We start from the raw sequence: 144,179 nt of genomic DNA, 5'->3' as shown, positions 1-144,179 counted from the left end.
ATCAGAATTTCTGGAAAAATTCGTTCAATCAGAAGAAATTGAACAGTCATAGTTATTCGTTTAGTATTGAATTCATACACTACGCCAGAAGTTATCAAACATTCTGTAATATTCTGTTTATCGTTCGGTGTATTATTAACAAACATGGCAAAAAAAATCCGAGCTCCAAAGGTTGCATTGAGTTCCAGTGCAAAATGACAAGCTAATGTGTTGTCCCAATATTTCCCTTTGGTTGGCTAGGTATTATCCTCTGAGCTCAGTCATCTTTGTAATTTTATTCTCTTTGGTCGTTTTTGGCATTTTTTTTTTTTTTAATCACTTTGTCAATTTAAATGAATTTTGAGTTCACTGAGAGTGAATCATCTTCCTCAGCCCTTAGTGGCCACTATAATCAAATCCGTTGAAGTGGTGCGAACGAATTGAGAATAAGGTTTAGGTCAGTAGTGTCCAACCCTTCTTATGGAGGGCAGATACACTTTATCATAAAAAAGTTTGTTTAAGGGAAATGTAAACTGCCTAGAGAAAGCATTCGCACCATACTGCACAAGAGTTTTTGAATAAAATAACAGTATATGACATTCTGTAAAATATCTAATGGCGTCAAGCTTATGAGGGGTGGAAGTAAAAAATATGAACTGATAAAAATGGAGGTGATGAACATGCATGTGAATTGAGAAACAGAACGGTAAAAATTGATGATAAATGTAAACTATTGTGATGAATTATCAAGTGATTTGATTAATTTAAAGTTTACTTGTTTAAAACAGTTGTGATGTGATGAGAACAGAGCCATGTTTCATCATTTTCATTCATCATTCATCATTCACAAAACAAAATTGTCATTTATCATTTAAGGAAAGTAGCCTCAAGGCCGGAAGTAACAAAAATGACTGTATAACGAAATGTAACCAAAGGTAATTCAAAACATTTTAGATAACTGCTTTCCTCAAAACTGATAAAAATAGAGGTAATGAAAATGCATGTGAATTGAAGAATAGAGGGGTAAAAATGTATGTAAACTGAAAAATGGGTATTTTGTTACCTTTTTGCTACTTCCACCCCTCATACAAGTTAACACAAAATGGTTAAATTAATAGATTGTAAGCTTGAAATTAACGAATGTTTATGATCATAACCAAATTAAGTAATAAATAAAGCACAATGGAATGTAGATTTGTTGAAGTATTTTTGCTACTTTCTCAGAGTTTTAAATTAAGCAGAGAAAAAATCTTTTACTCGCTTAATGCGACATTAAGTGTATTGTGACATCAAATGAATCAACTTTCTATTTTTTTTTTTTTTATGGATGGACAGAAACGTTGGTTACCATGTGGATGTTGGCATTTGTGTCTTTCCCTTTCATTTGTGCTAGAGGTAGGTCTATTGATATTTAAAAACCTTCTCTCATAGTATGAGTTTGACATTCCAAGACATGAATGGATAATTTTTGATCATGTTCACACACATTCTCCTTGACTAGTTCCAGATACATTCTCTGTGCTGGTTCCTGATGGTCCAGTCTCAGCCTTGTCAGGATCCTCTGCGGTTTTGCCCTGTAGTCTCTCTCCTTCCTTCAGTGTTGTGGAGCTAGAGGTGTGTTGGTACAGGTCCAATATATCCAAAACCCCAATTTTGCTCTATAATAATCAGAGAACCCAGGAGAGTGCCGCAGACCCTCAGTACAGGGACAGAGTGTCTCTGATAGGGAGTCTGGAGGAGGGGAATGTGTCTCTGAAACTGGAGAACATCACACTGTCAGACAGAGGAGAATATGAATGTCATGTCAATAGTGGAATCTGGTTTGACAAGGGTAGGACAATGCTCACAGTAAATGGTGAGTGAACAAATTATTGGCAATGCTGTTTGGAATTTTTCTAAATTATAAAAGAAAGTAAGAAGATTTTGTTAGCAAAAAGTTCATCTTTCACTTTGAACAAAACTGCTTATCAAAGTAAAGTATAACACTCATCACAGCCTCAACTGTTTTCTTTGTTTCTCATGAATCAGAACATTTCAAAACAGCAGTTATAAAACTACTAAAGATAATGTGAGACATTTTATGTGTTTTATGTCAAGAACCCCAGTACTAAGTCACTTTTCATAGATCCACCTCACTTGTCATGGATCTATCCCAGGTGTTGTTTTTCTCTTGTTTTTGTCTCTTGTCTTACTTATAAGATTTTATACTTATTTATTTATCGTCTTCCCTATAAGATTTTTTTTTATTGATATATTGTCTTTTATTCATACTCATCTGGTAACGAAAGATTAGCAAAGTAAGAAATTCATTGTACAATGTAACTGCCTGTTTTGCTGTGCACATGACAATAAAACTCTTGAATCCTGAATCACTTGAAGAACATGTGCAGGAATTAAAATATGTAAAATTCTGGAATAAAATTTGCAGGATTAGTCTTTTTCTGTATGACTCTTTTACTCTTTTTCTCCCAGGCCTGGGCTCTGTTCCAGTCCTCTCATTAACTGAAACAGGAGAACAGGTGAATGTGACCTGTGTGTCAGATGGTTGGTCACCACAGCCCACAGTAACCTGGAGAGAAAGAGGAGGGAAGGAGATCAAACACAACAGTCATGTGATGTACAAGAAAGGTAACTCAACACAGTGAACACAATGTAAGAAATTCAGACAATAACTTCTATCAAGGTCCTATTTAAAGACGGCTGTTGGATGCTGTGGTAAACTGTTCAGATCTCAGCAATAACACAGGGTGGGTCTGGAGACACAAAGAATTCAACCTGTGGACACATCTGGGGAAGCAGCATGGTCCTTTACCTTCACTACATTTCCATGGAGATTTGTCTTCCCATGTGTGGAAGGATACATGTAGTTTTCTTCATTCTCCCATGCGGTGTCATGTGACATATGATGGTAGAGGGAACTGGTGATTTAAAAGGAACTATATGTGTATTGTATGTTTTTAAATTATGATTGACGTGACAAAATTATTTATCTTTTTTCTTCTTTTATTTTTTTGTTCCAGATACTGATGATCTGGTGAGTGTGTGTTCTTGGCTGCTCTTCTCTCCCTCTGAGTCAGAGTGGATCTCCTGCTCTGTCAGTTTACCTGATCAAGAGGAGAGAGAGGGGAGAATTGTACCACACAGGACAAAAATATCAAACTGCGCAAGGCAACCAACAGTGGAGCCTGCAGCATCCAAACCTTGTGAGTCCAACATGATTTTAACAACATAATGAAACCATCTATGAACTATAGGAAAACATGAACAAAAACAACAATGCCCATCCTCTATAAAACTAGGTTTTGTTCACATACATGCGTCATATATACAGACATTTTTAAACTTGAAGTCTCTTTGTGTGTGTTTGTTGAAGCATGGAGAGCATTTATTATCATGCTGGTCATCAGTCTGTTGGCCTTCAGTGTCCTATTCATCCTCTTCATTTTATACAAGAAGAGAGGTAAGGAGCTCACATTTCTAGTTAGAGTCATATACAGCACTTAACTTCATACAATTTAGTACAAACAGAGAGTTGTTCTTTGAACAAATAAGTTTACTTAACAGACCACGGTATGTGAAAGAAACACTGAACTATCTTTTCTTTGGGAACTACATGACAAAATACATATAATAATCCACTGAACTGTCTCTGGATCAAGTTTCATATATCTCTTTATATGTCACATTCCCTCAACAGACTCTCAGAGACCAGTGGGAACAGAAGGACTGAGTATGTGGCAGTCACTCGTGTAAACTTGAGTAGTTCTCACTAACACTTAAATATTGAATTTGTAAGCCAATGGTAATGACAGCTGATTAAAAAAAAGAGACACTCAAAAAAACGGACAACAATTTCTATGCTACTTTTTAAGAGTGTTTGGGACCTCGACCAAATATTATGTTGCCATTCTAACTAAAGAATATAAATTTAAATTCAACAGAAACGCAGTAACATCTTTTATCACCAGGAGGTTACTTCATGATTTTAATGCTAAACTGTACTTGTGTGTCCTATGTGAGAAATTAGCAAGACATCAGTTTGGACATCACTGATTTTACACTTTAAAAACATCAGGACTGAAACAATTGAATCAGAAAATTTTTGTGCAACACAAAATAATTTAACCAAAAAACTGTCAAGCATTTTGTATTATTTTTCTTTTTCAGTCTCTGAAGAGAAAGCAGTTTTTTATCCTGGTACGTTTGTTTGTCTGTTTGTTTATCTTTGTTTTGATTTCACAGTTTTATAGAAACACGGATAAAAAGAAAAACATTTTCCTCCATGGGATACTGTAGATGATTCATTTATATGTCTGATGCTGTTTTTGCATCACTTCTTACCTTTGCTTAATCATGGTAAGAATCACTGAAAAAGTTTGATCTTTCTTTAGGCCAGCATAATAAGATGAGTGGAGATATAGTTTTGTTCTCAGCAGAAACTCAGCCACTGAAACAGGAAACTGGGATGGAAGAGACAAGATCACAAGGTACATGTCAATACCAGCACTTTTACTAACAGAAGGGGGGAAATGATACTTCAGGCATGCACACTTTTTTAGAATAGTGTCATTCATGCAAAATATCTGTATGAGGTTTAATTTAAAGTATCACAAACACATTCCAAAGAATATCAATGATATTTTGTGTGTGTGTGTGTGTGTGTGTGTGTGTGTGTGTGTGCGTGCGTGCGTGTGCGTGTGCGTGTGCAAAGGAAAAAAAATTGAAAATGAGTCTGGGATAAAGAAACCAGGAACTGCAGACAAAGAAACCAACACAAACACTGTGGAAATACCAGGTAAATACAACCCACAGGTATCAAAAAATAAAACCTATTTATCAGAATATAACTGAGTTTGGAAATTCACTGATCAAATACATGACAGTATAAAAACATATTACAACATACTTTGTCTGTTTTTACGCACAGATTGGGAAAAGATGCGTCTTTCAATAAGTAAGATCATAAATCATTAAACTTTTAGTCATATTGGAGACAAATCCTAGTTGTTCTTGACATGATCTTCTTTCTTTTATTAAATCCCTCAGAGCGTCTCAAACTGGACAAATCTGCATGTCACACAGATCTGACAGTTAAAAACAATGGAAAGGAAGTGAATTTTGACAAGTTGGTTTTCAAAGATACCAAATCTTCCAAATCTATGGTTGATGTTCTGTGTAAAGAGAAGTTTAAGTCAGGCACTCACTACTGGGAGGTGATTGTTTTAGATGCACAGAAGGGTCTTCTACCTGAACTGTCCTGGTATGTTGGTGTGACTTCTCATGAAGAAAAGAAAAGAAAGAAAGAGTCATTAACTCCAGAGAATGGTTACTGGGTTCTCCAGTATGAAAGAGGGAAAGGATTCAATGTAAATACTGGTCTTCCAGTCCCAGTGTTAGTAAGAGACTCATTCTCAGTACTGGGGGTGTATTTAGACTTGTATAAGAACACACTGTCTTTCTATGATATAGATTCAAAATCACATCTTTACACTTTCACTGATGTTAAATCTGAAAAAGTGTTGATTCCTTTGTTCAGTCCTGGAGACAGATGTGATCATTCTCTCATACTCAGGTATACAGATAAATGAATATATGAGAGAGTAGAAGATAGGTGGAGGTGTTTTGATTGTGACTATATATGTTTACTATGGGAATTCAAATATAATAGAAATATCCTTGTCCCACTCATTTCCCACATGAATTAAAATGAAAGTATATATTTTTGATATTTATTGGTTTATACCAACATGACTGTCCTAACAAATTATTTTTCATTTAATGACCATCTCAGCAAGTAATTCATGTGATAATAAAATAATCTGTATTTGCATTTTACCTCTCTGTGGACACAATAAACTGTACTGCAAAGTACCGTACATATATTTTATGCATTTATGACTTAAACTTTTTTTTTTTTTTTGCTTTCTTTACGTGTGTTCTAGTCTACACTCCAAAAAAATAATTCCTATTTAATTACTGATGACAACCTCGTGAATAATCAAATCCACAGAAGTTAAACCTGTGAGAGTCGAGGTTCGACTTTACTGCTGGCACCAGTATATTTGTTAGGTCTCCTCATTGATTTTTCTGTATATTAAATGGCATCTTCCTTAATGTCATCCTAGACTTTTCTTTCTTTTTTGTTGTGTCTTTCAAATTGTTAAGCAGCATATTTTTATTTCTTTCAGCCTGCTGAATATTAAATTAATACTGTTATACATATCATTTTGCATTTCCAACAAAGAAACGTGTTATTAGGTTTTATTGTCTGAGTTTATTAACTTGTGCTTAAAAATGTTCATATTGACCAACAGGCAACCTTTCTACATAGTAAATAAATTGTGTAATATCTTTTTTGTTTCAAATTCTGATATACTGCTACTTCTATTACTACCACTACTACTAACACCAACAACCACTACTACTAGTACTACTAACAACAACAACAACAACAATAATAACAATAATAACCAACTTCATCAATGATTTATATGTTTGATTCATTCTATGCTTTGATACAGTATTGATATTCACTATCCCACCTATTTGACACATATAAGCAACTAAAACATTTTTTTTCTGTACTCAAAGTCCTGTTTTAACAAATCACCTCACAGAGAAATTTGTGTTCTTACATTACAGCTATAATTACTTGATTAGGAAGATCTCGGTCTGAGCAGTATAAGGCCTCCATCCCATTCACATAGGACCTTGGATGATAAGAAGATTTTCAAATACAATCTTAACATGACTCATTACTTTTTTCAAGTGTTTACTGAAAGGCAGGATGGCATGATTTAGAGTTGAGACACACAGCTGTATCCAAACATGGAGTCTATATTAAAGCGGTAAAAACGACTGTCTGTCAAGGAACTATTATATATATATATATATATATATAATTTTAGTTGGGTGCCAGACGCACTTCGGGAGCGTCATAGAGTAACAGAAGAAGAAGGAAAAATAATAGAGGGATGAAAAGTCTACATTTGGCCTCTTTCACCCCTATCAGACAGCATATTCTGTCTTGCAGGGCTTTGGTTCATATGCGCCTGTTGCGGACTAACTCAAATTTCAGGGATTCAGAACAAGAACAAAATCAAAAGAAAGCACAGTAATAACATATTAGTTATAAGTAATAAGTAATCAAGTAATTAGTCATATTTTAGCCTGAGTTGCACAAAATTAGACAAGTCATACATATGTAATCTTTCACAAGGAAGAGAAAAGGAAAAAATAACACATGGTTATAAACGAAATCAAGTCGTCGGACATGCTTACAAAACAGAAACCCCGACGTGCTTATTCTCATTTCACTCCACAACGGCACAACGGAAAAGAAGAGACATCTTTCAAAGATCAGTTACAGACACAAACATAATTTAAATAATTCAGTTCACAGGACAAACACACACACACATATATATATAAATGAATAAAGGAAACTAAGGGAAAGATGGGAGCGATCTCCGGCACTTCCTCCACTCATATAAGCCTGCTCTATTTCGAGGAGGTTTCCGCTGAAACCGACAGGTAACCTCGCCGTACATGAAATAGTGGCCAACAGGTAAGCCGAGATTCAAGGAAGAGAGGGAATTACAAACAGGAGGGAGAGTGAATAGCAGTCACCTGAAAGAAGCTGGCAGGTAGGTCCAAGACACACAGACCAGAATGATAATTTCTTTCGTAATCATCCAGTAATCCAATAGCACTAGTCTAAAACGTACAAACTACCGCAATATTTAAAAGAAAGCAGAGTACACGCCTCGTAGTCTTGATCTGCCAATTCAAACATCCCTCACCGTAGCGGAAATCACGCCTTTCTATATCTGAGACAAACTGACAAACACAAGAGAAAAACTGGCATTCCTAAATAGGCAGAGGGCAATCAGGAAACATGGAACAGGTGTGTAAGGTAAGGGGTATTGACTGAGGGGTGGAGTCAGGAGCACATGACAAAACTAAACAAAGCTACAACACAGTGTCAACACTGGCAGACAGGGGGAGACAAAACACAAAGTTCCTGAGGCAGTACTGACATTATTCTACAATGAAGAGTCCTGTAAACCCTGAGTACAGGGTCAGAGTGTCTCTGATAGGGAGACTGGTTGAGGGGAATGTATCAGTGAAACTAAACAACCTCACACTATCAGACAGAGGAGAATATGAGTCTCATGTCTGTAGTGGGACGTGATGTGACGGGGTGCAATATCACTCATAGTAATTACATGAACAGCTGTGGAACAGATTTATTTAGCTAATTTGTGTAACAATATAGAGGTAAAACATGGACTTTTTGTGAGCAAGGAATGAAAATTATTCAATGCCATTTCAAAAACACAACCCTAAAATATGTTAAGTGAGAATCACAAAGAAGGACACCGACATACATGATCTGGGGGGTATTTCAGAAAGCGGGTTTAACAAACTCTGAGTTGATGAACCCTGAGATGGGAAACTCTGAGTTTTCGGTCCCAGAAAAGCTGATCTGAGTTGGTTCGATCAACTCTGAGTATGTTAACTCCGAGTTAAGCGTGTGCATGACAATTATAAAAAGCCATCATCAATGGAGCTCCGATACTACGATTCACCATGGCAACCGGCGAAAACAAAAGTCATTTTACTTCACCCCGCAGCAGTTAGAAATTCTGATACGTGTTTATGGCGAGTATGAGCACAATTTGGGGCGGCACGGTGACGCAGCGGGCAGTGCTGTCGCCTCACAACAAAAAGGTGTTTGGTTCGGTTCCCACCTGCATCGGCAAAGGCGAGATAATCGGCGTGGGAGAGAATTGCTACCCGAGTGTGTAGGCTTGAATGCAGAAGTCTATTCATTTAACATGTAAGCACACTTTCTTTCAAAATTACAGGTGGAGGTGGTGGAATGTAACTGAATAAAATTCTATTTTCTTTTAGGAGCAATCCTACGGGCACAAAGCGCACTTGGTAGCCGCTGAAAATGAAATATAAAAACATATTTCAAACAGGTAAGACACATTTTGCTTAGGCCTATAGGCTCATGATTGTACCTCATTTTGGTTTTAATCATATTTGACATATCAAACCAAGTAAATGTCATTCAGTGGCTATTTCAACTTGGAGTAGCTTTAACCCCCAACAGAATGCTGTTTTAAGACACACAAATGTCCTCTCGCCTAATATCCTGCTTAGCAGATTAACATTTGTGCTGCAAATACTCCCAGAGATTTTGCCAATTATAGTAGTTTGGGCTGTTCACTGGGAAACGCTGCAACATAAAAACTAATGACTGATCCCAGTCTGAGGTTGCAGCAGAATGTCATGAACACGATATAATTTAAAATATCATTACCTTTAACTGAATGATTCTTCATCACGCACCTGCAATCCTGTGTAATTCCTCTTTGATGGTCCTTAGAGGTCTGACACTAGGAAAATGTGCAGTAGCCGTTTAAGTACAAGGGACACTTTTTTTACGGCTCTACAAACAGTTGCTTTCCCGATATACTCAGCATCGCCAGTGTTATAAAGGAAACTCCCGTCGGCAAAAAAAAAAAAAAGAAGAGCAAAGAATTTGCTCCGATCTGAGAGCAAGAAGTCCACAGTGTGTAATATTAGAGATGTAGGCCGCAGTTGTTCGGATAAATGATAGATTGTGATGAAAAACGGTAACGCTTGATTAGGTAGTCATCAGGGAATGATAATACATCTAATCGGGGTCTCAAAATCCTCTCCCGACGTAAGGCTATGCGAATTAATTTGGTTTCAGCACCGATCGGGTTAGCGACGAAAGGAGACGCCATGTTTGACAGATGCTTCAGGTTCAGCTGGAGGGAGGAGCTAGGGAGAAAATCAGGGTTTGTTGAAGAAAACCTGCCAGCGAGCAGGTTAGGTTCACAGAGTCAATTACCACGGTAACTGAGCCAGAGTTTGAGTTACCTCACTTTCTGAAACGGAAAACCCAGAGTTTCCTTCATCTCAGGGTTAACAAACTCAGAGTTTTCACTAAACTCGCTTTCTGAAATACCCCCCAGGTATACCAGTTTCAACCTCTGTGTGACTTTCAACTAACATTCTACCCATACCACCCTTTGCAACAACCTCATCAATAACATTATTTAGTAAACACGTCATTTCTACTTAGCTGAGCAGAGTCAAGTGCCTCAACGGTCCCTATGCTCGTAGCGACCTCAAGCTTCAGTATCTGTCAGTTGATGAAGCCTCTTCTTGATGGCCCAGACAAGTCTCCCCCTCTCATTGTCAGACATGCGGCACGTTGTAGACGCCCATCCAGTGTTCTTTAGGCTTGAGTCCCCATTTACACTGTTCACCTTGCCTCCTCAGTTACGCACCGGAAATCCCCTTGCTCTGGCAACGTGTAGTCACTCTGGTCCCAAGGTTCTCGTACCACTGGATCAGCAGTTGTCAGTTCACCAGGGGGCGCTGATCCCGGACGAGCCCCCCAAATTTCTGTAACAGGTCCTGCAAGGGAGGACTATTATAGATATTAAAACCTGTTTAAAGAGGAAAAAGTGAGCAAAGGGAGAAGGCGCAGCTATCTCTCTCAGGCATTCTCCTTTTCTGTCCGAGAACGCGCACAACTTTCAGTTAGTCTACATCTCTTCCTCATGTGACCAACATGCACAACAGAAAGAACAGCAAATAAATGAAATAAACATTACACAAAAAATGTGACAACACTTTTGTATGTCACACCCTGTGCAACCGTTGTCTTTTCAAATTCCCTCCCACGTTCTCCATCCAGCATGGGGTGGAGAGCGAGAGGGAGAGATATAGCAAGAGAGAGAGAGAGAGAGACCCAAAAAGAAAACAAAATACGTCCAAGGACGCAACAACAGCTGATATTACTTTTACTTGAGTACAGTTTTTGTTTACTCTACCCACCTCTGAAAGGAAGCGACCTGTCTTTAGGGGCGCTTCAGGGATTGCAATTACAGATTAAATGGAAGAGTCTTTATGCAGGCCCAGCATCTACGCCTCATCGGCCTTGCCTATTTTGTCTATGATCATCTGGAGGGTGAGGCCAAGGAAGCAGTTAAATACCTTTGGCAGATTTTGAGGACCCAGAATGCATCTTTGCTATTCCTCAAGAATTATATGATTGCTCTGAATCTTAGAGTAGCATTGCAGAAAAGTTTCTTTTCTCAGAAACAAATGGCTGGTGAATCCCTACCTGAGCACTCCCATCTTTAGATTTGTCTTATGGGCAAGGTGGTTTAAATCTCTTTTGGTGGAGTCCAAAACTCTGGAGTCCTAGGACAGGATTAGTTTCGTGAACATATCCTTGACTCAACTTTGTGCAGAGAACCAAAACATGTGGTCTGTAATAACCCAAACTATTTTCTCTTAGATGTTCGCGAGTAAGCTATGAGGTGAGAGTGGGAAGGCAGATATTACAAGAGTAAGGGGAGGAGTTTTTCGGTGCCATCGTTTTGTACTATACAGCAGTTTTGGGGCTGGTCAGAGACCATGCCGTCTATATGGGCATTTAAAGGGGATTTTATTGGTTCAATGACTACATTCATGTGTGCCAAAGCTCTCTTTCTAAGTTACTGGGATCCTGTCACTAATTTGGATGTCTTTGTGACCTAGTAAATTATAACATCAAATAAATATAAAAATAGTCCATTCTGAATATTTCTTTGTAACTTTAGTGTGCATTTTGTTCTTTTTATGATACTTTTAGTAAAATTATTTGCATAAATTATTATTTATATTGTAGTTTTATATTCAGTTTCTGTGTTTCTACTGTTCGGATATCACTTGTTGATATTTTTATTAGTAATCCAGTGGGACACCAAAGTACTTTTCTGGTTGTACATAAGGACGGCAGCCTGGCTGGAGGAAGGAACGCAAAGCAAGCCAGTGAAGTGGTGAGGAGATACACTGACACTAATTAACTGATTAATTCTTCCACAGCCCTACATTTCCCCCCAGGTCAGAAAGCAGTGATTGTCAGGAGGCTGAGCCCACTGAAGGAGGAATTTCACAACCAGAAGAATAACATGAAAACGCCCAGTTTGGACCAGCCTCAATGTGAGTAAGACATCAACTCGGTTCCATTCCTCATCCATTTACTCTCTCCTTTTCTAACTCAGTGGTGCCCTGGTGGGAGAAGACAAATTTCATCTCTTTTCAGCTCATTCCATCTGCTAAATCTGTTCCATAAGTTCCTTTGTGTTCGGATGCTGAACCTGGGCTGAATTAGGGCAGCTGTGGCCTAATGATTAGAGAAGTGGGGACAACCAGGAAAAATGCGGGTGGTGGGAGTGGGTGAACAGTGCTTTCCCCTCCCACATCCATGGCCGAAGTGCCCTTGGGCAGGGCACTTAACCCCAAAGCTGCCCCCTGGGTGCAGCCATGCAGCCCACTGCTCCTGCTCCTCGTATGTATAGGATGGGTTAATCGCAGAGGTTAAATTCACTACTCACTGCTAGTGAGTAAATTCAGTACTCACTGATTCTAATTCTAATTCTGTCTTTGTGTTACTATGTCTTTCTTGACTGTAAACAACAAGCACTTTCATTTAGCAGCTAGGTAACAGATATGGCAACAGACTCACTTGAAATATCAAGAGGTCACATAAGTTGTAAGAGTGATAAAACAAATGAACTTTAGAACCCTTTGATCTTAGAGAGGCATATCTTAGAGTTTGTTTGTTTGTTTGCTTTCATAATATATGTTGCAAAAATATACATTGGTTAGACTAGTACACATTCAAACACGGAAAAATGATAAAGACAGCAATATTTAAGAGTAGGCTATTTGAGATATTCAATACTGTGTATGGGATGGCTAAATCAGAAACTGACTGTTGAATTCTCAAGATTTACTGGTTGTTTTTAGCAAGATCTCAGTTTCATCAGTTGGCAGTAGGATATTGAAAAATCAAGGAGCATGATGTTGAGTGGTTTAATCCCTCTCTGGTTTCAGCCACTCAACGATCCGCGTTGCCAACGGAGATCGGAATCACTCGCCTTTCTATACGGGAACGTCATCGCCGGATCGAGCTAGGTTTATGTCTATACTGTGGTGAGAGGGATCACTTGGTGTTGAGCTGCCCAATAAGACCGGTTCGCCCTCATGACAGCAAGAGGGAGGGGCTTGCCCAAGACACGACCCCTCATAAAGAGGCAAGCGCTTCCTCTTTCCTCGTGACTACCAAGCCATTCTTGCTCCCTGTGACAGTACGCTCAGGTGATTCTTCCCTTTCTCTTGCAGCCTTGCTAGATTTGGGAGAAGCAGGGAATTTCGTCCGCCTCTCCCTGGCTCAGACTCTGCACATCCCCTTACACGGACTGCCAACAACCGTGTCCGTTCAAGCTCTGGATGGGCTCCCCATAGGCAACGGCTTAATCACCCACATCTCCTCATCGATCCAACTCACCATGGGGGCTTTGCACCGGGAGGATCTGAAACTCCTAGTCTTCCCATCATCTACACATCCTCTCGTTAGTCAGAGCAGGACATCATCACCTGGTCGTATATGTCACTTTCCTCTGGACATCCTGGAATCACGCTCACCATCCAACTTCTCACAGCAAAATGTTGGTAGCCCACCTTAGTCTCTGGCGTCCGTCAATATGTAAGATCATGTTCCATCTGCGCCACTACCAAGTCCCCGAGGGAGGTCCCTGCTGGCAAATTGCTACCATTACCTATCCCACAACCCTGGTCACACACTGCAGTGGATTTCATTACCGACCTCCCTCCATCTGACGGAAACACCATGGTCTTGGTAGTGGCAGATCGTTTTTCGAAAGCTTGCCGATTAGTTCCTTTTACCTCACTTCCCTCTACCCTCCAGGTTGTGGACGCCCTCTTTAACCATGTTTTACATTGCTTTGGCCTTCCAGAGGATGTCATCTCTGAACGTGGCTACCAGTTTACCTCACGTGTCTGAAATGCACTCATGGAAAGGCTGGGAGTCATGGTTAGCCTCACATCTGGTTACCACCCACAGTCTAATGGCCAGGCGGAGCGAACCATCCTGGACCTGGGGAGGTTTCTTAGAAGCTACTGTCATCGCAACAAGACTGGTCACAGTTCTTTCCATGGGGAGAATACGCCCAAAACTCTCTTCATCATGTGTACACTGGACACTCTATTTCAGTGTATACTCAGTTATCAGCCTCCCTTGTGTCCTTGGAATCCGAGCCAGACCAAATCTCCCGCGGAGGATGATTGGTTTCGACGAGCGGAAAGGGTCTGGCAAATGGCACACATTCACCTCCGAAGGGCTGTTCGTCATCAAAAGATCCAAGCTGATCGCCACCGCTGGGATTCCTCAATATTCCATTCTGTAGTCTGGCTCTCAACTCGTGATCTCAAACTCCGCCTGCCCTGCATAAAACCCCCAGTTTGTGGGGTCATTCAAAATCCTCCGGAGGGTCAATCCAGTTTCATACACCCTTCAGTTACCACTCAATTACAAAATTTCACCCGCCTTTCATATTTCTCTTCTCAGGCCGGTGATTCCTGGTCCACTGACTGATGCGGTGCCCCAAGATTTGCCACCTCCGGCCCTGTAGATTGATGGAGCACCTGCCTACACAGTGCGCACTCTCCTAGACTCCAGATGCTGACGGGGCCGCATGCAGTACTTGTTGGACTGGGAGGGGTACGGTCCCGAGGAGCAATGCTGGGTCCCCTCCTCCGACATCGTAGACAACAACATCATTGCTGAATTTCCACGGGACCACCTAGATCGTTTCGCGCCTCACCCTCAGAGATGCCCCCTGGCCGGCGACGCTCCACGGCTGGAGCCGTGCATCAAGGAGGAGGTACTGTAACAACCTCGTCTCCTCCCTCGCTGGTTTCAGCCACTCAACAATCTGTGTCACCGGTTTTCTAATCACCAGTCTGCTCACTCATCATCTCCCTCACCTGTTCTCACTCCTGTGCACTCACTCACCTCTATATAATCTCTTCTGTTTTACCGGCATTTTGCGAAGTCTACATTTGCTACGAATGTATGTTGAGCGCTTCTTTGATAGTGGAACTGTTGAACTGTTAATATCTTCTTGTTATATCATTTTTATCTGGGTTTTGTTTTCTACCTCAAGTTTTGTCTTTTGCCTGTTCACTGGAAAGAACTGAGTCGCTGCCTGTCCTCCCCTGACTGTATCCACTCAGTTTGGTGTAATAAATTCTTTGTATCTCCGCACTTGTGTCCAGCTCTTTGGCAATCGTCTGACAGACTTTCACCTGAAATTAAATTTATTTGCAAAAATAAATCATTTCATTTTAACTGCCTTGCTTACAGCAAAACTGAAAAGTCGAGTCTGAAACTGAGTCATGTGAACACAGAACGCAGACCTCTTGTTTGTTTAGATTGCTATTATCTTGCCCTCATAACCCTTTCATGGTTTGTATGTTTGAAATTTTAGTATCATGGGTAATTGCTTACTTGATTTTTGTGTAAATTTGTGAATATTCTGTGTGTCCTACAGATAGTCATCTTTTTTTTTTCATTCTTTTGAGTGAAATGCCATTTTAACTGTAATAATAAAAATAATAATAATGGTAATAGACTGTAAACTGAACTGCAACATTATACTCTATTAAATAGTTTCAGTTTTGAGGCAGGAGTTTCCTGCGTAGGTTTCCCTTGGGAACTCCGGTTTCCTCCCACAGTCCAAAGACATGCAGGTTAGATGAATTGGAGACACTAAATTGCCCCTAGGTATGAATGTGTGCGTGAGTGTGTTTGTCTGTGTGTCTGCCCTCCGATGGACTGGCGACCTGTCCAGGGTGTTTCCCCGCCTTTCGCCCTATGAGCGCTGGGATAGGCTCCAGCACCCCCCGCGACCCTAATCAGGATAAGCGGCTTAGATAGTGAGTGAGTGAGTGAGTGAGTTTTGAGGCATTCAGTTGCTTGAAATGTTTCAAGTTATTTTAACTTTACCCACTGTACCCATACTAGCGCATTTGACCTCCTTCATAGAAGCTGTAGATTTGAGGCTGGATTGGGGCAAATACGCTGATGCTGTGATTACCCAAGCATGGTTCAGAAGCATGAGCTTAGCAGAGATGAAGCACTCTGACAGGACTCTGATAGTAGTTTCAGGACAGAGATGCTGGGGTGGAAGTTCTATCCTGACAGGAAACCAATGAATTGTAAGCCATAGTGTTGAAAACATAGTGTTATAAATAGCAGGTAACACTTTTCAGAGAGCGAAATACATGACAACTGATCTGAGTCTTTTCTCATTACAATACCTGCAGATTTGGAGGTAGTGAAAAATTTTTAAAGGTAAGCCATGGATTCCTTTACTCCTATAACAGAGAAACAGTAATTCAAACAGTAATTGTTACAGTAACTTTCAGATAATGATAATCTTTATCCTCTTCCTATAGCGAAGATCACTCTGGATCCTGAGGAAATTCCCATCACATTAAAACAGAATAGAAACAGCATCCACTGTCATAACCCAAACAACACTAGTCCAGATGAAATAAGGGAAGAGAGGAAAACGTTTGCATTATGTAAAGAGTTACTGAGCACAGGAAAGCAATACTGGGAAATTAAAGTGTGGAAGAAATCTAAAGACAAACTCTCATGGTGTGTGGGTGAGGCCTGTGACAGTGCTGAGAGATTTTATAAGGTCCCATTAACCCCAGAGAATGGTTCCTGGGTTCTGTCATATGAAGAGGAGCAGGGTGTCTTCATCAACACTGATCCAATACCACTGTCCTTTCTTAGTTTAATTAAACAGTGCAGATAAACAGTAGCAGCGCAAGTAAACATTGCCAACATCCAGGTAGCTCAGTCCACAACGTGGGATGTAAAGAACTTTGGTTCTACTGGGGATTGAACCCAGGACCTTCTATATGTAAAGCAGACATGATAACTACTACGCTATGGAACATGTGCTCTATTGCTAAGCATGAGTGTCTTCAGAGCCATGGGTGCTACTACCGTGTTGGAAATGATTTACGTGTTTATTTGCATATAGCATGGGGGAAGTGAGATCCGATCTCAAGTGGTCAATTTAGACACTTATTCTAAAGCCAGGTGTAAATGGACGTACTTAGAGCTGTCCAATTGTGATCGGATCACCAAAATCGGAACTTAATGCAAGGTGTAAACAGAGCCTAAGTTTAATTAAAGAGTGCAGGTAAAGTAAACATTGCCAACATGCAATGTAAAGAACTGTGGTTCCACTGAGGGTTTTGAACCCAGGACCTTCTGCGTGTAAAGCAGACATGATAACCACTACACTATGGAACCTACATACTATGGCAACTCAGGCATGAATCTCTTAAGAGCCATGTGTGCTACCACTCCTTTCTAAGTTTAATTGAAAGCTAATCCATTTCCCAGAATGTTTAAAATGGACAACGACAACATGTGTCTAATATTAGTTACCTTTGCAATAACCTTGATTTCAAATCTCAAAGTAAAAACCAATGTAGCACTTTTGATTGGTCACTTCTGGACCGTGTGGCCTGGAGCCAATAAGATCACAGCCTCACCTCTTGGCTACAGATGATGTTTTTAGGAAGAAAAAAAAAACTGAGTGGTGAGCTGTTGGACAACAGAAATGTTTCAGAGCAGACACAAAGTTAAAAATTCACTGAACATAGCGTAATTTCCTGGAGAGCCACCTTTTCCCATGGGTGCGTGAGCTCCCGAGCGCCCACGGAATTGGTGCCTATGTTTATAATAATATCAGAACACTTCACAAATAATGGCCATTGGTGCATGTTGCAGAGTGTTGAAACCACCACTGACTACAGGAGGAAAAACTACTCTCGCTGCACCAAGGTTGTCTCCCTCTTATGCTTTGCTTAGATGCTTCCACTGTGTGAAGGACGGCTTTGCAGTCACGGAATAAAAGGCATGACACATGCAGCATGATACCAAAGAATGTAGATGTAATTTTTTCCAAATGATGGTTCTCGAAGTGTTGGTTGTCCAAACCAGGTAGTAACAAGTGGAATCAAAATTTTAAAAAAAATACCGTGAAGAAGAAGAAGAAGAAGAAGAAGAAGAAGAAGAATGGTAACAATAACAATAATAATCATAATAATAGCAATAAATAGAACAAAAATCCAACTATTGGATTTGGAACTATTGAACAAACTGAATTTCAAACCAAAAATATATGCCTTAACTCAATTACTATGCTTTGAACAATTCTCATGCTACCTCAAAACCACCATGGTTGGGTTACTCTGGGGTTTTTAAGGCCTAGGGAGAAACCATCTTTAATTGAACAAAAATTAATTCATGACAAAGGAAATTAAAAACATGTTGCCAATCTACAAAACTTTACAGTTATAATGAGTTAAAATTAGTAATTCATGAAAATAATACACAATCAGAAATGTATAAATTAATATTTTGAAATGCCTGGGTCGATTATTATTCAAGCAATTTTAAAATCCACCCTATATCTTCTACCAACATAGACATCCTACAGGAACAGCATCATCGGCCAAAACTACAAGAAATGCTACGTTTGGGTCTTTCCCCTCATGTGACAATGGCTGCATCTACGCCGTAAGTGACGACCAGAATTCATTATTCATTATTGTTTTGCAAAGGTGTATAATGATTGAATCCAAATAAACTTCCTATCCATTTAGTTGGCCACCCTAAACATCAGAAAAGTTTGCATTTATTTTAGTCATGTTTTCCATTGTACATGCCACTATTGTAGACCATGTTTATCACCATTTGTCCGTATACCACAATTGCGCATAATCAAACGTCTTTGTCAAACCAAGCATTATGTTGGCTATTCGTTATATGTGGGAACAGATAGTAGCTCCGTTATACACTGACTTTTACACTCAATTCAAGCATCAAGCACCAAGCCGGGAATGAGGATTGCACCTCCTGCAGGAGACTAGATGCTGTCAGTTATTACAGTGGATGTGAGGAGAACCCTGCAGATGGATAACTCACACAAAGCCTCTGGCCCAAACAACATGCCCAGTCACCCACTCAAGGAGTGCAGTCACTAGCCCCCAGATGTCTTCGTGGGCATCATCAACACCTGCCTGGTGCCAGCTGCTGCTATGACATGATTCATTTTAGCCACCATCATCCCAGTGCCAACGAAATCTCTGTTTGCATGTCTTTGACCACTGCCCCGTGCCACTAACCCTGGTATTGGGAGGTACGTTAAGTAATTGATAATAGCAGCATGGCCTTCATTCCAGTCTGACCTGTATGTGTACTAGCAAAACTCCTCCACCGGGGATGATATCTTATTTGCCATTGCCCATGGCCTCATCACATCTGTATAACAAAGATGTTAGAAGACTGTTTATTGACTTAGACAGCTCAGAAGATTCCATTGTTCACATTGTTTCATTTTTTTTGCATTTTTTGTCACTCTCTCTTTTTCTCTGTGTGTATCAAATACTGAGGATCTGGTATATGAGGGTTCTCGGCTGCCCTTCTCTGCCTCTGAGAACACACAGCTTCTTCAGATGTTTCATTGAGAGTGTCCTGATCTATAGTATCGCTGTCCATGGTGTGGAAACCGCTCCACCTCAGGCAGAAACGTGCTGGAGCAGGTGGTGACAACTGCCTGGTTTACGGTCAAGGGTCTTCCTGCTATCAAGGTCACCCCACACCATGTGGTATATAAGGAAGGCCTACGGTACCAGGATGGATCCTTCTCACTCCTCCCATGAACTGTTTGCATCCCTCCTACCACAGGCTGTCCAGAACACTTAATTTCAAAACCCTTTGACATGAAAAGCGTTCTTTTTCAGGAATCAGTAGTCTTGTAATAGCAATATAGATGTGGATGAAATATTTCTGAAGATGTTCGTGCACTTTCTCTCTTCCAACTACTAATCACATTTCCTCTGCTGGTTCCTTATGATGCAATCTCAGATAAATCTGTAGCTTCACTGGTTTTGCCCTGTAGTCTCTCTCCTTTCTTCAGTGCTATGGAACTTGTGTAGGCCTCGTAAATACAACACATTACATTTACTCTGCAGTACTGCTATAATTCCCCCAAAGCACAGGCAGAAACAAGTGACTTTCTTGCAACTGATTAATTTGGATGTTTCTCTGCAAACCAACTATGAAAACTATATACACAGTATTGACGAAAAATATACAGACCACATTAGCTTAACCTGAAACAACATGCATGGCATGCTGAATGACGTTTTATCAAAATAAAATACAAACAAACAAAACAAGTATGTTGTTGTCTGCATGCTACAATGGGAATAAATAGTCCTATAACCTTCCTTATATCCATTGATATCTTAGTAAAATCTGTTGTAACCAAGATAAACCTTCACCGCGAATCTGCAACGTCCATGCTCACTGTTTCCTGATCTTTTCTAAAATCTTACCCACGTGAGAGCAGCCCAACAGGATTTGCACGTAACTGAGCTTTCAAAATGAAAGTAAAGTGAAAATATCACTTATACTACACAAAGTAAATAACAAATGCAACTTAGATAAATTCTCAATTATGAATTTGGTCTTAAAATGGTAAACAAATGTTGTAAATTTCATAAACAATATAATGACAACAGTTACAAGTACAGTTATACAATAATCTGAAGATCCAGGAAAGTTCCGTAGACCCTTAGGACAGAAATAGAATGTCTCTGATAGGGAGTCTGGAGGAGGGGAATCTGTCTCTGGAACGAGAGAACCTCACACTGTAAGACACAGGAGAAAATGAGTGTCATGTCAGGAGTGAATCCTAGGAAGATAAAACCGGGATATCATTGGCAGTAAACAGTGACTAGACACCTCATTATTGCCACCACTGGCTTGAATTTCTGTGTATAAGGGTGCTAAAAAAAAGCCATTTCACTTGGATTAGAAATTTTCATTAAATTACGCTCCATCCACTTACTCCAGATGTTCTAAGAGTGTCCGAGAGATCTTGAGGCATTTTATGTGGGTTGAGTCACTACAGTTTAAAGGGATTAAAATGAAGGTGATGAACAGTAATAATAGTTGCAGGATGATTCCATTTAACAGAAAATGAAAACATGCTCTCCTTGTCGTTCTTTTTCTTTAATTACTGGGCTCCATGCCAGTCCTCCCATTCAGTCAATAAACAGGAAGTTAAGTGAATGCTACATGTGCGCCAGATAGTTGGTCACCCCAGACGACGGTAACTTGGAGACACAGAAAGGAAAGAGTAAAAAAAAACTCTAATGTATCAAAAATAATACTAAATTCATATACAAGAAAGATAAATCTTATTTCACTCCAGTAAACACAGTATCAAAAATGCAAACAATAACTTCCAGGAAAAGTGCATTTGAAGTCAGCAGTGGGATGCTTAGGTGGCACAGTGATGCACAACTACTCAAACCTCAGCAATAGTGAGGGATGAGTTTGGGGGATCAGCCATACAGACTATGCTCTGTATGAGTTCTGTTTTGTTGATCTCTTTATTGAGAAATTGCATTCTGTGCACTGTTAAACAGTAGGGTGTACTCTGTGAGTTTGTCTCTCACGAAACAGGTCTCATTTTTACTGAGCAGCACCTAAATCCAGGTGAGCAAGTGACACTGACAGTGGCAGGTACCCAGAATACCATCCCTCATCATGAAATCTGTAACACTGACTTTTGTTTTGTGTTGTATGTACTTAAAAACAAACTGCACAGAGATTTATTTGCTGAGCTGTTAATGTTCTTTGTTAGCTGTTAATGTTGTCACTGATTCATCTATGAACAGGTTTATTGTATTAGACTTCATGTCTCTTATCTCAACAGACTTCCTTGTTTAGGTCCAACCGGTGTAACGACAGTGCATATTTTCATTGCAGTGTTGTTTGAAGGTGAATGCTCCTCAGACATCACTCTTTTTGACTGCATGCCATAACTGATCTGAGTTGTATTGAATTACAGTACAAGCAGATTTCACTGTGTAAAGTTAAACTGAAGTTTTTAGAAAAATAATGACAAAAGCAATTGTCAGCTCCCTCTGTCAACAAGTTACTGTCATTAGTCCTGACTTTTTTCGCTGTTGTTGTTGTTGTTGTTGTTGTTGTTGTTGTTGTTGTTTTTCTATTTTTTGGAGAACATACTCAATAATGATCAAATGTGAAGGTGCTGAGTGTTGTAATTTAGTAATGATTTTAACACGTAATTAAAGAGGGTAAATCCTTGAATTGAAGCTGTCTCTGGATTCAGGGTATAAGATTTACTTTATTTTATTTACTTTGCTATGAACAGGTAACACGCCCCTTAATCAAAAGCAGGCCTCAAGCATCTCGACAAACTGGCAAGGGAGTGCCTATCACTGTCGAGAGGATATGTTAAAACAGATGGTACATCTGTGGCGGTCTCCCGGGGCACATCGACACTGGTGAGTAATGTAACTCTGGAATGTACAATTCAGTTTGGTCTTGGTTATGAGAAGATTAACTGACTGCAAACCTGAATCTTGCAGATAGACAAGTGTGGTTGATAAGAATGTGACAAATGCGGAAAGATACAAATACTACCCAGGTGCAATAATGAATGGGTTTTAAAGCTAATTGGCATTTCTCTGAGGATTTTACACATTGGTCGAAGCTAAGAAAATCGGCAGCATAAAAGTTTGACACCGTGCCATTCAAAAGTATTCTGTGTACTAATATTTATGGCATGCACTGTTTGCTGATAATTAGTAAACACACACAAAAAAAACTTGTTCTCCCTGTCTCACACCGAAGAACTCTCATTGAATAAGCTGATTTGATTGTAAAGCAAGGGCTATGATTAAATGATGTAAGCTTTTTTCGCAGAGTACCCCACTGATGCTGTCAGAACGAATCGCGGTTGCGTCTACCTCTGAGTAATACCAAATATAAGAGTATCCAGATAAACAAACTGACTTTGGACTTAATTAACTCAATTTTTAGGGAATACCCTAAAAGCTGAGTTAAGAAGCTTGTACATTTCGCTTGTTTACGCTTTATTTTTGTAGAACTATACAAGTAAAGATAGTATTTAATTATTAACAAACATATGCAATATTACAAGTTTTACGCTCACGTCAGGCTAAAGTGCTGTTGTGGAGATGCGGAGCACATTGCACAGTTGACTGTGATCTTGGATCTCAGTCAGCTGGTCTTCAGCGTCATTACATAAAATGTTTGCTCACATAGGTATGTGGCTCAGAGCGAACTCATCATTTTGGTGTGACGCCTCATTAGTTAAAAACTGTAGTTTTACTAGTTCCTGTGTAAGTCTGGCAGTGGGAGCAACTGGTGGCGACTACGGAGAGAACGCGACGTCTCAATGAGCTCCAACTGTTCTCCTTCACTTCATCCACGTAAACAGAGAAAGGGCTTGCTATCAGCTTTATGCACCTCTGAATGGCAGCATTTTGATGTAGGTACTGTAGGTACTGTCACATCTTTTCCCATCTTTCAAGGAATGCTGGCATTTGGAAATTTGCAAGAGACTGGCGAAGTGTCCGGCGGTTCGGTCGCTGATTTGTCTCCCAAAACGCTTCACAGCAAACAATTTGATGCACGCATATCTAGCATGCTTTGTTCAGCGTGATTAACTCGCCAGTGAGGTTAACTAAGATGGAAAACTGCCAAACGTTTGGTTAACGCTGCACAGCAATCACACATATAGAAATGTGACCCACTTCCCTGGAGAATTGGGACACGCTAGCTCCATTCATTTACCATTGCACTAACCACGCAGTGTTGCTCAGATCATCAAGCGTCAGAACTTTCCCTCTAAAAATATATTACAGATCTCATGAAACAGATTCCTTTTAGAGTGGAGTCGCGAATAAATCATCACCAGGGGTGGGCAGTAACGAAGTACATTTACCTTAGTACTGTACTTAAGTACATTTTTCGAGAATCTGTACTTTACTTGAGTTGGGGTTTTTTTGTTTTTTTTTGGAAATTTATGATTTTCACTCCACTACATTTGAAACACTTTTCACTCCACTACATTCCTATGAAGGTTCTCCTTACTCATTACTTTGAAGCTTTGAAGTCAGCGGACTATTTTTTTTTTCTAAAATGCTATAGGTCATATTGTGTTCGTCACAGAATAAAAAACAATCACAGGAACTACTCTAATGCTGTCAGTCAAGTGTCTGCTGCATTTTTTTAACAACTGAACTTGACAGTCTTACTGATAGCTATTACTATGGCAGACAAAGATAATAAAGATTTGAAATCAACTGGTTTTCAAGCTAACTGCTTCCCATACATGTTCGCGTGCTGTGTTCGCCAACTTTTTTCGTAGGTGGCTGTGATGCAGTGCTCACTGCTCACTTACAATCATACAATCATGAGATGCGACTTGAAAATCGCGATTAATATGTTTGTGAATGTGTGACGGATCTGGTGACAGAAGCAGGCCACAATTGCTACTGTTAACATACTGTGAACACGTACAGAAACCAGTTGGCTTGGAAACCATCTGGGACATAACACCGGGTCCTGTGTGAATCCACTGCTGATGCATACTAATAGTTAGCTAGCGAAAACGCCGAGTTAACGTTACTGACAAAACTCCTTTCGGAAATGCATGTTTTAATCTTGTCAGTTAAACACAATACTATTAGTAAATTCACGCGATGCAGTGGATTCATGTGGAGCCCGGTCCCAGTAACAGGAGGACGAGTTGGGGCGGGAATCAAGTGGTGACGAGGGTCATCCAACTGTTGCACATTTCAGGCAATGCTATGTAGAAGAGGTAAAGTTAACCTAGCCTACAACATTATGACGTGTTTATCCTTTTAAGGCCAATCTGAGTTAACCTAGGGCCTATTTAACAGAAGCTATACACTGTCTTTCATAGAGGAATCATTCAATTCAACTGTGTCTCTATAAGCTTTGCAGCATCTTCCACAAGCTTTTTATTCTACGGGTTCTACAAGCAGTCAGTGCATTCAGTAGGCTGTTTCAGAGTCATTAGGCTCTTTAAATGCATTGTGGCAATAATACAATGCATTGACATTAAAAAGCAAATGTACCCTTGAATACTTCAGTATTTTTGAAAGCAAGTACTCCAGTACTTAAACTCAAGTAAAAATTGAACTGAACAACTTTTACTTGTATTGGAGTAATATTTGACCAGGAGTATCTATACTTTGACTCAAGTCATGAATCATCACACATGCAGAAACGTGCATGATTCGTCGCTCTTCACAACTAATTCCAAGAGGAGTGTCTGAATTTCTCATTGATGACTGATCGCCATCGAATTATGTTAATAGTTTTCACCAGTGCATGGCTGAGAAAAACTAGTGATGCTTCCTTCCATAATGTATCTTTGTGTTATGCTATTTTCCTGCTACAGAAAATGATTTATGACAAACTAAACAGATACACTTGCCTCTGAACTCAGTGAAAATGTATTCATTTTGCCAGCATGGCTGGAATCACCTGTATTCACTTCTAATTTTCGGTTTCTTTAGTACCTGTGCTTCTGAAAGCTTTCTAAAATTCTGAGGAGGGGAAAGAGAGGGAGAGGAGGAAAAGGTATAGTTCATCTCTTTTTGGTGCGATTTTATGTGATGGTGGCACTCGCTGCTCTAAATATTAATCTTTTATCTAAAAAAAAAAATCATAAGAGCGGGCAGCTCCACAAGTGCCCTCCACCATTCACACCATGATTGGGCGAATGGATCAGTTTTCAGTTCACTTGTTGGGTCATCAGGATGGCTGAAGTCTTGTTTGCAAAACTGATAAGATTTCCTTGACAAATATGAAGGTCAGAAATACAATCCAGACCACAAACAGAAAGATTATACGGTTGATAAACTGTTTTTGATATATAAAGTGTCTTAATAAAAATAGCATTGTAAGACAAACTGTGCAATGTGTAAAGATGACAAATAGACCTCTCACATTAAAAAAAATGTACAACTTTGTATATATGTAAAAATACACACACACACACACACACACACACACACACACACACACACACATATCACTGCAGTGCGACCCCTCTGTGTTGTGTTTTATATGTGTGTGTGTGTGTGTGTATATATATGTATGTATGTGTGTGTGTGTGTGTATATATATATATATATATATATATATATATATATATATATATATGATAATGACCGAATTAGTGTTTTTAAATAATCAAAAAGTCCTTATTTACCTAATGTAACTGTGCTGTGGCAGCTGATGAGTGAACTGTATTTTTTTTTTTTTCCTTTGATGGACAGAAATGTTGATCACCATATGGATGTGGGCATTTGTGTCTGTGCCATTTTGTCATGCCACAGGTAAGTCTGTCTATTTGTAAAATCATAAAATCCTACATCCATGGTTTGAATTTGAAGTTCCAAGATATGAACGGGATCATGTTTCCACACATTCTCCTTTACTTGGTCCAGATACATTTTCCGTGGTGGTTCCTGATGGTCCAGTCTCAGCCAAATTGGGATCCTCTGTGGTTTTGCCCTGTAGTCTCTCTCCTTCCTTCAGTGCTGTGGGACTGGAGTTGTGCTGGTACAGGCCCAATAAATTCAAGACTCCGGTTTTATTGTACAAGGATCAGAAGATCCAGGAGAGTCCTGTAGACCCTCAGTACAGGGAAAGAGTGTCTCTGATAGGGAGTCTGGAGGAGGGAAATGTGTCTCTGAAACTGGAGAAAGTCACACTGTCAGACAGAGGAAAATATGAGTGTCACATCAGTAGTGGAACTTGGTATGACAAGGGGACAACATCACTCAAAGTAAATGGTAAGCAGATACAGCTGGTCACTGCAAACAGTGTCTTGGATTTTAGTGAATTTATTTTAAAGATTTAAGAAAGTACAAAAGCTTTGGTTTCAAAAACTCCACATTTCTGTTGGATTTTTTTTTCTATTCTATGTAAGCTCTGTCATATCCAGTAAAGCTTTATTTCTTTTCTGAGGTTCTCATAGTCAATTTTTAGATGACTATTCTAAGATTGCCAAAGATATCATTAAACATTTTTTGACTTTTATGTTATTGAAACTTGCAGGAATTGAAACAAATGTAATACGCTTTTATTAACCAGATTACTCTTTTCACAAAATAATAAAAATAACCTCTCCTTATTTCTCTCTTTCTCTCAGTCCTGGGCTCTCTACCAGTCTACCAGTTTTTGCTCTGTGGAGCATAAAATATATATGTTTAAATTATGGGAGGATTAAATGTTATACAAGTTTAAATTATGTGCCACATTACAAAATGATTTAGTCTTTTTCTTCTTTCAGTCTCTGTATCAGATAGTGATGATCTGGTGAGTGTGAGTTCTTGGCTGCTCTTCTCTCCCTCTGAGTCAGAGTGGATCTCCTGCTCTGTCAGTTTATCTGATCAGGAGGAGAGAGAGGGCAGAGTTGTACCACACAGGACAAGAATATCAAATTGTGCAACACAGCCAACAATGTTGGATCCCGCAGCATCGAAACCCTATGAGTCCAACCTGATATTAAAACCATAATAAAATCATCAGTCTGCTTTAGAAAACATGGTCAAAAGGAAGAGTGCTAATCGTCCCTAACATAAGGCTTTGTTTCACTTATTAACATATATTTTTCAGATACAATGACATTTTTAAACTGAAGTCTCTTTGTGTGTGTTTCTTGAAGCATGGAGAGCATTTATTGTCATGCTGGTCATCGGTCTGTTGTCCTTCAGTGACTTCATCCTTCTCTTCATTTTATAGAAGAGGAGAGGTAAGGAGTTTCTATTTATAAATAGTTAAATTCATATACAGTATGTAACTCCATACATTGTAGTGTCAACAAGCAGTTATCTCCTGGACAAAAAAGTCTAAGAAACAGACCATGTAACACACGGATGTGGACGTTTGTCTCTGAACATTTCTGTCATACTGTAGGTAATTCTGCATCTCACTCTGACCAACTCTATTTACATAAAAACCTGATAAATGTGTTAGATTGTCAAGACCATAATTTGATTCTGGAAAAAGTATACAAGCAATTTATGAACATGTTTATACAGTTCTCCTTTCCTAAATCCAGAGATATTCTCAATGTGTAGTTTTGCCCTGTGATTTCTCTCCTCTGTGGAGCCGGAGATGTGTTGGTATAGGCCCAATAAATTCAACACTCCAACTCAGTTAAACAATGAGCCACAGATCCAGTAAACTCCTGCAGAAACTCAGGCAGGGAGTCTCTGAAAGGGAATGCAAAAGAGAGCAACGTGTTTCTGAAACTGGAGAACCTCACATAAGAAGAGCATCACACTGGAAGACAGGGAAAAAAGTCTAGTATAAGAACAAGGTATGACAGGGGTACAATGTCACTCACAGTACTTACAGTAATAGCAGTGGAACAGATTTACTTAGCTAGGTTTTTTAAGGAGAGAGCTCACACATGAGCTCTGGTGACCCATAAGTTAAAATCATTTACTGGCATTTTAAAAACATGAACTCTGAGATGTTTTAACTCACAAACAAGAATCCCAAACAAGGGTCTGTATATATATGAACAGTGTTCAAAAACGGGAAAGATAACACTACACTGACTGTATGGACTTTTTCTTTTTGAGAAAGGTTAGATTTATGAAGTAGCTGTAACTCAACAACAAGGACTTTGTGCGGATTGCATATCTTGAAGAGGAAAAAAAAGAGAAATTCGGGGTAGCTGACTTAACTGTCTGTGATTAAATGAAAACCGGGTAGATGGTTACGATAAGATGTCATTTTGTTAGATTTGCAATATAAGAAGATCATTAAAACGCCATGAAAAATCACGTGACGAAATTTTCGAGAATTACTCGTCTTATTCTCACCGAGATCTAGGACCATAAACCGAAAGCGGAAGTACACCGAACTCAGCAAACCACTCCTTACCTGTGATTTAGATTAACACAGCTTGTCTGTGGTTTAGGTTTAAAATACTGGCCTGTGTACTTTTGAAAGTTTAGATCGGCAATTTTTAATCAACGATTAAAGTGTGATGGAATCCCGTGGTGAGTAGACTGCTTTATTAAAACCTTTGTACATTTGTGCAATAATCTATGTCAGTTAGGCATAACGAAAGCAACGTCCGTCCGTTTTTCTGCAAGGTCATCTCAAGTCTTTTTCGGACTAATAATAACCACGCTATGAACCGCATAGTAAATATATGGATTATGGTAGAATTTGAGTTTTGTCATTTAACGTTTTAGACAAGCAGTTATCTCATTTTTTTTAATTTTTAACATATTATTAAAACTTAATTTGTTACAAAGAGAACCAAATTTATTGACGTTCAGACGAGCCATTCAACAGCTGTGAATTACGAGTGGTTTATACTTCAGTGATTACTCAGAAAATCAAGCTTATTCGTAAACGAAAGAAAGCATGCACAAGGCTACAGGTCATCGTACATCCTGCAATGCCCTGTTTACCGCTAGGTTTGTTATTAACTAGATCAGTGTAATATTAACATAAGTCGGCTAAAGCATTTGCGTCCTCCAACGGTTGTCTTCAGTACTTATATTTAATAACTCACTAAACTACCTTCCCAGTCTTCCCTCTCTTTGGTAGGTCATTATCCACTGAGCTTCAGGCCGTATTAAAACATCATTAATAAAGAGCATGCTGAAGCTCGAAAACAGTAGTCAACATGAAATAGCAATATATATATACACACACACACACACACACACACACATATATATATAGATAGATATAGTCATTCCACTACTGTATCTCTTTTTTTCATCAACAAAATACTTTAAGTTGGTAAGAGAATATTTCTGTCATCATTTTGTTATTTTATTTTCTCTGGTCTTTTTTTTTTTTTTTTTGTCATTTTATTCTCTCAGACGTTCGGTTTGGCATAACCTCAATTTTCATATCAGCTGTCATGGCGGCAGACGTGAGCGTTTCCTTGAATTTGTATAACTGGTGCGGTTAGAACGAATTGTAGTTACTTTTTTATTGTTATTGTATTTCATTTGTATTGGGGAGCACATTGAGAAAAAAATGTGGAGTCGTGTGCCACATGTTACCCGTAATAATAAAAATAAACAAAACATTTTAGATATGCGGGTACTCTGGTAACCAAACTGACTTTAGGGACCTAAAAGGTCAGCCAAGAATCTTGAAACCAGCTATATAGATAAAGGTATTTTCTAATTATTAACACATATAGTACATTTTTACAAATTTTATGGTCAAGTCAGGTTTAAGTGCTGTTGTGGAGATGCGGAGCACACTGCATAGATAACTGTGATCTTCGATCTCCATCGGCTCGTCTTGAGTGTCATAAGAGAAAATGTTTGCACACATGTATGTGGGGCAGAGCGAACTTATCATTTTGGTGTGACGCATTACTGATGAAAAGTGTATTTTTACAAATTCCTGTAGAGTTCTTACAGTGGGAGTAGCTGGCGGCGACTGCAGAGAGAACGTTTCATTACAAAGAGCTCCCACTGTATTTTCTCCTGTACTGCATCCAAACAGAGAAAGGGCTTGACAGCATGTTCATATCCTTTCTGATGGCAGTAGGTTTCGAAAGCGTTGTCTAAATCCCTTGATCAGTGATGTAGGTTCTGTCACATATTTTTCCCATCTGCCCAGGAATACTGGCATCTGGAAAATTCCCAGAGACTCGCAAAGAGTTCGGGGTTGCTGTCTCTGGTTTGTCTCTCAAAAAGCCTAATTTCTAACGAATTCATGAGCTTGTAAGTTGTTCCGTACGATTAACTAGCCAGTTTGACCAGGAGGGCCACCTCTGCCGGTGCTCTGACGAGTTGTGCTGCTTTGTCCAGAAATGCTACCATAGCGCGAATCGATAGCAGAGTCTAACTCCAACCTTAACCCTCACCATAACCCAAGATTGTGCACGTATCGATAGGTAGCACAACCCGTCAGAACATCCGGAGTGATGTTTATGATTAACGCTGCACAGAACAGTTGAAATTTTATTTGAAAAAAACTGAAACTATATTCTTTACAAATGTAGAAGGGTAGAAACATGATACCGTGAGGACATGTATACATGTTTAAGACATTAAATAGACACGAAATTGTTACATTAACCCCTCTTGCATGAATTATGAGAAAAATGATCCAGAATTTTTAAGACTGGTTTTATTATTCAAAATGGTGCTAAAATTTAATTTCATTTTAGGTTTTTTGGGGTTTTGTTTGTTTGTTTGTGTGTTTTTCAAAATTCTGTTTTATTTTAAAGCTATTTAACTGTCCATACATGTGGACACCATGCAACAAAGGAATAGAAAGGGATATAAAGCCACAGCTGACAATAAGGAATATCATATCTTTTTTATGTTATGTTATGTTATGTTATGTTATGTTATGTTATGTTATTAATAACAACAAAGCACATATTTTAGAAACAACAGAGTGGAAAGATACTCAAAGTGATATTAACAATTGTGGTGTTAAATGTATGCGGAAACCTTGCAACAGTGCAGTAAATAGAATGCACCTGCTGCTGATGGAGAAAACAACAACAACAACAAACTTCATTTCTCACTCTTCAAGCTTATTTTCAGTTCATGCTGAATCATCTCAGCTATAAAAATATCAACATCCTATACCTAACAAACTACAGAGTACAAATAACTCAAACTGTTTTCTTTACAGGCAAATGTATGTGAGATCTAAAGAAATCAGTGTACTGTTACCCTTTAGTGGCCTTGCTAGGGCACTTGTTTCTTTAAAAATTTGGGGGGATTAACATACTACCCAGGCAAAAACAAATGAGTTAGGAGTCATCAACTTTGTCAAAACGACCTGGAGATATTACCCTTAAGAACAGTATCCAGTGGCAGGGGACAGTATTCTTACTGTATTTTACAACAGGAACTGGATAAACAAATGATAGTTTGTAAATACAGGGTGTTAATCACAAAATATTTATATTGATGAGCTTGTTTCCCTCAAAAAAAAAAATTCATTTATGTGAAATATAATGTAAATGACATGCAGATCTTACTAGTCTGACTCATTTTTATCTGTTGTAATTTATCCTCTGTTTGATAGAAAAGCTAGTCATAATGTGGGTGTGGATGTTTGTCTCTGTACCTTTCTGTCATGCTGAAGGTAAGTCTCTCTCACTATGTTTACATAAAAGCCTGTTACACATTTTACACTTTTAACCAAGTGTTAGTGGATTAGGGATTTCTGAACATGTTTATGCACTTTTTTCTGTCCCAGTTCCAGAGACATTCTCTGTGCTGGTTCCTGATGGTCCAGTTTCAGCCAAATTGGGATCCTCTGTGGTTTTGCCCTGTAGTCTCACTCCTTCCTTCAGTGCTGTGGAGCTGGAGGTGCTCTGGTACAGGCCCAATAAACTCAACACCCCAATTTTGGCACTCCCTGAACCTAAAGTCCAGGAAACCTCTTTAGACCCTCAGTACAGGGACAGAGTGTCTCTGATAGGGAGTCTGGAGGAGGGGAATGTGTCTCTGAAACTGGAGAACATCACACTGTCAGACAGAGGAGAATATGTGTGTCATGTCAGTAGTGTAACTTGGTATGACAAGGGTACAACATCACTCACAGTAAATGGTAAGGAGATACAGTTGGTCACTGTAAATATTTTGTTAGATTTGATTGAATATTTCAGAAAGGTGTAAAAATGCACATAAACTCTGGTCTCAAAAGCTCCACCTTTCTGTTGGAATATATATATATATATGTGTGTGTGTGTGTGTGTGTGTGTGTGTGGGGGGGGGGGGGGGGGGGGGGGGGGGGGGGGTCTCTGTCAGCTACATCAAAGCCTCATTTCTTTTCTGAGGTTCTCATAGATCAGTCAGTCTTAAGATCACTGTTCTGAGATTGGCAAATACATCATTAGACATTTTATGACTTTTAAGTCATTGAAACTTGCAGGAATTAAAATAATTGTGATGATCTTATATTTGCAGAATTACTCTTTTCACAAAACAATAAATTGTTCTCTTATTGTTCTCTTTTTCTCAGTACTAGGCTCTGAACCAGTCCTCTCATTCACTGAAACAGGACAGGGGAATTTAAATGTTACCTGTGTATCAGATGGTTGGTCACCACAGCCCACAGTAACCTGGAGAGATAGAGAAGAGAAAGAGATCAACAAGAATGCTAATGTGATGTACAGTAAAGGTAATGTATTCTGCAACGTAATAAACACGATATAAGAAATACAGACAACACTTTAAAATGAGGGTACATTTAATGCTGTCAGAAAAAGGTTGGGTCTCGAACCACAGAGAACCCAATCTTACTGCCTGTGTAATTCAGACAAGCTACTCTCTGCATCACTGTGGTTAGGAACTCCTATGCTATGAGAGATAGCATTGCCCTCTAGATGCACTAAATTTCTATAGAGAATTTACTTCCCATGCAGGGAAGGATGCATATGTTAGTATTCACTCTCTTATATCGACATAAGGGTCATGGAACTTTGGAATGCACAGGGAAGGTGATTCCAAAGAAGAGAGGCTGATTAAAACTAAACAAGGTGTTATATAGAACATACATTATGTGTTTAAATTATATGTGCATTATATTATATGTGTTTCCATAATGTGTTACATAACAGAATGTTTCAAACTTTTCTTTGTTATTCTCTGTATCAGATAGTGAGGATCTGGTGAGTGTGAGTTCTTGGCTGCTCTTCTCTCCCTCTGAGTCAGAGTGGATCTCCTGCTCTGTCAGTTTATCTGATCAGGAGAAGAGAGAGGGCAGGGTGCTGCCACTCAGATCAAAAATATCAGACTCTGCAACGCAACCAACAATACTGGAGCCCACAGCATCGAAAACTTGTGAGTCCAATATGATTTTAACAACATTATAAAATCATCTATTAACTGTAGAAAAACATGCTCAAATAAATGGCGCTCATCACCCAGAAAATAAGGCTTAATTTCACTTAATAACACACAGCTGTGTAGGATATACATATAAAAACTAATGTCTCTTTGTGTGTGTTTGTTGAAGCATGGAGAGCATTTATTGTCATGCTGGTCATCAGTCTGTTGGCCTTCAGTGTCTTATTCATCCTCTTCATTTTATACAAGAGGAAAGGTAAGGAGCTTACATTTATATGTAGATGAATTCATATACAGTATTTAACCCCACATATTGTAGTGTCAACAAGGAGTTGTCCCTTAGACAAAAAAGTCTTTTAAACAGACCACAATATATGAAAAAAAAACACATTCAATTGTTTTTAAGAACAAAAAATTGAAGAATTTTTTTGGGAACTACATGTTTGAAAATATATGGTAACCTACTGAACTGTTTCTGTACCATGTTTCATATAAAACGTCATATATCACATTCCCTCAGCAGATCCTAAGACAACAGCAGGTATGTGACAATCATTCAAAAAAACTTTAAGTGTTCCCCAGAACATTCAAACGCACAGTTTGTAAGCTCTTCACAATGACAGCAGTTTTCTCTTCTCAAAAATAACCTGAAAGCTACTTTTTTTGTCTCAGTAGAAAATCAGCCACTGAAACATGAGACTAGGGATGAAGAAACAAGATCACAAGGTACATGTCTATACCAACAATTTCACTAACGGGGGTTGGGGGGCTTCCTTCAGTCATACATTCTTTTTTAGAATAGATCTGCTTATGCTAAATATTTGCATGATGTTATAATTTACAGTATCTTAAACACATCTCAAAGAAAATAAAAAATGCTGTTATTTAACCTGCTCTGTGATTGTGTGTGTATGTGTGTGTGTGTGTGTGTGTGTGTGTGTGTGTGTGTTGCGTGTGTGTGCGTGTGTGTGAAGAGACAAAATGTGAAAAATGTGAGAAGAGACCAAAAACTGCAGACAAAGAGACTAACACAAACACAGGTAAATCTTCATCATAAAAGTTAACCATGACCTTCACTCACATTTACAGACACACATTTACAGTCAACACAACCCACAGGTATCAAACAATTAAAGTAATGTATCAGAGTATAAATGAGTTTGGACATTCACAGATCAAAAACATGTCAGTACAAAGACACACTACAAAATGATTCATGTCTGTTTTTGCTTCCTTAAGTCATACACTTTAGAATAGATCCACTCATGCTAAATATTTGTGTGTTGTTATAATTTACAGTATCCTAAACACATCTCAAAGAAAATAAAAAATGCTGTTATTTATCCTGCTCTGTGATTGTGTGTGTGTGTGTGTGTGTGTGTGTGTGTGTGTGTGTGTGCGCGTGTGTGTGTGTGTGTGTGTGTGTGTGTGTGTGTGTGTGTGTGTGAAGAAACAAGATGTGAAAAATGTGAGGAGAAACCAGAAACTGCAGACAAAGAGACTAACACAGAAACTAACACAAACACAGGTAAATCTCCATCATAAAAGTTAATCATGATCTTCACTCACATTTACAGACTCACATTTATTGTAAATACAACCCACAGGTGTCAAACAATCAAAGTAATCCATCAGAATGAAAAATGCGTTTGGACATTCACAGGTCAAAAGCATGTCAGTACACAGATGTATTACAAAATTATTCATGTCTCTTTTTGTACAGATTGGAATAAAATGCATCTTTGTAAAGGTAAGATCATACATCATTAATCTTTAACTCATATGAGATATAAGCTCTGGGTTGTGCTTGACACATTTTCTGTCTTTTAATTTGATCCCTCAGAGGATCTCAGACTGGACAAATCTTCATGTCACAAAGATCTGACTGTTAAAAAAGATGGAAAGGAAGTGAGTTTCACAAAAGGGTGGTTTTCCCAGAATCCTTCAGAACTCATGGTTGATGTTCTGTGTAAAGAGAACTTTAAGTCAGGCTGTCACTACTGGGAGGTGTTTGTGTTAGATGCACAGAAAGCTCTTCCACCTGAACTGTCCTGGTATGTCGGTGTGACTTCTCATCAAAAGACGCAGAGAAGAAAAGCGCCATTAACTCCAGAGAATGGTTACTGGGTTCTCCAGTATGAAAGAGGGAAAGGATTCTATGTAAATACTGGCGATCCAATCCCAGTGTTAGTAAGAGACTCATTCTCAACACTGGGGTTGTATTTAGACATGTATAAGAACACACTGTCTTTCTATGATTTAGATTCAAAATCACATCTTTACACTTTCATTAATGTTAAGTCTGAAAATGTATTGATTCCTTTGTTCAGTCCTGGAGACAGATGTGATCATTCTCTCACACTAAAGTAAACAGATAACTGACTGTAGGAGAGAGTAGAAGATAGATGGAAAGAGTTTTGAATGTGACTGTGTGTGTTTACTATGAGAATTACATTTCACAGTCTAGTGAAATGCATCCATGACATGTTTATCTCCCACATAAAATAGAAGAGTATAGACTACAGGTTACTTCTTCCTGTACTGGTATATACCAAAATGACTTACCTAAGGGATTCATTTTCAGTTTAATGACAATCCTAGGAAGTCGGCTCATATGAGAATGAAATAATCTGTATTTGCAATTTACTTCTCTGTGGATACAATGAGCTGTCAGCAGGATGAAACACTACCCAGTTCCTCCTTATGGAATTCATGGAACATATTGAAAGTTGTATGTAATGTTAATACTCATGATATATAGAATGTTAAGAACATCATTTGGAAAAATAAACATATGTCATTTGCAGGACTCATCAGAGATTACAGATTTTTCTTTTTCTGTTGATGCTTTATGAATGCAGTTATGCAGACTACAGAACTGGCTGATTGTAGATCAAAAGATGAAGATTAATGGCACCATTATATTTCTTTGTCTCCTCACTAATTTGACTGTATATCAAATTAAACTGACTTTCTTCTTCAACATCACTCTATACTTTTCTTTTTTCTTTGTTTGATGTTGAATCTGTCAACTTGTTGAGCAACATATTTTTATTACTTTCAGTCTACTCAGTATCACATTATTACTAACTTTTATACATATAATTTTGCAATTCCAAAAATGAAATGTATGATCATGTTTTATTTTCTGAGTGCATTAACTTGTGCTTAAGAAAGTTCAGCCGCTCAACATATGTGATAAATAAATTGTGTTTAATCTTTTTTGTTTTAAATTTCAGTTTCAACACTACTACTACTACTACTACTACTACTACTACTCCTAAGCTTTTATTTGTAATTTATATGTTTTGCTCATTCTGTGTGTTGATACAGTGTGGATATGATCCATATTTCATCCATATGACACATAGAAGCAACTAAAAAATGTTTTCGTCTGTGCAACATCCTGTTTTAATAAACTACCTCACAGAGAAGATTGTGTTTATACTTTACAGCTTTAATTACCTGAATGGGAAGATCTCAGTCTGAACAGTGCAAGTCCTCCATTTCATTCACATAGGACATACGATTTTAAAATGGTTTTCTGACACAATTCTAACAGGACTTGTTATTTTTCATAAGTAAGGATGGCAAAAAGCAAGACTGAAACACACACAAGGGATTTATAGAGAGTATCAGTCATCAAAAATGAGGGTCCCAGAGAGCAAACTTATAATTGGAACCATCACTGGCATGGTAAAGACTGAAAACTGAAAGAAAATTCGTTACCCTTATCTCATCACTGTGGAAACCAGCATCTTGTCAGGTTTCGCCTAGATATGTCAGATAATATTTTTATAATAATTTTTATTTCTGTATATTCAGAATTGTAAAACAATGACTGGAAGCATGACAGACTTGCAGTGGCACATTAATGCAGGTGAGCAGGCAACATTATAAACACATACTTCATATTCACAAAACAGCCAGTGTGATTTAGGTGTTACTGTAATGTGTCAAAACTCTACTTACTAATACATCCACTTTTTCTTCTCAGTCAAACTCAGATACTTCATCATCACACTTTACACCAAAGTAAATAATTCTATCATTACATACTGCAACACTAGGAATCATAACAATGCAATGACAATGTAATCATCACCAACTCAATACATCATAAATGAAACTATCAGATAGTGACAGTTTAGTCAGCATAGTTATTTCCACATGATAAGACAACATTTAAACCCAACACAAATGAATTAAAGAGATGAAAGTCCTCGGAGGTCATCCTGACCTCGTCCTCTCTCACAATAAACTCAGTCCATGGCCGCCACGGAAAGTAATCAAATTGCCTGAAACAATGAATGTTAACAAGATCACTATGCCTCCAGAACTGCCATCAATCATTTTCCTCATTGGTCATAACTAAATACACTAAATACAATCCCAGTTCATAGAAACTTCAAAAAAACCTGTGTTGGTTCCTGATGATGCAGTCCTGGGCAAATTTGGAGGCTCTGTGGTCTTGCCAAAGAGTCTCTCTCCCTCCCTTAATGCTGTGGAGTTGGAGGTGAACTGGTATATGCCCAGTAAATATAACACCCTGATTTTATTCTACAATGAGGAGTCAGGTAGACCCTCAGTCCAGGGACAGAGTGTCTCTGATATGAAATCTGGATGAGGGGGATATGTCTCTGAATCTAAAGAACTTCACACTATCAGACAGAGCAGAGTATGAGTCTCACGTCTGTAGTTGAATTTGGTATAAGGACACAGGATCACCCCAAGTAAATATTTAAATAGCTGTGAAACAAATTTACTCTGCTAATTTGTGTAAGAGTTAAAACATGGACTTTTGGTGACCCAAGAATAAAAAACATTAAATGTCATTTCAAAAATACAAACCCTAAAATATATTAAGTGAGGATCACAAAAATAAATAAATAAATAAATAAACAAATAAATAAATAAATAAATAAATAAATAATGGAGACACACACAGTACAAGTCTAATAGAGGCGCACTAGGGTACTCCCGGGGGGTTACCCTAATGTGTGTGTCTCTCTCTCTCTCTCTCTCTATCACACACACACACACACTGACACACACAACACACTGCACTGTACATGTCATTGGAACCTCATTTGAAATAAACTATATACTCCACTACTCTCACTGAAACATGTTAGCACCAAGCGCCGTCTGACTTGCTAATGCTAACTGTGTGTTTCGTGCTTATCTTGATGTAATGACAACAGGCGAAAACGTCAAACAAATCAAACCACTTACAGCAAAGCACCAGACCAATAAGGATACTGCTTCCCCAAATGTGACCATATGCAAATATGACCAACAGTGAGTGTTTTCACTTTTTATTTGATGAATATAAATTAATCAGTAAAATGCAAAGTTTGGCGCGAAAAGGCGAGGCCTGTGTTACATCCTAAGACGTATTTATTTATTTCGTGTTTTGTTTACTGTTGTATATTTGTTGCTGTTGTACTGTTGTGTCCTCTCTCTCTCTCCTCTCCTCCCTTCTTCCATTTAACAGGTCATTAAGCACCAAGGACACGAGGGAGGGCCTATTTGTCAAACCACACTCCCATTGGCTGAGAGAAAAGAGGCCAGGGGATATAAACAAGCCAGTCCTCTTCACTACAGACCTTTTGTTCCTCCTCCTTACTGAGACTTTGTTGGTTGTTGGTTGGTAGTTATTGGTTGTTGATTGATTGTTGATTGATTGTTGATGGTTGATAACTTGTTATTGCTTCATTTGCTTCTTGTTTGCTATGTGTTTCTTTTTTTGTGTGTGTGTATTGTATATAGATTTGTATATAACCTTGTATATAGTGTGGGAAGCCCCGTAGGGAGGTTGGGTGCCTTTTTGTTTGAAACCATTTTCTCCTGTTTTTTTGGTTAGTTAGGGAGTGAGGTTAGTTTGTGTTGTTAATTTTGTGTTTTTTTGTAACGGTAGGTAAGTTAGAGTCCACTCCTAATAACTAGATTGTTTTGTTTATTGTTTTGGCCTTTCCCTCTCCTGAAGTCTCTTTTTGTTTTTGGTTGACGCTTCCTGTTCTCATTTAAGTTTGATAATAAATTCAAGTACTATCCTCTTGAAAGTTGTTTTCTGTTGTATTGTGGTGTCCTTGGGACACTCACTTATTTAATTTAGACATTTAGTTATTTATTTATTTTTGTTACATTCCCTTACCCCCCCTGGACAAAAGGGGGAACGTAACACCTGCGAGGGGCGGCACAGTATGTCCCACCTTGACACTGACTCTTGACATACATGACCTCCAGATTTTCAAGTAAAAGGACAAAGGAAAAGACAACTCTCCACTAATTACATTCCTTCTGACTGAACAAGTCAGTAACTCATGTGTGTCGCATGTATTTGTGGAGTCAGTACGCTGAGAAAAGCATATTTCACTTCTGAAGATGCAGTGTTGAACTTTCCGTTAATGTTATAGCAATCTAGCAATCACTGGCCGTTTTACAAACTGCACCATCGTATATAAAATAAAATAAATAAATATATATAAAAAACTCAGATTCATGAAGTAGCTGTAACTGACGCACAGGGATTTTGTGGAGAGTGCATTGCTTCTTGATAAAGAAAATGACTTTGTCGGGAGGAATTATCGAGCTGCTGACTGCAAATTATCTGTAACTATTTTACATTTGTGATACATGTAGACCTTCAAAACGCCATGAAATAAAACGTGATGAAATTTTTTGTGAACCATCTGATTAAAACTGTGTTACCTCGAGCGGGAACCACAAACCGAAAGCGGAACACAGTTCACCGAAAGCTCACCGAACAGTTTGCCTAAGATTTACATTTACACGGTTTGAAATTTGGCATTTCTGACCAGCAATTCTTAATCGACGATTAAAGTGTAATGGACTTGGGAGGTGAGTGTAGTCTGCGTTGTTAAAACTGTTATCCATTTGTGCAATAACCTATGTTAATTAGATGTATGAAGGGCGACCATAGTTCGTTATCCTGCAATGTAATTTGAATATCATACTGTATTTTTGATAGTAACAACCAGCGCTGTAAAGTAATCTGTAAAGTGACAGATAAAGCAAAATGCAAATGCAATTATACAAAAATGTTTTGAATTATCCAAACATTTGGGTATACTGACGCAAAAACCTGATTAATTGCGAAGATAAACAACTTTATCCCAAATTCAAATGTGTCGCTCAAAAGACTACTGGGATTGACATGTGGAAAACATAGACCATACGCCATGGGCCATCATTTGGGATTTTTCTGTTTCCCGTTAGGTAAATTATTCACTTGTTTAGTGTCGTGCCAAATGACATAACTAAAGCATTATCGCCAACTAAAGGGTGTATTCTGTACCAGTACATAATAACTTGCTAATTTTTCATCTCTATATGTGCTTTTCGTTGGTTTGCTAGTTGTTATTGTCTGAGCACTCTGTGACCATTTTTGTCATTTTATTTTTTCTTTTCATTTCTTTTTTATTTATTTTCTTTGGCATTTTATTCTCTGCGATCATTTTTGCCATGTTAAATGAATTATGAGTTAGAAAAAATTAATCATCTTAAGCCCAGCTTTTAATTTAGTTTCCAGGCCTCACAAGCGTTACTAGGCGTTCCAGTCAAATGAGGTAAAAGTGGTGCGAACGAATTGTGAATACGGTTTACATCAGCGCAGGGCCGGCACCAACGGAGAGCAATAGGGGGCGCTGCCCCCTCAGATCAGATTTTAATAATAAAAATAAAGAAATAATATTAAATAAGTGCATTTCTATAACCAAACTAACTTTTAATTGATTGTCTAGTTTTTACCTTTCTTGAATCCCTCTGATCATTTTCGTCGTTTATTCTTTATCGTCATTTTGATGTTTGATGTTACATGTAATAATAAAAATAAGTAAATAATACTACATCCAAGTACATTCCAGTAAGAGTTGGTATGACTTCACGGCAAATGTGCAAAGGCAGAAATACTATCCAGACCAAGAACGAAGACATTATAGGTGTAAGAGCCATATATTGTTATTGTTATTTGTTTATAGTGTTTTGTTTGAATTAGGCCACTTTTTGTGCTGCGTGTAAATTGTGGAGTCGGGATTAGTTTAAATTGTGGATTATGATTGGTTAATGGTGGATCCCCTTGTGCGCATGTGTGGGATCAGGTTGGTAAGAAAGTTTGGATGCCGCTGCAGAGTGAATGCTTTCTTAGACATGTGCGTACATTATGGCAAACAGCTTTTTGATCGTTTTCTGTAAAATTACAACGACTCGATTGATGAAACTGAAAATAAACGACGCCGACATTCACCCGAAGTTGGTTGTGAGTATCAAGAAAGGAAATAAATAAGAAAATAATAAACAAAAATAGATTTTGCAGGTATGATGGAAGTCAAAGCTGTATACTTTGATTAAGTTTTCATAGCAACATGTAGCATGACTGGCGAGGGAGAACGCGAGGTAGTTACAATATAGCATGATGCTGTTTAAGTTTGACGCAAAAAAGTAACTACTGTAGCGGACTCCTACTCGCTCCACCACAGGAAATAACTGAGCAACACCACTGCTTTGCCTTCAGATATTTTACTGCAAAAATATTCAGTGTGACAGGGACAGATCAATTTGTTCTTCTCATACATTTCTGTTTCACAGAAGCTTCTCGCAGATTGAGACTGAATTACAAATAATTTAACTAAATGATACAACATAGTAAAATAAAATACTTCTGCCATACATATAGTGTGTGGTCGTATAGTGGAGTTAATCATTAAGGCAAACAGACAAAGGTACGCAGAGCAGCAGTATCCTCAGGCATTACGTAGTAACACAGGAAAATACAAATAGAAAATATAACTGTAAATATTCAATGTGAGAGGGACAAATCAGTTTCAATTAGTTCTTCTCATACATTTCTGTTAAAGGAGCACACAACGTTGAGACAATAACCCTCTCACTCATACATACAACAGGTCTCCCAGATAACAAGACGACATTGAAAAAAATATTGATTTTCCATGTGAATCATCATTATGGCTGAGATTGAAATCTCAATGCTAAATAAATGTTGGATCACCATTACAATACCGATGAAACCCGACAGTATAGTAATGTTGATGACAGAGACGTTGGAATAACATTGATTTATAGTTGTCCTGATTATAAATGATTGAGCATTGATTGTTTCAATATTAACCGAGGGTGCAAAAGTGATGAAGAATCAACATTGGAGTTCGACGTTGACTCAATGAACTTAACGTTGACAGCGGAATGTTGATTTAACATAGTTTCAGTAATTGTTTGCTATCTGGGCTGTGAAACACTCAATTTCTGTGGCATCTGCATCTCACGACAAACGCTCCTGAGCGCGTGAATTAACAAACCCGCACCTAGTTAGTCCAACTCGTTATGAATTTGCCACATTCAGTAGAACGAGCAATAAAAGCATATACTAACACTTTCCAACTCAATAAATAGTTCTACTGATTCACAACTCTCAACAGTGACATCAAATGTGTTTTATCTTTGGAGGGAAATCTTTAATGTTAGTTTTATGTTGTTACAGTGAGTCCAATGGCGCTAAACATAGCATTACGAGCGGCGATAAGCTAGCACCTCTTAACTGCTTTTATGGGTGTAAAATAATAATTGGCTAACTTCAACATATAACAGTCAATTCATGTAACATTCAAAATTGTTAATTCGTTAAATAGTCATTTCCCAAGTGTTATAAACGCTTCACAGGGTTAATTTGTTGTCTACCATTATGAGCACATAACTCTTTCACAGAGGCTTCTAGCAGGCTGAGAATCATCAGGTTCCTGGCATCTACCAAATCAGGGGAGGCTTCCCCAATAAACCCTAGATGGGATGTCAATTTATCCTTACAAAGGAAAATTTTTTGGACTCTATCAAAAAAAAAAAAAAAATTACCTGCTATGCAATAACATTAACATTCAAATGCAAAAATGAAACATAAAACTCTTTTCGCGTATGCGTGTATTTATACTTACCCCTCTTAACAATCAGAATGGGAGCACCTGATTCCCGGGCTTTCTCAACCCGTGAAGTTTGGTGAAATATTTTGGACTACCCACCTCACTACACCACGTCAGTTAAAACAAAACCATACCCGTATGAATACTAACATACATCGATAACTCAACACCAGTTTACAGTTAACTATTTAAATAAATTCATTAACAATTTAGAAATATATATCAAACTCAGTGTTGATAGTAAAATGTTGTCAACACAAGACTATGTGATATCAATACGCTATATCAGTTAAAGCCAGCTTAAACAATTAAATCTCATGTACAACTCCTCTTAAAACAAACACGAATCAAAGAAAGACACAGAAAATGCGGGCCCACACACAGCTCTTTTCCAATAGGGCGGTGCTGGTGCCCGTGCAGGTGCCGGTGCGGAGCCGGTGCTTCCTTGGTGCCTTTTGAGAACTGGCCCGCATTTCCACAGGTTTGGGAACCGATCACTACGTAGCGAAAGTTTGGGTAAGTTGGGGGAAAATAATAGACAGAACGCATGTGCTTGCTTTTTATAAATTTACTTTTACGCTAGGCTTCCACTCAGCGAAACAACTCACAAGTTTTGCCCTAAGACTTGTCGCTCTGGGGGCGAAATTCATGAAAGTCTGTCACTTAGCTCAACAGTTTAAGTGTTTAAATGAAGGTCTGCAGTAGTCTATTTGCACCAGCCAGAGCCGAGTTTTTTTCTTCCGCTCTGCGTCCGACTACGTTCGTGTAACATGTAAACAACAGCCCGTGTTGATGTAGACACAAATGGTTTTCCATACATCTTTTAACCATATACATATTTTCAGGCTACATATAGCCTTTAGCCTACCGCTATTTTGGTCCGACTTTTTTTTTGTTACTCCCACCTCTCTAGAGAACGCCATGTACCAAACACATCAAACGCTGAACTGATTGGTTCTCGCGTGGTTTTTAATTGCAAAGGTCAGCGGTTCCAACTTTTGGGAGCAGCAATACTGCAGTGCGGTGCGGTGCCAGCTTTTTGGCACTGGCACCAGTATTTTTTCAATGGGAAAATGCGGCCCGGTGCTTGATTAGGCACCAGCACCGTGTCAGTGGAAAACGGGTATGAGTGATGTTCTACTATATATATATTTAACAAGAGACCAGACCACGCCACCTAAGGACTTGTAACTTAAGATTCACAAAAATCAACTCAAGCTGATGGGTTCCCCAATGTGCAGATAAGCTGTATAGGAATAGGACAGAGATGTGTATTCCAGTTGATTGGGCAATTTTATTAAATGAATAAAAGTCCTAAAAAAGAATGTCCTTAGTAGTACAGCTTTATTACAAAAATAGACTATATGGATAAAACCACTTTAGCCAAGGACAGGGTAGTATTTACAGGGTTTCATTTCAGATTTGAAGATTTTGTTAATTTTCCACCAGGCTGTCAGAGTTGTTGAAATTACTGTGTTATTAAAGCAGTTATGGTGTTTTATCTTGTTGCTGAGAAACGGAAGGTCAGATATTGATATTTCTTTACATTCTGATTGTTCTATTTCTAACCATGAGTTGTTCTGCCGGTTTGGGTAAATCCAATTGGTGATATATTGTAGCTGATTTGCCAGATAGTAATTTTGGAAGTTTGGGGCTTCTAATCCTCCTTGAGTTTTGTGTTTCTGTAATGTGGCCAGTTTGATTCGCGGTGTTTTATTTTTCCAGTAGAATTTGCTTGTTATGGAGTTTAATGAGTTGAACCATTTAGTGGTGGGCTGGGTTGGAATCATTGTGAAAAGGTAATTGATTTTTGGTAATATGATCATTTTTACAGTCGCTATTCTACCAATTAATGAGAGAGGTAAATTTATCCAGCGGTTTAAGTCGTCTTCTACTGTTTTTATTAATGGGGTGAAGTTTAGGTGGAACAACTCTGACAGTGTGGTGGAGATGTTAATTCCCAGATACTTAATGTTTCCAGTAGGGATGGGAGGAGGTGGGTTTTGAGCTGCAGCATTCCAATCATCAACACATACAGGTAGAATTGTTGATTTGGTCCAATTTATAGCGTAGTCTGAGAGTTCGGAGAATGAGTTAATAACCTTGATGGCTTCTTGTAGTGAGTTAGATGGTTCCTGTAAATAAAGCAATACATCATCTGCATAAAGACTTATCTTGTGGTGAGTGTGGAGGGTTTGGATTCCTTTAATGTTGTTGTTTTGACGTATTGCAGCAGTGAGAGGTTCGATGAATAAGGCAAAAAGCGATGGAGAGAGTGGGCATCCTTGTCTGGTTCCCCTGTGCAGTGTGAAGCTCTGTGATGTTAAACCATTAGTAACAACTGTGGCCATTGGTGAACTGTACAGAATTTTTATCCACTGGAGGAATGACTCTCTGAAACCAAGTCTGTGTAGTGTTGCAATTAAGAATTTCCAGTTTATTCTATCAAAAGCTTTTTCTGCGTCTAATGATACTATTATTGTTTTCAATTTGTTTTGTTTTGATACATTAATTAGATTAAGTAATCTGCACATGTTGTTTGAAGAGTGTCGTCCTTTAATGAAGCCAGTTTGATCTGAGTGGATTAGTGATGGGATTACCGTTTCAATTCGGGTGGCTAGTGCTTTGCTGATGATTTTGATACCTGTGTTGAGCGATAGGGGGCGGTAACTGGAACAGAGAGTTGGGTCTTTTTCAGGTTTAAGTAGTACTGATATGAGGGCAGTGTTCATGTGAGGTGGGATTGCTGAGTTTTGTTTAATATTGAGTACCATTCTGTGCAACAGTGGTGAGATTGTATTCCAAAAATGTTTATAAAATTCGGCAGGAAAGCCGTCAGGTCCTGGAGCTTTATTGTTTGGCATTTTATTAACTGCTTTGTGGAGTTCATTAGGTGTTATTGGTGTGTCCAGTTCATCTGCTTGTTCCTTATTAAGTTGGGGAAGTTCTATATTACTGAGGAAGGTGTTAATATCTATTAAATTGGGTTCTTTGTCGGGTGTATATAATTTGTTGTAGAATTCTCTGAATGCGTCATTAATGTCTTGGGGTGACTGCATAGTGTTTCCTATGGAATTCTTTATAGCTGGTATGAATGATTTTTCTTTATTTCGTTTGAGTTGATTTACCAGATATTTTCCTGATTTGTTATTATGTTCAAAATGATCATGTCTGAGTCTTTGTATCAGGAATTGGGTTTTTTTGTTTATGATATAGTTGAGCTGTGATTTAGTTTCTGTCAGTTCCTTCTGAATTTGCTCTGTGGGGTTTTTAGCATGCGTGTCAGTCAGTGCTTTAATTTTTTGCTCAAGAATATTTTCATGTTCTCGTTCCTTTTTTTTCTTGTATGATGAGTATGATATAATTCTTCCTCTCAGTACTGCTTTTGCTGTTTCCAAAAGTAGGGTAGATGAGATTTCCAGAGAGTCATTAGTTTCCATGAAGGATGCCCACTCTTTTATGAAAAATGTATTAAAGTCAGGATCTTCAAGCAAGGAAGTGTTAAATCTCCATCTGGGTATAGGTTGTTTGACTTGTCTGGTGATTAGATTAAATGATACAGGAGCATGATCGCTGATTATGATGGGATGAATTTTGGGATCTGCTATGTCGGATATAATCGATTTACTGGTGAGAAAAAAGTCAATACGAGAGAAAGACTGATGAGGTGGAGAAAAATGTGTATATTCTTTGAGTAATGGGTTTTTCAGTCGCCAACTATCGCCAAGAACAAAGTCATTCATGTATTGTTTTAATATTTCAGTAGAGTGCCAGTTTCTGGGATGAGCTGTTGTAGAAGATCTGTCCAAATTGGGATTAATAACTGTATTAAAGTCACCTCCAATTATGACTGTAGAATCTGATAAGTTAGATAGTGAGTCGAAAAATGTGTGGAAGAAAGCAGGGTCATCAGTGTTGGGTCCATATATATTAGCAATAGTGTAGCTGTTGTTGTTAATGGTGGCGTTGATGATAACATATCGTCCTTCAGGGTCAGTGACAGTGGTATTATGGATTAATTGAACTTTTTTGTTTATTGAAATTGAGACGCCTCTTTTCTTGGAGTTGTAAGTTGATGAGTATACTTGGGTAAATTCTGGAGTTTTCAATTTCTGATCTTCGGATTCTGTTATGTGAGTTTCTTGTAAAAGGCATATGTCTGCTTGTAATTTAATCAGATGGTTTATAATTTTAGTTTTCTTTGCTTGCGAACTAATCCCATGGATGTTCCACGTTACGAATTTGAGTGAAATCACTGACATGTGTAAGGATCAATTTTACAGCAATGTGATGTGAGTGGGAATTTGCGAGTGTTATGTAGTGGGTATGAATGTAAAAATATGTGCAGAATGTATGGTGTATCAACATTAGTTTGTGGTGTGTTTCAATGATATTTTGAGATGATATATAAAAAATAGTAAAAGTAGAAATGTTCCCTTTCTCCCACGTTTTCCACGCTAGTTGTGACAGACAGACATGGACAGACAAGAGACAAATACAAATCATATGCATATGAGGAGAATCTAAGAAAATCAGAGAAGAAGAGAGAGCGAGACAAAGAGAAAAAGAGAGACAAAGACAGACAAATAGTGACTGTAGGGTCAACAGTGACTGTGACATTTTTTTTTTTTTTTCAGTAGATAGCAGGGTGTAAGTTTTAGTACTATTTTGGTGCTGATGTATGAACTGTAAGGCTATGTATTTGGATGACTAAAGCCAAGTGGTGATGTTGCGATCTTGATAGAGTTGCCCGTCGATGTACAGCTTGTCCACAGATAACGTCGCTCGTCTTCCCTTCTCCCGAAATTGCTTCAGGATCGGGAGAAGTTTTTTTCTTCTTTCTTGTATTTCTCTAGGGAATTGGTCGTTGAGGCCGTAACTTGTCACTTTCAGTTCCTTTCCTTTGCTTTTAACGAGTTCTTTTTGTTTGTAATGTTCGAATTTTGCGACGATGGCTCTTGGTCTTTCATTGCTGGTGTGTTTTGCGCCGAGGCGGTGAACTCTGTGAAACGTTATGTTGTTCACTGTATCTGGTGATAGTTTCAGGGCTGACTGCATGAATTGTTTGATGGCGGCTTCTGGATTGTCTGGTGTTCATTCTGGAATTCTGGAAAAAATCAGATTGTCGCGCATGCTGCGGCACTGGAGATCCAAGACTGTGTCTTTCATTGCTTTGTTTTCGTTCACAAGGTTAGTAATTTGAGTGTCTAGAATTTTGACGGTTCCTTTTAGTTCGTTGTTTTCTTTTTGTAGCGTTTCAATTTGTAATTGAGAGAATTCGAGACTGGATTTCAGCTCTTTGATGTCTGCGTGTAATAATTCCAATATTGAGAGTCTATTGTTGATGGATTGGAGTACACTGACCTCGACTGTGGTTGTTTCTTCCTCCGTCTCGGTAGACCACTCTCGTCTCGGTTGTTTTTTGCTGGGTTTCGTTGCCATTATGGACAGGTTGTAGAAGTAATCGTCGATGAATGTGAACAGGTTTTCCAGGGTTGAAGAGTTGGACGATTCAGTGTTGGCAATGGAATAATGAGAATAACCGGGGTTAAAGTTTGGCTGCAGTGTTTCAGTTTGCTAGGAGTTTAGAAGAGAGTTGCCGCCATGTTCAGTCTCACCCGCTGTCTCGCGATGTTCTCAGGGCTCCGCCATGACCGCTCAGCTTTTGCAATTAAACGTTATCAGCATTTGTCCAAATGGTCTGGGGGTAGCTGCGCTAAAACATTGCGCCTGGCGTCTGTTAGGTGTTACAGTGAGGGGTTTCTGTTCTGGTGCGCATTGGTCCTGAACGCAGGGAGGCCTGGGCCATGAAGAGAGAACTGGGATCAAAGGGGATAGGGATAGAGAGGCAGAGTGAGAGTGATGGAAACAGATAAGGAAGGGTGAAAAAGAGGGAGAGAGTTTACACAACTGTAAATCTAACACACCCATTATCAATTTTATTAGTTGTAGCTGTATTGCTTACATCATTCCAATGTCAGCCTGGCATGTTTTTACCCCTCTATGGGTTTTAATCTAGGTTGCAAACTCACAAGAGTGGTCTGGTGTTAATTTGCACTTTAATATTCAAAGTGATACAGTTCTAAGTGGCATACTAAATGTGGTGTACTGAAAAGTAACAAAATAAACCAGCAGACAATGCATTTACTGTAAACAAGTTAACCAGTTTAATTGCTTTTGGGTTAAAAAAAAATGCAACATGCAAAAGTGCAGATTATTAGGGCCACATTGAGGGAAAAAAAAGTCTGAGATTTCCAGAAAAAGGTCATAACATTACGAGAATGAAGTCGTAATTTTACGAGAAAAGTCATGATAGCCTGAGAACAAAATCATTAAAGTTCGAGTAAACAACGCATAATTTCTTTTGAAAATATATTACCAGGAACCACCAAGGGGACAGTCAGTGACAGCCTGAGCTTCTGGCATCCACTGTTTCTCTCAGGTTTCATACTGTGCCACACACACCAGTCAACAGGTAACTTAATCATCTTATCATTAAACGACTGACAAATGCGGTTTGGTTCGCTGAGCAAACACAGGTTTACTGTTTTGTTCCCCGTTTTAACACAAGCAGCAGGTGGCTTCTGATATTTCCCTTCTAAAATGACACCTAGCCTAAAATTACAACTTCATTCTTGTAATATTATGCCTTTTTCTATTGCTATTGTTTGGGCTAATGCTGATTGATTGATTCACTCATTCATTGCACCACCTAAGGTCAGGTGACGTTAGATCATAAACAGGAAATTGGGGGAATAGGCTGCATTCCTCTGCTATAGTCTGCAGTTGTCCATTAATATTTTCTCACAAGACAAAAGTAATGAGTAACAAGCCCATTTAAATCTCAGTAATTGTAACTGTGTTTTTTAATGTGGAAAAAAAAGATAAGTTTCATTATTCATTACCGCAAAAAGAAGTGGAATAACTGTAATGCGTTACTTTGTAACGTGTTACTTCCAACACTGCTTGTGAGTTGGTGTCAGATCGGGGACCTCAGTTCACTGGCCATGAGATGGTGAACCTCTGTAAGACCTGGGGTGCAACACAGAAGTTCACCACGAGCTACCACCCCCAAGCCAACCTCACAGAATGGTCCAACCACACCATTAAAACCATGGAGAGATTGATCGGTACACTGTCCTCAAATCAGCAACCTCCATATAAACTCCTGGAGAGACAAAAATGGCTGAACAAGTCAAAAAGAGAGTTGGTATGTGTCAGGCTAGACAAACCAGGTATTATAACGCCCACAGGAAAAGTGCAGAACTCCTGCCGGGAGACCTGGGTCCGTACTTACCCACTCTCAAAAGCATCTGACAGTTTCTCATCCAAGCTTGCACCTAAGTGGTCGGGTCCAGCTACTGTGATGAGAAAGCTAGCCTCATCAACTACCAAGTACAGTGGGTCAACCATAATAAGAAAACTGACACCATCAGTGTGGTCAACCTAAAGCCCTACTTTGTTGTTCAGCCTCCGGTGTCTCTGGCTGGGGTGTGGGTGGGGGCTGTGATACTGCCACATGAAGTTTTGGGTCAGACTATTTTTAACTCATTATGAAGGTCACAAATATAATACATGCTGGGTTTGCTCTCTATGAGAAACAAATGATATAGACTATGCATTTTCCTTCATAATGTGATACATTCTTTTTCTGTTTCACTGGTCCATATTGGTATGTATTTGTGGGTTTTTTTTAAGGCCTCGAGCAGCCGACACACCTATTACGCACCAAAGGATATTTATGCAGAGTGTTAGTCAAGGGGGAGGATTTACTGGGAGAGGAGGAGGTGGATGAATGATCTATGTGGCGCCAGTTTTACAGCTCTGCAGCAACTACTAAAAGAAAACACCTCTTAGTTTGTTTCTACTGAAGTACCGAGAGTAAAGAAATGTAAATGAACTGTTTAGTTGACTATGCTAAGGTGTAACTGTTGTCATAATATTGTTTACAAATTTACATAATCGTTTACCCTTTTAAGACCAATTTCATAATTAAGAATTTATCTAAGTTGCATTTGTTATTTATTTTGTTTAGTACAAGTGATATTTTTACTGTACTTCTATTTTGAAAGCTCAGTTACGCACAAATCCTGTTGGGCTGCTCTCGCGCAAATAAGATTTCAGAGAAATATCAGCAAGCAAGAAGCAAGTACGAACATCGGTAAAAGTTCATGCTGGTTACAACGAATTTTAGATATAATATATAAAGGATTATAAGGAAGATTGGGAGATTATTCCATTTTGAAGCATGCAGCCAACGAGGTATCTGTTTTGTTTGTCCATATTTTACTTTAGTGAAATGTTATTTTACATGCCGTGTTAATTTTGCTGTGCATTATTTTACGTTAAGCTAACGCGGTCTCTGTATTCTATATTGTGTTTAGTTTTCACGGTAGATTTGGAGAAACCTCCAAAAAAATCAGTTGGAGGGAAACCACTTGTGTCTGACTTTGCTTCGAGGTGGGTAGTAACATGCTACGTTTACTCCATTATATGTAGTTTTTTCCAATAGTACCTTTTTTTCCAATAAGTTGTACTTATAGTAGTTTTAATGCACAATACTTTTCACTCTTACGCGAGTACATTTACAATTTAAAAAATGTACTTATTCTCCTTTACATCAGACTACACACTTCTCACTACTTAAATTATTTTTATTCAGACGGACACAGCTTCCACAATGTCAACTGCTTAATGGACGTTTATGTGACTATGTCTGGCTGTTTACCTACACACATTGCTAACACAGCAGCATGATGAGCTAGAGAGAGCATGGAGGGAGCTAGCATGATGTAACTGACGACGGAGAAGAGATTTCAGACATTGCACCAAACTTTCAGTAAGCTCTCTACCTGCATCCTCTGATCTCTGTCTCTTGTGACGGAGGAGTAGCAACATACTCCATTTCTTATTCTAATGTTCCTAGCTGTGTCCCTGAAGTCTCCGGTTACTTAATGACTACTGTCCCGTGTCACTAACTCAGGTAATGTTAAGTGCTTCAAGTTATTGATCATGGCTTACGTTAAGGCCTTCATTCCAGCCACACTGGACCCCACCTGTATGTGCACCAGCAAAACCACTCCGCTGTGGAGGTTATCTTATCTGCCATTCCCATGGCCTCTTCAATCCGGGATAACAAAGTTACCTGTGTTAGAAGACTCTTTATAGATTTAGACAACTCAGAATGTTCCATTGTTCACCTTGCGGTTTTAATTTTTTGTATTCTTTGTTACTGTCACTCTCTCTCTCTCTCTCTGTCTGTCTGTCGTCCTCTCTTTCTCTCTCCCTCTGTGTGTGTGTGTGTGTGTGTGTGTGTGTGTGTGTGTGTGTGTGTATCAAATACTGAGGATCTGGTGTATGTAAGTTCTCAGCTGCCCTTCTCTGCATCTGAGTCTACACACACTCAAACTCACCAGCTTCTTCAGATGTGTTAACGAGAGTATCTTGATCTATGGCATCACTGTCCAGTGTGTGAAAATTGACCCACCTCAGACAGAAAGGTGCTGGAGCAGGTGGTGAAAACTGACTAGTTTAGGGTCAAGGGTTTCCCTACTATCAAGGTCACCTACACAGTGTTGTGTATAAGGAAGGCCTGCAGTGCCAGGAGGGATCATTCTCACCCCTTTCATGGACTGTTTGCACCCCTCCCACCTGGAGGGAGTAGGTTATGGGCCAAATTCATCAGATTCAAGAACAGTTACTTCCCAAAGCCACTTCCAGACTACTTAAAAAGTTAAAACTTAACTTCAAAACCCTGTGACATGAAAAAAATATATATTTGGCAGGAATCAATAGTCTTGTAATAGCAATGGAGATGTCGATGGAAAATTTCTGAAGATGTTTGTGCACTTTCTCCGTTATGTACCTTGGATGCCTGAAGCCTTGTAAACCTGCCTGTCCGTCTAAGCAGTCCTGTATCCTGTCTTGAATCTCAGTCTTTCACTCTGCCTTCATTCCTGTTTTGTGTACCTGTGCCTTGTATCCTGGAATACTTTGTCTTTCAATAAAATCTTGATTACCTGCACATCTAGTCTCTTGTCCATTATGTGACAGTAGACTGTGTTGCAAAAACTGTTTTTGCAAAATGCTGTGTGGCTTATTCACATTTTGTGTATGAAGTAATAAGAAGTGACATTGTAAAGTTATACTTTATTGATAAGCTTTGTCAATCTTTTTAACAATCAGTTACACCAAGTAATTTTGAGTTCCATCTGATTCCCTACGCTGTGGTTGGCGATTCGAGCCTGGCTTGGAGAAAATCCGCTGTTGTTGTGCACACACAAATGAAGTCTAGGGACATGGGTGTAGCTAAAGTGAACCAATGCAGGCTGAGAGCCAAATGTGGAAGAGAAGAAATACATTTCAAGTGAAAACATGGGCCAGTATGATTTTACTATTTTTTTCAATGTTTCCCAGTGATCACTATAACCTCATTCATTTGAGATGACATTCAGTGCACTGTGGAAATTTGAGACTGTTGCAGTTTCCCTCTTACAGAAATATTAAACATGACATGGGTGTGGATGTTTGTCTGTGTACCTTTCTGTCATACTGTAGGTAACTCTGTATCTCACTCTGACCAACTCTGTTTACCATCCAACACTGTTTACATAACTGTTTACATAAAAACCTGGTAAATGTGTTACACTGTTAAGACATAATTTGAGAATACATAATTTGATTCTGAAAAAGTATACAAGCAGTCTATGAATGTGTTTATACATTTCTCCTTTCTTAACATCAGAGATATTGTGTGGTTTTGCCCTGGGATTTCTCTCCTCTGTGGAGCCGTAGGTGTGCTGGTATAGGCCCAGTAGATTCAACATTCCAACTTAGTTATACAATAAGAAGCCACAGATAGGGACGCTGGAAAGGTCAGTGGCATACGTGTACAATATCATACTATATGCTGTACTTGTACCCCATTGAAGTAAATAGCATAGGATAGACAGGATCACTCGTATCTAATGATTATAGGCAAAGAACCTCACACAAGGCAGAAAGCCAAAATTATATAATTGCGCAATGCAAACCAAAAGACATGAAAACTGTGAAACCTGACTATGCATACCAGTGATATAGGCTTACACAAAGTGCAAATCAAATTAAATCATCTCTGACTCAGTCAAAAACTGTATTAACAACACATGCATCAGTTCAACAGATTTACTGCTTTTTGAAATACCTTAGTTGGGAGAGCATTAAGCTGAAGATCTAAAGGTCCCGGGTTTGATACTGGGTTTCGGCACATTCTTCCTGTGCAGCCCGTTGTAAACATCAGAGCAACCACAGAAATTATGCACGGGAGAGGAGTTAGATAAGGAGAGAGAGGGAGAGTCGATGGAGTGCCAGACTACAACAACCCAGTTTGATGCAAGTAACAGATAACAGGAACCACTCAATAAGACCACTAAGCTCATCGTCGGAGCTGGGGCTGCAGTTAGGGATGGACACTGTGGCTGAAGCCGAATCATCACTCCTCCTTGAATATTTCACCTTTGAAAAAATCAGACATTCTCTTTTGCAACATTCTGAACAATGCTACACGTGTTGCAGTGCGTGTTGCGTGTGTAAAATAAATTATGTCCCTCTGTGGATGCATCAATCGTAATCAGTCAAGACAGATCTGACTGGTTAATACACATTTTGAAAATAAGTGAATCAGACATAAAAATAAAATTTTCGCCCTCTCTGCTCATAGCCCTACACTATACCCAAATTATCCCAGTATAAAAGATATTTTAATACCATGTATTTTTTAAATTGCCATTAAAAATACAGAAAAAAACAGGGGGTGCTGCAGCACCCTCAGCACCCTCATCCCCCTGTGTGTGGCCACAGATCCAGGAGACTCCTGCAGAAACTCAGGCAGGGAGTCTCTGATAGGGAGTGTGAAAGAGGGCAGCATGTTTCTGAAACTGGAGAACCTCACACACACAGACATAGAAAAAAAAAGTCTAGTGACAGAACTAGGTATGACAGGGGTACAATATCACTCACTGTAATTGCAGTAATAGCAGTGGAACAGATTTATTTAAGCAGTTTGTGAAAGAGTACAGAGCTCACACATGGACTTTTGGTGACCCATAAGTTAAAATCATCTAATGGCATTCTAAAAACACAGACTCTGAAATGTATTAACTCCCAAACAAGAATCCCAAACAACAGTCTGGATATATATGAACTGTGTTTAATTACAAAAACAAGGGGAAAGACAACACTCCACTGACTGTATACCAGACTGAACTGTCTAAAGCTCATGTTTTCTTATACATTTGTGAAGTCCGTATGATGTGAAAAGCAAATTGTACTGTTGAGGATACTGTGTTGAACTTGCTCCAAATTCCAAGGTCATCTCAAGTCTTTTGTCGGATTAATAATAATAACCACGGTATAAACCGCATAGTAAATGTATGGGTTATGGAAGAATTTGAGTTTTGTCATTGTTTTAGACAAGCGCTTATCTGTCTTTTTTTTTTTAAATTCTTAACATATTATTAAAACTTGATTTGTTGCAAAGAGAACCAAATTTATCGACTTTCAAAAGAGCCATTCAACAGGTGTGAATTACGAGTGGTTTATACTTCAGTGATTACTCCGAAAATCAAGCTTATTCGTAAACGAAAGAAAGCATAAATTCTGCAATTCTACATTCTGCAATTACCGTTAGGTAATTGCAGTTACTTTTTTATTGTTATTATATTTTATTTGTATTGGGGAGCACATTGAGAAAAAAAAGTGGAGTCGCGTGCCACAGGTTACCTGTAATAATAAAAATAAACAAAACACGTTAGATATGAGGGTATTCTAGTAACCAAACTGACTTTACAAATGAGTTAACTAAAATGTCAGCCAAGAATCTTGAACTATACGCTTGAAACCAGCTATATAGATAAAGGTATTTTCTAATTATTAACACATATAGGAGATTTTTACAAATTTTATGATCAAGTTAGGTTCAAGTGCTGTTGTGGAGTTGCGGAGCACACTGCTTAGATGACTGTGATCTTCGATCTCCATCGGCTCGACTTGGGTGTCATAAGAGAAAATGTTTGCTCACATGTATGTGGGGCAGAGCAAACTTATCATTTTGGTGGCGCATTACTGATGAAAAGAGTATTTTTACAAGTTCCTGTAAAGTTCTGGCAGTGGGAGTAGCTGGTGGCGACTGTAGAGAGAACGTTTCATTACAAAGAGCTCCCACTGTATTTTCTCCTGTACGGCATAGAGAAAGGGCTTGACAGCAGGTTTATGTCCTTTTGAAAGGCAGTGAGTTTCGAAAGCGTTGTCTAAATCCCTTGATCAGTGATGTAGGTTCTGTCACATATTTTTCCCATCTGCCCAGGAATACTGACATTTGAAAAATTCTCAGAGACGAAGTGTCTGGCATTTGCTGTCTCTGTCACAGAAATGCGCAGTTTCCAGGAGACCTGGGACCCATTCGGACCATTCATTTAACATTGCACTAACCACGCAGGCTTGTTCAGATCATCAAGGATCAGAACTTTTCCTCTTAAAAATATAGGCTATCACGGATCTCAGTGAATACTCATTTAGAGTAGAGTCGCGAATAAATCATCACACACACCCGTGATGGATTTCGTCTCTGTGTTTCGGAGCTATCACCGAAAGGATCGCCTGAATTTCTCTTTGATGAGTGAACTCCATCAAATCATGTTCAACGTTTGTGGCTAAGAAGGTGAGATGGTGATGTTTCGTTGCATAATATCTCTTTATATCTCCCCCTTCCAGCAAGTGATTTATGGCAAATTAAACAGACACACTTTCCTCTACACTCGGTGAAAATGTATTCATTTTACCAGCATGGCTGGAGTCTCCTGTATTCGCTTTTAGTTTTCAGTTTCTTTGGTAAGCTACCACTACTTCTGAAAACTTGCTAAAATTCTGAGGGGAGAGAGAAAGAGACGCGGAGAGGCAAGACATAGCTAATCACTCTTTAGATGCTATTTTACATGATGGTGGAACCTACTGTGTACCCTCGCTCATTCACACGGTGATTTGTCGGCCAGGGTCCTTTCTGTGTGGAGTTTGTATGTTCTCTCGGGGTCTGCATGGGTTTCCGGCGGGAGCTCCGGTTTCCTCCCACAGCTCAAGAACATGTAAGTCAGGTGAATTGGAGATAGTAAGATGCCGCAGGTGCGGATGTGTTTGTGTGTCTGCCATGCAATGGACTGTCCAGTCTGTTTCCCCCGCCTTTCGCCCAGTGAGCGCTGGGATAGGCTCTAGCACCCCGCGACCATAATTAGGATAAGCGGTTTTGAAAATACCTGAATGAATGAGTGAATGAGCAAGCACAACAACAACAACAAACCTAATTTCTCACTCTTTATGCTCATTTTCAGTTCATGTTGAATCATCTCAGCTATAAAAATATCAACATCCTATACCTAACAAACTACAACTACAAATAACTCAAACTGCTTTCTCTATAGGCAAATGTATGTGAGATCTAAAGAAATCAGTTTACTGTTACCCTTTAGTAGCCTTGCTAGGGCACTTGTTTCTTTAAAAATATGGGGGGGTAAATATACTACCCAGGCAAAAACAAATGAGTTAGGAGTAATCAACTTTGTCGAAACAACCTGGAGATATTACCCTTAAGAACAGCATCAAGTGGCAGGAGACAGTATTCTTACCTCACTTTATAACAGGAACTGGATAAACAAATGATAGTTAATCACAAAACTTTTATATTAATAAGCTTGTTTCCCTCAACAAAAGTTTACATTTATGTGAAATATGATGTAAATGACATGTGGATCTACTGGTTTGACTCATTTTTGTTTGTTGTAATTTATCCTCTGTTTGATAGAAAAGCTAATCATAATGTGGGCGTGGATGTTTGTCTCTGTACCTTTCTGTCATGCTGAAGGTAAGTCTCTCTCACTTTACTTACATAACAGCCTGTTAAACAGGTTACACTATTAACCAAGTGTTAGTGGATTAGGGATTTCTGAACATGTTTATGCACTTTTTTCTGTCCCAGTCCCAGAGACATTCTCTTTGCTGGTTCCTGATGGTCCAGTCTCAGCCAAGTTGGGATCCTCTGTGGTTTTGTCCTGTAGTCTCTCTCCTTCCTTCAGTGCTGTGGAGCTGGAGGTGCGCTGGCACAGGCCCAATAAATTCAACACCCCAGTTTTATTGTACAAGGATCAGAAGATCCAGGAGAGTCCTGTACACCCTCAGTACAGGGACAGAGTGTCTCTGATAGGGAGTCTGGAGGAGGGGAATGTGTCTCTGAAACTGGAGAACATCACACTGTCAGACAGAGGAGATTATGACTGTCATGTCAGTAGTGTAACTTGGTATGACAAGGGTGTAACATCACTCACTGTAAATGGTAAGCAGATACAGTTTGTCACTGTAAATATTGTGTTAGATTTGATTGAATATTTCTGAAAGATGTAAAAAAGTACAAAAACTCTGGTCTCAAAAACTCCACCTTTCTGTTGGAATATATACATATAATTTTTTTATCTATGTGGGCTCTGTCTGCTACATCAAAGCCTTATTACTTTTCTGAGGTTCTCATAGATCAGTCAATCTTGAGATCACTGTTCTGAGATTGGCAAATACATCATTAGACATTTTATGACTTTTATGTCATTGAATCTTGCAGGAATTAAAATAATTGTGCTGATCTTATATTTGCAGGATTACTCTATTTACAAAAGAATAAAAACAACCTCTGCTTATTGTTCTCTTTTTCTCAGTACTAGGCTCTGAACCAGTCCTCTCATTCACTGAGACAGCACAGGGAAATTTAAATGTGACCTGTGTGTCAGATGGTTGGTCACCAGCGCCCACAGTAACCTGGAGAGACAGAAAAGAGAAAGAGATCAACAAGAATAGTGATGTGATTTACAGTAAAGGTAACGTATTCTTCAACGTGATAAACATGATATAAGAAATACAGACAACACTTTAAAAGGAGGGTACATTTAACACTGTGATTTGTTTTGGTGCTGTGGTAAACTGCATGTCAGAAAAAGGTTGGGTCTTGAACCACAGAGAACCCAATCTTACTGCCTGTGTAATTCAGACAAGCTACTCTCTGCATCACTGTGTTTAGGAACTCCTATGCTATGAGAAATAGCATTGTCCTCTAGATGCACTAAATTTCTATAGAGAATTTACTTACCATGCAGGTAAAGATGCATATGTTAATATTCACTCTCTCATATCAACATAAGGGCCATCGAACTTTGGAATGCACAGGGAAGGTGTTTCCAAAGAAGAGAGGCTGATTAAAAATAAACTAGGTGTTATATAGAGCATACATTATGTGTTTAAATTATATGTGCATTATATTATGTATGTTTCCATAATGTGTTACATAACAGAATGTTTCAAACTTTTCTTTGCTATTCTCTGTATCAGATAGTGAGGATCTGGTGAGTGTGAGTTCTTGGCTGCTCTTCTCTCCCTCTGAGTCAGAGTGGATCTCCTGCTCTGTCAGTTTATCTGATCAGGAGAAGAGAGAGGGCAGGGTGCTGCCACTCAGATCAAAAATATCAAACTCTGCAACGCAACCAACAATACTGGAGCCAACAGCATCAAAACCTTGTGAGTCTAACATGATTTTAACGACATAATAAAATCATCTATCAACTTTAGAACAACATGCTTAAAGAAAGTGCTCATCACCCACAAAATTAGGCTTAATTTCACTTAATAACACACAGCTGTGTAGGATATACTGATATTATAAAAACTGTAGTCTCTTTGTGTGTCTGTTGAAGCATGGAGAGCATTTACTGTCATGCTGGTCATCAGTCTGTTGTCCATCAGTGTCTTATTCATCCTCTTGTTCATTTTATACAAGAAGAGAGGTAAGGAGCTCCTATTTATACATAGATGAATTCGTATACAGTGTTTAACCCCACATATTGTAGTGTCAACAAGGAGTTGTCCCTACAAAAAAAGTATTTTAAACAGACCACAATATATGAGAAAAAAACACATTCAATTGTTGAATGTTTTTAAGAACAAAAAATTTTGAATGTCTTTGGGAACTACATGTTTGAAAATATATAGCAACCCACTGAACTATGTACCATGTACCATGTTCATATAAAACTTCATGTAGCACATTCCCTCAACAGATCCTCAGAAACCAGTGGGCACAGAACCAGCAGGTATGTGGCAGTCAATCAGATAGACCTGGGTAATTCCCTAGAACAATTAAATTCCCTATTTTTAAGCTCTTCACAATGACAGCAGTCTTCTCTTCTCAAAAACAACCTGAAAGCCACTTTTTTTGTCTCAGTAGAAACTCAGCCACTGAAACAGGAGACTAGGGATGAAGAAACAAGATCACAAGGTACATGTCTATACCAACAATTTCACTAACTGGGGTTTGGGGGTGACATCCTTAAGTCATACACTCTTTTTTAGAATAGATCCACTCATGCTAAATATTTGTGTGATGTTATAATTTACAGTATCTTAAACACATCTCAAAGAAAATCAAAAAGTACTGTCATTTATCCTGTCCTGTGTGTGTGTGTGTGTGTGTGTGTGTGTGTGTGTGTGTGTGTGTGTGTGTGTGTTTGTGTGCGCGTGCATGTGTGTGAAGAGACAAGATGTGAAAAATGTGGGAAGAAATCAGAAACTGCAGACAAAGAGACTAACACAGACACAGAAACTAACACAAACACAGGTAAATCTCCATCATAAAAGTTAACCATGACCTTCACTCACATTTACAGACTCACATTTACAGTCAATACAACCCACAGGTATCAAATAATCAACGTAATGTATCAGAAATAAATGAGTTTGGACGTTCACAGATCAAAAGCATGTCAGTACAAAGACACATTACAAAATGATTCATGTCTGTTTTTGCTTCCTTAAGTCATACACTTTAGAATAGATACACTCATGCTAAATATTTGTGTGATGTTATAATTTACAGTATCTTAAACACATCTCAAAGAAAATCAAAAATGCTGTCATTTATCCTGCCCTGTGATTGTGTGTGTGTGTGTGTGTGTGTGTGTGTGTGTGAAGAGACAAGATGTGAAAAATGTGAGAAGAAACCAGGAACTGCAGACAAAGAGACTAACACAGAAATTAACACAAACACAGGTAAATCTCCATCATAAAAGTTAACCATGACCTTCCCTCACATTTACAGACTCAAATTTACAGTAAATACAACCCACATGTATCAAACAGTTAAAGTAATGTATCAGAATATAAATGAGTTTGGACATTCACAGATCAACAGCATGTCTGTACACAGATATATTGCAAAATGATTCATGTCTCTTTTTGTACAGATTGGAATAAAATGTGTCTTTGTAAAGGTAAGATCATACAGCATTAATCTTTAACTCATACTAGATATAAACTCTGAGTTGTGCTTGACACATTTTCTTTCTTTTAATTTAATCCCTCAGAGGATCTCAGAATGGACACATCTACATGTCAACAACCTCTGACAGTTAAAAACAAAGGAAAGGAAGTGAGTAATTTTGTGACAGGGTGGAGTTCAGTGAAAGAATGGTTTTCCCAGAATAACAAATCTGAAGAACTCATGTTTGATGTTCTGTGTAAAGAGAAGTTTAAGTCAGGCTGTCACTACTGGGAGGTGATTATGTTAGATTTACAGAAAGCTGCTCCACCTGAACTGTCCTGGTATGCCGGTGTGACTTCTCATGAAGAAAAGAAAAGAAAGAAAGAACCATTAACTCCAGAGAATGGTTACTGGGTTCTCCAGTATGAAAGAGGGAAAGGATTCTATGTAAATACTGGCCTTCCAATCCCAGTGTTAGTAAGAGACTCATTCTCAACACTGGGGATGTATTTAGACCTGTATAAGAACACACTGTCTTTCTATGATTTAGATTCAAAATCACATCTTTATACTGATGTTAAGTCTGAAAATGTATTGATTCCTTTGTTCAGTCCTGGAGACAGATGTGATCATTCTCTCACACTAAAATGGACTGCAGATAAATGAATGTAGGAGAGAGTAGAAGATAGATGGAAATGTCTTGACTGTGACTGTGTGTGTTTACTATGAGAATTACATGTTACAATCTAGTGAAAAGTATGCATAGCATCTCCCACATAATCTAGAATGGTATGAACTACAGATTACTGCTTCCTGTACTGGTATATACCAAAATGACTTGCCTAAGGGATTCATTTTCAATTTAATGACAATCCTAGAGAGTCAACTCAGAGGAGAATAAAATAATCTGTATTTGCTGTATTGATCTGTATTAATACTCCTGATATATAGAATGTTAAGAGCATCATTTGGAAAAATAAACACATATGTCATTTGCAGGACTCATCACAGATTACAGATTTTTTTTTTCTGTTGATGCTTTATGAAGGCAGTTATGCAGACTACAGAACTGGCTGATTGTAGATGAAAAGATGAAGAATATTGGCAGCATTATATTTCTTTGTCTCCTCACTAATTTGACTGTATATCAAATTAAACTGACTTTCTTCTTCAGCATCACGCTACACTTTTCTTTCTTCTTTGTTTGATGTTCAGTCTTTCAACTTGTTGACCAACATATTTTTATTTCTTTCATTCTGCTTAATATCACATTATTACTAACTTTTATACATATAATTTTGCAATTCCAAGAATGAAATGTATTATCATGTTTTATTTTCTGAGTGCATTAACTTGTGCTTAAGAAAGTTCAGCCGCTCAACATATGGTAAATAATTGTGTTTTATCGATTTGTTTTAAATTTCATTTTCAACTCTACTACTACTACTACTACTACTACTACTACTACTCCTAAGCTTTTATTTGTAATTTGTATGTTTTGCTCATTCTGTGTGTTGATACAATGTGGATATGATCCACATTTCATCCATATGACACATATAAGCAACTAAAACATTTTTTGTCTGTGCAACGTCCTGTTTTAATAAACTACCTCACAGAGAAGATTGTGTTTATACTTTACAGCTTTATTTACCTGAATGGGAAGATCTCTGTCTGAACAGTGCAAGTCCTCCATCCCATTCACATAGGACATACGATTTTAAAATGGTTTTCTGACACAATTCTAACAGGACTCATTATTTTTCATAAGTGTTTTTTGAAGGGCAGGATGGCAAAATACAAGAAAGAAACACACAAGGGATTTAGAGAGTGTCAATCATCAGGTAAAAAAAAAGGTTTTATATTTTGAGGTCTTCCTTGAAAAATGAGGATCCCAGAGAGCAAACTCATAATTGGAACCATCCCTCTCATGGTAAAGGCTGAAAACTGAAAGAAAATGTATGTTACCCTTATCTCATCAACGTGGAAACCACGTTAACCTAACAACACTGTTAGGTTTCTCCTAGATATGTCAAATAATATTCTGATTTTTATTTCTGTGTATTCAGAATTTTAAAACAATGACTGGAAGCATGACAGACTTGCAGTGGTAAATTAATGCAGGTGAACAGGCAAAATTATAAACACATACTTCACTTTCACAAAACAGTGAGTGAGATTTAGATGTTACTGTAATGTGACAAAACTCCACTATGTAATATATTCACCTTTTTCTTCTCAGTCAAACTCAGATAATTAATCATTACATTATACACCAAAGCAAACAATGCTGTCATTACACAATGCAACACTAGGAAATAGAACAATGCAATGAAAATGTAATCATCACCAAATCAATACATCATAAATGAAACTATCAGATAGTGACAGTTTAGTCAGCATAGTTATTTCCACATGATAAGACAACATTTAAACCCAACACAAATTAACTAAAGAGATGAAAGTCACCGGAGGGCATCCTGACCTTGTCCTCTCTCACAATAAACTCAGTCCATGGCTGCAATGGAAAGTAATCAAAATGGCTGAGACAATGAATGTTAAGGAGGTCACTATGCCTCCAGAACAGCCATGAATTCATTTTCTTACTGGTCATTTTTCTCACTAAATACAATGCCAGTTCATAAAAACTTCATAAAAACCTGTGTTGGTTCCTGATGATGCAGTCCTGGACAAATTTGGAGATTCTCTTGTCTTGCCTCATGTCACTCCACTCCTTACTGCACTCCACTGGCTTCCGGTAGCTGCCCGCATCCAATTCAAGACACTGGTACTGGCCTACCAGGCAACAAGAGGCTCCGCCCCATCATAACTTCAGTCCCTAATAACTCCTTATACCACTACTAAACCCTCTGCTCTACGACCTCTGGTCAGCTGACGGTCCCCTCACTTCGGGAACCCGGCAGCCGCTCCTCCCGACCACGCCTCTTCTCTGCCATTGCCCCAAGGGGGTGGAACGACCTCCCCCATACAGTTAGGACTGCGGAATCCCTCACCATCTTCCACAAGAGACTGAAAACCCACCTCTTCAGAACCCACCTATCCCCCTAAGCCTAACCCCCCCCCCCCTTCTATAAAAAAAAAAAACCTTGTCTTGTATCTATGTTTGTCCAAGAATTCCAGGGCGCAATACGAAGGAGTAAATCAATGCTCAGTCTTTTTAGCGATGTATGCTTATGAGGTATTAGGAATCTGACGGATGCACTGACTGTAAGTCGCTTTGGCTAAAAGCGTCTGCTAAATGCTAAACTGTAAATTGTAATTGTAAATTGCCAGAGGGTCTCTCTCCCTCCGTTAATGCTGTGGAGCTGGAGGTGAACTGGTATATATACCCAATAAATATGACACCCTGATTTTATTCTACAATGAGGAGTCAGGTAGACCCTCAGTCCAGGGACAGAGTGTCTCTCATATGGAATCTGGATGAGGGGGATGTGTCTCTGAGAACTTCACACTATCAGACAGAGCAGAGTATGAGTCTCATGTCTGTAGTGGAATTTGGTATAAGGACACAGGATCACTCCAAGTAAATACTCATATAGCTGTGAAACAAATTTACTCTACTAATTTGTGTAAGAGTTAAGACATGGACTTTTGGTGACCCAAGAATAAAAAACATTTAATGCCATTCAAAAACACAAACCCTAAAATATATTAAGTGAGGATCATCAAAAAAAACAAAAAAAAACAAAAACAAAAAAACAAATGGAGACACACACAGTACAAATCTAATAGGGGTGCATTAGGGTACTCCCGGGGGTTACCCTAATGTGTCTTTCCCTCTCTCTCTCTCTCTCTCTCTCTCTCTCTCTCTCTCTCTCTATCACACACACACACACACACACACACACTGTACTGTACGCGTCATTGGAACCTCCTTTGAAATAGACTGTATGCTCCACTGTTCTTACTGAAACATATTAGCACCATGCGCCGTCTGACTTTCGATTGCTAACTGTGTGTTTCGCGCTTATCTTGATGTAAAGACAACAGGTGAAAACGTCAAACGAATCAAACCAGTAACAGCAAAGCACCAGACCAATGAGGATACTACATCCCCAAATGTGACCACATGCAAATATGACCAACAGTGAGTGTTTTGTTTTCTTTTTCTTTTCTTTTCTTTTCTTATTTCTGTTATTTCATGTAGGTACAATTGCAATCCTAACACAAGGACACCAAAAGATGTAGGTGTGGTAGGATTTATAAATCAGTCTCTGACAGGGAGTCTGGACCATCAGGAACCAGCACAGAGAATACTGTGCGTTACAGTGTAACTAGCCGGTAGAAGTTAAAGTTGCAACTGCGCGAGAGAGAGTACATTAAACTTTGGCTGTACAAATATCTCACTACGTTGTTACTTTGTCCTTTTCTTCAGCAGAGAAAAGAGACACCCGCTGCTAGCGAGCTGCTGCTAGAGCGAGCCGCTGCTAGGCTGTCGCAGAATTGCGGAGCTGGAAAGAAGCTGGAAAGAGAGCTAGAGTTTGGAATTTTCCACGGTTTTATGGCGAAAATTGCGTCATCACTGTATCTGGTATGTGCTCCAATACCGTTACAGTGAAACCTGAGAGGATGGGTACAGATTACCCATGCGGTCAAGCAGGGCATTGTGGGTAATATGTTCTGCAGGCCTGACGACCCCTACATTCATTTTATTTAACGAAAAGGTTTTCAGTTTTTATCTGATGAATATAAATTAATCAATAAAATGCAAGGTGTGGCCTGCGAGGGGCGGCACAATAACTTATTGGGGGGCGGGGGGACATGGCCCGCGAACTGCCCACCTTGACACTGACTCTGGACACACATGACCTTAAGATTTTCAAGTAGAAGGACAAAGGAAAAGACAACTCTCCACTAATTACATTCCTTCTGACTGAACAAGTCAGTAACTCATGTGGTCTTATATATTTGTGGAGTCAGTATGATGAGAAAAGCATATTTCACATCTGAAGATGCAGTGTTGAATTTTCCGTTAATATTATAGCAATCATGAATCACTGGCCGTTTCACAAACTGCACCGTCGTGTATAAAATAAATAAAATATTTTGTTAATTAAACAACCAAGATTAATGGGGTAAGCTAGCTGTAACACTGTGCTACAGTCTTAGAGAGTATTGCAGTACTAATGTATTACAATTACACTACTAAATCCATAACACTCATGAACAACCAGGTTGATGAAGGTAATTGGGAGTGCTTTGATGGCAGAGGTTGGCATTCAGTGAATACTGTGGCAGAAACAGACAGGACAACAGTTTATTTCAATGATACTATTTATTAACACAATCACTACTACTTGGCAAACTAATACTGATATGGTACAATCAATAATCAGCAGCAAATAGAAATGGTAACAAAATGGTGATAAGTCTATGTACAGGTATTCAGTGTAGGACTGAATGAGTGTTAGACCAGAGATGAGTGAGTGTGTGTGTGTGTGTGAGAGAGAGAGAGAGAGAGAGAGAGCACGTGCGTGTACGTGGGCGTGTGCCCAGCTGCGCACTGAAGAGAGAGGGAGGAGTTCTTTAGAGAGAAGCTGTGCGCATGTGCACAGGAGAGAGGAGGAGGAGCGAGGGAGAGAAACTGCGCGCAGGCGCACAGCTAGGAATAGGCGTGGTGGAGGAGTGTCGTGTGTGAGCGTTCTTGCTCCGCCCCAACGTAGAGGGGGGATGGGTAGCAAGAGCGCGTGCACGGGAGAGGGACAAAGGATCAAGATTTAGTCTTGACTAGGCCCTAAACCCAAACCACAGTTCAACCCTAAACTACGCCAGAAGTCCCAATGTTGAAGGTGTGCAATCAGAAAAAGGGAGTTAGAGAGAGAGAGAACGCATGCCAGATCTATCCTTCCTTAGTTGTGACCAAAAGAAAATAGCAAACGGCTAAAAACTGCATCGTACATGAAATACAGTGTGTACATTTGAATCATAAAAGAATTCAAATAACAACACTCCCTTCACGTTAACTGCATGTAATCTTAATACTAAAGTATGCCCAGATGCCAGCCTTACTTTGAACAGCTTATTGCGTGGCGACCGAAGGTGCGTCTTTGGTAGTCCGATGAGCAGTGCGATTCGCAGGTCCAGGGAGAAGTTCCTTTCCTTGTCACTTGAAGATCTTCGGGGCTCGATGGCTCGTACGATGATCTTGAAGGGTTCTTGGTTTAGTTAATCGACGTTTAAAGAAATAAAAAGGGATCCGGTCGCCTTTTCTTCCGTCGAATACTGTGTGCGTTACAGTGTAACTAGCCGGTAGAAGTTAAAGTTGCAACTGCGCGAGAGAAAGTAAATTAAACTTTGGTTGTACAAATGTCTCGCTTCCTTGTTACGCTGTCCTTTTCTTCGGCAGAGAAAAAAGACACCCACTGCTAGCGAGCTGCTGCTAGAGCGAGCCGCTGCTAGGCTGTCGCAGAATTGCGGAGCTGGAAAGAAGCTGGAAAGAGAGCTAGAGTTTGGAATTTTCCACGGTTTTATGGCGAAAATTGCGTCATCACTGTATCTGGTATGTGCTCCAATACCGTTACAGTGAAACCTGAGAAGATGGGTACAGATTACCCATGCGGTCAAACAGGGAATTATGGGTAATATGGTTTACGGACCTGACGACTCCTACACATTGAACACAATAAAAGAAATACAGACAATAACTTCTATCAAGGGCCTGTTTAAACACAGCTGTTGGATGCTGTGGTAAACTGTTCAGATTTCAGAAATAACACAGGCTGGGACTGGAGTCACAAAGAACACAACCTGTAGACACATCTGGAGGAAACAGCATGATCCTTATATGGACCACATTGCCATGGAGATTTGACTTCCCTTTCTCATGCTGAGTCACGTGACTTATGATTGTGCATGGTGATTTAAATTCTGATCTGCATGACAAAATTATTTACCCTTCTCTTGTTTAATTTTCTGTATCAGATAGTGATGGTCTGGTGAGTGTGAGTTCTTGGCTGCTCTTCTCGCCCTCTGAGTCAGAGTGGATCTCCTGCTCTGTCAGTCTATCTGATCAGGAGAAGAGAGAGAGCAGAGTGCTGCCACTCAGATCAAAAATATCAGACTCTCAAATGCAAGGAACAATGCTGGAGCCTACAGCATCAAAACCTTGTGAGTCCAACATGATTTTAACAACATAATAAAATCATCTATTAACTATAGAAAATGCTCAAAAGAAACAGTGCTCATCACTCACAAAATTAGGCTTAATTTCACTTAGTAACACACATCTGTGTCAGATATACTGCCATTTTAAAAACTGTAGTCTCTTTGTGCGTGTGTTGAAGCATGGAGAGCATTTATTGTCATGCTGGTCATCAGTCTGTTGGCCTTCAGTGTCTTATTCATCCTCTTCATTTTATACAAGAGGAAAGGTAAGGAGCTCACATTTATATGTAGATGAATTCATATACAGTATTTAACCCCACTTATTGTAGCGTCAGCAAGGAGTTGTCCCTTGGACAAAAAAGCCTTTTAAACAGACCACAATATATGGGCAAAAAAAAACCCCACTAAACATTCAATTGTTGAATGTTTTTAGGAACAGAAAATTGTTGAATGTCTTTGGGAACTACATTTTTCAAAAAGTATGGTAACCTACTGAACTGTTTCTGTTCCATGTTTCAAATAAAACTTTATTTATCACATTCCTTTAACAGGTTCTAAGAAACCAGTGGGCACAGAACCAGCAGGTATGTGGCAGTCATAGACTTGAGTTTTTCGCCTGAAAGCTTAAATATCCACTTTGTGAACAATTAGCAATGACAACAGCTTTCTCTTCTCAAAAACAACCTGAAAGCTACTTTTTGTCGGTGACAAAAAAAAAAAATTAGTACAAAGATTAGATCCATCTTATTTTGCCATTCTTAATGAGGATCAGAGCTTTGAATTCAACAGAAACATGTTATTTTGTCTCTGAGACATCACTGTATGATTTTTGTGTCCCAAATAAGACATTAGCAAGACATCAAAATATCAGTGATTTAATAGCTAAAATTAATTTTATCAAAATGCTTGAAATATTAAATTTATATGTAAAAGTAATTCAAAAATTTAATTTAACCAAAAAATTGAATGGCATTTTCATCATTTCTCTTTCTCAGTCTCATTGTAGACAACAGTTTTATATTCTGGGTTGTTTGTGATTTAGATTTTATGAGTTCGACTGTACATGAAACTTGAGTGTAAACATATATGATCTTATTCTCTTATTCCATTTCCATTATTTTATTAGAGATGTGTGGTTTTAAGTATCTTTATGAACTACATTATGAAACATATATCAAGAAATTGTAAACAGAATGCAACCACATATAGAGGACTGGGTATTATATCGCTTCTCGGCCTTTTGGCTAAGATCAAGTGTAGTATCTGTTCTTATCAGTTTAATATCTGATACGTTCTCTATCCGAGAACGCCATATTAAGCGCATTTTTAGAACAGGGAGTCGGCACAGGGGCTTGCTCCGGCCGCTCCATGCATCGACTCAGTATTGCAGTGCTTCCGAGAGCGGTGCGCTTTTCTGATGCACTGATTGTAAGTCCCTTTGGTAAAAAGCGTCTGCCAAATATCTAAATTATTACTAAAAGCGTGATGTGTAGAAACACTATTAAAAATAATACTTTCTTACATGGGATACTGTGGATGATTCATTTATATGTTTGACCCTGCTGTGTTCCCGGAGTGAGGGGACCGTCAGTTGTCCGGAGGACGTGGAGCGGAGGGTCCTAGTTGGGGTGTAAGGCGTTATAAGAGACTGAAGGTATGATGGGGCAGAGCCTCTTGTGGCCTGGTAGGCCAGCACCAGTGTCTTGAACTGGATGCGGGCTGCTACCGGAAGCCAGTGGAGTGCAGTAAGCAGTGGAGTGACATGAGAGTGTTTAGGGAGGTTGAATACCAGGCGTGCAGCGGCGTTCTGCACGAGCTGGAGCGGCCTGATGGCGCAGGCCGGCAAGCCAGCCAGTAGAACGTTGCAGTAGTCCAGGCGGGAGATGACAAGCGCTTGGACCAGGAGCTGGGTTGCCTGTTGCGTGAGGAAAGGGCTGATTCTCCTGATGTTGTATAGGGCGAATCTGCAGGATCGTGTGACTGCTGCGATGTGCCCGGAGTATGTCAGCTGGTTGTCGAGGGTTACGCCAAGGTTTTTGGCTGCTGAGGTGGGAAACACCGCAGATCCCTCGATGGTGATTGCAGTGTCGATCGCTGGGGAGTTCTTAGCAGGAAAAAACAGGAGCTCCGTTTTCTCCGGGTTAAGTTTGAGATGGTTAGCAGACATCCAGGAGGCAATGTCAGCTAGGCAGGCTGCGATGCGAGGTTGAACCTGGGAGTCAGAAGGGGGGAAGGAGAAGAACAGCTGTGTGTCATCAGCGTAGCAGTGGTAAGAGAGGCCATGGGTGGAGATAACCTGGCCAAGTGATCTGGTGTAGAGGGAGAAGAGGAGTGGACCAAGTACTGACCCTTGTGGGACACCTGTGTGTAGAGTGCGGGTGGAGGAGACCGATTCCCTCCAAGAGACCTGGTAGGAGCGGTCAGACAGATAGGACTTGAACCATGCGAGTGCAGAACCCGCGAAGCCCAGCCCAGCAAGGGATGAGAGGAGGATCTGGTGATTGACCGTGTCGAATGCTGCGGAGAGGTCTAGGAGTATGAGGACAGAGCTGAGAGACTTCGCTCTGGCCAAGTGGAGCTCCTCCGTGACAGCAAGGAGGGCCGTCTCTGTGGAGTGGCCGGCTTTGAATCCGGATTGATTTTGATCCAGGAGATTGTGCTGCAGAAGATATGGTGAGAGTTGGTTATATACTGCACGTTCCAAGGTTTTGGAGAGAAACGGTAGGAGAGAGACTGGGCGGTAGCTACTGACATCAGCAGGGTCTTGGCTGGGCTTCTTGAGCAGTGGCTTGACCCGTGCTCTCTTCAGGGCAGAAGGAACCGTACCAGTAGATAGGGAGCTGTTGATCAAGGACGAGATGAAGGGCAGAATGTCGTCCGAGATGGCCTGAAAGAGAGGGGAGGGGATGGGATCAAGAGGACAGGTGGTAGGACGATGGGATTTGATAAGTAAGAGAGCTTCAGCGTCAGATAGAGGGGAGAAGGAGGAGAAGATAGCGGGGGGGGGGGGGGGTGCAGGATCTGAGGTGGGAGGGGAAGGGGGGAAGGAGTCGCAGATGTCATTGATCTTCTTCTCGAAGAAGGAGACAAAGTCATCAGCAGATAGGGATGAGGGAGGAGGAGGAGGAGGAGGAGAAAGGAGGGAGGAGAAGGTGGAGAAGAGTTTGCGGGTGTTGGAGGAGGCAGAGTTGATCCTAGAGTGGAAAAAGGCAGATTTGGCAGCGGACAGGGTAGAGGAGAAGGAAGAAAGAAGAGAGTGGTAGTGGGACAGGTCGTCGGAGGATCTCGATTTCTGCCATCTCCGTTCAGCCGCGCGAAGTTTGGTTCTGTCGGCACGGACACTATCAGTCAACCAGGGACTGGGAGCGGAGAGGCGAGCCGGTTTGGTGACTGGGGGGCAGAGGGTGTCCAGGGTGGAGGCCAGCGCAGAGAGGACCGTAGAGGACTTCTCTTCCACGGGGAGAAGTGAGAAGGCTCCTACAGATGGGAGAGAGGAGCAGACCATGGAAGAGAAGGCACTAGAGGAGAGAGTGCGAAGGTTACGTCTAGCTGCGACTGGTAGCTTGGGTGCTGAGGATTTCAGGGAGGGAGAGATCGAGAGAGAGAAGGACATGAAGAAGTGATCTTAGGTTTGAAGCGGTGTGACCGTGAGATCAGGAACTAGGCAGCCTCTTGTGAAGACCAGGTCCAGTTGATTACCGCCCTTGTGTGTTGCAGTGGACTCCACGAGGGTAAAGTCAAAGGACTGAAGGAGGGAGAGTAGGCTGTCAGACTGAATAGAATTCGGAAGGTTGAAGTCTCCTAGCAGCAGGATGGGAGTGCCATCTTCAGAGAAGGCGCTGAGGAGGATGTCAAGTTCATCTAGGAATGACTGCAGAGGGCCTGGGGGGCGGTAGAGAACAGAAGACTCTGTCTTTCTATGATTTAGATTCAACATCACATCTTTACACTTTCACTGATGTTAAGTCTGAAAATGTATTGATTCCATTGTTCAGTCCTGGAGACAGATGTGATCATTCTCTCACACTAAGGTATAATGAAAAGTATACTGTATATAGGAATGAAGGTGAGAGTAGAAGACCAACAGAAAAATAGATGGAAATGTTTTGATTGTGACTGTGTGTGTTTACTATGAGAATTATATAATATCTAATGAAAAATATCCATGAACGATTCATCTCCCACATAATATAGAAGAGTATAAACTATAGGTTACTTCTTCCTGTATTGGTATATACTCACATGACTTTCCTAAAGGATTCATTTTCAATTCACTGACAGTCCTAGGAAGTCAGCTCATGTGAGAATAAAATAATCTGTATTCACATTTTATCTCTCTGTGGACACAATGAGCTGTCAACAAGATGACACACTGTGCAGTTCCTCTTTATGGGATTTACAGCAACATACTGAAAGCTGTATGTAATGTTAATACTCATGATATATAGAATGTTAAGAGCACCATTGGAGGAATAAACATCACATAGGCCATTTGCAGGACTCATCACAGATTACAGATTTTTTTTCTGTTGATGCTTTATGAAGGCAGCTATGCAGATTACAAAACTAGCTGATTGTAGATCAAAAGATTGTTGGCACCATTAAATGTCTTTGTCTCCTCACTAGTTTGAATGACCAATTAAAATGATTTTCTTCCTCAATATCATTCTATACTTTTCTCTTTTTTTTCTTTTTCTTGGTTTGATGTTCAGTCTTTCAACTTGTTGAGCAACATATTTTTATTTCTTTCATACTGCTCAATATTACATTATTACTAACTTTTACACAGCTCTGCAATTCTAACAATGAAATGTATTATTTTGTTTCATCCTCTGAGTGCATAAACTTGTGCTTAAGAATGTTCATATTGAACCAGAGCCAGCTACTCTACATATGGTAAATAAATTGTGTTTAATCTTTTTTGTTTTAAATTTGGTTTGAAACACTACTACTACTACCAGTACTTCTACTACTACTACTGCTAATAATAATATAATAGTAACAATAATACTTTCTTCAACATCACTCTACACTTTTATTTTTTCTTGGTCTGGTGTTCAGTCTTTCAACTTGTTGAGCAGCATATTTTTATTTCTTTCAGTCTGCTCAATATCACATTATTACTTTTATGAATATAATTTTGCAGTTCTAACAATGAAATGTATTATCATGTTTTATTTCTGAGTGCATTAACTTGTGCTTAAGAATGTTCATATTGAACAAAAGCCAGCAGCTAAACATATGGTAAATATTGAAGAAAGTAAATACAATTTGATATACAGTAAAATTATTTGTGGTTACTTTAATGCATTACACCAATTAACAAGTTATTTTATCTGATGGGTCAAGGATATGGATTTTGCTCCAACCTTGCTCAAGCAACATCACCTCCACAAATCAAAACGCTGAAGAGCTTCTGAACAGAGGCATCAGGAGAAAAAGATCCTACGACAGTGTGCTGTCAAAGAGCCTGTTTCTGACAATGGTCTGCCTGACAACAGGGCATAGTGTTGCAATGGTTCACAAGTTAGAAATTCATTCTTCTTTCGTTGTGCACTGACCTGCTCTGCTGAAACAGTCCTATTGTGTTTTATCTTTTTTGTTTTAAATTTCATTTTAAACACTACTACTTCTACTACTACTACTACTACTACTACTACTACTACTCCTAAGCTTTTATTTGTAATTTATATGTTTTGCTCATTCTGTGTGTTGATACAGTATGGATATGATCCATATTTCATCCATATGACACATATAAGCAACTAAAACATTTTTTGTTGGTGCAACGTCCTGTTTTAACAAACTACCTCACAGAGCATTTGGTGTTTATACTTTACAGCTGTAATTACCTGAATGGGAAGATCTCTGTCTGAACAGTGCAAGTCCTCCATCCCATTCATATAGGGCATATGATTTTAAAATGGTTTTCTAACATAATTCTAACAAGTTTTTTTGAAAGGCAGGATGTCAAAATTCAAGGCTGTAACACACAGCTGTATCCAAATGTAAAGTAAAAAAAATTTTTTACAGTTTGAGGTCTTCTTTGAAAAATGAGGTGTTTTGTTACTTGTGGCTGATTTTACCCAATCCATGTTTCACAGTAAGATTATAGCTCTGTGTTAATCTCATAGAGCAAACTCATAATTGCCTCCCTCATGATAAAGACTGAAAACTGAAAGAAAATGTATGTTACCCTTATCTCATTAATGTGGAAACCAACACCTTATCAGGTTTCTCCTGACAAGGACATTACATATTTCAAACAATATTCTGATTTTTATTTCTGTATATTCAGAATTTTAAGACAATGACTGGAACCATAACGGACTTGCAGTGGTACATTAATGCAACTGAACAGGCAAAATTATAAACACATACTTCATATTCACAAAACAGTCAGTGTGATTTAGGTTTTACTGTAATGTGACAAAAAACCATTACCTTTTATATCCACCTTTTTCTTCTCAGTCAAACTCGGATACTTAATCATGACACTATACACCAAAGATCACTCCAGGTGATTACATTAATAGCTGTGAAACAAATTTACTCAACTAATTTGTGTAAGAATACAGAATTAAAATGTGGACCTTTGATGACCCAAGAATGATTTTCAAAAACACAAACCCTAAAATATATTAAGTGAGAATCACAAAAAAAGAATGGAGATATACATGACCTCAAGATTTTCAAGTCAAATGTCAAAGGAAAAGGCAGCTGTAGGAGCCTAAATGCAGATTATGGACTAAATATGAATATTTGATTAATTGGCATACAATATTGGCATTTATTTATTTACATATATTTACAGTAGTCCAATAAGTTAATTGTTGATTTTTGCACTTAAAAGACATATGATTGATTCAAATGCTTAAGGTTTCATTTGTGATATTTAGGGGACTAGGCAATTGATCCCTTCGTGGTGGTAGTCACATGTGTCTTTAATTGCGGCTTGTTACTCTCGCGAGAGGAGGGGGGGTCAGGCAGGTCAGAGTGGAGCCACACAGTTTTTTGACCTCGCTCGCTCTCTCTTTGATTGCGGTCTCTTTTTCTCATTAATAATGCTCTTTTGAATCTTGTCCATTGGTTGTCGATAAGTTTGCTATGAACAACGGTCTGTAAAATATTTTTGTGTCAAAGTATACAATTAAACTATACTGAGTGGTCCAGTGGATAAATTATTGGATGTGCACATGGACGAAGGGAAACGGTAGAGCGTCAAACTAAAGGTTACATTCATTGGAACCTACAGCAGCTCTCCACTAATTGCATTCCTTCTGACTCAATAAGTCAGTAATTCATGTGGTCCTATATATTTGTGGAGTCAGTATGATGAGAAAAACATCTTTCACCACTGAAGATGCAGCGTTGAACTTTCTGTTTCTGTTATAACAATCTGCAACATAGAGGGAAGGGGGAGAAGGCTCAAATTCATGAAGTAGCTGTAACTGTAACTGAGGTATTAGGAATCTGATTGACGCACTGACTGTAAGTCGCTTTGGCTAAAAGCACCTGCTAAATGCCAAATTGTAAATTGTAAGTTGTAACTGAGCACAGGGATTTTGTGGAGAGTGCATTTCTTTTTGATAAAGAAAATGCCGATGGAACTATCGAGTTGTTGACTGTAAATTATCTGCATTTTTTAATATTTGTGATTTATGTAGAGCTTTAAAACGCCATGAAATAAAACGTGATGAAACTGTTTGTGAATCATCTGATTAAAACTGTGTGACCTGGAGCGGGAACCACAAACCGAAAGCGGAAGTGCACCGAGCTCACAGAACACAGTTTGCCTCAGATTCAGATCTACACGGTTTGAGATTTTATCATTTCAGACCAGCAATTATTAATCAACGATTAAAGTGTGATGGAGTTGGGAGGTGAGTGTAGTCTGCGTTGTTAAAACTGTTATCCATTTGTGCCATAACCTATGTTAATTAGATATATGAAAGGCAACCTTGGTTCCTTATCCTGCAATGTAATTTGAATACCATACTGTATTATTAATAGCAACAACCAACGCTGTAAAGTAATTTGTAAAGTGACGGATAAAGCAAAATCCTGAGTTTTGTGATTTATTTTCTGAGGTGATTGATGACATAAAAATGTTTTGAATTATCCACAAATTTGGATATACTGAAGCAAAAACCTGATCAATTGCGAAAATAAACAACTTCATCCCTAGTTCAGAGGTGGACAAAGTAAACAACTCCATTACTTGAGTCAAAGGATAAATACCCCTGGTCAAATATTACTCCACTACAAGTAAAAGTTGTTCAGTTCAATTTTTACTTGAGTTAAAGTACTGGAGTACTTGCTTTTAAAAATACTTAAGTATTCAATAGTACATTTTGTTTTTAATGTCATCGCATTGTTGTATTGTTGCAACAATGCATTTACAGAGACTAATGACTCTGAAACAACCTACTGAATGCACTGACTTTCTTGTAGAACCTGTAGAATAAAAAGCTTGTGGAAGATGCTACAAAGCCTATAGAAACACAGTCGAACCAAATGATTCCTCTATAAAAGACAGTGTATAGCTTCAGTTAAACAGGCACTTGGTTAACTCAGATTGGCCTTAAAAGGACAAACACGTCATGATGTTGTAGGCTAGGTTAATTTTACTTCTACTACATAGCATTGTCTGAAATGTGAAACAGCTGGATGACCAGTGTCACCGCTTGATTCCCGCCCCCCTCGTCTTATTGGGACCGGGTCGTACGTGAATCTGCTGACCTTACAAATATTACTGTGCTTACCTGACGAGATTAAAACATATATTTCTGAAAGGATTTTTGTCAGTAACGTTAACTCGGCATTTTCGCTAGCTAACTATTAGTATGCCTCAGCAGTGGATACACACAGGACCCGGTGTTATTCCCCAAATGGTTTTCAAGTCAGCTGGTTTCCGTAAGCATACAGGAAGCAATTAGCTTGGAAACCAGTTGATTTCAAAAATCTCAGACATGGACTTAAGATATGGCCATGGCTGCTCTGGTGAGGAACATTTATCGTCTTTGTCTTCCATTGCAGTAGCAATCAGTAAAACTGCCAAGTTCAGTTGTTGCAGCATGCACTTGACTGACAGCATTGGAGTAGTGTACTGTGATTGGTTTTTCCCCTGTGATGAACACAATATGGCCTATCGCATTTTAGAAAAGAAAATTCGTCCGCTGACTTCAAAGCTATGCGTCAAAGTAAGGAGTAACGAGAATCTTCATAGAAATGTAGAGCAGTGAAAAGTACAATATTTGTATTTCAAATGTAGTGGAGTAAAAGTCATAAGTTTCCAAAAAAATTTTTTTTTTAAGGAAAGTACAGATACTCGAAAAATGTACTTAAGTACAGTACTCAAGTAAATGTACTTCGTTGCTGTCAACCCCTGCCTAGTTCAGATGAGTTGCTCAAAAGACTACTGTGATTGACATGAGTTTTACCCCAAAACTACTATAAAGGGTCGTGTTTATTCGTTAGTGTGGAAAACACAGACTATACACCACAGGCCATCATTTGGGATTTTTATGTTTACTGTTAGGTTATTTATTGACTTGTTTAGTGTCGTGCTAAAATGACATAACTAAAGCATTATCGCCATCTAAAGGGTGTATTCTGTACCAGTACATAATAACTTGTGAATTTTTCATCCCTGTATGTGCTTTTCTTTCGGTGGCTAATTATTATTGTCGGAGCACTCTGTAACCATTTTTGTCTTTTTATTCTCTCTTTTCTTTTTTCTTTTCTTATTTATTTATTTATTTGGCATTTTATTCTCTGCAATCATTTTTGCCATTTTAAATGCATTATGAGTTAGAACGTAATCATCTTAAGCCCAGCTTTTAATTTAGTTTCCAGGGCACCCAAGCGTTACTAGCAGCTCCAGTCAAATGAGGTAAAAGTGGTGCGAACGAATTGTGAATACGGTTTAGATCAGCGCAGGGCCGGCACCAACGGGGAGTAATAGGGGGCCCTGCCCCCACCGATTAAATTTTAATAATAAAAATAAATTATATATAAGTGCTCAAATCCCGCCTCAGTCATTGCACCTTGCTGCTGGCCCTGGATCATAATAAATATAATAATAAAAATAAAGAAATAATATTAAATAAGTGCATTTCAATAGCCAAACTGACTTTAATTGATTGTCTAGTTTTTGCCTGTAGTCTTGAATACCTCTGATCATTTTCGTCGTTTAGTCTTTCTGGTCATTTTGATACATGTTACGTGTACTAATAAAAAATAAGTAAATAATACTAGAGCCAAGTACATTCCAGTAAGAGTTGGTATGACTTCACGGTAAATGTGCAAAGGCAGAGATACTATCCAGACCAAGAACGAACACATTACAGGGCTGATACACTTTATTATAAAAAGGTTTGTTTAAGGGTGGATCTCTCTTAAATCTTTGTCAGTATGTTTAATGATTTACTAAATTAAATACACTTCACTAAGGGTTATAGAATGTAAGTGCCACCCACTAAACCAGTACCAAAGATTCCCTTATCTAGGTATATTAAAAGAAATACTTTATGAATATGACTGGCTGTTTATTGTAACTGAAATAGTAAAGAAAGTTTGATTTAAGTAAAAGAAAGGAAATAAATAAACAAGAAAATAAGAATCACAAATAGATTTTACAGGTATGATGAAAGTCAAAGCTGTATACTTTGTATATTTTGATTAAGTTTTCTTAACAACATGTAGCACGCTGCTGTTTAAGTTTGATGCAAAAAAGTAACTACTGTAGCAGACTTCTATACGCGGTCCACCACAGGAAATAACTGAACAACACCACTGCTTTGCCTTCAGATATTTTACTGCAAGATTATTCAGTGTGAAAGGGACAAATCAGTTTCAAGAAGCGGGTTTAGTGAAAACTCTGAGTTTGTTAACCCTGAGATGAGGGAAACTCTAGGTTTTCCGTTTCAGAAAGCGAGGTAACTCAAACTCCGGCTCAGTTACCGCAGTAACTGACTCTGTGAACCTAACCTGCTCGCTGGCAGGTTCTCTTCAACAAACCCTGAGTTTCTCCCTAGCTCCTCCCTCCGACTGAACCGGAAGCATCTGTAAAACATGGCGTCTCCTTTCGTCGCTAACCCGATCGGTGTTGAAACCAAATTAATTCGCATAGCCTTATGCCGGGAGAAGTTTTTGAGACCCCAATTAGATGTATTATCATTCCCTGATGACTACGTAATCGAGCGTTACCGTTTTTCATCACAATCTATCATTTATCCGAACAACTGCGGCCTACATCTCTAATATTACACACTGTGGACTTCTTGCTCTCAGATCGGAGTAAGTTCTTGGCTCTTCATTTTTTTCTCTGCCGACGGGAGTTTCCTTTATCACACTGGCGACGCCGAGTATATCGGGAAAGCAACTGTTTGTAGAGCCGTGAAAAGTGTCCCTTGTACTTAAACGGCTACTGCACATTTTCCTAGTGTCAGACCTCTAAGGACCATCAAAGAGGAATTACACAGGATTGCAGGCGACTGATGTAGAATCATTCAGTTAAAGGTAACGATATTTTAAATTATATCGTGTTCATGACATTCTGCTGCGACCTCAGACTGGGATCAATCGTTAGTTTTTATGTTGCAGCGTTTCCCAGTGTCATGGGCTGCATGGATGGCACACAGATCCCTATCACTGCTCCTTCAGTTAATGAAGTTGACTATGTGAATAGGAAGTCTTTCCACAGCATTAATGTGCAGGTACACTGACTATTGTCTTACAATAACAAAGACTATACATCACAATATACTGCAACTAATATATCTCGTTCTCTGCACTGTCAAGATCATATGTGATGCAGTGCATTTGATCACAAATGTTGAAGCCAGTGGCCCAGCTCTGTGCGTGATATACAAATGTATCATTAGTGTACCCTGAGCAACAGATTTGCACTTGGTAAGTAAACCTTTGCAGAAATACCATTCCTTGTCTCCCTCTTTTGACACCCTTAAAATGTATCCACTATGTAATTACAGGAGAGTTTGATGGCCACCTGCTTGGTGACAGAGAGTACCCATGCCAGCCCTCTCTGTTGAGCCCTTACCCTGATCCTGAGCTGGGCCCCCAACAACGTTCCAGTGTGGGTTGAGATGACAATAGGCATGCTCAAAGCCCGGCTCCAGTGTCTGCGTAAACTCAGGGTGACCCCAGAGACGGCGTGTGACATTATTTTGCCATGTGTTGTTCTCCATAATAATATTGCCACAATTAGGAGAGCAGCACCCTGCCGCACAAATGAACCACCCTGAGGAAGATGGTCCCATCCACCCTGCAGATGTCCTGGATGGAGGAGCTGTCCGAGAGAATTTGCCAAAAACATTTCACAGATTAAGATAGCACCCACCCCAGCAATCAAATAAAGAAAAATCAGTCACATTTTATTTGGTCTTCTTTATTTCCTACAAATGCAACAATTACTATATTTAGATTGTTCCAACAATTAACAATTCACCTGTGACCATGCACCCACCTCTAACTGCTGTTCCAGTAATTGAATTTCAAGATAGGCCATTTAATCTGCCACTGCAAGTGCATCATTTCTCAGTCAGTTTTAGCCATTTTCCTCTTTAATTCATAACTCGCCATCAATACGTATCAGAATGCATGACAATTATAAAAAGCCATCATCAATGGAGCTCCGATACTACGATTCACCATGGCAACCGGCGAAAACAAAAGTCGTTTTACTTCACCCCACGGCAGTTAGAAATTCTGATACGTATTGATGGCGAGTATGAGCACACTTTGGGGCGGCACGGTGACGCAGCGGGTAGCGCTGTCGCCTCACAACAAAAAGGTGTTTGGTTCGGTTCCCACCTGCATCGGCAAAGGCGAGATAATCGGCGTGGAAGAGAATTGCTACCCGAGTCAATGCATAGGTTTGAATGCAGAAGTTTATTCATTTAACATGTAAGCACACTTTCTTTTAATATTACAGGTGGAAGTGGTGGAATGTAATTGAATAAAATTCTATTTTCCTTCAGGAGCAATCCTACTGGCACAAAGCGCACTTGGTAGCCGCTGAAAATGAAATATAAAAACATAGTTCAAACAGGTAAAACACATTTTGCTTAGACCTATAGGCTCATGATTGTACCTCATTTTGGTTTTAATCATATTTGACATATTAAACAAAGTAAATGTCATTCAGTGGCTATTTCAACTTGGAGTAGCTTTAACCCCCAACAGAATGCTGTTTTAAGACACACAAATGTCCTCTCACCTAATATCCTGCTTAGCAGATTAACATTTGGGCTGTAAATACACCCAGAGATTTTGCCAATTATAGTAGTTTAAAGTATACTGAAACAGAAAGCTGACGGTGATGAAGACACGTTGTCTGCTGTCACAGAGGGATTCAGAGAGGCCTACGGTGGTTTACATGAATATTATGTATGGTAGCTACTGATATTTCTATTAGCCCTATTAAAACGTTTTTACATTCTTGTGTGGAATTTTGAGTTTAAAATGCACATTGAAGGGATGACATGTTCTTATCCTTTTTAACAGAGCATGACTGGGCATCACCAGGAGGAGAGTCCATCAACCTCCACAGCACAGACTGACACAGTGAGATGTTCAATAAATGCCAGGTTAATTCTGCATGTAGATCTGTAGAATTTAATGTCATCTTTATGTTTTCTCAGTTATGAATTAAGGAGGAAAATGGCTAAAAATGACTGAGAAATGATGCACTTGCAGTGGCAGATTAAATGGCCTATCTTGAAATTCAATTACTGGAACAGCAGTTAGAGGTGGGTGCATGGTCACAGGTGAATTGTTAATTGTTGGAACAATCTAAATATAGTAATTGTTGCATTTGTAGGAAATAAAGAAGACCAAATAAAATGTGACTGATTTTTCTTTATTTGACTGCTGGGGGTGGTGCTATCTTAATCTGTGAAATGTTTTTGGCAAATTCTCTCGGACAGCTCCTCCATCCAGGACATCTGCAGGGTGGATGGGACTGTCTTCCTCAGGATTGTTCATTTGTGCAGCAGGGTGCTGCTCTCCTCTAATTGTGGCAATATTATTATGGAGAACAACACATGGCAAAATAATGTCACACGCCATCTCTGGGGTTACCCTGAGTTTACGCAGACACTGGAGCCGGGCTTTGAGCATGCCTATGTCATCTCAACCAGGCTCTAGTCCTGCAGTGGGCCACACTGGAACGTTGTTGGGGGCCCAGCTCAGGGTCAGGGTAAGGGCTCAGAGAGGGCTGGCATGGGTACTCTCTGTCACCAAGCAGGTGGCCATCAAACTCTCCTGTAATTATACAGTGGATACATTTTAATGGTGTTAAAAGAGGGAGACAAGGAATGGTATTTCTGCAAAGCTTTACTTACCATGTGCAAATCTGTTGCTCAGGGTACACTAATGATACATTCGTATATCATGCACAGAGCTGGGCCACTGGCTTCAACATTTGTGATAAAGTGCACTGCATCACATATGATCTTGACAGTGCAGAGAACGAGATATATTAGTTGCAGTATATTGTGATGTATAGTCTTTGTTATTGTAAGACAATAGTCAGTGTACCTGCACATTAATGCTGTGGAAAGACTTCCTATTCACATAGTCAACTTCATTAACTGAAGGAGCAGTGATAGGGATCTGTGTGCCATCCATGCACACTTGGTTTTAAAGGTAGCAAGACAGTTTGCCTCTTTGATTTCTATAGGTAGGCTGTTCCAGAGAAAGGGTGCGCGGTAGGCAAAGGCGTGATGGCCAGCGGACATCTTTTTAACTCTTGGAACAACTAATAATTTAGCATCCTGAGAGCTCAGGGTGCGTTGGTGTTCATAAGGTGTAATTAATTCAGATAAATAGGCCGGTGCAAGCCCATGGAGAATTTTAAATGTTAATAGGAGGACTTTAAAATCAGCCCTCATGTGAATTGGGAGCCAGTGAAGGGAGGCCAGAACGGGAGTGATATGACTGAACTTCCTAGTTCGGGTCAGGATTTTGGCAACAGCATTCTGGATGAGCTGAAGATTTCTGGTACTAGAGGCGGGCAGACCAGAGTACAGAGCATTGCAGTAGTCAAGGCGAGACATGACAAATGCGCGAACAATGGTTTCTGCATCAGCCAAACATAGAGGGGCCTAATTTTGAGGATATTGCAGAGATGATAAAAAGACGTTTTGTAGTGTGGTTAAGTAACATTTTCCAATAAATTGTATAGGAATAGTTTTAATGCGGGCTGCATGGTGGCGCAGTGGGTAGTGCTGTCACCTCACAGCAAGAAGGTTTCAGGTTCAGTTCCCGGCTAGGTGGCCAGGGTCCTTTCTGTGTGGAGTTTGCATGTTCTCCCTGTGTCTGCGTGGATTTCCTCCGAGAGCTCCAGTTTCCTCCCACAGTCCAAAGACATGCTGGTTAGGTGAATTGGAGACACTAAATTGCCCTTAGGTATGAATGTGTTTATCTGTGTATCTGCCCTGCAATGAACCTGTGACCCTTAGATAAGATAATGAATACTTTTAATGCACAATACTTGTCACTTGTACTCGAGTACATTTACAATTTAAAAAGTATACTTATTCTAGACTACACACTTCTTGCCACTTTTATTTAATTTATTAAATTATTTTTATTCACATGTGCACATCTTCTACTATGTCAACTGCTTAGATAGATGTTTATATGACTGTTTTCTTACACACATTGTTGACACAATAGCATTATGAGCGAGAGAGAACATGGAGGGAGCTAGTGTCAGCTAACTGAGCTTCATTAAACAGAGAAGAGTGCTGCCACAACGTTCGTTTCAACGACGGAGAACAAATTTTGGAGATTTCAGATGTTGCACCAAACTTTCAGTAAGCTCTCTGCATGCTCTGGTCTCTGTGTCTTGTGATGGAGTAATAGCAACATTCTCTGTTTCTTATTCTAACGTTCCCAAATAAACAACAGCGGAGAGACCTTCTTACTGGTTGCTTTACGTTATGAAATAAACTCAAAAAAGGTTACCACAACCCACCCCTTGGTATTGGAGCATGGGGACTCTTAGCTACAACCCTGCACACATACAAACTGTAACTTTTTAAAATAAATGTAAAATTACAGAGAATATCACTGAAAGACAAGGTGTTGCCAACTTTAAATGGGTTTGTAATGAATGTCTATTGCACAGCAGTTACGACCCCATCTAGGGTGGGGTGAACATAAATGCATGGGAGAACCTCCTCCCCCTGCCACCAGAGTAAACCCGAACACCAACACTCAACTTGAGAACTACTAGTCAGCTTTTTATTATCATTTAAACTATTATTATCGAAACACAAATGACTTCGGGGCAGAGCCAGGCCAAAATATTAAACAAAACATGTCTAAATAAACGAAAAGGCATATAAGCTTACCTCTCAAAAAGAACACAAAAAGAAATACAAATCAAATTCCCTGCCTCCCTAACTAACATAACAAGGAGAAAACGGAAACAAAATAAATGGCACCCACCTTCTACGGGTGTTGACTGTGTAAAGAAAACAGAAAATAATTCCACACGACTATTTACAAATATTTACAAAGTACACTCCATGTGGACTCACGAGTCCATTAACGTAGCAGAAGGAGTTCGGCAGGAGGATCAGTGTGCTGCCTACAGGGCTGGCTATGGCTCCCTGAAGTATACTGTGGTTCATCTGTATAAAGCCTATTAGTATGGGTGTCAAGCTGATGTAGTTCATTCTGTAACTCCTTATAACTAGTAAATGGCAGCTGTATCTGTATTTCCTGTGTGTCCATTTTAGCATTACTATCACCTAACGGTATCAAGGGTGATACTGCAGGTATACCGGTTTCAACCTCTGTGTGACTTTCAACCAACATTCTACCCTTACCACGCTTTGCAACAACCTCATCAATAACATCATTTAGAAAACAGAACATTGACATTTCTTCATCTTCTAGCTCTAAGTGTGTTTGACAGTTCATGTAACCACAAAGATGCTCAACACAGCTCTCCTCATCATTTCTACTTAGCTGAGTAGAGTCAAGTGCCTCAACTATCCCTACGTTCATAGCGACCTCATAAGCTTCAGTAGCTGTCAGCTGATGAAGCCTCTTCTTGATGGCCCAGACGAGTCTCCCTCTGTCATTGTCAGACATGCTGCACGATGTAAACGCCAAGGGTTCACAGTCCAGTGTTCTTTAGGCTTGAGTCCCCATTTACACTGTTCACCTTGCCTCCTCTGTTACGCACTGGAAACCCCCTTGCTCTGGCAATGTGTAGTCCCTCTGGTCCCAAGGTTCACGTATCACTGGATCAGCAGCCGTCAGTCCACCAGGGGGCGCTGATCCCCCAAGTTTCTGTAACAGGTCCTGCAAGGGAGAACTACTACAGATATTAAAACCTGTTTAAAGAGGAAAAAGTGAGCAGAGGGAGAAAGCGAGACTATCTCTCTCAGGCATTCTCCTTTTCTGCCCGAGAACGCGCACAACGTTCAGTTAGTCTGCATCTCTCCCTCATGTGACCAACATGTACAACAGAAAGAACAGCAAATAAATGAAATAAACACTACACGAACAAATACATTTTTATTCTGGGCACAACCGATATTCTGATACATCTGAATGCAATACAGTATGTAATAAATTATTGTATGAAGTTACTTTCTACTTGAGCAGTCATTTTATGGGATTCTCTTTTACTTATATTCAATTCATTATTTTGATGAGTACTTTTACTTCTACTTGAGTAATTATTGTTATAAAGTAACAATACTTTTACTTGAGTACAGTTTTTGCTTGCTGTACCCACCTCTGAAAGGAAGCGACCTGTCTTAAGGCGTGCTTCAGGGATTGCAATTACGGATTGAATGGAAGAGGTTCACAGGCCTAGTATCTATGCCTCATCTGTCATATCTATTTTTTCTATGATCATCTGGAGGGTGAGGCCAAGGAAGCAGTTAAATACCTTGGGCAGATTTTGAGGACCCAGAATGCATCTTTGCTATTCTCCAAGAATTATATGATTGCTCTGAATCTTAGAGTAGCATTGCAGGAAAGTTTCTTTTCTCTGAAACAAATGGATGGTGAATCCCTGCCTGAGCACTCCCATCTTTTGTTTTGTCTTATGGGTAAGGTGGTTCAAATTTCTCTTGGTGGAGTCCAAAACTCTGGAGTCCTAGTTTGGGATTAGTCAAGGATATGGGAACATATCCTTGACATTACTTTGTGCAGAGAACCAAAACATGTGGTCTGTAATAACCCAAACTATTTTCTCCTAGATGTTCGTGAGTTAGCTAGAGTGGGAAGGCAGATATTAGAAGAGTAAGAGGAGTTTTTCGGTGCCATCATTTTGTACTATACAGCAGTTTTGGGGCTGGTCAGAGACCATGCAGTCTAAATGGGGATTTAAAGGGGATTTTATTGGCTCAATGACTTCACTCATGTGTGCCAAAGCTCTCTTTCTAAATTACTGGGATCCTGTCACTAATTTGGATGTCTCTGTGACATAGTAAATTATAACATCAAACAAATATTTTGTTTGAGTGAGTCCAATGTGAATATTTCGTTTTAACTTCAGTGTGCATTTTGTTCTTTTTATGATACTTCTAGTAAAATTATTTGTATTAATAATTACTTCATATTGTAGTTTTTCCTTTGCAATTTCAGAATTCAGTTTCTGGGTTTCTACTGATGACAAAACTGTACGGATATCATTCATTGATATTTTTATTAGTAATCCAGTGGGACACCAAAGTGCTTTTCTGTAGTCCTCCCATCGTCTACACATCCTCTCGTCCTAGGACTCCTATGGCTCCAGGTTCATAACCCTAACATCTGTTGGTCAGAGCAGGAAATCATCACCTGGTCACATACATCACTTTCCTCTGGTCATCCTGGAATCACACGCACCATCCAACTTCTCACAGCAAAATATTGGTGGCCCACCTTAGTCTCTGACATCCATCAATATGTAAGATCATTTTCCATCTGTGCCAATACCAAGTCCCTGAGGGAGTTCCCTGCTGGCAAATTGCTACCATTACCTATCCCACAAAGACCCTGGTCACACATTGCAGTGGATTTCATCACCGACCTCCCTCTATCTGATGGAAACACCACGGTCTTGGTAGTGGTAGATCGTTTTACGAAAGCTTGGCGATTAATTCCTTTTACCTCTCTTCCTTCTGTCCTCCGCGTTGCAGACACCCTCTTTAACAATGTTTTTCATTGCTTTGGCCTTCCGGAGGATGTCATCTCTGACCGCGGCTCCCAGTTTACCTCATGTGTCTGGAAGGCATTCAAGGAAAGGCTGGGAGTTACGATTAGCTCCACATCTGGTTACCACCCACAGTCTGGCCAGGCGTCCTCTGCTTACCCGGAAGCACGAAATCTTTTGAATATGAAACAGCTTAACGTGCCTTAACATCCCAAAACCACAATCAGTGATCACCATATTTGTCTGAGATCTCACATGTTATAATCACAATATCTGATTAAAAAAAGCAAAATTCAATGAAAGGGGTAACGTGTTGGAAATGATTTATGTGTTTATTTGCATATAGCGTGGGGAAGTGAGATCTGATCTCGAGTGGGCAATCGAGACACGGATTCTAAAGCCAGGTGTAAACGGACGGACTTAGAGCTGTCCACTTGTGATCTGATCACCAGAATTGGATCTTAATGCAAGGTGTAAACAGGGCCTAAGTTTAAACAGTGCAGGTAAAGTAAACATTGCCAACAAGCAGGTAGGCCAGTCCACAATGTGGGATGTGAAGAACTTTGGTTCCACTGGGGATTGAACCCAGGGCCTTCTGCGTGTAAAGCAGACGTGATAACCACTACACTATGGAACCTACATACTACGGCAACTCAGGCATGAATCTCTTAAGAGCCATGTGTGCTACCACTCCTTTCTAAGTTTAATTGAAAGCTAATCCATTTCCCAGAATGTTTAAAATGGACAACGACAACATGTGTCTAATATTAGTTACCTTTGCAATAACCTTGATTTCAAATCTCAAAGTAAAAACCAATGTAGCACTTTTGATTGGTCACTTCTGGACCTTGTGGCCTAGAGCCAATAAGAGTACAGCCTCACCTCTTGGTTAAAGACGATGTTTTTAGAAGAGTGGTGAGCTGTTGGACAACAGAAATGTTTCAGAGCAGACACAAAGTTAAAAATTCACTGAACATAGCATGATTTCCCAGAGAGCCACCTTTTCCCGTGGGTGCATGAGCTCTCGAGCACCCATGGAATCGGTGCCTATGTTTATAATAATATAAGAACACTTCACAAATAATGGCCATTGGTGCATGTTGCAGAGTGTTGAAACCACCACTGACGACAGGAGGAAAAACTACTCGAGCTGCACCAAGGTTGCCTCCCTCTTATGCTTTGCTTAGATGCTTCCACTGTGTGAAGGACGACTTTGCAGTCATGGAATAAAAGGCATGACACATGCAGTATGATGCCAAAGAATGTAGATGTAATTTTTTCCAAATGATGGTTCTCCAAGTGTTGGTTGTCCAAAACCAGGTGGTAACAAGTGGAACCAAAAAAAAAAAAAAATACCATGAAGAAGAAGAAGAAGAAGAAGAAGAAGAAGAAGAAGAAGAAAAAGAAGAAGAATAGTAACAATAACAATAACAATCATAATAATAATAATAATAACAATAAATGGAACAAAAATCCAACTATTGGATTTGGAACTATTGAACAAACTGAATTTCAAAACAAAAATATATGCCTTAACTCAATTACTATGCTTGAACAATTCTCATGCTACCTCAAAACCACCATGATTGGGTTACTCTGGGGTTTTTAAGGCCTAGGGAGAAACTATCTTTAAGTGAACAAAAATTAATTCATCACAAAGAAAATAAAAACATATTGCCAATCTACAAAACTTTACAGCTGTAATGAGTTAAAATTAGTCGTTCATGAAAATAATACACAATCAGAAATGTATAAATTAATATTTTGAAATGCCTACGTCAATTATTATTCAAGCAATTTTAAAATCCACCCTATATCTTCTACCAACATAGACATCCCACAGGAACAGCATCATCCGCCAAAACTACAAGAAACTTCGGGTCTTTCCCCTCATGTGACAATGGCTGCATCTACGCCGTAAGTGACGACCAGAATTCATTGTTGTTTTGCGAAGGTGTATAATGATGGAATCCAAATAAACTTCCTACCCATTTAGTTGGCCACCCTAAACATCAGAAAAGTTTGCATTTATTTTAGTTATGTTTTCCATTGTACATGCCACTATTGCAGACCATGTTTACCACCGTTTGTCTGTATACCACGATTGAGCATAATTAAACATCTTTGTTAAACCAAGCATTACATTGGCTATTCATTATATACTGGAACGGACAGTAGCTCCATTATGCACTGACTTTTACACTCAATTCAAAGCATCAAGCACCAAGCCAGGAATGAGGATTGCATCTCCTGCAAGAGACCAGATGCTGTCAGTTATTACAGTGGATGTGAGGAGAACCCTGCAGATGGATAACTCACACAAAGCTTCTGGCTCAAACAAAATGCCCGGTCGACCACTCAAGGAGTGCAGTCACTAGCTCCCAGATATCTTTGTGGGCATCATCAACACCTGCCTGGTGCCAGCTGCTGCTGTGACATGATTCATTTTAGCCACCATCATCCCAGTGCCAAAGAAGTCTCTGTTTGCATGCCTTTGACCACTGCCCCATTCCACTAACCCTGATATTGGGAAGTGCTTTAAGTAATTGATCATAGCAGCATGACATTCATTCCAGTCTGACCTGTATGTGTACCAGCAAAACTGCTCCACCGGGGACAATATCTTATTTGCGATTCCCCATGGCCTCATCACTCCTGTATAACAAAAATGTTAGAAGACTGTTTATCGATTTAGACAGCTCAGAAGATCCCATTGTTCACATTGTTGTTTCATTTTTTTTGTATTTTTTGTCACTCTCTGTCTCTTTCTCTCTCTCTCTCTGTATATCAGACACTGATGATCTGGTGTATGTGAGTTCTCAGCGGCCCTTCTCTCCCTCTGAGTACACACAGCTTATTATTATTCCGATGTTTCATTGAGTCTCCTGATCTATAGCGTCACTGTCCACGGTGTGGAAACCGCTCCACCTCAGGCAGAAAGGTGCTGGAGCAGGTGGTGACAACTGCCTGGTTCACGGTCAAGGGTTTTCTTGCTATCAAGATCACCCACACCATGTGGTTTACAAGGAAGGCCTATGGTACCAGGATGGATCCCTTTCACTCCTCCCATGAACTGTTTACATCCCTCCTACCAGGAAGAAAGTTAAGCAGTATCTGGGCCAAAGCCATCAGATTCAAGAACACTTACTTCCCACAGGCTGTCCAGAACACTTAAACGTAATTTCAAAACCCTGTGAAATGAAAAGTGTTCTTTTTCAGGAATCAATAATCTTGTAATAGCAATATAGATGTGGATGAAAAATTTCTGAAGATGTTCGTGCACTTTCTCCCCTCCAACTCCTAATCACATTTTCTGTGCTGGTTCCTGATGGTCCAGTCTCAGATAAATCTGTAGCTTCACTGGTTTTGCCCTGTAGTCTCTCTCCTTTCTTCAGTGCTATGGAACTTGTATAGGTCTTGTAAATACAACATATTACATTTATTCTACAGTAGTGCTATAATTCCCCCAAAGCCCAGGCAGAAACAAGTGACTTTCTTGCAACTGATTTATTTGGATGTTTCTCTCCAAACCAACCATGAAAACTAAATGCACAGTATTGATGAAAAATATACAGACCACATTAGCTTAACATGAAAGAACATGCATGGCATGTTGAATGACATTTTATCAAAATAAAATACAGACAAACAAAACAAGTATGTCATTGTCTGCATGCTACAAAGGGAATAGTCTTACAACCTTCTTTATATCCATTTACATCTCAGTAAAATCTGTCATAACAAAGATAAACCTTCACTGCAAATCTGCAACGTCCATGCTCACTGTTTCCTGATCTTTTCTAAAATCTTACCCATGTGAGAGCTGCCCAATGGGATTTACACGTAACTGAGCTTTCAAAATGAAAGTAAAGTAAAAATATCACTTGTACTAAACAAAATAAATAACAAATGCAATTTAGATAAATTCTTAATTATGAATTTAGTCTTAAAATGGTAAACAAATGATGTAAATTTCATAAACAATATAATGACAACAGTTACAAGTACAGTTATATAATAATCTGAAGATCCAGGAAAGTTCCGTAGACCCTTAGGACAGAAACAGAGTGTCTCTGATAGGGAGTCTGGAGGAGGGGAATCTGTCCCTGGAACAAGAGAACCTCACACTGTCAGACGGAGGAGAAAATGATTGTCATGTCAAGAGTGCAACCTAAGAAGATTAAACTGGGATGTCATTTTTCAGTAAATAGTGACTGGACACTTCATTATTGCCACCACTGGCTTGGATTTCTTTGTATAATGTATAAGGGTGTTAAAAAAAAAAGCCATTTCACTCGGATTAGAAATTTTCATTAAATTACACTCCATCCACTTACTCCAGATGTTCTAAGAGTGTCCGAGAGATCTTGAAGCATTTTATGTGGGTTAAGTCACTACAGTTTAAAGGAATTAAAATGAAAGTGGTGAACAGTAATAATAGTTGCAGGATGATTCCATTTAACAGAAAATTAAAACATGCTCTCCTTGTCGCTCTTTTTCTTTAAGTACTGGGCTCCATGCCAGTCCTCCCATTCAGTGAATAAACAGGAAGTTACCTGAATGTTACATGTGTGCCAGATAGTTGGTCACCCCAGCCGACGGTAACTTGGAGATACAGAGAAAGGAAAGAGTAAAAAAAAAAACCCTAATGTATCAAAAATAATACTAAATTCATATACAAGAAAGATAGATCTTATTTCACTCCAGTAAACATAGTATCAAAAATGCAAACAATAACTTCCAAGAAAAGTGCATTTGAAGTCAGCAGTGGGATGCTTAGGTGGCACAGTGATACATTATACAGAACTACTCAAACCTCAGCAATAGTGATGGATGAGTTTGGGGGATCAGCCATACAGACTATGTTCTGTATCATTTCTGTTTCGTCGATCTTTTTCTTGAGAGACTGCATTCTGTACACTGTTAAACAGTAGGGTGAGTTTGTCTCTCATGAAGCAGGTCTCATTTTTACTGAGCAGCACCTAAATCCAGATGAGCAAGTGACACCGACAGTGGCAGGTACCCAAAATTCCATCCCTCCTCATGAAATCTGTAACACTGACTTCTGTTTTGTGTTGTATGTACTTAAAAACAAACTGCACAGAGATTCTTTCATTTGCTGAGCTGTTAATGTTCTTTGTTAGCTGTTAATGTTGTCACTGATTCATCTATGTACAGGTTTATTGTATTAGACTTCATGTCTCTTATCTCAACAGACTTCCTTGTTTAGGTCCAACCGGTGTAACGACAGTGCATATTTTCTTTGTCGTGTTGTTTGAACGCGAATGCTCCTCAGACATCTGACACCCTTTTTGACTGCATGCCATAACTGATCTGAGTTGTGTTGAATTACAGTACAAGCAGATTTCACTGTGTAGAGTTAAACTGAAGTTTTTAGAAAACTAATGACAAAAGCAATTGTCAGCTCCCTCTGTCAACGAGTTTCTGTCATTAGTCCTGACTTTTTTTTTTCCTTTTTTTTTTCTATTTTTCTAACATACTCCATAATGATCAAATGTGAAGGTGCTGGGTGTTGTAATTTTGTAATGATTTTAACACGTAATGAAAGAGGGTAAATCCTTGAACTGAAGCTGCCTCTGGATTCAGGGTATAAGATTTATTTTATTTGCGATGGACTGGCGACCTGTCCAGGGTGTTTCCCCGCCTTTCGCCCTATGAGCCCTGGGATAGGCTCCAGCACCCCCTCCTAATCAGGATAAGCGGCTAAGATAATGAGTGAGTGAGTGAGTGAGTGATTTACTTTGCTATGAACAGGTGTCACGCCCTTTAATCAAAAGCGAAAGCCTCAAGCATCTCGACAAACTGGCAAGGGAGCGCCTGTCACTGTCGACAGAATATTTTAAAACAGACGGTACGTGTGTGGCGGTCTCGCGGGGGCACATTGATACAGGTGAGTAATCAAAGCCAAGGCCACGATATGAAAAGTGACTTTACGTTCTCACAAGAGGGTGCGTGTTTTAAAATTCAGAGAACATATTTCGTTAAACAAGAGATTGTAAGAAATCAGCGGGGCATATAAAACCGCCTGAAGTGAGAGACATGCTACATCCGCTTGGATGGCATAAAACCAAGTACGCTACTTCAACTGAAAGATTACTGCAATCATCCTGGAACCGAAAACTAGCTGAAAATAACACGAATCTGCGCGAAGTGTTGTTCATTTTTCATGTCTGAGCTGTTTTGCCAACGCCGTGATGTGGTTATTGTCCTAATCGGTTGTCGCTTAAAAAAAGTATATGAATGAGACGGGAAAGATCTTTGAAGTCTTAGATTCTAACACATTCATTCTCTCTCTCTCTCTCTCTCTCTCTCTCTCTCTCTCTCTCTCTCTCTCTCTCACGCACACACACACCACACACACACACACACACACACACTCTTGGGGTTTACAGTATGTGTTACTCTCTGCATTAAAATACCAACACGACATTTTCATAATCTCTGTAACTGTGAGTGAATGCACATATTTCAGCCATCTCTGGAATTTACAGGTCAGTGTGGTCTTGGTTATTTCCCTGTAGGAACAAGGGGAAAACAATAACAAGACTGACAAAATTAACTGACTGCAAACCTGAATCTTACTGGTAGACAAGTGTGGTGGATAAGAGTGTGACAAATGTTGAAAGATACAAATACTACCCAGATGCAGTAATGAATGCGTTTTAAAGCTAACTGACATTTCTTTGAGGATTCTACACATTAGTCGAAGCTAAGAAAATCGGCAGCATAAAGGTTTGACACCGTGTCATTCAAAAGTATTCTGTGTACTGAATAATATTTATAGCATGCACTGTTTGCTGATAATTAGTAAACACACAAAAAAAAACTTGTTCTCCCTGTCTTACACTGAAGAACTCTCATTGAACAAGCTGATTTGATTGTAAAGCCATGGTTATGATGATTAAATGATTTAAGCTTTTTTTTCCCCAGAGTATCCCACTGATGCAGTGAGAACGAAACGCGGTTGCGTCTACCCCTGAGTAATACCAAATATAACAGTATTCCAATAAACAAATTGACTTTGGACTTAATTAACTCAGTTTTTAGGCAGTACCCTAAAAGCTGAGTTAAGAAGCTTGTACTATTCGCTCGTTTACGCTTTATTTTTGTAGTACTATATAAGTTAAGATTGTTAATAATTAAATACTAACATATGAAATTTTACACTCAAGTTAAGCTAAAGTGCTGTCGTGGAGATGCAGAGCACATTGCATAGTCGACTGTGATCTTGGATCTCAATCAGCTGGTCTTCAGCATCAGAGAAAATGTTTATTCACATAGGTATGTGGGGCAGAGCGAAGTCATCATTTTGGTGTGACGCCTCATTAGTGAAAAACAGTAGTTTTACTAATTCCTGTATAAGTAACAGTGGGAGCAGCTAGGGATAGAGCAGCCGGTGGCTACTACGGAGAGAACGCGACGTCTCAATGAGCTCCAACTGTTCTCCTTCACTTCATCCATGTAAACAGAGAAAGGGCTTTCTATCAGGTTTATGTATCTCTGAATGGCAGCATTTTGAGAGATTTTGAAAGTGTTGGCTAAATTCCCTGATCAGTGATGTAGCTCCTGTAACATCTTTTCCCATCTTTCAAGGAATGCTGGCATTTGGAAATTTCCAAGAGACTGGCCAACTGTCCGGCGGTTCGGTCGCTGATATGTCTCCCAAAACGCTTCACAGCAAACAATTTGATTCGCGCATATCTAGCATGCTTTGTTCAGCGTGGTTAACTCGCCAGTCAGGTTAACTAACATGGAAAACTGCCAAACGTAATTGTTATGGTTAACGCTGCACAGTAATCACACTTATAGAAATGTGGCCCACTTCCCAGGAGCTTACCATTGCATTAACCACGCAGTGTTGCTCAGATCATCAAGGATCAGAACTTTTCCTCTAAAAATATATTACAGGTCTCATGAAACAGATTCGTTTTAGAGTGGAGTTTAGAATAAATCATCACCAGGGGTGGACAGTAACGAAGTACATTTACCTTAGTGCTGTACTTAGGCCTAAGTACATTTTTCAAGAATCTGTACTTTACTTGAGTGTTATTTTTTTGGAAACTTAGCATTTTTACTCCACTACATTTGAAAGACTTTTCACTCCACTACATTCGTGTGAAGGTTCTGGTTACACATTACTTTGAAGCTTTGAAGTCAGCGGACGATTTTTTTTCTAAAATGCGATAGGTCATATTGTGTTCCTCACAGAATAAAAAACAATCACAGTAAATTACTCCAATGCTGTCAGTCAAGTGCCTGCTGCATTTTTTTAACAATTGAACTTGACGGTCTTACTGATGGCTACAACTATGGCAGATAAAGATAATAAAGATAATAAAGAGGTTCCTTACCAGAGCGCCATGGCCATATCTTAAGTCCATGTCTGAGATTTTTTTTTAAATCAACTGGTTTTCAAGTTAACATACATGGTCGCGTGCTGTGTTCGCCTAACTTTTTTCGTAGGTGTCTGTCATGCGGTGCTCACTGCTCACTTACAATCATATTCGCGCAGCAGATATGAGATGCGACTTGAAATTCGCGATTAATATGTTTGTGAATGTGTGCCTGTTTAACAGAAGCTATACACTGTCTTTCATAGAGGAATCATTCGATTCAACTGTGTCTCTATAGGCTTTGTAGCCTATTCCACAAGCTTTTTATTCTACGGGTTCTACAAGCAAGTCAGCGCATTCAGTAGGTTGTTTCAGAGTCATTAGGCTCTGTAAATGCATTGTGGCAATAATATAATGCATTGACGTTAAAAAGCAAATGTACCCTTGAATACTTCAGTATTTCTGAAAGCAAATACTCCAGTACTTTAACTCAAGTAAAAATTGAACTGAACAACTTTTACTTGTATTGGAGTAATGTTTGACCAGGAGTATCTATACTTTGACTCAAGTAATGGAGTTGTGTACGTTGTCCACCTCTGATCATCACACATACGGAAAACGTGCATGATTCGTCGCTCTTCACAACTAATTCCGAGAGGAATGTCTGAATTTCTCATTGATGAGTGATCTCCTACAAATTATGTTGATAGTTTTCACCAGTGCATAGCTTAGAAAAACTAGTGATGCTTCCTTCCATTATGTATCTTTGTGTTATACTAGTTCCGTACTACAGCAAATGATTTATGACAAACTAAACAGATACACTTGCCTCTAAACTCTGTGAAAATGTATTCACTTTGGAATGACCTGTGTTCACTTCTAACTTTCGGTTTCTTTAGTACCTGAGGAGGGGAAAGAGAAGGAGAGGAGGAGAAGGTATAGCTCATCTCTCTTTGATGCGATTTTACGTGATGGTGGCACTCGCTGCTCTAAATATTAATCTTTTATTTAAAACAAAATCATAAGAGCGGGCAGCTCCGCAAGTGCCCTCACACACCAATTGGGCGAACGGATCAGTTTTTAGATCACTTGTTTGGTCATCAGGGCGGCTGAAGTTTTGTTTGCAAAACTGACAAGATTTCCTTGACAAATATGAAGGGTAGAAATACAATCCAGACCACAAACAGAAAGATTATACGGTTGATAAACTGTTTTTGATATATAAAGTGTTTCAATAAAAGTAGAATTGTAGGACAAACTGTGCAACATGTAAAGATGACAAATAGACCTCTTACATTAAAAAAATGTACAATTTGTTTTCACGATGAACTTTATATATATGTAAAAATACACACACACACACACTCACACATCACTGCAGTGCGACCCCTCTGTGTTGTGTTTTATATACGTGTGTGTGTGTGTGTGTGTGTGTGTGTAACGACCTCGTCTCCTCCCTCACCAACTCCAGCCATTCAGCGGTCAGCGTCACCGGTTTACTAATCATCGGCCTGTCCCCTCATCATTCACACCTGTGTTCACTTTGTTTTCCCTGATTCCCCCTCTTTATTGACTTCACTGTTTCTCTCCGTCGCCGCGAAGTCTACACTTTCCCTATGTGTATTCTGAGCGCTCTGAAATTTATTTGGATATTTCTAGAGTTATTCTGTGTTGCTTTCCTGTTTGTTTTCTATTCAGTGTTGGAATTTGTGTTTATTTGTACTCGCCTGGTTTACATTAAAATATATGCATCTCTGCACTTGCGTCCGGCTTCCTGGTGACTTCGTGACAGTGTGTGTGTGTGTGTTAATATATATATGTGTGTGTGTGTGTGTGTGTTTATATTTACACACACACACACACACGCCACACACACACACACACACACCCACACACACACATATATATATATATATATATATATATATGATAATGACCGAATTAGTGTTTTTAAATAATCAAAAAGTCCTTATTTGTTTAATGTAACTGTGCTGTGGCAACTGATGAGTAAATTGTATTTTTTTTTTTTTTTAAGGACAGAAATGTTGATCACCATATGGATGTGGGTGTTTGTGTCTGTGCCATTTTGTCATGCCACAGGTAAGTCTGTCTATTTGTAAAATCCTAAAAATCCTACATCCATGGTTTGAATTTGAAGTTCCAAGACATGAACGGTTTCTACACATTCTCCTTTGCTAGTTCCAGATACATTTTCCGTGGTGGTTCCTCATGGTCAAGTCTCAGCCAAATTGGGATCCTCTGTGGTTTTGCCCTGTAGTCTCTCTCCTTCCTTCAGTGCTGTGGAGCTGGAGGTGAGCTGGTACAGGCCCAGTAAATTCAACACCCTAGTTTTATTGTACAAGGATCTGAAGATCCAGGAGAGTTCTGTAGACCCTCAGTACAGGGAAAGAGTGTCTCTGATAGGGAGTCTGGAGGAGGGGAATGTGTCTCAGAAACTGGAGAACATCACACAGTCAAACAGAGGAGAATATGAGAGCTATGTCAGTCGTGGAACTTGGTATGACAAGGGTACAACATCACTCTCTGTAAATGGTAAGTAGATACAGTTGGTCACTGCAAACAGTGTCTTGGATTTTAGTGAATTTATCTTAAAGATTTAAAAAAGTACAAAGGCTTTGGTTTCAAAAACTCCACATTTCTGTTGGATTTTTTTTTCTACGTAAGCTCTGTCAGACCCAATGAAGCTTCATTTCTTTTCTGAGGTTCTCATAGTCAATTTTTTAGATGACTCTTCTAAGATTGCCAAAGATATCATTAAATATTTTTTTACTTTTATGTTATTGAAACTTGCAGGAATTGAAACAAATGCAATAAGCTTATATTTGCCAGATTACTCTTTTCACAAAAGAATAAAAACAACCTCTCCTTATGTCTCTCTTTCTCTCAATCCTGGGCTCTCTACCAGTTTATGCTCTGTGGAGCATAAAATATATATGTTTAAATTATGGGAGGATTAAATGTTATACAAGTTTAAATGATGTGCTACATTACAAAATTATTTACCCTTTTTCTTCTTTCAATCTCTGTATCAGATAGTGATGATCTGGTGAGTGTGAGTTCTTGGCTGCTCTTCTCTCCCTCTGAGTCAGAGTGGATCTCCTGCTCTGTCAGTTTATCTGATCAGGAGAAGAGAGAGGGCAGAGTTGTACCACACAGGACAAAAATATCAAACTGTGCAACACAGCCAACAATATTGGATCCTGCAGCATCCAAACCCTGTGAGTCCAACCTGATATTAAAACCATAATAAAATCATCAATCTGCTTTAGAAAACATAGTCAAAAGGAAGAGTGCTAATCGTCCCTAACATTAGGCTTTGTTTCACTTATTAGCACATATTTTTCAGATATAATGACATTTTTAAACAGAAGTCTCTTTGTGTGTGTTTGTTGAAGCATGGAGAGCATTTATTGTCATGGCGGTCATCAGTCTGTTGACCTTCAGTGTCTTATTCATCCTTCTCTTCATTTTATACAAGAAGAGAGGTAAGGAGTTTCTATTTATAAATAGTTAAATTCATATACAGTATGTAACTCCATACATTGTAGTTTCAACAAGCAGTTATCTTTTGGACAAAAAAGTCTAATAAACAGACCATGTAAGACATGGGTGTGGACGTTTATCTATGTAGGTAACTCTGCATCTCACTCTGACCATCTCTATTTACATAAAATACCTGATAAATGTGTTAGATTGTCAAGACAGAGCCCATAATTTGATTCTGGAAAAAGTATACAAGCAATTTATGATCATTTTTATACATTTCTCCTTTCCTAAATCCAGAAATATTCTCAATGTGTGGTTTTGCCCTGTGATTTCTCTCCTCTGTGTAGCCGGAGGTGTGTTGGTATAGGCCCAATAAATTCCACACTCCAACTCAGTTAAACAATGAGACACAGATCCAGCAGACTCCTGCAGAAACTCAGGCAGGGAGTCTCTGAAAGGGAGTGCAAAAGAGAGCAACCTGTTTCTGAAACTGGAGAACCTCACATAAGCAGAACCTCACAAAAGTCTAGTAAAAGAACTAGGTATGACAGGTGTACAATGTCACTCACAGTAATTACAGTAATAGCAGTGGAACAGATTTACTTAGCTAGGTTTTTTTAGGAGAGCTACACATGAATTTTGGTGACCCATACGTTAAAATCATTTAATGGCATTTTAAAAACACAAACTCTGAAATGTTTTAACTCACAAACAAGAATCCCAAACAAGGGTCTGGATATATATGAACTGTGTTTAACTACAAAAGCAAGGAGAAGGTAACACTGCACTGACTATACGGACTTTTTCTATTTGAGAAAGTTTAGATTTATGAAGTAACTGTAACTCAACAACAAGGGCTTTGTGAGGAGTGCATATCTTGAAGAGGAAAAAAAGAGGAATACGGGGTAGCTGACTTAATTGTCTGTGATTAAATGATAACTGGGTAGATGGTTACGATATGTTGTCATTTTGTTAGATTTGCAATATAAGTAGATCATTAAAACGCCATGAAAAATCACGTGACGAAATTTTCGAGAATTACTTGTCTGACCGAAGTTCTCACCCAGAGCGAGCACCATAAACCGAAAGCGGAAGTACACAGAACTCAGCAAACCACGCCTTACCTGTGATTTAGATTAACACACTTTGTCTGTGGTTTAGGTTTAAAATATTGGCCTATATACTTTTGAAAGTTTAGATCGGCAATTATTAATCAACGATTAACGTGTGATGGAATCCCGTGGTGAGTAGACTGCTTTATTAAAACCTTTGTACATTTGTGCAATAATCTGTCAATTAGGCATAACGGAAGCAACCTCCGTTCGTTTTTCTCCAAGGTCATTTCGAGTCTTTTGTCGGACTAATAATAATAACCATGCTAGAAACCGCACAGTAAATGTACGGGTTATGGAAGAGTGGTAAACCCACTATTGATAATCATAGTTTACCATCTCTATTTGAGTTTTGTCATTTAATGTTTTAAACAAGCAGTTATCTCATTTTTTAAATTCTCAACATATTATTAAAACTTGATTTGTTGCAAAGAGAACCAAATTCATTGACGTTCAAACGAGCCATTCAACAGGTGTGAATTACGAGTGGTTTATACTTCAATGATTACTTCGAAAATCAAGCTTATTCTTAAACGAAAGAAAGCATGCACAAGGCTACGGGTCGTCGTACATTCTGCAATGCCCTGTTTACCTTCGTGTGACATTAACGTAACTCGGCTAAAGCATTTGCGTCCTCTCACGGTTGTCTTCAGTACTTATATTTAATAACTCACTAGTCTTCCCTTTGCCTTGTTTGGTAGGTCATTATCCACTGAGCTTCAGTCCGTATTAAAACGTCATTACTAAAGAGCATGCTTAAGCTCCAAGACAGTAGTCAACATAAAATAGCTATATATATAGTCATTCCACTACTGTCTCTATCTTTTTCTTCTTCAACAAAATACTTGCAGATGGTAAGAGAATATCTCTGTACTCATTTTGTTATTTTATTTTCTCTGGTCTTTTTTTCTGTCATTTTGTTTTCTCAGACGTTTGGTTTGGCATAACCTCAACCCTCAGATCAGTTGTCATGGCGGCCGACGTAAGCGTTTCGTTGAATTTGTATAATTGGTGCGGTTAGAACGAATTGCAGTTACTTTTTTATTATTCTTTAATGTTATTTGTATTGGGGCCACAGGTTATCTGTAATAATAAAAATAAACAAAAAAGTCAGATATGAGTGTATTCTGGTAACCAAACTTACTTTACACTTGAGGGACTACCCTAAAAGGTCAGCCAAGAATCATGAACTATACGCTTGAAACGAGCTATATAGATAAAAGCATTTTCTAATTATTAACATATAGGAGATTTTACAAATTTTACTGCCAAGTCAGGTTTGAGTGCTGCTGTGGAGTTTCGGAGCACACTGCATAGATGACTGTAAGCTTCGATCTCCATCAGCTCGTCTTCAGCATCATAAGAGAAAATGTTAGTTCACATATATATGTGGGGTAGAGCGAACTTATCATTTTGGTGTGGCGCAGGATTGGTGAAAAACTGTATTTTCACAAGTTCCTGTAAAGTTCTGACAGTGGGAGTAGCTGGTGGCGACTGCAGAGAGAACGTTTCATTACAAAGAGCTCCCACTGTATTTTCTCCTGTACTGCATCCAAACAGAGAAAGGGCTTGACAGCAGGTTTATGTCCTTTTGAATGGTAGAAGGTTTCGAAAGCGTTGTCTAAATGCCTTGATCAGTGATGTAGGTTCTGTCACATATTTTTCCCATTTGCCCAGGAATACTGGCATCTGGAAAATTCTCAGAGACTGGCCAAGTGTTCGGGATTGCTGTCTCCGATTTGTCTCTCAGAAAGCCTAATTTCTAACGAATTCACGAGCTTGTAAATGTAAGGCATCTAGAATGCCTTGTTCCGTATGATTAGCTAGCCCGTTCGACCAAGAAGGCCTCCTCTGCCGGTGCTCTGACGAGTTGTGCTGCTTTGTCCAGAAATGCTGCCCTAGCAGAGCGGATCGATAGCAGAGTCTAACTCCAACCTTAACCCTCACAATAACCCAAGATTGTGCACATATCCATAGGTAGCACAACGCGTCAGAACACCCGTCGTCACGTTTCTGATTAACGCTGCACAGCAATTACACTATCACCAAAATATAGGCTATCACGAATCTCAGTGAGTACTCATTTAGAGTAGAGTCGCGAATAAATCATCACACACACACACGAAGGATTTCGTCGCTGTGTTTCGGAGCTATTTCCTAAAGAAGGAATGCCTGAATTTCTCTTTGATGAATGCTCTCCATCAAATCATGTTAAAAGTTTTCACCAGCTTGTGGCTGAGAATGTGAGACGGTGGTCTTTCGTTGCACAATATATCTTTATATTTCCCCATTCGAGCAAGTGATTTATGGCAAATTAAACAGACACACTTTCCTCTGCACCCGCTGAAAATGTATTCATTTTACCAGCATGGCTGGAATCTCCTGCGTTCACTTTTAGTTTTCAGTTTCTTTTGGTAAGTTACCACTACTTCTGAAAGCTTGTTAAATTCTGAGGAGAGAGAGAAGGAGAGACATAGCTAATCACTCTTTAGATGCGATTTTAAGTGATGATGGAACTGTTCAAAATGTTAGCACTCTCGGTGCCTGCATGGGTTACCGCCGGGAGCTCCGGTTTCCTCCCACAGTCCAAAACATGTAAGTCAGGTGAACTGGAGATAGTAAATTGCCGCAGGTGCGAATGTGTTTGTGTGTCTGCCCTGCAATGGACTGGCGACCTGTCCAGGCTGTTTCTCCCGCCTTTCGCTTAGTGAGCACTGGGATAGGCCTCAGCGCCCCGCGACCATAATTAGGATAAGCGGTTTTGAATGAATGAATGAATGAATGAATGAATGAATGAATGTTGGGTTATCAGAACAGCTGAAATTTATTTGAAGAACTGAAAATATTTTCTTTACAAATGTAGAAGGGTAGAAACATGATACCGTATGCCATGTATAATTTTTAAGACGTCAAACAGACGCGAAATTGTTACATTAACCCTTTCATACATGAATTATGAGAAAAAAAATTAAGTTTGTTTTTATTATTCAAAATTGTGCTAAAAAATTTTCTCACTCTTTAAGCTCATTTTCAGTTCATGCTGAATCAAAATATCAACATCCTATACCTAACAAACTACAGCGTACAAATAACTCAAGCTGCTTTATAGGCAAATGTATGTGAGATCTAAAGAAATCAGTGTACTGTTACCCTTTAGTGGCCTTGCTAGGGCACTTGTTTCCTTAAAAATGTGGGGGGATAAATATACTACCCAGGCAAAAACAAATGAGTTATGAGTAATCAACTTTGTCAAAATGACCTGGAGATAATACCCTTAAGAACAGTATCAAGTGGCAGGAGAAAGTATTCTTGCCTCATTTTACAACAGGAACTGGATAAACAAATGATAGTTTGTAAATGTAGTGTGTTAATCACAGTTTCATATTGATAAGCTTGTTTCCCTCAAAAAAATTTCTTTTATGTGAAATATAATGTAAATGACATGCGGATCTACTGGTTTGACTAATTTTTATTTGTTGAAATGTATCCTCTGTTTGATAGAAAAGCTAATCATAATGTGGGTGTGGATGTTTGTCTCTGTACCTTTCTGTCATGCTGAAGGTAAGTCTCTCTCACTTTATTTTCATAAAAGTCTCTTAAACATGTTACACTTTTAACCAAGTGTTAGTGGATTAGGGATTTCTGAACATGTTTGTGCACTTTTTTCTGTCCCAGTTCCAGATACATTCTCTTTGCTGGTTCCTGATAGTCCAGTCACAGCCAAGTTGGGATCCTCTGTGGTCTTGCCCTGTAGTCTCTCTCCTTCCTTCAGTGCTGTGGGGCTGGAGGTGCGCTGGCACAGGCCCAATCAATTCAACACCCCAATTTTGGTACTCCCTGTGCCTAAAGTCCAGGAAACCTCTTTAGACCCTCAATACAGGGACAGGGTGTCTCTGATAGGGAGACTGGAGGAGGGGAATGTGTCTCTGAAACTGGAGAACATCACACTGTCAGACAGAGGAGAATATGTGTGTTATGTCAGTAGTGGAACTTGGTTTGACAAGGGTACAGCATCACTCTCTGTAAATGGTAAGTAGATACAGTTGGTCACTGCAAATATTGTGTTAGATTTGATTGAATATTTCTGAAAGATGTAAAAAAGCACAATATATATATATCAAAGCCCCATTTCTTTTCTGTGTTTCTCATAGATCAGTCAATCTTAAGATCACTGTTCTGAGATTGCCAAATTCATCATTAGACATTTTATGAATTTTATGTCATTGAAACTTGCAGGAATTAAAATAATTGTAATGATCTTATATTTGCAGGATTACTCTTTTCATAAAAGAATAAAAACAACCTCTGCTTATTGTTCTCTTTTTCTCAGTACTAGGCTCTGTTCCAGTCCTCTCATTCACGGAAACAGGACAGGGAAATTTAAATGTGACCTGTGTGTCAGATGGTTGGTCACCAGAGCCCACAGTAACCTGGAGAGACAGAGAAGGGAGAGAGATCAAACACAACAGTAATGTGATGTACGACAAAGGTAACGTATGTAAAGATAACATATGTAATTTAGATAAGCTACTCTCTGCACCATTGTGGTTAGGAACTCCTGTGCTATGAGAAATAGCATTGTCCTCTAGATGCATTACATTCCCATAGAGATTTTACTTCCCATGCAGAGAAGGATGCATATGTTAATATACACTCTCCCATATTGATATGAGGGTCATGGAACTTTGGAATATACAGGGAAGGTGGTTACAAAGAAGAGAGGCTACTTAAAACTAAACAAGGTGTTATATAAAGTATAAATTATTTGCTTAAATTGTCTGTGCAATATATATTATATGTGTTTGCATTATGTGCTACATAACAGAATGTTTCAAACATTTCTTCTGTTTCTCTCTGTATCAGATAGTGATGATCTGGTGAGTGTGAGTTCTTGGCTGCTCTTCTCTCCCTCTGAGTCAGAGTGGATCTCCTGCTCTGTCAGTTTATCTGATCAGGAGAAGAGAGAGAGCAGAGTCCTGCCACTCAGATCAAAAATATCAAACTGTGCAACACAGCCAACAATATTGGAGCCCACAGCATCCAAACCTTGTGAGACCAACATTATTAACATAATAAAAGCATCTATGCACTATAGAGAAACATGCTTAAAAAATGCTCCTCCCCCATAAAATTAGGCTTAATTTCACTTAATAACACACATCTGTGTCAGATATACTGACATTTTAAAAACTGAAGTCTCTTTGTGTGTCTGAAGCATGGAGAGCATTTATTGTCATGCTGGTCATCAGTCTGTTGGCCTTCAGTGTCTTATTCATCCTCTTCATTTTATACAAGAGGAAAGGTAAGGAGCCTCACATTTATATGTAGATAAATTCATATATAGTATTTAATCCCATATATTGTAGAGTCAACAAGGAATTGTCCCTCGGACAAAAAAGTCTTTAAATAGACCACAATACATGAAAAAAAGCACATTCAATTGTTAAATATTTTTAGGAACAAAAATTGTTGAATATTTTTGGTAACTACATGTTTGAAAACATATGGTTAACTACTGAACTATGTACCATGTACCATGTTTCATATAAGACTTCATATATCACATTCCCTCAACAGGTCCTCAGAAAACAATGGCCACAGAACCAGCAGGTATGTGGCAGTTATTCATATAGACTTGGGTGGTTCCCCAGAACATTTAAATGCCCAATTTGTAAACTCTTCATAATGACGGTAGCCTTCTCTTCTCAAAAACAACCTGAAAGCTACTTTTTGTCAGTGATTAGGACAAAGATTAGATCTATCTTACCTTGCCATTCTTAATGAGGATTAGAACTTTCAGTCCAACAGAAACATGTTCTTTTATCTCTGGGACATCACTTTATAATTTTGATGCTATACTCTATTTATGTCCCAAATAAGACATTAAAAAGACATGAGAATATCAATGATTTAATAGCTAAAATTAACTATATCAAAATGCTCAAAATATGAAATTTATGTGTAAATTATGTGTAAACGTAAAGTCTAATTTAACCAAAAAATTGCAAGACATTTTTGATCATTGCTGTTTTTCAGTCTTAGTGGAGGCAAAAGTTTTATATCTGGCCTGTCTATTGGTCATTTATTTTTATTTTCCCTGTAACCCTGAAATTGTAAACGGAATACAACCACATGGATATTACTGAAAGCATAATGTGTAGAAACACTATTAAAAATAATACTGTCTTACATGGAATACTGTGCATAATTCATTTATATGTTTGACTCTGTTGTGCATCATTTCTTATCTTTATTTAATCATGATAAGTTTTGTTCTCAGTAGAAACTCAGCCACTGAAACAGGAGACTGGGACAGAAGAAACACAAGGTGCATGTCTATACCTTCAGTTTTACTAATGCGGGGAAGGGGGGTGGGGGAGGCTTCCTCAAGTTATACACTCATTTTTAGAATAGACCCACTCATGCTAAATATTTACAGTATATAATTTACAGTATCCTAAACACATCTCAGAGATAACCAAAAAAACTGTTATTTATCCTGCCCTGTGATTTTGTGTGTGTGTGTGTGAAGAGACAAGATGTGAAAAATGTGAGAAGAAACCAGAAACTGCAGACAAAGAGACTAACACAGAAACTAACACAAACACAGGTAAATCTCCATCATAAAAGTTAACCATGACCTTCACTCACATTTACAGACTCACGTTTACAGTAAATACAACTCACTGGTATCGAACAATTAAAATAACAGATCAGAATAAAAAATGAGTTTGGACATTAACAGATCAAAAGCATGTCAGTACACAGATGTATTACAAAATGATTCATGTCTCTTTTTGTACAGATTGGAATAAAATGCGTCTTTGTAAAGGTAAGATCATACATCATTAATCTTTAACTCATATTAGATATAAACTCTGAATTGTGCTTGACAAATTTTCTTTCTTTTAATTTAATCCCTCAGAGGATCTCAGAATGGACACATCTACATGTCACAAAGCTCTGACAGTTAAAAACAAAGGAAAGGAAGTGAGTTATTTTGTGACAGGGTTGAGTTCAGTGAAAGAATGGTTTGTCCAGAATAACAAATCTGAAGAACTCATGTTTGATGTTCTGTGTAAGGAGAAGTTTAGGTCAGGCTGTCACTACTGGGAAGTGATTGTGTTAGATTTACAGAAAGCTGTTCCACCTGAACTGTCCTGGTATGTCGGTGTGACTTCTCATGAAGAGGAGAAAAGAAAAAAAGAACCATTAACTCCAGAGAATAGTTACTGGGTTCTCCAGTATGAAAGAGGGAAAGGATTCTATGTAAATACTGGCCTTGCTACCCCAGTGTCAGTAAGAGACTCATTCTCAACACTGGGGGTGTATTTAGACATGTATAAGAACACACTGGCTTTCTATGATTTAGATTCAAAATCACATCTTTATACTTTCACTGATGTTAAGTCTGAAAATGTATTGATTCCTTTGTTCAGTCCTGGAGACAGATATGAGCATTCTCTCACACTAAAATGAACTGCAGATAAATGAATGTAGGAGAGAGTAGAAGACAGATGGGAATGTCTTGACTGTGACTATGTGTGTTTACTATGAGAATAGCATGTTACAATCTAATGAAAAGTATCCATGACACCTCCCACATAATTTAGAAGAGTATGAACTACAGGTTACTGCTTCCTGTACTGGTATATACCAAAATGACTTACCTAAGGGATTCATTTTCAGTTTAATGACAATCCTAGAAAGTCATCTCAGAGGAGAATAAAATAATCTGTATTTGCTGTATCGATCTGTATTAATACTCCTGATATATACAACATTAAGAGCATCATTTGGAAGAATAAACACATATGCCATTTGCAGGACTCATCACAGATTACAGATTTTTTTTTTCTGTTGATGCTTTATGAAGGCAGTTATGCAGACTACAGAACTGGCTAATTGTAAATCAAAAGATGAAGATTATTGGCACCATTATATTTCTTTGTCTCCTCACTAATTTGACTGCATATCAAATTAAACTGACTTTCTTCTTCAACATCACTCTACACTTTTATTTTTTCTTTGTTTGATGTTGAGTCTTTAAACTTGTTGACCAACATATTTTTATTTCTTTCAGTCTGCTTAATATCACATTATTACTAACTTTTATGCACATAATTTTGCAATTCTATCAATGAGATGTATTATCATGTTTTATTTTCTGAGTGCATTAACTTGTGCTTAAGAAACTTTATATTGAACAAGAGCGAGCAGCTAAACATATGGTAAATAAATTGTGTTTTATCTTTTTTGTTTTAAATTTCAGATTAAACACTATTGCTACTACTACTACTGCTACTACTACTGCTAACATTTTATTTGTAATTTATATGTTTTGCTCATTCTGTGTTTTGATACAGTATGGATATGATCCATATTTCATCCATATGACACATATAAGCTACTAAAATATTTTTTTGTCTGTGCAACATCCTGTTTTAACAAACTACCTCACAGAGCAGTTTGTGTTTATACTTTACAGCTTTAATTACCTGAATGGGAAGATCTCTGTCTGAACAGTGCAAGTCCTCCATTTCATTCACATAGGACATATGATTTTAAAATGGTTTTCTAACACAATTCTATCAGGACTCATTATTTTTCACAAGTGTTTTTTGAAGGGCAGGATGGCAAAATATAAGAAAGAAACACACAAGGGATTTATAGAGTGTCAATCATCAGGTAAAAACCATCCCTCTCATGCTAAAGACTGAAAACTGAAAGAAAATGTATGTTACCCTTATCTCATCAATGTGGAAACCAACACACTGTTAGGTTTCTCCTAGATATGTCAAATAATATTCTGATTTTTATTTCTGTGTATTCAGAATTTTAAAACAATGACTGGAGGCATGACGGACTTGCAGTGGTACATTAATGCAGGTGAACAGGCAAAATTATAAACACATACTCCACTATGTAATATATTCACCTTTTTCTTCTCAGTCAAACTCAGATAATTAATCATTACATTATACACCAAAGCAAACAACGCTGTCATTACACAATGCAACACTAGGGAATAGAACAATGCAATGACAATGTAATCATCACCAACTCAATACATCATAAATGAAACTATCAGATAGTGACAGTTTAGTCAGCATAGTTATTTCCACATGATAAGACAACATTTAAACCCAACACAAATGAATTAAAGAGATTAAAGTCATCCTGACCTTGTCCTCTCTCACAATAAACTCCTGCTGCAGTTCACTCACAATATTTTCTCCAGACTTGGAGAAACACCACTCAGTCCACGGCTGCCAAGGAAAGTAATCAAAATAGCTGAGACAATGAATGTAGAGGAGGTCACTATGCCTCCAGAACTGACATGAATTCAATTTCTTACTGCTCATTTTCTCACTAAATACAATGCCAGTTCATAAAAACTTCATAAAAACCTGTGTTGGTTCCTGATGATCCAGTCCTGGACAAATTTGGAGACTCTCTTGTCTTGCCAGAGAGTTTCTCTCCCTCCCTTAATGCTGTGGAGCTGGAGGTGAACTGGTATATATACCCAATAAATATAACACCCTGATTTTATTCTACAGAGAGGAGTCAGGTAGACCCTCAGTCCAGGGACAGAGTGTCTCTGACATGAAATCTGGATGAGGGGAATGTGTCTCTGAGAACTTCACACTATCAGACAGTGGAGAGTATGAGTCTCATGTCTGTAGCTGAATTTGGTATAAGGACACAGGATCACTCCAACTAAATACTTAAATAGCTGTGAAACAAATTTACTCTACTAATTTGTGTAAGAGTGAAGACATGGACTTTTGGGGACCCAAGAATAAAAAACATTTAATGCCATTTCAAAAATACAAATCCTAAAATATATTAAGTGAGGATCACAAAAAAAAAAAAAAAAACGAATGGAGACACACACAGTACAAATCTAATAGGGGCGCACTAGGGTACTCCCGGGGGGTTACCCTAATGTGTGTCTCTCTCTCTCTCTCTCTCTCTCTCTCTCTTTCTCTCTCTCTCTCTCTCTCTCTCTCTCTCACACACACACACACATACACACACACTGCACTGTACACGGCATTAGAACCTCCTTTTAAATAGACTATATACTACACTATAATCACTTAAACATATTAGCACCAAGCGCCGTCTGACTTGCTAATGCTAACTGTGTGTTTCGCGCTTATCTTGATGTAAAGACGACAGGTGAAAACGTCAAACAAATCAAACCAGTAACAGCAAAGCACCAGACCAATGAGGATACTACATCCCCAAATGTGACCATATGCAAATATGACCAACAGTGAGTGTTTTGTTTTCTTTTTCTTTTTTCTTATCTTTTCTTTTCTTTTCTAATTTCTGTTTTTATTTCATTTTATTTAACGAAAAGGTTTTCACTTTTTATCTGATGAATATAAGTTAATTAATGAAATGCAAAGTTCGGCGCGAAAGGCGTGGCCTGTGAGGGGCGGCACAATAACTCATTTGGGGGGGGGGCATGGCCCGCGAACAACCCACCTTGACACTGACTCTGGACATACAAGACCTCCAGATTTTCAAGTAGAGGGACAAAGGAAAAGACAACTCTCCACTAATTACATTCCATCTGACTGAATAAGTCAGTAACTCATGTGGTCTTATGTATTTGTGGAGTCAGTATGATGAGAAAAGCATATTTCACTTCTGAAGATGCAGTGTTGAACTTTCCGTTAACGTTATAGCAATCTAGCAATCACTGGCCGTTTCACAAACTGCACCATCGTATAGAAAAATAAAATAAATAAATATATACGAAAAACTGACGCGCAGGGATTTTGTGGAGAGTGCATTTCTTCTTGATACAGAAAATTACTTTATCGGGAGGAATTATCGAGCTGCTGACTGTAAATTATCTGTAACTATTTTACATTTGTGATACATGTAGACCTTTAAAACGCCATGAAATAAAACGTGATGAAATTGTTTGTGAATCATCCAATTACCTGAAGCGGGAACCACAACCTGAAAGCGGAAGTGCACCGAGCTCACCGAATAAACTTTGCCTGAGATTTAGATCTACACGGTTTGAGATTTGGCATTTCAGACCAGCCATTATTAATCAACGATTAAAGTGTGAAGGAATTGGGAGGTGAGTGTAGTCTGCGTTGTTAAAACAGTTATCCATTTGTGCAATAACCTATGTTAATTACACGTATGAAGGGCAATCTTGGTTCCTTATCCTGCAATGTAATTTGAATATCATACTGTATTATTAATAGTAACAACCAACGCTGTACAGTAATCTGTAAAGTTACGGATAAAACAAAATGCTGAGTTTTTTATTTATTTTCTGAGGTGATTGGTGGCATAAGAAATGTTTTGAATTATCCACACATTTGGGTATACTGAAACAAAAACCTGATTAACTGCGAAGATAATCAACTTCATCCGAAGTTCAGATGAGTCGCTCAAAAGACTACTGTGATTGACATGTGAGTTTTACCTTAAAATTACTATAAACGGTTGTGTTTATTCGTTTAGCATGGAAAACATAGACTATACGCCACGGGGCATCATTTGGGATTTTCCTGTTTCTCGTTAGGTTAATCATTGACTTGTTTAGTGTCGTGCTAAAATGACATAACTAAAGCATTATCGCCATCTACAGGGTGTATTCTGTACCAGTACATAATAACTTCCTAGTTTTTCATCCCTGTATGTGCTTTTCTTTGGTTCGCTAGTTATTATTGTCGGAGCACTCTGTGACCATTTTTATCATTTTATTCTCTTTTCTTTTCTTTTCTTTTCTTTTCTTTTCTTTTCTTATTTATTTATTTATTTGGCATTTTATTCTCTGTAATATTTTTGCCATGTTAAAAGAATCATGAGTTAGCAAAAACTAAATCATCTTAAGCCCAGCTTTTAATTTAGTTTCCAGGGCACCCAAGCGTTACTAGCAGTTCTAGTCAAATGAGGTAAAAGTGGTGTGAACGAATTGTGAATACGGTTTAGATCAGCGCAGGGACGGCACCAACGGAGAGCAATACGGGGCGCTGCCCCCTCAGATCAAATTTTTGCCCCCTCAGTTTTAACTGTTGCCTAATCATAATGTACACGTTTGATCCTTTGCACATCTCAAATGCCGCCTCAGTCATTGTACCGTGCTGCTGGCCCTGGATCAGCGGTGTCCTGAAATAATCAAAATAAAGAAATAATATTATATATAAGTGCATTTCAATAACCAACTGATTTTTAATTGATTGGCTAGTTTTTACCTTTCTTGAATACCTCTGATCATTTTATGGTTCATTCTTTCTGCTCATTTTGATATGTTACCTGTAATGATAAAAATAAGTAAATATTACCAGATATAAGTACATTACAGTAAGAGCTGGTAAGACTTCACGACAAACGGCTGAGGTAGAAATACTATCCAGACCAAGAACGAATACATTATAGGACTGATACACTTAATTATAAAAAGGTTTGTTTAAGAAAACATAAAGTGCCAAGAGAAAGCTCTCACTCCATACCATACAATAAAACAAACAAACAAACAACAAAAAACATATGACATTATGTTAAATTACCAAACGGAGTCAAACTGACACAAAACGCTGACATTAATAAATTGTACAATTTATTTTTAATATGAACCCATGTTAATAATGATAACCGAAATAAATTACAAGAACCAAAAAAAGCGTATATTTGTTCTGCAATTTTCTTAGCATTTAAAAAAATCTTTTACTCATTTAATGTGACATTATGTGTGTTGTGGCATCTAATGAATACATTTTTTTCTTTGATGGACAGAAATGGTGATCACCATATGGATGATGGTGTTTGTGTCTTCGTCTTTCAGTCATGCTGCAGGTAGATCTGTCATAATTTAAAAACCTTTATCATAGTTTGAGTTTGAAGCTCCAAGACATGAATGGGCAATTTCTCATCATGTTCCCATACATTCTCCTTTGCTAGTTCCAGATACATTCTCTGTGCTGGTTCCTGATGGTCCAGTCTCAGCCAAGCTGGGAGACTCTGTGGTCTTGCCCTGTAGTCTCTCTCCTTCCTTCAGTGTTGTGGATATGAAGGTGTGCTGGTACAGGCCCAATAAATTCAAAACCCCAGTTTTGTTCTACAGTAATGGGAAAATCCAGGAGAGTCCTGTAGACCCTCAGTACAGGGACAGAGTGTCTCTGATAGGGAGTCTGGAGGAGGGGAATGTGTCTCTGAAACTGGAGAACATCACACTGTCAGACAGAGGAGATTATGAGTGTCATGTCAATAGTGGATTTTGGTACGACAAGGGAGTGACAACACTCACAGTACAAGGTGAGTGAACAACTTATTGCAATCACCATTTCATATTCTTCTGTACTGTACAACCTGAGATTTTTTTTTTTTTTAAAGTTCACCTTTCACTCGGAATAGAATTTGCACTGAGAATCTGGTGAGTGTGAGTTCTTGGCTGCTCTTCTCTCCCTCTGAGTCAGAGTGGATCTCCTGCTCTGTCAGTTTATCTGATCAGGAGGAGAGAGAGGGCAGAGTGCTGCCACTCAGATCAGAAATATCAGACTCTGCATCATCCGCAGCATCAAATCCATGTGAGTCCAATATGATTTTAACAACATAATGAAATCATCAATGCATTATAGAAAAATGTACTCAAAAGAAACAATACTCCTCCCCTATAAAATTAGGCTTAAATTCACTTAATAACACACATCTGTGTCAGAAATACTGACATTATAAAAACTGATGTCTCTTTATGTTTCTATTGAAGCATGGAGAACATATATTGTTATGCTGGTTATCAGTCTGTTGTCCTTCAGTGTCTTACTCAACCTCTTCAGTTTATACAAGAAGAGAGGTAAGAAGCTCACATTTACAGTTAGAGTCATATACAGCACTTAACTCCATACAATTTAGTGCAAAAGAGAGTTGTTCTTTGAACAAATAAGTTTACTACATGACAAAATACATCTAATAATTCACTGAAATGTCTCTGGATCAATTTTCATATATCTCTTTATATGTCACATTCCCTCGTCAGACTCTCAGAGACCAATGGGAACAGAAGCACTGAGTATGTGGCAGTCACTTGAGTAGTTCTCAAAAACATGTAAATGCTGAATTTGTAAGCCAATAGTAATGACAGCACATTAAAAATGTATTTGTATTTGCATAGACACAAAGAACTGTCAGCAGGATGAAGCAGTACATAGTTTCTCCCAGCGGATTTATAGAAACATTTTGAAGGCTGTATGTAATATTATGCCTATGATATGTTGAGAATTCAGAACATCATTTGGAGGGGAAAAAAACATCTCAGGTGCCATCTGCAGGACTGATTATGGATTAATTTTGACATTGTACTGATGTTTTATGAAGGAATTTATGCAAACTACAAAACTGACAGAATGTAGATCAAAAGATGAAGAATATGAGCACTACTTTCTGAGTTTATTGATTTGTGCTTAAGAATGTTCATATAGAACTATAGCCAATCTCTCAACATATTGTTAATAAATTTTCTTATATCTTTGCTTTAAATGTGGCTTGAAATACTACTACTACTACTTCTAGTATTATTAACAACAACAACAACAACAACAACAATTAGTATTAGTATTAGTATTATAGCAAGTAGTAGTTTGTCACCATTATTTTTTATGTCTCCTCACCAATTTCACTGTGTACCAAATTAAATTTACTTTCTTACTCAATGTCCTCCAAGACTTTGTGTCTATCTTGAGTCTTTCATCAGTATAGCATAACAGCATAGGAGCACTCGGTGTTTCTTCTGAAGAAGATACAACCGTAGCAAAAGTCTGACCTCCTCCCCTCTGTGCAATGACAGTGAACTAACAAAGTTACCCATGAGAGTGAGGAAAACTTGTGGTGTTGGTAGTCAGCCATCCTTATTGCCTCATATTGGGGTCAAACAATCAGAGAAGCTCAGGATTCAGTTACATTATTCATTCAAATATTCTCCATGCTGTCTCTGATGGTCCAGCGTCAGCCATGGTTTTAGCTTCAGTGGTTTTGCGCTGTGGTCTATCTTCTCTGTGGAGGTGGAGGTACGTTAATACAGGCTCAATAAACTCAACATCCCAACTCAGTTATACAACCATTTGAAGATCCAGCAGAGTCCTGCAGAGCCTCAGTATGGAGTGTGTCTCTGATAGGGAGAAAAGGGATGCATCTGTGAAACTGAGGAGCTTCACACCAAAAATTATTTAACACCATTTAGAAAACACAGACCTAAAATATTTTAACTCATCCCAAGAATCTCAAACAAGGATCCAGGTATATCTGAACTTTAGGTCTTTAAGTAAAAGGAAAATGAAGAAAGAAACACTCTACTGAATATAAAACGAAGTGTCAATATTTCATGTATTCTTTTTTGTGAGGTCAGTATGTTGAGAAAAATATACTTCACTATTGATTGATTATGCCATTTTGAACTTTCTATTAATGTTATATTATTTACTGGCGTTTTCAATTCATGAAGTTGGCCTACTCTCTTATGGGAATGCAGTGGGTCTTTGTGTTTAAAAAGAAAAAGAAAAAAAAAAGAAAAGAGAAAACAGGAAATATGGGGTGGCTAGCTGTTGTGACTTATGTAGATTACTAAAGCGTCATTAAATAACACGTGATGAAACTTTGGACATTGAATCGTCTGACTCAAATTGCCTCACTCTGTTTGACCACAGACCGAAATAGGAAGTACATCGAGTTCAGAAAAAAAAACACACCTTTAGATTGACACACTTTTGTAAATGTATTATTTTAGACCAGCAATTATTAATCTACGATTAAAACAGGCCTAAAATGGAGTCGGGTGGTGAGTAGTCTGTGTATTTGTGCAATAATCCATGTTATTTAGGTCGAACTTAGTTCGTTATTCTGCGAGGTCATTTTGATGTCATACCGTACTATTAATAACAATCAATGTTGGAAAGTAATCTGTAAAGTTAAGGTTTAAGGAAATTTTTGAGTTTTGTGATTTATTTTCTGAGGCGATGAATTATATAAAATGTTTTGAATCATCCAAGCATTTAAGTATTCAGAATCAAAAAACTGATTTATTGCGAACATAAACAACTTCATCCAAAGTTCAAATGAGTCGCTCAAAAAACTACTCTAAGTGACACGTGGGTTTTACCTGAAAAAATGACTATAGAAGGTCGTGCTTAGTCGTTTATTGTTGAAAGCATAGACTACGCAACGGGCCATCATATATGCTGTCATATTCTTAATTGTTTACTTGTTTAACTTGTTTGCTTAACTTGTTTCTTATTAAAAGAAGAAAGTAAAGTATTTGCGCCATCTAAAGGTTCCACTGAACATCAGTATTATAACAAGTTAATTTGTCATCTCAGGATCTCCCTCTCTTTGGCTAGCTAGTTATTGTCCTCTGAGCTCCCTGCGACCATGTCATTTTATTGTCTCTGGTCATTTTTGGCGTTTTATTCTCTCTGGTCATTTTTGGCGTTTTATTCTCTCTGGTCACTTTTGTCGTTTTAAATTAATTATGAGTTAGCGAAAAATGAGTGATCTTAACCTCAGCCTCAAGTTCAGACGTTGGGGTGCTCGAGGTGAACGTTTGAAGGCCGCTCTTATTAAATCCATTGAAGTGGTGCGAACGAATTGTGAATAAGGTTTATACAAACGGTGTCCAAACCTTTTTTATTGGAGAAAAAAATACATTGTTGTGGGTCACAGGCTACCCGTGACAATAAAAATGAACAATTAAACTACTACTAGAGAGACATGCATTTCAATAAACAAATGGACTACTAATTTAGTGTACGATCTTAAAAGGTGAGTTTTAATGAATTTGAAAAGAGCTATGTATATGTAGATATTACATAATTATTAATACATATACATATATTTTGCTCACCACCGAATGACATTAGGCCATGCCATACTCTCTCTCTCTCTCTCTCTCTTTCTCTCTCCCTCTCTCTCTTTTTATATATATATACACATATAACGAGAGACCTTAGCGAAGGAAATATTAAAATACCTGGACAGAGCAGACGCAGCCATAGTAGCCTTCGCTCCTGTCTGCTGCTGTATGCGTGTTGTATTGAACAATTACAGCGGGAGCAGAGGTGATGGCTTAAGCTACTTGTTGGTTATTAGAAAAAAACTCACGAACTACGAGAAGTAAAGTCAGAACTGCGAGAAATAAAGTCGGAACTGCAGGAAGTACAGTCAAAATTGTGAGAAATAGTCAGAATTTTGAGGGAGGGGGTCAGAATTGCCAGAAATAAAGTCAGATTTGTGAGAAATAAAGTCTGAACTGCGGGAAGTACAGTCAAAATTGTGAGAAATAGTCAGAATTTTGAGGGAGGGGGTCAGAATTGCCAGAAATAAAGTCAGATTTGTGAGAAATAAAGTCGCACAGCAAACTTTTTTTTCTTTTTTTAATGTGACGAAATGGTCTTACCACTCACACATTTCATCTTGACCGCCTGGCATGGAACGACCAAATGACTTGCTGTAATGGAGACTTTTTTTGTACTTTGCAACGGAGGCAATTTAAATGGTAGGGAAGTAAAATACCTCAAAATAAACATAAGTTAAGTAAAATTGCATAAGTAAAAGTAAAATTACAGTTTTTAAAAGATACTCAGAAAAGTATAAGTACACAATATATACACACATACATACATACATACATTCACACACACACACACACACACACACACACACATATATATATATATGTATGTATGTATGTGTGTTTGTGTTGTCTGTGTGTGTGTGTGTGTGTGTGTGTGTGTGTGTGTGTGTGTGTGTGTGTGTGGGTGAGTGGGGGGGTGGGGGGGTGTATGTGTGTCTGGAAACACTGTTGTATAATATTTTGTGAATAATATTTTGTTTTTCTAAAAGTAAGGGCGTTATTTAAATTGTATCAGCGGCATAATCTGTTCCTGTTCTTTGTTGGTCTGGACAGTATTTCAACTCTTCCACCCTCCTTTTAGATCTATAAACAAAATCCCAGTTGTCCTGGGGGGTATTCCGCATCTAAAGCAACGGTGACCAAGCTCCGATCAGTGGTTCATATCGGCCCGCCAAGATCGCTTAAACTGTCCGCGAGCTGCTTGACGAATAGGCTATAATAAGATATGGCCCGCTATAAAGAAAAATGAATAAAAAAGTACTATTTTTAACACTTTGCGCCACCATCACATAAAATCGTAATTAAAAACGGATTACCTACTCCCTCCTTACCTTCTTAAAAATTTAAGCAAGCTTTCTTATGTGACAGTACCAAAGAAGCAAAAACTTAAAACAGGATGCAGGGTTAATGACATACTACTATATCTTAAGACGTCAAACAGACACAAAACTGTTAGTAAATTTTACAGTTTGTTTTTCTGCTGAATGCTTTTATATGATGATGACCAAATACAATTACGAAAAAAACAAAAAAAAACAAAAAAAAAGCAAAACAAAACAATGAAGTACAGATTTAATAAGGGTTTTCTGTTATTTACTTAGTGCTTTAAAACAAATAAACAGACTTTTATTTATTTAATCTGACATTAACTCTGTTGTGGTAACTAATGACTGAATTGTAATATTTTCTCTGATGGACAGAAATGTTGATCACCACATGGATGTGGCTGTTTCTGTCTGCACCATTTTGTCATGCCACAGGTAAGTCTGTTGATCTCTATGACCCCATCCATGGTTTGAGCTTGAAGTTCCAAGACAGGTAATAGGCAGTTTCTGATCGTGTTTCCGCATGTTCTCCTTTCATAGCTCCAGAGACGTTCTCTGTGCAGGTTCCTGACGGTCCCTTCTCAGCTAAGCTGGGATCCTCTGTGGTTTTTCCCTGTAGTCTCTCTCCTTCCTTCAGTGCTGTGGAGCTGGAGGTGCGCTGGTACAGGCCCAATAAATTCAACACCCCAGTTTTATTCTACAAGGATCTGAAGATCCAGGAAAGTCCTGTAGACCCTCAGTGCAGTGACAGAGTGTCTCTGATAGGGAGACTGGAGGAGGGGAATGTGTCTCTGAAACTGGAGAACATCACACTGTCAGACAGAGGAGATTATGAGTGTCATATCAGTAGTGGTGTTTGGTATGACAAGGGTACAACATCACTCACAGTAAATGGTGAGTAGACAGGTCACCACAAAAGATGTTAGATTGTAGGAAGATTTTGACAGAAGTGTTCCTCACCATAAGCTTTACCAGACCCATAACAGCCCCGTCTCTTTTCTGTGGTCCTCAAAAATCAGCTAATTTTAAGATATCGGTTCTAAGATTGCAAAAGACTTCATCGGATATTTTACGGGTTTTATGTCATTAAAGCATACCAGAACTGAAACAAAATAATAAGTCTGTATTTGAAAGATTACTTATTTTTTCCACGAACAAAGGTAACAGACCCTCCTCTTTCTCTCAGTACTGGGCTCTGAACCAGTCCTCTCAGTCACTGAGACAGGAGAACAGGTGAATGTGACCTGTGTGTCAGATGGTTGGTCAACACAACCCACAGTAACCTGGAGAGACAGAGAAGGGAGAGAGATCAAACACAACAGTCATGTGATGTATAAGAAAGGTAACTTTTCAACACTGTTAATAAAATGAGAGAAATACAGACAATAACTTCTATCGAGGTCCTATTTAAAAACAGCTGTGGGATGCTGTGGTAAACTGCATGTTCAAATTTTAATAATAAAATAGGGTGGGTCTGGAGTTACAAAGAAGACGTTTTGCAGGCAAACTGAAACAGCATGTTCGTTTATATGCGCTCTTTTCCCATGGAAACGAGCCTTCAGTCTCATACTGGGTCATGTGACACAGTAAAGAGAACTGGTAATTAAAAAAAAAAAAAAGACAGAGAAATGGGATTAAAAAGAAGCAAGAAAAATGTTATGCAGAGCGTAAATTATATGTGTTTAATTTATGTGTTACATGGTAAAAGTATTTACCTTTTTCTATTTTTATTCTCTCTTCCAGATAGTGATGATCTGGTGCGTGTGAGTTCTTGGCTGCTCTTCTCTCCCTCTGAGTCAGAGTGGATCTCCTGCTCTGTCAGTTTATCTGATCAGGAGGAGAGAGAGGGCAGAGCAATGCCAGTCAGGACAAAAATGTCCACAGCATCCAAAACTCGTGAGTCCAACACATTTCAAATAATGTAATAAAGCCATTTGAGCTTACAGTTCTCCTTCTGTGTGAAATTAGGAGGTTTTAACTTAATACCTTACACATGTCTCGTTTATATTGACATTTTTGAAACTTAACACTCTCTGTTTTATGTTGAAGCATGGAGAGCTTTTGTCGTCATGCTGGTCATCAGTCTGTTGTCCTTGAGTGTTGTATGCATCCTTCTCTTCATTTTATACAAAAGGACACGTAAGGAACTCTTATTTATACTGAAGCAAATGCATTTACAGCATGTAACTCATACAATGTAGTGTCAAAAAAAAAAAAAGTCTATTAAAAAGAAAGCAATATGAGAACAATATTCAACTGCCTTCTCTTTAGGAATTTGAATACATAATCTACTGAAATGTTTCTGTGCCATATTTATAATCTAACCTTATATTCCACATTCCATTGACAGACCATCAAAAGTCAGCAGCAGGTATGTGGCAGTCATTGGGTAGTTACCACGAACACTTTATTGCACAGTTTGTAAGCTAATAGCAATGACAGCAGCCTTGAACAGTATTTGAATATATCGTTGTGTCAACAGAGAGTTGTGCCTTGGAAGAAAAAGAGCTTATTCCCCAGACCGTTATATGTGAAACATTCAATGGTCGTCTTTCTCGAAACCATATGACTGAACGTATGTGATCATATATAGAACTATTCCTGTACCATATTTCTTATATAATCTTATATAGCCCACCACATTCCCTCAACAGCCCCTTGGGAACCAGTGGGCACAGATGCAGCAGGTATGTGGCAATACTTTCATGTATACTTGGGTACTTCACACGAACACATACATACACAATATGTAGGGAATACCAATGACATAACTCATTTCTACATGAAGGCAACCTGAAAGCTGCTTTTCATTCAGTGGTTGGTATCTTGATTAGGTCTTTCTTATCTTGCCATTTGGTAAAAAAAAAAAAAAACTTCCAAAAAAAACCCTCTGCATGTTAGATTTTAATTTAAATCTACTGAATATATGTTATCAGTAAGACATTGGAATACCAATAAAGTCATAGTTCAAATTAACTGGATAAAAATGCATTATTAAATTTATGTGTAAAACTAATTGATGAATTTCATTGAGCCAAACAATTGTCAGACACTTCCAATTACTGCCCTTTTTTAGGCACATCAGATGAAGCAATCCTACTACATGGTATGTCTTTTTAATCTAATCTTGATTTTACGCTTTATTTTGATTTTATGATACGTGGCACTTTTCTTTTTGCCATGCCAGTCAACAGAGATTTAAATAATGAAAGCAAATAAAATTTAGTTTACTACAGATATGTAGTTTAATATGTCATTAAAAACTCTTACTGGAGCATGTAGGACAGGAAATCGATGTGATGTAATGCTTCAGGTCTAATATCTTAGAAAGTGGCCAATATTGTGAAATTCTGAAATATTGCTTTTGACTGTAGCAGTGGGGACACTGTGAATGATTTTTTTTAATAAAGTTGATTCTGTACTTCTATTTTTTGCCAACAGTTTTGGTAACAGTCTCATAAAGGAACAAAATTCATCCATCCACAAATATTCACAGTAGATTGACTCGTGCAAAAATGCAGTGTTACAATTTTCAGCCTCCTGCAAAACATCAGAAATATTGTCATTAATACGGTGATCTGGATTTTTTGTCAGCAGGAAAAGATGAAGCAGAGTCAGCTGCGAGAGAGCCAGAAACTGCTAACAAAGAAACCAACAGAGACACTTTTGAAATACCAGGTAAATCTCCTGACCAGAGCAGATCTGCACAAATGTGAACCATGATACTCACAGTACATGCAATTCATGAGTATCAACCAACCAAACCGCTGCATCAGAATATAAATGAGTTTGGTTAGTCATTATTCATAAACATCTCAAAATTTAAATCTGTTTTTTTTTAAAGGTTGGGATAAGATGTGTATTTTTAAAGGTAAGATTATACACCATTAGCTTTTAACATAGATTAGACATAAACTCTATGCGCTGTGCTTGACATGGTTTTCTCCTTTTATACAATCCCTCAGAGCCTCTCACACTGGATGCATCTACAAGTCACAAATATCTGACAGTTAAAAGCAATCGAAAAGAACTGACCTATGTGTCAAGATTTTGGCATAGCGAGATTGAATCTCACAATGTAATGTTTGATGTTCTGTGTGAAAAGAAGTTTAAGTCAGGCTGTCACTACTGGGAGGTGATTGTGTTAGATTTACAGAAAGCTGTTCCACCTGAACTGTCCTGGTATGTCGGTGTGACTTCTAATGAAGAAAAAGAAAGAAAGAAAGAAAGAGACATTAACTCCAGAGAATGGTTTCTGGGTTCTCCAATATGAAAGAGGGAAAGGATTCTACGTGAATCCTGGTGATCCAATCCTAGTGTTAGTAAGAGACTTGTTTTCAACACTGGGGGTGTATTTAGACATGTGTAAGAACACACTGTCTTTCTTTGATGCAGATGCAAAATCACATCTTTACACTTTCACTGATGTTAAGTCTGAAAATGTATTGATTCCATTATTCAGTCCTGCAAAGAAATGTGAGCACTCTCTGAAACTAAAGTAGATGAAGACAAATGAATATAAGAGTAGAAGATAGATGGAAATGTTTTCTTTGTGACTGTGTTTGTTTACTATGAGAATAACATGTCACAATATCCATGACCTGTTCAGCTCCCACATAAAACAGATGAGTATAAATTACAAGTTATTGTGTCCTGTATTGAAGTGTACCAAAATGATTTTCCTGAAGCATTCGTTTTCTATTTCAATTTCATGACAATGTCAGCAAGTCAGCTCATTTGAGAACAAATATTCTTTATTTGCATTTTAATTCTCTGTGGACATAATAAACTGTCAACAGGATGAATCACTACTTAGTCCCTCCTTGTTGACTTATGTCAACAGATTGAAAGCTGTGTGCAACGTTAATGGTTAATATATGTAGAAATTTAAGAACATGTTTTGGAGGAAAAAATACCACAGGTTACGTCTGTATGACTCATCACAGATTACAAAATTTTATTTTAACCTTTTCTTTTCCATTATTATTTGTGATAGGTAGTTATGAAGACAAAAGACAAACCTGGCAAATTGTAGATCAAAAGACCAAGACTACTGGCACTGTTATATTTTCATGTCTCCTCCTAATTTGCCTGTACATCAAAAGAGGTTTACTTCATTCTTCAGTATTACCCTAGACTGTTATTTCTTCTCTGTTGAAGTTGAGTCTCTCATCTTGCCGAGCAGCATGTTTTTGTTTCTTTGAGCGTTTTCAAGATGAAACCATTACTAACTCTTATATGTATTATTACCCATTTTACAATGTTTACAATGAAACATGTTATTAGATTTTATTGTTTTGGTTTATTATATTGTGTTTAAGAGTGCTCATACCAACCAACAGCCAGCTCCTGAACATATTGTAAATAAACTGTGTTGTAACTCTTTTTCATTATTCTTTGGTTTGATCAGAACTCTCTGATTTGCTGTCAGTTCTTTCATTTGGTTCAGTGGATTATGTGAGCCAAATAAACCAAATCTAACTAATACAATTTATCATTTACCACTCCTCCTCCTCTTTGGATGTCTCGATTTCCACCTTCAACATCACTTTCTGAACTGCAGCTAAGCCCATGCAATCTCTTCCTTTCCCATTGTCCACTTACTAGCTGTCATTCATTACTATTCAATATTCCCTCTTCATCTTTTTCCATCTTTAGCTCCTGCTCATCTCCAGAAGCATCCACATTTCCTGTCATCTCCACTCCACTCCTCCTCCAGGTTCTTTTTCTGGTCATTCATCGGGCTTTTATAATAGCCCTGTAATCACACACGCCTGCGCACATTAAAACAATCACTCTTCCTCAGAGGTCACTCTCACAGCCCCACAAAATGGCACATACACATACCATTTACATTACAAAGCCAGCTTTTATCAGATTGATGATAGTAACTCACACTGTAAACTACACTGTCAAAGTATAATTCTTTGATAAGTTTGAGATTTATTATTTAATTATTGATGCATTTGGTTAGCTCAATGTTTTGAGTTATCTGAAGATTTAGCTATACAGAAATTAAGTGTAAAAGGTGAGGCAGTCAGCGATGACAAATTCTATTATTACCTGCACCCTATATGAGTGTGACTTGTTGAACAAAAGGATTCCCCTGCTGTTGTTTATTGTGAGTGGGTGTCCTGAGTCATTTCTATGTGCTTTATTGAATGGTTATTGAAATCATTGTGTAATATTCACAGGAACAATATGATAGATAGAAAACATAATATAGAAACCACTGTCCAGAGCTTTTAAAAACATCACACTTGATTTCTGACTTCCGATGAGATGTTTCATCCACCTCACACATATGCACATTTATATTTTTTCACACAATTCTTAAATATGAGACAGAGATCTATCACTAAGTCGTTTGGTAATGAGATATAATCATAGCAGGATCATGTTTACATAAACCATTAGCAGCATATCACAGAAACAGTGCTGACACACAACACACATTCCCTCACAGTAACCCAGCAGTGCAATGGCTTTCAAACAACATTATGTAATCATGAGTAAGTCACACTTTACCATTATTAGACAACATCACATGTAGCATAAAGAAACAAAGTATATTATTCTGGTACAGAAAAATCACAGTATTTCCAACCTCCCCTGAGTCCCATATTCAAGACTACTATGGTGAACTTGCTTTTGTTACGTTCACATCCTGTAAAACAAAATTAAACCTCCTCTCTTATGCAAAAAAAGCCCTCAGAAGTAAGCCTCAAGGGTCTCTCTCTCTCTCTCTCTCTCTCTCTCAACCTATCTACCAATCTAGCTATCTCTCAAGCTGCCTGTTCAACTATAACCCTGAACTGGCCATAAAGAGTCCCTCAGATCATGAATCGATCATTAACAGCCTGACCCAACCAAGCACTGGCCATGCATCAGGTCACTGACAGTCTCTGCTATTGGGGTTGCAGGGGTTGAGGGGCGGGGCCTTCTGTTGCTGTGGGTAACCCCAGCTGCATCACCTGGATTAGCAGAACCTGGTGGTGCTGTGGAGAACATGTGACATTTTTGGGGGGAAAACAAGCAGCAACAACAACGACAGCTGTTAGACATCAGAAATCTTTCTGAAATTATACTGATGCTGATTTGTCAGGTGAACTGCATTGGCTGGTCCAGGCAGTGGAACCCTGTGGGAAATGAGTGGTCCACGGGTAAAAGCAGCGCTGGTCTCTCCATTGCTTGTGGTCAAATAGTCCTGGTCATTTCTGCTGCCATGAGGAGGTGATCTGGAGGATGGCCAGTATGATGCTCTATCTAAAATGGACCGTAGGTAATGTGGGTCCGTGAAAAGATCCAGGCACAAGAAACTGGCACACTGTGAAACATGAAAACTCACCTCACCAAGTCGTAGTTTTTGTCTTTTAAATGTTCCACTGACTATGGAGATGACTCATCCCTGTTCAGCCACAAGAGGAGATCATAGGCTTGGGCTTTAAGTAAGGAACGCTTTCTCTAATTCATTTATTGCATTTGAGACTGCCTCCACAACTTTGCCCATGAGCTAGGCAATCAGATGTTCTAGTGTGTAAATTTGCACAATAGTTCTATTTGATGCATCGTCAGTATTTGGTGCACTAGTGCAGCAGTGTCTGTATTCCTGTGGCTGTCTGTTATAATAAGTCTGGGCAGTGCAGAGGCTCTTGTGGAATTAGTGTTTGAAACTGAGGGACATTGGAGCGGTGAGTAGAGGCTGAACTGTCTGTCAGCATTTTGGAGGATTTTAAGGCTGCCTCCACTGGTGGTGATATTCACAGGACTGCAATGAGTGCAAGGCTATCAGATTCCAAAAATAGTAGTCACAGCTCACTCCCATGAGAGGGCCTGGGGAAAAGCTCTGAGGATCACAAGCTAAATTCAGCCATCCTTGTTTCCAGTGTTGAGCTCAAACAGTCAAAGACCTTCACAATTCAGTATTGACACAAAGACATTTGGTTGTCGGGTGGAGGTGCCATCCATGTAAGTGTTAAATCTGTAATGAACCTGCTCGACTCTATTAGAAAAGGCTTTGAGCAGGAGAACTTTTTCAGGTTATGTTTTATTTGTTTGAGATGCCACAGAGCGCATTGTACCACAGCACTTTTTTGTGTAAGTGTGCAATTTTTCCATTGACAGAAATGTTACTGATCATATGGATCAGGTGGCTGTTTGTTGTCTATACATTTTTCCCATGCTGCAGATAATTAGCAATTTACATATTTTGCAAATTTTGTGACACTGTTTACCAGGAATGTATCATCTGAGAGAATTTTATTCATTTCAGGTGACTTTCACTGTGCATGGTGGCATTTAATTTTTCTTTTGATAGACAGAAATGTCAATCATGACAGGGGAGTGCTTGTTTGTGTCGGACCCTCTCTGTTGTGCTACAGTTATGTCTGTCTCTCACTATGATGAATTTAATTTACATTAAACAAGTTAAACAAGTTTTACCAAGAGACTCAAGATTGAATCTGAAGAAGTATATGAGCAATTTATGAACATGCATTTTCTCATTTCTCAGCTCCTGATACATTCTCCATGTTGGCTTCACATGGTCCGGTGTCAGCCACGTTTGAAGTATTTCTGGATTGTCCTGTGGTCTCTCTTCATTGTGGAGATGGAGGTGTGTTAGCACAGGCCCAGTAAATTCAAAACCCTGACACTGTCACACAGCAAAGATGCAGGAGGTGCCTGCAGATCCTCAGTGTGCAGAGTTTCTTTGATAGGGAGGAGAGGGACTAACACTAATGGCATCTTGAAAACACAGATTCTAAAATATATTAACTTAATATCACAAACAAAGATCCAGATATATGCCAAGTCATCTATTTATTTATCTATCTATCTATCTATCTATCTATCTATCTATCTATCTATCTATCTATCTATCTATGTATGTATCTATCTATCGCTCTCTCTCTCTCTCTCTCTCTCTCTGTATATATATATATATATATATATATATAGATTTTGAGATTTATTTGAGATTTATGTAGAATAGTACAACGCCTCGAAATAAAAACAATACGTTGTGAATCAACCGACTCACAACGGATGATTCACAACCTCTCACGCAGCCCGAAGAATGGGCCTACAAATCGAAAGAGGAAGTTACCTGAAAAACAACAACCTGGCTCAGACTGACACACCTTGTCTGTGATTTAGACTTAAAAAGTTTGGGATTTTAGACCAACAATTACTAATCGACTATTACAGTATGAAGGGTTCACGTGGTGAGTAGACTGCGTTATTAAAACTTTTGTGCATTTGGGCAATAATCTACGTTAATTAGACATAGCGAGGGCGAGTTCAGTTGGTTATTTTGCAAGGTCATTTTAATATCATACTGTGGATTAATAATAATAATCAACGATGTAATCTAAACTGTAGAGTTTTTGAACAAGACACAGTTTGACTTTTGCCATCTAAATGTTTAAGCAATTAGTTGTCTAAAAATGTTGTGAATTATCTTAGCATTTGGGTATACAGAACCTAAAACCTGATTTGTTGCTGAGATAATAAACTTTATAGGAAGTTATAATGAGCCGTTCATAAGATTACTGTAAGTGACATGTGGATTTCACCTCAAAGTTTACTTCAAAAGATCCAGCTTATTCGTTTAGTATGAAAAGCATACACAACGCTACAGGTAATCATACATTGTGTAATATTCTGTTCACTGTTAAGTTTATTATTAACTACAGTTGTACCATATTAACATGGCGTAATTAAAGCATTGGCGCCCTCTAACGTTGCATTTAGTACCGGCGCACAGTAACTGGTTAATTTGCGATCACACACACACACACACACACACACACACACACACGCACGCACACACAGATATAGAGTATATACATATTTCTTTTCTTTGATATACATACACGAATATAATGGACATGAGACACTCTCTCCCTCCCTCATCCCTTGGTGATTGGTCGAATGTAGCAAGTTCTCGTTCATTTCCTGGAGCGTAACGACCTTTGGGGTTTTGCTCGCAAATAATGCGGAAAGGCAGAAATTCTCTCCAGACCAAAAACGAACAGATTATCCGAGGGTTACTCTATATCGTAAAACAGCAGCAGCAGCAGCAACAGCAACAACAACAACAACAACCGCTTGTTTCAGAAAATCATGAGCTGACAAGGGAAAGGTCTCATACCATATTATACAACATGGTTTGAATAAATACATAAAACTGTATTATACAGGCTACTTTAAAATGTGTAACGACGTCAAAGGGGTACAAAACCGTTGAGATAATTAATTGCACGATTTGTTTTTTGTGATAGCATTAGTTTCATGAATAAGATCAAAAGAAACTAAAAGAGAACAATGAAATACTGATTTATTCTTTTGTAAGGTTTTGTTTCACCCTTTTAAAATAAGCAAACAAAAATTTGTTTATTTGATGTGACATTAAGTGCGTTTTGTAACTGGGTACAACTCTCAGGGTGACGTAACCAGATACACCCCAGTAATTTTATAACTCAGACACATTCTGCATGAGCCATCTTCCTGCCAAATGTAGATTTGCTCTTTTTTTTTTCTTTTTACCTTTTCCTCAGCAATTTACAATGAGCAAACAAACATTTATTTATGAAAAGTGACATTATGAGTGAATGGTATTTTTCTCTTTGATGGACAGAAATATCAATTACCATATGGATCTGCCTGTTGGAGTTTGTGCCATTTTGTCATGCTGCATGTAAGTCTGTCGATCTGTCAAACCCTATGGTCCACACTTTGAGTTTAAAGTAGTAGCACATGAACAGACAATTTCTGATCATGTTTCCACATGTTCTTCTCTCGTAGCTTCAGAGACGTTCTCTGTTCTGGTTCCTGGTGGTCCCTTCTCTGCCGAGTTTGGAGCTTCTTTGACTTTACCCTGTATTCTCACTCCTCCCTTCAGTGCTGTAGATATGGAGGTGCGCTGGTACAGGCCCAGCAAATTCAAAACCCCAGTTTTGTTCTACAGTAATGGGAAGATCCAGGAGAGTCCTGTAGACCCTCAGTACAGGGACAGAGTGTCTCTGATAGGGAGTCTGGAGGAGGGGAATGTGTCTCTGAAACTGGACAACCTCACACTGTCAGACACAGGAGAATATGAGTGTCGTGTCAGTAGTGGAACCTGGTATGACAAGGGTAAAACATCACTCACCTTAAAAGGTTAGTACTCAGGCAATTATTCTCGTTATAAAATAATCATAAATTGTAATTTATATTACAGCAAATAGTTCTAAACATTATACTCATTATAAATATAATAATAAATATTGCAATTGTGAAAGAAAGTAAGAGGACTTTGTTTCCAAAGACCACTTCATGTTCATAATAGAAATGTTTATCAAAATAATCAATAGCAGATGCTGTCACAACTCTTTTCTATGGTTCTCATGAATTGGAACATTTCAAAGGAACTGTTCTAAGAGTGCCAAAGAACTTATTAGACATTCTGTTACGGGTCCCAGGACTGGAATCACCGTAACAAATGATTTTTATCTCTTGTTGCTTCTCTGAAAAACAAATGTTTCAACTGAGAGAGTTAGGACGCAAACCACCATTTCTTTTCCCAATTATCTCTGAGGAGAGGGCGGAAACCCCCACCCTAGGAAACCTGTGCGCAACAGCTACTGGATTAATTGGTTCCACTCCTCTCGCTCCAGCGAAACTAAGGCCCAACGCTTGCGTTTATTGCTTATAGTTAGCAAAAAAAAAACAACCGAATGAATAAGGTATATCAGCAATACTTAATAGAACAATATTTATATTTATAATTTATAAGAAATATATATATATATATTCTTTTTTTAAAGAATACAAAAGTGCTCATCTATTTTGGGGTGCACCACAATTCTATGTGTGTGTGTGTTTTTTTTTTTTTTGGTCATTAATAAAACGAAAAAAGCAGGAAAAAGCATATAGAGAATATATGAATAATATTTTGATGATTACTCTTCTTCATTATGAAGGGAAACATCTTCTCCATGTTGCTCTCTTTCTCTCAGGCCTGGGCTCTCTTCCAGTCCTCTCAGTCACTGAAACAGGAGGAGAACAGGTGAATGTGACCTGTGTGTCAGATGGTTGGTCAACACAGCCCACAGTAACCTGGAGAGACAGAGAAGGGAAAGAGATCAAACACAACAGTCATGTGATATACAAGACAGGTAACTCTTACTTCAATGCAGTAACCACGATGTAACAAATGCAGACAATAACTTTTATTAAGGTCCTATTTAAAGACAGCTTTGGGATGCTGTGGTAAACTGGTCAGATCTCAGAAATAACATAGGTTGGCTCTGGAGTCACAAAGAACACAACCTGTGGACACATCTGGAGGAAACAGCATGGTCCTTATATGGACTACACTCCCATGGAGATTTGACTTCACATATGTGAAGACACATGTAGTTGTAACCCGTGATGGATTACGTGACTTATGATTGAGCAGGGAACCAGTGATTAAAAAAAAAAAAAAAGAAAGAAAAGGTGGATTAAAAATAAACGAGACAGTCTTCATGTGGAGCAGAGATTATACATATTTAAATGATGTGTTACATGGTAATAGTATGCTTTGCTACTTTTTAACCCTCCACTATATACTCAAGTAGAGATTTTACTTCATAATCATCAATTTTACATCTTTGTACAGTCTATAGTTAACTTGCTTACCTTTTTCTTTGGTATTCTCTGTTTCAGATAGTGAGGATCTGGTGAGTGTGAGTTCTTGGCTGTTCTTCTCGCCCTCTGAGTCAGAGTGGATCTCCTGTTCTGTCAGTTTATCTGATCAGGAGAAGAGAGAGGGCAGAGTGATGCCACTCACGACAAAAACATCAGCAATGCTGAATAGCATGACATGCAAAATTTGTGAGTTCAGCATTATAATAACTTCATTACAAAATCATCTATATATCATGGAAAATATGCTTTATGCGTAGCTGTTCCCTCTTCCATAAAATGAGCATGTGTTTTATTACATACCAATAAAACTGACTTACTGTCCAAATATGCTAATAGTTTTTAATATGAAACTTTCTTTGTGTGTGTGTGTGTGTGTGTGTGTGTGTGTGTGTGTGTGTGTGTGTGTGTGTGTAAGTATGGAGAGCTTTAATAATCATGCTGGTCATCAGTCTGTTGTCCTTCACTGTCTTATTCATCCTCATCTTCATTTTATATAAGAAAAGAGGTAAGGGGCTCACATTTATACATAGTTAAATGCATATACATCAGTTAATGACTCCATATATGGGAATGCCATCATATACAGCTACAATCTTGTCCCTTGAAAAAAAAGTACAAATGATAGCCACAACCTGTAGAAATATTCAGTGGTCCTTTCTCTGGATTAGATTTCAAATATGTTGCCAGGCTAATAGATATAACTATCCATTCAACAGAAACGTTTTCTCTTATGACTTTGATTTTAATGCTGAACTCAATTTGTGTGTCGCAAATTGATGGATCATAAGAAACATCACCAGACTGATAAATTTATAGTTAGAAGTAATTGACTAACTGTTTGAACTATGAAATTCATGAGAGGAACTAAATCAGTTTCATTGAGACCAAAAAAGAAGAGATTTTTTCTTTATTCTTTTCAGCCTCACCAAAGAAAATAGATCAACTTCATGGTATGTTCACTTGTCTTTATTTTTAATTTTATAGGTTTTGTTTGACCCTGAAACATGATTGAAGCATCAGCATTTATACACAGTCACTTACTCTCATAGTATCTGCATTAATACACTGAAATCTTAATCTGACATAATGAAACCATATATAGCATATTTCATGTTTTTGAAAGCGGCAAGTATCATGACATGATTTTTATACAATTACAGACAACAAAGCAAGGATATGATTCAGCAGTCATCCAATTTATTGTGTGCAAGTGAATCATTGCTGCCCCACTGGATTACTACACTGTAAACCCAAATGTTCAAAGAACTTAATCCTATTAAATTGTGCAAATTTAAATTGTCCCTATAAGTTGTACTGACTTAAAAGTTTTGAGTTGTTATAACGCATAATCCAATTTTGAGTTATGCAATGAAAAACTTTTGATTAATTTCAAATCACTTTTGGATTGATAATTAAAATGAACTCCAGATTATTAAGTCGCTATAACTAATTTTGGAGCTGACGTCAGCATAGCGGTGCATTATGCTTCCGTTTACATTCGACCTAGTGAACTTTCTTTAACATTAGAAAAGAGTTTTTAAAAAAGAGAATGGTCACTACAGTCGTCATTACAACTACTTTGCATTTGGTGCAGTGCCTGACTGACAAGCCAATGGTGCAAGGCTGCCATCTGTGAGATAATGACTGAATGCCATCTGTGAGATAATGACTGAATGCCTCTAAGATTCTCAGACGCTTGTGACCACGCTGGGTTGTGATGGTTACTGATTATGTAAATATTTTGTGTAAATATTCCTTTAGTTACTTTACATTACATCTTACTAAAATATCTGAGTTGATATAATCAGTAATTTGATTTAACTTAAGTTAAATAGTGCAAGCAATTATAACTTTAAAAAATTAGCTCTAAAAACTTCTCAATTCAAAATTTTAACGCAGTCAGTACTGCTAGCTTATTTGGGTTTACAGTGTACCAAAAAAACCCCAGCAATTTTAATAATAATCATTGTCATCATAAAACAACAATAAACAATACCCATACTGTTTTATCTTTAGCAGAAACTACACCACTGCAACTCCCATCAAAGGTAAAAAAACCAATAGAAAGAGGTATACAAACAATTTTACTTACTGTATTACAAAAAGAACAAAATGTCAAACAAAGGCCATACACACAGATTCAGAAGGGATTCACTCAGGCTAAATATGTGTATATTGCTATAATTTAATGTATCAAAAATGCATGAGACAGAAATCAGAAATACTGACTTCATACTTTAAACTGACTTTGTAACGTCTGAACTTTCTGCCAACACATTTAAAACAGAGTCACCTGTAGAGATACCAGAAACTGCTGACAAAGAAACCAACACAGGCACTTCTGAAACAATAGGTACATGGTTTTTATATCACAGATCTTTTAAAGGATTTCAATTTATTCAAACGTATCTAAATTAATACTCATAACTAATTCATTTATGTGTATTTTTTATAGAATGGGGTACAATGATTACATCTAAAGGTAAGACAATTAACTACTAACCTTTAGGAAACGCAGAAGATAAACTCAATGAGTTATGCTTGACGTTCTTTTTTCCTCTTATTCAATCTCTCAGAGCATCTCACACTGGATGAATCTACACGTCACAAACATCTGGCAGTTAAAAACAGAGCGAAGGAAGTGAATTTTGACAGGACGTTGTTGAAACTTTCTCCCAAATATATGGTAGATGTCCTGTGTAAAGAAAAGTTTGACAAAGGCAGGCACTACTGGGAGGTAACGGTGATAGATGAACAGAAAGCTGTTCCACGCGAACTGTCCTGGTATGTCGGTGTGACTTCTCATGAAGACAAGAAAAGAAAGAAAGAGCCATTAACTCCAGAGAATGGTTACTGGGTTCTCCAGTATGAACGAGGGAAAGGATTCTATGTAAATGATAGGTTTTCAACCCCAGTGTTAGTAAGAGACATGTTCTCAAAACTGGGGGTGTATTTAGACATGAACACAAACATTCTGTCTTTCTTTGATGTAGATTCAAAATCACATCTTTATACTTTCATTGATGTTAAATCTGAAAATGGCCTGATTCCATTGTTGAGTCCTGGAGAGAAATGTGATCATTCCCTCAAACTAATATAGTGAGAGAGAGAGAAGGAGAGAGAGAGAGAGACAGAGAGAGAGAGAGAGTGAATTCACATGTGTGCAATAATACCAAAATGAGTTTTATGAGAGGATACATCTTCATTTAATTACAGTTTGTGCTAACTGTGAGATCTGGCTACTGTAACACAGGACACACTATCCAGCTCTTCCTTGTCTTTTGTAGTTATATGGTTGGTAAACTGAATGCTTTGATTAGTGCAGCAATGAGTCAGTCATTGCAGTTGTTACACACCTCTGAACTCTGAACTGAACCAGAGGTCACAGCACTCATTGGACTTGACAGTTACTAGAGAATGATTTTCTAATTGCTGCTTCATTTATCAAAAATTTAAGCCTTTATACTACAGTTTTTCAACTGAAAGATTAGGACTATTCAAACTGTTATCATTTGCTTCACTATGTGACCATACATTAAACATGTCTTTACTTTTACCCTTTAATGTCATACAAGATCTCATTTTCTTCTTTATCAAGTGAAATTTCTAGCTCGTCGGTGCTTCTAAGTCTTATGGCTATTATGCCTGGTGTTATTATTAATTCCAGTCATAAAACATAATAGTTTTATTTTTAGTTTTAATGTCTTGTGTTTACAGCTAACCTTTTTTTTTTTGTAATTCAAACTTTCATCATTTTCAAACATGGTACAAAACCACTCATGTGGCAGAGGATGCAGAAAAACAAGTCCGACGGTTGAATGGCATATCAGTGAAGACACAAGTGTCCCTGGTTAAATGGAAAATAAGACTGTACATACTAAACATACAGGAGTTTTAATTTCCAGGTTCCAGGTAATTTCCCTGCTTTAATAGCCCATGTTAATTGCATACCATTTATGATGGTTTCAACCCAAATAATTCTGCCACTAGTGTCCTTAACTTCCTTAAGTGCTGAAAAGTTCAGCCTTTCATGCACCAAAATTAGAACTCCATTCTGTTTACTAGAAAAGGAGTTATGATAAACCTGTCCAATCCAGCCTCTTTTAAATGGTTTCAGCTCATCATCCTTTAGATGTGTCTCCTGAATAAATGTTATATCAGCTTGTTTGTACTTCAGATATAAGAGTATCTCTTTCCTTTTCACTGGATTCCCGCAACTATTTATATTCCGGGACACTCATTTAACATAAGCATTGTCCCTTTAATCTCAATCACCCATGTGCTGCTCGATGAATCTGACAGCCTTAGATGCAACGTCAAACGTTTGGTTCCTCCCCTTCCATGTGAAACGAAGTGTTGCTAAGAGACCACTTCATGTTCTTGTCATGGAGTAGCTGCTTTGCTGTTGTAAAAGGTTTCCTCCTCTCAGCCAGCTCCTTGGTCATGTCTGGAATGAGGGAAAGGTTACATCCATTCTACATAGCCCTTCCTTTCTCTCTCACAGCTTTGAGGACTTTATCCCTTGCAGTTGAACGCAGAAATCTTAACATTAACAGTCTCGGGGGCTTATTTGGGGCTTGTCCTCAGGGAGAGCAGTGTGCTCTAATTTCAAACTCGTTATCAGTGTCCATACTGATAACGTCCATAGGATCTTCTGTATGCTTGTGTCATGTCGTCCCTTTCAATGCTCTCTTTCACACCTCCATTCTTTCCTTTCCCCATCTGACCATGTGGCAGTTTTATCAGCTGCCCAAAAATTGGAACATAGTGTCTATGGTGTGACATAAACCTAAGAACCTACGTCACACCAAGGACTTCCTTTTAGCCTCAAGGTATTGTCCATTCCTTCAAGACCTTGTCCTTCTCCATATCCACCTGTATGCCTTCAGCAGACACTTCATCTCTGTTTTCAATATGGAACTAGTCTTCAAATTTACTACATGCTCTCGAGGGCAAGTGAATACAAGGTTCATTCTAACAAGGTGGCTCTCAAAATCACTTGAGAAGACAGGGATATCATCCAATTATATTAAACAACATCAAATACAAATAGCATATTTTTCAGATTAAAGAAAGGAAATATGGAGTGGCTGACTGTTAATTATTTGTAATTAAATGGCAACCTTATGGTAACTTGTCATTTTGTTCGATCTGTGATATAGGTAAAATATTAAAACGTCATGAAATAACACGAGATGAAATAACCATCCGGCTGAAATTGGCGCACCTGGCGCGAAAATCACAAACCGAAAGCGGAAGTACACGTATCTCAGATAACCCCACCTTGGCTGGGATTTAAGATCACGATGTTTACCTGGATTCGAAAATTTCGAATTTTGGAATTTTAGTCCAGTAGGCTAATTATTAATCCATGATTGAAGTATGATGGACTCGCGTGGTGAGTAGACTGTGTTACTTCTGTAACTTCTGTGCACTGACGCAGTAAAGTATGTTAATTGGATATAACAAAGGCAACTTTCGTTTTCTACGAGGGTATCTGAGCTACTGCATTGGAACAATAATAATACCCAGAGCCGGAAAGTACACTGTAAATTTATGCATTATGGAATAACATTAGTTTCGTCATTTCAGGGGGGTTTATCTCAAATGTACTGAATTACCGTAACATTTGGTTATAGCCTACAGAGCCAAAACCTAATTTATTGCAAAGATAATCACCTTCAGATGTTCAAATGAGCCGTATGCTACAGAAGACCATTGTAATTGAAGTGTGGGGATTGCTTTAAAGATATCTCAAGAAGGTCATTCAAATGGCATGGAAAGCACACACAACAAAACGGGTAATTAAAGATTCGGGAATATTGTGTTCAGTGTCAACTGTAAGTGTGAACACACGCACGTTATGTGGGTGTCGCATAACGAAAGTATTTGAGCGCACTAAAAGTTGCCTTCGGTCCCAGTGCATAACAACTCTATATTTTGCTATTCCATTATCCCCTTTTCGTTGGTTGGTAAGTTGTCCTCGTAACTTCAGACACTGATAACACATTACTGATAAGGAGCGTACTGAAGATCTAAATTCAAATTCAATGTAAGGTACACACGTACTTGTTGCTTACGTTTTTGTTCTGCGGCTGTGTCCTCTTTCAGGCATTTCAGCTCAGGTAAATACCAAACCCAAGCAGCTATAGCAGTAAGGCAGAAAAGTATAACAATTCCACTGTGCTCTCTCTCTCTCTCTCTCTCTCTCTCTCTCTCTCGTTAATAATTTCCTACAGGTGGGTTGGAGAACGATTTTCTAATCATTTTGACCATTTGCCTTCTCATTTTACCCGGTCTCGACTAATTGAGGTTATGTTAACCCCAGGTCAGCTTGTTGAATTAGTGCAGTGAGAACACAACGGGAAAAAGAATTAGTTCACCAATGTCCCGGCTTTTTTATGGGGGCAGATGGAGACAAAATTTGGAGGCGGGGATAACAGGCCACTTGAAATAGTAAAAATAACGGATAATATTAGATAAGAGTGGTGCATTAACGAAATTGAGCATTTTGTTAGCTTGACGTCTGAAAAGAACTATGCATATATACCATATGTGTGTGTGTATAAGGATTTCCGTTAACTGCTAATTAAAGGTTTTTGACTGGTAAAATTTATAAAAGACCCATAAATTAAAAACTTGCCGGCCAAAATGTCCGGTAATAATGCCCATTCGAAACGTAGCTATAAGGAAGGCTATCATTGCGAAGTCGTTTGGAGGAAGAGAGGGTGGCGAGGCCTATGCGTATTGCAAGCTGCTAAGACACATTGAACACGTTTGATTTCGAGTCAACAGAAGAGGATTTTGATACAATGAAAAAAAAGGAGAAAATAAAATGCTACCTGGTAGCCTATAGGCTACATTTGATGCCTAGCCTTTAAAAAAAAAACAAAAAACAAAAAACGACTAGGCCTACAGATGTTACTTTACAGGTGTTTCGTAATAGCCTACATTTTAGCGGCGAATGTTCAGGTTTTGCTTAATCGTTAAGCCTATCGTTTTGTTTAATCGTCACTGTTCATTAAATAGTCAAACTGATTTGAGGTCGTTGTCATTCTTTTGTCGACCTAAGTGTAGCAACATTATATTTGCGTTTGTAACATAGACTGTTACTGAAAGGTGACCGGCAGGCAAAGTTTCAAATATACATTTACAATACAATATACATTATATTATACAAATATATATATGTGTGTGTGTGTGTGTGTGTGTGTGTGTGTGTGTGTGTGTTATCATTATATCACTTTTGTGGATATGCAGAGCACATTGCTGAGGGGACTTTCTTATGTTGTTTATTAGAGACAATGTTCGCTGACACGCGTGGAGCAGAGCACGCTTAGCGTTCATTTTGGTAAATCTGGATTTTTACATGTTGTGTTTTTGTATACTCTAGATCGAATCGTGTTCATAATTTTCACCAGTGTATGGCTTGAAAGATTTGTGATGTTTTCGTTTCAGGATGATGTATTTATTCTCTGCAGCGACTGATTTCTGGCAAATTAAACCGAGAGACTTGACTCTGAACTGAGTGAAACAGTACTGGGTTTGTCAGAATAGCTGGAATTTCCAGCATCCACTTTCAATTATTCGTTTCTTTGGTAGGCCATTTCGAAAGGCATGCTAAAATTCTGAACGAGGAAAAGAGAACAAGGGTAGGGTTGGCTAATCAGTTCAGATGCCATTTTATATGACGGCGGCACTCTTTGTTCAATATAGTAAAATTTCAGAAAATGTCTTATTTTCTAAAGAGCGGGCCAAATCTGATTATATTCCTAAATTAACTCGCGGGTAGTTTCAGCGATGATCGCGGGCTGCAGCACGCGGACAGCAATCTGGTCACCTTTGCTTTAGAGGCACGAATATCGCAGAGATATTCGTGCGTGTTCCCGCCTCCAGTCCTTCATGACTGGGCTAATGCGTTAGCTTTCAGTTTACTTGCCGCGGCGTGGGAAACGTTGAGATTTTGTTTTGCAAATCTGATGAGAGTGTCGTCACAGATGTGCAAGGGGAGAAATAGGCTACTGTCCAAACCAACAACGAACAGATTAAACGGCTCATAAACTTGATCATCCAAATGCTTCTTAAGAAAAATATAAACTGCAAGAGAAAGTTGTTACGCCATATTACACAACGGTGTTTGAATAAAAAATATGCAATACTGTGTAGCGTACTGTATGATATGTAATGAGAATAAATTAACACAAAACGTACAAATTTGTTTTGATGATGAAACCATGTTCCTAATGATGATGATCAAATGAAAATAAGAGAAAACAATGAAATGTTGATTAGCTATGGGGTTTTGTTTGTTTGTTTGCCATTTTCTCAGCATTTTAGACTTTTATTTATTTAAAGTGACATAGTGACAGTGTTTTGTGGCAACTAATAAGTGACTTTCTTTTTCTTTGCTTGGCAGAAATTTTGATCATCATTTGGATGTGGCTGTTTGTGTCTATGCCTTTCTGTTATGCTCAAGGTAGTTTCAAAAGCTTTCATTTGGAATAGAACTGTTTACAAGTAAAAAAGATCCATCACTGTCAAAACTCCTCTATAAGGTTCTCAAGAATCTAGGTTCAAGATAACTGCTAGTGACCTTATTAGACACTTCATGTGTTTTATGTCATTAAAATTTCAACAATTAAAACAAATGTAAAAGGCAATAACAATACTTCCATGATTACTCTTTTTCATTAAGAAGGCAGATTTTCAAATTCCTCTCTTTTTCTCAGGCCCGGGCTCTGCACCAGTTCTCTCAGTCACTGACGCAGAAGGGGAACAGGTGAATATTACCTGTGTGTCTAACGGCTGGTCACTACAGCCCACAGTAACCTGGAAGGACAGAGAAGGGAAAGAGGTCAAACACAACAGTACTGTGATGTACCAGAAAGGTAACTCAGCACAGTGAACACAATGTGAGAAATACAGACAATAACTTCTATCAAGGTCCTATTTAAAGAAAACTGTGGGATGCTGTGGTAAACTACATGTTCAGATCTCAGCAATAGAGCAGTCTGAGGCTGGAGTCACAAAGAACACAACCTGTAGACAAATCAGGGGGAAAATCTATGGTCCTTTATATGCAGGGCCGCCGTTAGCTACACGCGCATCACGCGCTGCACGGGGTACCTACTGCCGGAGGGGGCATCAAAACATTAACATGTAAACGTAAACTAACAAACCACACCATTTATACGAAAAATGCACAGTTCGGAAATCCGCGGGGTAAATGTGAAAACTGGAGGCTTTCGTCGCTTGGCAACGTAACAGCCAAAAGCAAACGGAGAGACTAAATTTTAATGTCCGCCAAAACAGCCACACCACACGGAAAGTTTCTGAGTTAAATATACCCGGCTCCTATTGACAACTTAAAAGAATAACAGCGATTATGTCCGCTTTTGTACTCTGTTCATTAAGACACAACGTAAGTATCTTTTTATGACATTGAATGGAGTAGCAATCAGAGAAATATTTGTATTATTCATTTAGTTTTCTGTGGAGACAGTTTTATGATTTGCCTCTGACGCACATTTGCTATGGCGTGACGGGATTTTTATTCCAAACCTGGCAACAGACACACAGTGTAAATATCTTTCTGTTTATTCTGATGGAGTGATAACCAAAGAGATACTTTGACTATATCCGTGTCTGCTTGTGTTTTGCAATTAGCCCGTGACACTTTAGATATGTGAGGGGATTTTCATTCCAAACCTGACAGCTACTCGAAAACCGAGAGACTCATTTCTCAACCCCGCGCACTTGTGACTTTTCTTCTATTATGTGTGACTAATTGTAGGATTCTGTTTTTCTTATTTGTATTTATTTATATTTATTCATATTTATTTATTTATGTTAACAATAATGGTAACATTGATCATGAAAATATAATTCTTCGGATTATTTTATTGAAGAAGCTTGCACTTCCACATTGTGTGTGTGTGTGTGCACGTGTGTGTGTGTGTGTGTGCAGGTTTAGTTGCCTGTTCTAGAGTTATTTCTATTGTAAATGTTAATGTAAATCTCCGTGATCGCACACACACACTGTGAACAGTGAGCAGTGAATTTGTCCTCTGCATTTAACCCATCCAACACACCAGTAGTGAACACACACACCAGACGCAGGAGCAGTGGGCAGCGTTCCTTGTAATATATACTGTTATTGTATAGTTCTGGTTTTCTTATTTGTAACACTGAAAATGAAAATATTGACGATTGCACTTCCAAATATGTGAGTGAGTGTGTGTGTGTGTGTGTGTGTGTGTGTGCTTGTTTGTTTGTTTGTGTGGGGGGGCATACCAGAAAGCAGGCGGCAGCCCTGTATAAATGCACTACATTCCCATGGAGATTCGACGTTGCATGTGTGGGAAGACACATGTAATAGTCTTCACTCTCCCATGCTGAGTCATGTGACTTATGACAGTATAAGGACACCCATTATGTTGAGCGTTGATTACATGTGTTTAAATTCTTGATACATGGTAAAAGTATTTACTCTTTTACACTCTTTGTTCTCTCTACGAGATACTTCAGTAGAGATTTTACTTCAAGAGCATTAATCCTACATGTTTATTGCCCATGGTAACATTGTTTACCTTTTTCTTTGCGATTCTCCCCATATCAGATACTGATGATCTGGTGAGTGTGAGTTCTTGGCTGCTCTTCTCTCCATCTGAGTCAGAGGGGATCTTCTGCTCTGTCAGTTTATCTGATCAGGAGAAGAGAGAGAGCAGAATGTTAGCTCTTGGTCCTGAAACATCAACAGCACTGGCATCCAAACCTTGTGAGTCTGATGTTATTCTTACACTGTTGCAAAATAATCTACGGACCATAGAATTTATGCTAAAGGAAAAACCGCTCCTCTTCCATCAAACGAGTATATGTTTCACTGAATAGTAATAAAAGTGATGTTATGTCTGACAGGAACACTTGTTTTGTTTTTTTAACTATGAAACTTTCTTTGTATGTTTACTGAAGCATGGTTTCTCTTCATGACCGTGCTGGCCATCAGTCTGCTGATCATCGGTGTCTTGTCTGTCTTTCTCTTCATTTCACACAACAAGAGAGGCAAGTAGCATATTTATTAATAATTAAAAACATATTCATCATTTTACTACTCAGACTACTCTACTTCATATATAGGAGTACCAGAAGACTGGTCAAATCCTGTCTCTTGATAAAAACTGAAAGTGTTGAGCACACGTTAATAATGTTCAGTGGCCCTTTCGCTGCGCAGTGAATAGTGCGGTAAATATTTAAAAATATGTAATCATCTGTTGAAGTTGTTTTCTGTACCACATGTCTTAGAGAACTGTATATATAATCATATTTCCCCTTAACAGAACAAGAGAACCCAAGAGACATTGAAAAAGCAGGTACATAGCAGTCTTACATTTACATTTGGTACACTGAATACACAAGTGTCAGTTAATAACAGTAACATATATATATATATATATATATATATATATATATATATATATATATATGTGTGTGTGTGTGTGTGTGTGTGTGTGTGTGTGTGTGTGTGTGCGTGCGTGCGTGTGTATACATACATATACACAGAGAGAGAGAGAGAGGGAGAGATGGAGACATTTATGTAATTCAGATCTGGGTTCGACCTTGCCAGTCTAACTAAAGAATATAAGTATCAGTTCCATAGAAGCATTATCTTTAATTGCTAAGACTGTGATGATAACACAAAACTAAGCAAGACATCTCTATACTTCTTTAAAATTTAAAAATGTTCAACCAAAACAACTGAACAGTGATTGAAAATGACTGAACAATGAAATTCATGTGCTGAACTAGTTAAATTCCACTAAAATCATCATCATGATCATTATCATCATCATAATAATAATAATGACAATAATAATAATAATAATAATTCTGATGGTTTCTTGTTTCCAGGATCATTAAAGAAAACAGACCAGCTTGATGGTATGTTCATTTTTCTTCATTTTTAATTTATGGGTTTGGAACCTGAAACATGATTAAAATATAAACATTTATTCACAATCACTTATGCTCACAGGATACACATTAACAGAGATTCATATGCTGAAATGTTGCATT

At 38.5% G+C, this 144,179-nt stretch overlaps 4 protein-coding genes and 3 non-coding genes across 8 annotated transcripts; 5 read left to right on the top strand and 2 right to left on the bottom strand.

The window, feature by feature from the left end:
* Positions 1-17,137: 17,137 nt before the first annotated feature.
* On the bottom strand, positions 17,138-17,212 carry trnav-uac (transfer RNA valine (anticodon UAC)). Its single transcript has one exon. It is a non-coding gene; the product is annotated as a tRNA-Val (tRNA).
* A 14,696-nt stretch (positions 17,213-31,908) lies between these two features.
* LOC115823838 (butyrophilin subfamily 1 member A1-like) lies at positions 31,909-51,066 on the top strand. The gene is made up of 7 exons (XM_030787861.1): positions 31,909-31,954; positions 32,069-32,422; positions 32,837-32,995; positions 33,472-33,596; positions 33,829-33,919; positions 35,507-35,725; positions 50,600-51,066. Exons 1-7 carry the CDS (start codon positions 31,909-31,911, stop codon positions 51,064-51,066), a joined length of 1,461 nt encoding a protein of 486 aa, XP_030643721.1.
* A 7,397-nt stretch (positions 51,067-58,463) lies between these two features.
* Positions 58,464-100,574, top strand: LOC115823837 (butyrophilin-like protein 2). Its single transcript, XM_030787860.1, has 10 exons — positions 58,464-58,509; positions 58,624-58,977; positions 59,351-59,509; positions 60,018-60,203; positions 60,380-60,469; positions 60,743-60,775; positions 97,512-97,548; positions 98,909-99,165; positions 99,666-99,679; positions 100,467-100,574. The coding sequence occupies exons 1-10, from the start codon at positions 58,464-58,466 to the stop codon at positions 100,572-100,574; spliced, it is 1,284 nt and encodes a 427-aa protein (XP_030643720.1).
* Positions 70,291-70,481, top strand: LOC115824352 (U2 spliceosomal RNA). The gene has a single exon (XR_004025738.1). It is a non-coding gene; the product is annotated as a U2 spliceosomal RNA (small nuclear RNA).
* Positions 88,823-88,895, bottom strand: trnav-uac (transfer RNA valine (anticodon UAC)). The gene has a single exon. It is a non-coding gene; the product is annotated as a tRNA-Val (tRNA).
* Positions 100,575-104,746: 4,172 nt separating the features above from the next.
* On the top strand, positions 104,747-113,281 carry LOC115823836 (butyrophilin subfamily 1 member A1-like). Its single transcript, XM_030787859.1, has 9 exons — positions 104,747-104,792; positions 104,907-105,260; positions 105,562-105,720; positions 106,095-106,280; positions 106,447-106,533; positions 106,809-106,841; positions 108,037-108,063; positions 108,157-108,402; positions 113,202-113,281. The coding sequence occupies exons 1-9, from the start codon at positions 104,747-104,749 to the stop codon at positions 113,279-113,281; spliced, it is 1,218 nt and encodes a 405-aa protein (XP_030643719.1).
* Positions 113,282-119,815: 6,534 nt separating this feature from the next.
* LOC115824092 (butyrophilin-like protein 8) lies at positions 119,816-122,307 on the top strand. 2 transcript variants are annotated; one of them, XM_030788194.1, is made up of 7 exons: positions 119,816-119,870; positions 119,976-120,329; positions 120,622-120,777; positions 121,179-121,331; positions 121,485-121,574; positions 121,786-121,806; positions 122,090-122,307. In XM_030788194.1, the coding sequence occupies exons 1-7, from the start codon at positions 119,831-119,833 to the stop codon at positions 122,230-122,232; spliced, it is 957 nt and encodes a 318-aa protein (XP_030644054.1). In that variant the 5' UTR covers positions 119,816-119,830; the 3' UTR covers positions 122,233-122,307. The 2 variants fall into 2 exon arrangements, with proteins under 2 accessions (XP_030644054.1, XP_030644055.1); XM_030788195.1 differs by lacking the exon at positions 120,622-120,777.
* The last annotated feature ends 21,872 nt before the right edge of the window (positions 122,308-144,179 follow it).

This window comes from Chanos chanos, chromosome 11 (assembly GCF_902362185.1).
Source record: "Chanos chanos chromosome 11, fChaCha1.1, whole genome shotgun sequence".
NCBI lineage: Eukaryota > Metazoa > Chordata > Actinopteri > Gonorynchiformes > Chanidae > Chanos > Chanos chanos.
This window is presented reverse-complemented; position numbering and strand designations above follow the sequence as displayed.

Coding starts and splice junctions, on each gene's coding strand:
- LOC115823836 (XM_030787859.1), top strand. CDS start 104,747: ATGTGGGTGTGGATGTTTGTCTCTGTACCTTTCTGTCATGCTGAAG. Junction 104,793..104,906: donor ACCTTTCTGTCATGCTGAAG/GTAAGTCTCTCT, acceptor TTTCTGTCCCAG/TTCCAGATACATTCTCTTTG. Junction 105,721..106,094: donor TAATGTGATGTACGACAAAG/GTAACGTATGTA, acceptor TCTCTGTATCAG/ATAGTGATGATCTGGTGAGT.
- LOC115824092 (XM_030788194.1), top strand. CDS start 119,831: ATGTGGCTGTTTCTGTCTGCACCATTTTGTCATGCCACAG. Junction 120,330..120,621: donor AACATCACTCACAGTAAATG/GTGAGTAGACAG, acceptor TCTTTCTCTCAG/TACTGGGCTCTGAACCAGTC. Junction 121,575..121,785: donor CATTTTATACAAAAGGACAC/GTAAGGAACTCT, acceptor TTCCATTGACAG/ACCATCAAAAGTCAGCAGCA.
- LOC115823838 (XM_030787861.1), top strand. CDS start 31,909: ATGTGGGTGTGGATGTTTGTCTCTGTACCTTTCTGTCATGCTGAAG. Junction 32,423..32,836: donor AACATCACTCACAGTAAATG/GTAAGGAGATAC, acceptor TCTTTTTCTCAG/TACTAGGCTCTGAACCAGTC. Junction 32,996..33,471: donor TAATGTGATGTACAGTAAAG/GTAATGTATTCT, acceptor TCTCTGTATCAG/ATAGTGAGGATCTGGTGAGT.
- LOC115823837 (XM_030787860.1), top strand. CDS start 58,464: ATGTGGGCGTGGATGTTTGTCTCTGTACCTTTCTGTCATGCTGAAG. Junction 60,470..60,742: donor CATTTTATACAAGAAGAGAG/GTAAGGAGCTCC, acceptor TTCCCTCAACAG/ATCCTCAGAAACCAGTGGGC. Junction 60,776..97,511: donor AGTGGGCACAGAACCAGCAG/GTATGTGGCAGT, acceptor CGGTTTCTTTAG/TACCTGAGGAGGGGAAAGAG.